Here is a 144,179-nt window from a genome sequence, read left to right on the forward strand (position 1 = left end):
TCATTCAGTTGTGCTGAGAAGAGCAAGGGTATCAGAATCAGTTGGGGGGTGGGCCAGATTTTATTCTGATGCATGTGCCACTTTCTGTCACTTCACACCTGACTTGCATCCACCTCATGCTGCCTTCTGTCTTACTCTTCCTCCTCCCTCTGTCTTTCACTCTCTTCCTTTCTTCCATTCTCTCCCCTCCTCCTCCCTCCTTTGCCTTGCCGCTTAAATTACCTGAATGCATTATTATTATTTATTGTTTACACAGTCAGAACAGGTGTTATTGACTGGTTTGTTTTATCCAGACATCGAGTCCTTCCCAAGGACCTAGGATGGCTGAATTTTATTGTCAATTGTTATAGATATCGACGCAGAATATAGGCTGTTCCCAGTAAAGCTACTTTTTGTAATTGGCTGGTGGTGATTTCTGTGGCCCCTATGGTGTTGAGGTGCTCCTCAAGGTCTTTTGGAACTGCACCCAGGGTGCCAATTACCACTGGGATTATTTTGGTCTTTTTCTGCCACAGCCTTTCAATTTCAATTTGTAGATCTTTGTATTTGGTGATTTTTTCTATTTCTTTGTCTTCTATTCTGCTATCCCCTGGTATTGTTATGTAGATTATTTTGACTTGTTTTTCTTTCTTCTCGACTACAGTTATATCTGGTGTATTGTGTGGCAGATGTCTGTCAGTTTGTAGTCGGAAGTCCCATAATATTTTTACATGTTCATTTTCTTCAACTTTTTCAATTTGATGGTTCAGTTTGAATGCATCATTGTTGTTGTTGTTGTTGTTGTTGTTGTTATTATTATTATTTTATTTTGATTTCTACACCGCCCTTCCAAAAATAGCTCAGGGCGGTTTACAAAGAGAAACAACAAATAAATAAGATGGCTCCCTGTCCCCAAAGGGCTCACAATCTAAAGAGAAACATAAGATAGACACCAGCAACAGTCACTGGAAGTACTGTGCTGGGGCTGGATAGGACCACTACTTTTTACACTCGAACATGCTTGGTGAAAATTTATTTATTTATTTTCAGCTCTTGGAAGAAATTCTGAATATCATACTTCCCAGTTACCTACAGATACCACATTTTGGATGAACAAAAACTGCCACTTAAATTAATGGGATGCAACACTTTTAGCACCAGAATGTGCTCAAAGAAAATCTAGAGGTTTTTTCCTATTATCATTTTAAAATTCTGAATGTATCATATTTTAACTGTTATTGTTCTCAACAGATTTCCAACAGATTCTCCACAGATGACTCAATAATCATCTCAATAACTCCAAAACAACATCATGATCAAGAAAAAGAGAAACTCTCTTTCCTCTTTCCCCGCCAGTCATGCCACCAGCACACCTTGGGGTGTGAGGGGAGAAAGGATGGTGAAAGGAAGGATCAGCTTGCTCATGGCAAAGGGGGTTGGAGGCTTGTGGACCAGACGAAGGGCTGTATGTTTGACACTCCTGCAGTCAAGTGTTGTCAACTGTGACTTATACATAATTATAATATTCCTTAAGCAATATGTTGTCAGCATTTATTTATTTTTTTAAAAAATGTAGTACTAAGGTGAGGATTGTATTCCGTAAGTGTGAAGAAATATTATCTGCCCATATTTATGTTAATTTGTGGAAGCATGGATAATAACTCCTGTCAAACAAGACTTAAAACGCTATAGTGCCTTCCAAAAAAATACTGATCAAAATCAGTATTCTGCATCTGGAGAGAGAGCTTCTGCAGTGGAGGAGACTTCTACCAAAGCCCATTTTCTAATGTCACTATAGTGCCAGTATTAGGGCTGTGTGCAAATGCAAATATAAGGATTGGATCCAACCCAATCTAATCCGACTCCAAAAATATTAGTTCAGGACTGTTTGGGCCCTTCTAAATGGCCACATAGGGAAATCACAGGGGTCTCGGCAATGAACCTTACTGCCAATCGAAGGTTCAAATTTGAGTTTGCAGGTGAAACCACAGGTCACTTTGGGCTCATAACCATGGTTGCATTAATTTGAACATAATGGTGTTCCAACCCCTGCCCCATTTACACTGCACCATTTTATGTGCACAGGCAGGCAGGTTGGACAGAAGATGAGTTTTGTAAAATTTTGCTGTGATCACTAAAAAAAACAAGAATAGATTCTCACTGCCATTTGGAGCTCTGGAAGGCACTGATTTATTTAAATTATTGATTTATTTCTGAATGCAGTCAGAAAAATCTGATCCAAACTGGGCTGCACAGGTTCAGGTTTGAACCATGTCAGAAACACACACACACACACACACACACACACACACACACACACAATCTGGGTGAAATCAGATGATTTCTGAGTTTACTGATCCAATATTGCATATACCTAATATATATTTTATTATTAATAATAATTGTTCAGACCGAATGAACCGTTTTAACAAACCTACATAAAGACTATCAGCCAATTCACTCGTAACGTGGAATCGAGGGTCCAGTGGAACCGCAGATCCACCCCGCCCACCCCGCTTACCTGTCCATGTTCAGATGAAAAGAACAAGAACTGAACTGCAGTCAGGGAGAATGCAGGAAGGAGTGGAAACTGGCTGTGTGGGTTTCCTTCTGGTATGAAGGACAGCCCCAATTAGGGATGTGTGAACAGGTTTGACGTTTGAGGCATGCGACATTGGTCCGACCCTGGACCAAAAACTCCCGACAGTTTGGGGGTTTGTGGACCTTTTTTGCACAATTGGCCTCTGAGTGGCCTGGGTTATGCAGAGGACTATTGAAGGTATGGCGGCCTCAGAAATGGCTGTCATACTGCAGGGTGAAGGCCAGACCGGGCCGAAGAGCTGGCCAAAAGGGGGGCAGGGGGGAACCTCCGTAGACCCCCCGGCACCTCCAACAACTCCCCTGAAGGGGTAAGGAAAAAAAGACCATTTTAAAAAGGACCGTGAACCCCCCTTGATGGAACCAAACCGGGAGGGGGTTCAAAGTAGGGATGTGCACAAACCGGTCCCCAGGCCACGTTAGAGGCCTGTGAACCGGTTCGCAAGTGGCCCGGACTGGCAATTCGACACCAGGGGGGTGTTGCTTTAAGAGCGGTGGGTTGTACTTACACCTCCCGCCATTTTCTCCCCTCCGGTGCGCCATTGTTTAGTGAAATTTTGGGGGCGCCAGGGTTCCTCCCTGCCGCCTCTGTCCCCTAGTTGACTGCGAAAAGCGGAAGTAACTAACGCGCATGAGCTCGCCACTGATGCACGCTTGCACACCACACAGCATGTATGATGTGTGTGGCATGTGCGTGCGTGTCAGCAGCAGGTGCATGCATGGAAGTTACTTCTGCTTTTCACAGTCAACAAGGGGGCAGGGAGGAATGCTGCTGCCCTGGAAATTTCACTAAAAAATGGAGCGCCAGAGGGGGGAAAGCGGCAGGAGCGGTAAGTACAACCCCCATGCCCTTAAAGCGACACACACCCCTGGCTTCAGACCGTGCCTCCGCCGTCTGTGCACACCCCTAGTCCCAATAGCCAATCAGAGAGAGAGAGAGGAGCTTCCTCCCTCAACTCTGGTTACAGCCAACATGGGCTGCAGTCCAATATTAAGATATAATGCTAGTGACTGCAAATCTCAGGTAGGAGCAGCAAAAATAACCACATTCACAATTTCGAATGTACAGGAAAGTCAACCTCCAGTTTCTTTATCTTTAACTCCAGTTTCCTGTGACATGCAAATGGGGCCATAGAAACAAATACTTCTTGTCTTCTTTTACTGTAGGACATTATAAGAGCAGGTGGCTCTTGCTGTCTCATTGCGGGGGAGCAAGAAGACTTCCGCTGAAATATACAAAACATGTTTCCTTCAGAGTATACTGAAAAGAGTATTCAATTCTGAAGAGACAATTACCTTCCTTGCAATTTTCAAATTAACTATGATGACTACTTGTTCTTCTCCTCCAAATCCCACAGGAATTCCAGTGGTCACTAAAGAAACAAGACATAAGGACTCTATAAATATATCTTGTAGTATTCAGGGGTGGTTCTAAAGATGCACAAGTTTAAATCGAGTTATCAACATTTTTTTAAATATTGTGCAGCCTTAGCTTCGCATCAACCAAGACAGGATAGGCCACCGAGGAACATGAAAATGTGGGGTGAGGTGAACTGCTGCCTAGAAGGGAGATGTTTCATCAGGATTGTGTTGTTCATGGTACTTGTAGTCTTGTGTCTGCCTGCTGTGGCAAGGAGTGCTCCAGCTGCTTCTTGCATTATCTCTGACCCTCTTCCTATTCTTCACAAGTTCCATCAGTCAGGAGACCTCCTCATCGTTGGCATCATTTCTCAGATCTACGTGTTTTTCTCTCAAGCAACTTTTGAAAAGCGCCCCTCTTCTGAACTTTATGATGACGTTCTGTAAGGAGTAGCTCTTTTATTTTTAAATGCATATAATACACCAGATAATAATCTCAGGATGGCCAGTCTTACAAATTGGCTTTTCCTTCTATGTATTATATGTTTGGAACTGGAATGAATGGTATTGCATTCTCCCCTTTTTTCAAAGAAATATTCCCCTTCTTCTTCTGATAATGAATGATAATGATAATGATAATGATAATAACAGTCAAAAACACCTGTCTTATTGAGTAAACAAGAAATAATAGAAAAAGAAAAAAATAACAAAATACAAAGATGTACAGATTGAAATTGAATGGCTGTGGCAGAAGGGGGGAAAAGCAACTTTACTGGGAACAGCCTATATTCTGCTATGATATCTATAATAATAACAGCAACAACACTGATAATAAAATTCAGGCATCCCAGGTCCTTGGGAAGGACTCAATGTCTGGATAAAACAAACCAGACAATACTCCTGTCTGACTGTGTAAACAACAATAATAATAAATTAATATTCCATGTTCCACACCTCCTCCAGTTTCAATTTTGAAGAATGTCTTGGTTATTTGGGCAATTGAGATTATTTGTCCTGCTAGTTGGGCAAAGGGGCACCCCCTTTATATTTAGAAAGGGGAGAAGGGCTGTGTGTGTGTGTGTCTGGTTTTTTTTTCTATAATGAGCCCTCTTGGACAGGGAGCTATTTCTTTATACTTCTTGATATGTCAACTGATTTGAGAAATATTTATTGAAAAGTGGCACATGAATATTGTAAATATTTATATTTGTTTGTTTGTTTAATATTCCTCCTGACTCCAGTCTAGGCAGTTCACAAAAGTAAATAAAATAAAAGCAGAATAAAACAACCACTAAAAAAACAATTTGAAACAGTCACAGATTACTAAAATCCAGGCTTAAAAGATTCACCTTAAGGGCTCGACATCACGGGCTCGTGATGATCTCGCAACTGTGGAGGCACGCTTCGCAGTTGGAAGAAGATGCTGGCCCAAACGGAGGGGTCCAGAGTCACTCTGGTCCCTGCCACTGCTGCAGGAGGGGGAACAAAGGGAGAAGGAGTGCTCCACACACACAAACCCTACAGCCACCCCTCAACCATGGTAATGATTTTTAAAAAAAGGTTTTGGGGGGCCCTGCACTGGGGGTGAACCTTGTTCGGGGGGGGGGCTTGTGGCTGCATGGTCCAGGTGCCAAATTACCTGATCATGCAGAAGAAGGCGCTCTCCAAGGTAACTGAGTCCCATGCCATTTAGAGCTTTAGAGGTTATCATGAGCACTTTGTATTTCTCCCCCAAACCTACTGGTAGCCAATGCAATTGCTTTTAAACTGGCATGCTATGGTCTCTCCAAGAAACCCCAGAGACCAATCTAGCCACTATATATTTTGACCAATTGAAGTTTCCGAACCACATACAAAGGCAGCCCCATGTAGAGCACATGGTAGTTGCCAAGCCTAGAAGTTACCAGAGCGTGCGCCACAGTTCTGAGATAATTATCGCCAAGGAATGGACATAGCTGTTGTATAATTCAAAGCTGATAGAAAGCACTTCTGGCCATAGCCACGGCCCAAGAAACCAGAGTCTTGAGTCCAGAAGCATTCCCAAGCAATGTACCTGTTCCTTTGGGGGGAGTGCAACCCCATCCATATTAATTACTAATAATAATGGTGGCTGACATGACATTTGGCGTATCATGGGCTATTCTAAAACACTGCTGGCACTGCTGTGCAAGAGCGCTCCTGACTAACATGCCAGATTGAACAACCATGCTTTTATAGTACTATGACCGTTAGAAATTATGTGTGTAGCACTGTGCATGTGTGATTGTAAGCGTGCTCTTGAACAAAAGCACCAACCACTGGCAGCTGAACAGGGCAGCATGGGGGTGGGGGGAGTGAGATATATCTTTAAATGTCTCTAAATGTCTTAACAGCCAATAGCTCTGGCACCTGGACACCGTGGGGCTCATTTATTTAGTACCCAAATATGGAACTGAACAATAGCAAGTATCATCTTCTGAAGCAGATGTCCTCCTCTCCTTACAGCGCATTGACTCAGAATTATCAGCACATCTTGGCCTTGGTATTTGCTGTCAAAGAGATCAATGACAATCCTGAGATCATATCCAACATCACCCTCGGCTTCAACATCTATAATAGCCATTTTCATCAAAGATGGACCATTCATGCTTCCCTGGAACTTCTCTCCACAAAGAACAGATTCATCCCAAACTACAAATGTGACACCCTGAACAATCCATTAGCAGTAATTGGGGGACCGGACTCTGATGTCTCTCTCCCCATAACAATGAATCTCTGCATTTACAAGATTCCACAGGTAAGATGGGTGCCTGGAGCATGGGAATTTAGAAGAAGATTTACATATGTCCTTTAAAAATATATGTATACATTTATTTATTGCATTTACATAACACCCTTCATCCTGGAACCCGTTTCTCACTTCCTATTTTATTGAGTAACAGCTTCTTGAATCTGGTATGGAGTCTCCTTCTAACAGGACAATGCATTACAAATTATATTGGCACAGAAATGCCACTATTTTTAGAGTAGCTGTTGCTTCCACATTCTAAACTTATTCAGTAATCCAAATACCACTGGCTTAAGATGAAAGGTGAGTTTCTTTACAGTTTTAATTGATTAATTGATTGATTAAGTGCCGTCAGGTCAGTATTGACTATTTCTGACCACATAGATAGATCCTCTCCAGGATGATTTGTGTTCAACTTGGCCTTTAAGGTCTCTCAGTGGTGCATTCATTGCTGTCATAATTGAGTCCATCCACCTTACTGTTGGTCATCCTCTTCTTCTCTTTTCTTCAACTTTCCATTTCCCATTTTGTACTTGTGCTCAAAAAATGTTGATTTTTCAATTGAAGGTGTTCATTAATTTCTATGCCATATAAGTCATAAATACGTTGTACAGTCTTGTATATTATGCTGGTTTGAATAAATGAGGCAAACCTGGTCAAAAAGAGATAATGACAAATGTGAATCAGTGTAAGTGTAAAGGGATGTTTGTTAGGTAAACTTCTAATTCTCCATTGGGAAAATTCCATTCAGTGCAGACTGATGTTGCCTGAAGAACTGGTAGCAATTAATCATGAGAGTGATCTTGAGAATGGCTCAAGGAAATCATCAACCCAGTGCTTGGAAGGTCTGTAAATGCTGAATTCCATGACAGGGATCATTATGAGACAGATGCGAATGAAAACCGTGAATATAGTCATGCCCCTATACAAATCTACGTATCAGCCACAGATGGAATACAAGTTATATTTCTGGTCCTCACGTTGACAAAGGATATTGCAGAGCTACAAAAGGTGTATAAAAGGGCAACCAAGGTGATCAGGAGGCTGGAGAAGGTTTATTATGTGGAAAAGCTAATATATAGTGGGCTTTTTAATTCAGAAAAACTACCCAAGGCAGATATGATACAATCTGTAAATGGCTACTCGTCATGCTGGCTATGTTCGAGTTCAGAAGCCTTGCACTTCGGAATACCAGTTGCAGTTGCTTACATGTCCAGCTTCTGTATTACAGAAATATCGGTTTGGTCCTTAAGCAAAACATGGTGCTGCAGTAGCTGGTTCTTTGATGGTTACAAGAACTATTGCGACTTATAAAGAACTCGGGGAAGGGAGAAGTGATTTCTGCTTCTTTCCCCTCTTCACAGCCAGGAATGTATTCCTAAGGGTCGCACAGCCCTCAGGGACATATTTCTGGCAATTCAAGGAACTTTTTGAGGGAGGGAAGAAAATCAAGCACTTCTGCCCTCTTCTCATCTGACATAGAACCAAGCTTGAATGCAGCTAGCCACATGCCTTACTTCTGTCCTTTTAGCACGGAAGTTCCTGGGTAAGGATTACAATCTGTAAAATGCATTTTTACAAACTCAAATCCAGCTTTTATATGAAACATCTCTTTTCCTTTCCTTTTTAAAAAAACAGCTCATATATGGCTGCACTCAAATAATGAAAAATGACATGGAAGCTGATTTCCTGTACTGGATGTTTCCGAAAGGGACTCTTCAGAATGAAGGAATCCTCAAATTACTCCTGCATTTTGGGTGGACATGGATTGGGGTTTTTTATTTGCCTAATGACAATGGAGAGAGATTTGTACAGGATACATTGCACATGTTTCCTGAGAGAGACATCTGCTTTGACTTTATAGAAACATTCACAACATTGGCTTTTTCCAGTGATATCTATCAAACAGTGGAGGAGATAAGAACAAAAATGAAAGCTCTTTCAGAAAGCACTGCCAATGCATTGCTCATATATGGTGAAATACAGAGCATGTTGGTTTTCATATTAATGCACAACTTTGCAGATTTGGTGAATATGCCAATTAAGACAAGAGGTAAAGTCTGGATTATGATTGCTCAGATGGATTTCACATCACTTCAGTTTCAAAGAAGTGTGGATCTTCACTCCCTCCATGGGGCTCTTTCCTTTGCATTGCACTCACAAGAGGTTTTAGGATTCCGGCAATTTCTTCAGATGAGAAACCCCACCTCGGAGAAAGATGATGGCTTTCTCAGGGTCTTTTGGGAAGATGCATTTAATTGCCTTTTCCCCAACTCCATTGCAGATGAGAAGGCTGAGGAAATCTGCACTGGGGAGGAGATGTTGGAGACTCTTCCTGGATCAGTCTTTGAGATGAGCATGACCAGTCACAGCTATAGTGTCTACAATGCTGTCTATACTGTGGCATATGCTTTGCGTGCCATGCAATCAGCTAAATCTAATCTAAGAGGAAGGGTGGATGCAGGTAGCCTGAAGATTCTGTATCATCTGCCATGGCAGGTAATCCCTGATCTGTATCTGTGAGAGCAAAAAGAGAATCTAGACTCTGTTTAAAATTGTCTTGGAAAAGCTTAGTCAGCATTGGTTTATTGTTCTAGGACTATTGTTGCCTCCATGGTACTTCTTTCTCGCAGCTGAATCTACTCACTTGACTAGATAAACTGGGAGGTCTGTGTTCCACGTACCAACAGCAGCTGGGACCCTTTTGTCAAAAGTACTCAGGATAGGGCCTTCTCAGTTATTGCCCCCAGGACGCGGAACTCAGTATCAGATGCGACCTGCATGACTCCTTCTCTCCCAGCTTTGAAGAGGAGAGTGGTTGCCCTTTTTATTCAGGCTTTTGACCAGTGAGTTCTGTCAGATGTGTGTTGTTTTTTTAAAAAAAATAGCTACTTTTTGTTCTGTTTCTATCTTCTTCTTTTAGTTTTATTGTATTTTCTTAACTGATACACCTGCTTTAGCGAATTTATTATAGACAGCATAATTATAACTTAGAACTTCAAGTCTTCTAGAATCATTATACTCTTATTCAAGTACATACTTTTATATGAGGTGATTTAATCACCTCTCTTTTATTTTCATTTTTTTAAAAAAATATATTGCCCAAACTTATGTGCTTGGTGTAAAAATTTAAAAGGGACCACCAAAGATTCAAAAAGCACAATAAATCAACTCTTCATTGACTTATTGTAAATATATCAACTGATGTTTCCAAGCTCAAAGCCCAGGAATATAAGAATATTTTCACACATCTCCAGAAATATCTGTGTGTGTGTGTGTGTGTGTGTGTGTGTGAGAGAGAGAGAGAGAGAGAGAGAGAGAGAGAGAGAGAGAGAAACTAACAAAAAAGCTTTACAACCTACAGTATGTTGAACTATTTAGCAACAATTTAAAACTCATTAATGTTAACTACAAACTCTGGTCAGATTTAGCAACATTCTTAGTAATAGCAAAGTCCAAATAAAGAGCAGAAGCGAGGCACAAAGTTTATTTATGGGAGGCTATCATAGGAAAATGCTCATTTCATTTTATATCATTATACATAATTTTATATCATTCTCTATCTTGGTACATCCCCTTGATGTCAACTCAAGATGCAGTTAAGAGAGAATTAAGATAGAGTTAAGATAAGTTAGTATTGCTCAAGAAGTGGCTAGATCAAAAGGCCCTGCCTTTCTAAGCAATAAGAGGAGGAGATGTTAGATTTTCGGTTCACAGATTTTTCATTAATCCATTATAGTTATATTTATCATATACATAGGCTTATCTTTGGTCACCTTTATCCAAATTTTAGTTAGGCTTGGAAGCTGAACAAAATATGAGCAGCCCAAGAAAGCTTTCTGGTAAATATTTCCACTTATTTATGCTGCGAAATATTAACAGATAGCTGGAAGTTAGGTAACCAGACTGAATAACATTTAAATGGGGTACTTGTGGCTACAAGATTGCTGCTGCACAAAGAAGACCAGTGCAACAGGAAAACAGCTAAATCACAGACATTAGAGATTTGCACAAAATGAATTCTTTGATTCATTTCAAATTTGAATCCAATTCCTAAATGTTGTTTCAATTTTTAATCAACCTGGTCCAAAAGTTTAAATTGAATTTGAATTTGATTTAAAAGGGGCCTGCTTTTGTGCCAGCTGCCTCTAGGGACCCCACCTACCCTCCAGCAAGTATCCAATCAGTCACCCGCACCTTAGGCCTTATCTGGAATGTGGGGTGAGGCAAAGCCACCACCAACAGAGAAGCTGGGGTATGACAATATTCAAGTGTAGCTACCAGCTTCAGCTCTGACAGGGAGAGCACTTAGAGAAGGGCCTCTGACTAGGCGAGGAGAAAGGTTGGAGTGGGCCCTGGGACAAAAAGTGAAGACGGGCCCTCCTCCTCACCTCCCAGTCTTCTTCTTCAAAGAGGCGGGGGAGGGAGAGCAAAGTGTGGGCTCTCTCTCAGCTGGCGGGCCCCCTTTCCCTCATGGGTCTGGGGATACTGGTCCACCCTTGGCCATTATAGGTCTACCCTAACTCTGACAAGAAAGAGTGACAGGACAGATGGATACGGGAAGCAACCTGGGAACATTCCTCTTTTTTTTTTACTTTTCCTCCAGCACAATCATGACTTCATCTGCCCAGCTGATGCCCTGGTTCAGTTGCCAGCCCTTCTTCCTGCCTGCTTTGGGGTAAAAGGGGATAGTAAGCAGAGCACCAAGGGGATGAACTAGATAAGAAAAAAACATGGAAGTCATGATAGAACCCTTCCTCACTGCAGCCAATGTATTGAAAAGACAAATGTGTTTTTCTGAATGGAAAACTTGAACGTTTTTTCTGGATTGTGGCCTAACTGTTGCAGTGAATGCAAATTGTACTAGGAGATTTGAAGTATACCAGTTACCAGCCTTTTAAGAGACACATGAAAGAAATTTTTAATGTTTTCATGTGAGCCTTAGCTGGGTATCTCATTCTGCTTGTTTTTCTTTGTAAAGTGCCATGTCCTTTAATGGCCAATAGTGGTGATCATATCGATGACAGGAGGCAAGATGCCTCTGAGTACCAGTTGCAGGGGAGTAACAGCAGGAGAAAGGGCATGCCCTAAATGCCTGCCTGTAGGCTTCCAGTGGCATTTGGTGAGCCACTGTGTGAAACAGGATGCTGGACTTGATGGGTCTTGGGCCTGATCCAGCAGGGCTGTTCTTATGTTCTTATATTCTTAAGCTATAGCATTCTTCGTAGAACTATTACTTTAAGGCTGCATTAACTCCCTAATCATGACCACTAACAACATCCCTTAATGTATTTTTAAAAAACATTTTTATGTACATCCTAACAAATTCTTCCTTTCCTGCACCCCCAATACAGCTCCACCACTTTCTGAGAAGTGGATCGTTTAACAACAGTGCTGGAGAAAAGGTTTCCTTTGATGAAAATGGGGAATTAGTTGCTGGATTGGATATCATCAACTGGGTCACATTCCCAAACCAGTCCTTCCATAGAGTCCGAGTGGGAAAGATAGAACCAGATTGTCCCACAAGACAGGTGCTCACAATTCATGAGGATGACATTCAGTGGCCCAGCAGATTTAACCAGGTAGGGTCTGTGTATATTTGAAGATGTCTCCATTGATTTCCACAGTGGGCCACTGCTACCAGCACTAATTTGTTGCATTCCAACTGATAAGATACTGGATGGAAACTTGAAGTTCTGGATAGAAATTTAGTTGCCCAAGATTTTTTTCTAGGCTGAAAATCAGCATTCAGCATCTTTAAGCTGTGCTGGGACCTTCAGACAGTGAAGGTCGGCTCCTAGTGTGAGGCTAATAAATCTTTAAGAAGATAGGACTTGAAAGATTATTGCCAAGTGACTCGGCAACCCATCAGTTAGACTTGGAATGGCAAACAATGCAGACCTAGCATATCTCCACCATTAGAGTGGCGAAGTCTGCTTTGTTCTCCGTTCTCATTGCATCAGGAGAATCCCATCCAGTGGCATTATTTGGGATCACCCATACTCTTTGGAGGGAATGGGAGAAGGAAGAACTTCCAATGGGCTGCTGTGACATTTCTGCCAAATTCTTTGCCGATGAAGTCACTCGTCTCTGCTCTGAGTTGTACTCTGATTGTGCTATGTCCATTGAGGTGATGGAGGTAATAACTTGTGATGTCATTTGGGATACATACATATGGCATCTTGATTGCTTGAGCCTTGCCCTCCCCCCCGCTTGATTTGTTCGGCTGGGAGTGGGGGTGAGATCCTGAGTCCAGGAGTTAATGAATTCATCCCTCAGGGAGGGAAAGGTTCCTCTAGCTTTGAAAGAAGCAGTGGTCCACCCACTCCTGCAGTCTTCTTGACACAGAGATATTAGATAATTTGACACCTATCTCCAACTTTCCCTTTTTAGGGAAGGTTTCAGAGTATTTTGTTGCTACTCAACTACAGAGAATCCTAGAGCAAGTGGATTTTTTGACCCTTTTCAGTCATGGTTTAGGCCACGGCACAGCACGGAAATGGCATTGGTCACTCTGGTGGATGACCTCTGTTGGAGCTTCGATGAGGGGAGCATGACTCTCTTGGTTCTATTAGATCTCTCAGCAGCTTTTGATACCACCAAACATGGTATCCTCCTGCATCTTCTGTGGCAGTTTGGAATCGGGGGCATTGGAGATGAGTGTTCTAGCCCATGGCCTCTCTCTTGTGGGGTGCCCCAGGGCCCAGGGCTTGCTCCCATGCTTTTTAACATCTATATGAAGCCACTGGATTAGGTCATCCGTTGGTTTGGGTGAGGTATCATCCGTATGCGGATGGTACTCAACTGTACATTGCCACCCTGGGCTTATCTGTGTATGCCGTGAATGTGTTGGCTCTGTATCTGGAGGCTGTGAGGCTTTGGATGGGCCAATACAAGCTCAGGCAAGACACAGTTGCTCTTGTTCAGTTCTCCATCTGGCCAGGTTCCTGTTTCGAGTATTTCCCTTGATGTAGTCAGGCTCCCCTTGAAATAGCAGGCTTGCCATTTGGTGGTCAGTTGCGGCCATCAATTAATCTCAGAATAGTCTTTCATTGAACTTTTATGTAACACTTGAGAGTGCCCAGCATACTGAGAAACCTATTTTTCAAAGGATATGGAGACAGCAGCACAATCCAACACACAGGTTAGCGCATAAACCTCACTCAGCAAGGTCTGTTCTAAGGGTTTATTCGGATTGCATCCAAAAGAAAGAAAGACAGAGCCTTGCAAAAAATGGATCAGATTACTTTCTTTCCCAAGCTGTTGTCAAGGTCTGAGACATTTCTTCCACATCTGTATTGGTTATTTGATGAAGAAGGGGTTTGGCTTGAAGAGAAGCAGAGAATGAGTACAAGCTGCTGCCACCACCACCCCCCCCCCACACACACAAACACACCCAGGCAACACTTGAAGCAAGCAAGCAACAGATCCCTCTTTGAGACCCATCACACTCTCTCTCACACCTGACTGCTCCAGTCATTCCAAGACCCCAACCCCCAGTTATAACAGGATAACACAGTACTGCACTGCATCACCCATACCCTAGTCCTTCCCTCTCGTCTCTTGATGTGCAGGGAGTATTGTCTGCAGTTGCATTATGATTTCGCACATGCTCAAGAGCACTTCTATGGATTCTTGCTTCATACATTTCAAGGCTGGGCTCTGGCACTACAAGCACATGCTCAGGGACACTTCACGGATCCCGTGGCTGAAACGGTTCTGCTGACCAAACTGCAGATCCAGTATTGCACTTGCACAGAGGGTGAAATTGGATGTAACCCAAGTGCCGGATAGCATTAGCGCCCGCTACACAGGGGAGGACAATTTGCAGGCTGTTTCAGCTGATGCAGTGTTAGGGAAGCCATGGAATTTCAAGCAACAAAATAAAATACCGTACAATTGGGTACTAGGGAGGACAGGGAGCAAGACTAAGGCTCTCTCAGAATGTTTCCTTAAGCTCGGCGGGTGTGGCCAGTCCCTTGGATGGGAGACCAGTAGGTGGGGAAAAGGCCACCCCCCAAAAATAAAGAAGCCATAGTAAAAAGGGTAACCCAACAATAACAGACCACAGGAGGAGTAGGAGCAAATGTGTACATTTAATATACATGCAAAAGAAAAATAGCACTGGCGTTCCAAAAAGTTAATAATGAAATGCAGTCCTCAAACAGCATAATACAAAGGCTATGAAGAAGATTGTGGCCCTCTACCTATACCTTGTGTTGGACTAGGACCAGGAAGGGAAGACTCAAGTTCATTTCCCCTTTAGCCCTGAAACTCAATGGCTGACTCTGGGCCAATTGCTTATCTCTGAGCCCAGCCTACCTTACAGGATTGTGGTGAGGATAAAAATAAATATGTTCATCAAAAAAAGACTCCAACCTAAGTGGCCAGATTTGGCTTTTAAAAAGCCAAATTCTGGCTTACGGCCCATTTGACCCACGAGTATACTCCTTAGGTTCTGGCAACTCTGACCCCAACCCACAGGCAGCCGCACTTGCAGGCAAACCAGTCCCGCCCCACCCCCAACAGCCCAATGCAGCCCTCTCCCTCCAAGACCACAACCCCACCCAGTTCTCCCCCCACCTGCCCAAGACTCCTACCCAGCCCTCCTCCCCACCCACCCAAGACCCCAACCCAGCCCTCACAGCTGAACAGAAAGGAGACAGTAGAACTAGTAGAAGATAGTTACCGGTTTCATGACTGACTCAGCTGTTTGTTGGGTTGTTCTGCTGCTCACTCAAGTGGCAGCTTCTGAGGCCCAGTGCCCAGCAAGGAGTCGCTGCTGCTGCTGCTGCTGTGGTGGTGGTGGAAAGCTGAGATGAGAGTGCCTGTGTGCCCTGAAGGCTGGCCCTTTGCCCAGCTCTCTAGCCGCTCTTCAATACACCAGCTTAGACATCGCCTTGCCTGCAGCACCACTGCTCCTACCAGCCTTCTCCTAGTGTGTGCAGCAGCATCCCTCCTGTGTCACATAGTGGTTGGCTGCACGAGGCAGGCCAGCAGGCAGAGTTGGCAGGGGCGTATCTACAATAGGGCAAGGGGAGACAGTTGTCTGGGGACCCACTGCCTTGGGGGCCCCCCCCAGAGGTAAGTCACATGATGGACCCCCCGGGCTTCCTTCAGTTGTATTCATCCTCCAAAATTGATGTGAGTGTTAAGACCTGGAGCTACCAGAACAGCACGTCTTTCTCTAGTACCATTAAAGGACTTGCATTGTCCACAATTTACAAAACCTTTTTAAAAAATAATGTATGATGATGTTCTATTGTGGCACATAGGGTGTGTGTGTGTGTGTGTGTGTGTGTCTATCTATCTATCTATCTATCTATCTATCTATCTATCTATCTATGCTTTTTGTTACCACTATTCAGCCTTATTTAAGATTCCTTTACTTCATGAGCTGAGCTTCAGTGGGGGTGGGGGGGTGGGGGTGCATTTTAAAATCTTGTCTCTGGGCCCACTCCAACCTTGCTACATCCCTGAGAGTCGGGGCTGGGCCGCCCCTAAGCAACAGCCTGTTCACCCAGGCTTTTAATTAATATTGATGTAATGGTTTTCATGCTGTTTTAAAACAGTTTTTTAAAAAATTAAATTGTTGTAATGTTTTCAACTTGTTGTTCTTGTTTTAACTAAGGTTTTACTTTCTGTTTTTATTTTGGGGTATACTGCCCAGAAACTTAAGTTTTGGGCGGTAGAAAAAAAAATCTGTTAAATAAATAAATAATAAAGACAGCCAGGATCTCTGCAGCACCAAGGCCCCTACACTACCGGCAGGGCCAGCCGAGTGGAGGACACACACACGGCTGCTAGCAGTTGTGCGGCCCCATCCCCACTAAGGCCCCCCCACAACCTGGCACCCCTACACAAACTGGCATTCGGAGCCGCCCCCCCTGCACCAGGCAGCAGAGGACTGGGTCAGAACCCCATGGCCTGGTCCTTAGAGCACCTTTTTCATCACCTCTCGGTTGGACTATTTCAATGCACTATTCCTGGGGTTGCTTTTGGAGGTGACCCAGAAGCTTCAGCTGGCCCAAAATGCCCGGGTGCTTATGGACAGCAAAAAATATGATCGTGTTTCACCTTTGTTGAGGCCGCTACATTGACTGCCAGTTCGCTTCAGGGACTAATTCAAAGTGCTGGCTATCACCTCTAAAACCCTTCAGGGCTTGGTGCCTATGTACCTTCAGGACCACCAAACCCATCCGACTTCAACCTGCCCTGTGAGTTCATCTCAGGTGGGCCTTCGCAGAGTTTCAGGCCCTCAAGGGAGGGTTTTCTCTGTTGCAGCCCCTTCTTATGGAACACCTTGCCTCCTGAGATTCATAATGCCCCCTCGCTTCTATCCTTGAAGAAGCTTCTGGAAATTTATTCATTTGTTTGTTTGTTTGTTTATTTATTTTGCCAGGCTTTTAGGTTTTGTGTGTGTGGGGGGGGGGTTTCCCTTCTTGTCTTGTTGTTGTTTAAATTATGTAAGTCACCTCAAGTCTACGGAAGTCATGCAGTCAATAGATTTGCTAAATAAATAAATAAATCTCTCTAAGTATAATATAGACTCTTTAACTATGTCAGAAATTCTTTTGAAATACCACAGTTGCACAGGAGCCCCTTCTCAAACCAAAAAAGGAAAAAGGAATATTCAGAACACAGTACGCTGAAAGATAAAGGTTCTGAAGTCCCAAAAAGTGGAGGTGGGGGGATCCACTGTAATCAAGAGGACTACTTAAGAGTAAAAATAATGATGCAGCGAAAGATAACAAGACCTCTTGCCATTGCCACCAGCAAGGGAAGCCCTACGTAGGGGGGCATATACACAAGAGGACCTAATGCAAACCCTTCTGATCTGAGGCTGTCTCTACCTTTATCTTCTTGCCAAAAGACTGCAGTAATACCCGTGGCCTTGTTATTTGGGGGGATGTTAATTTTTACCCCCAGTAGGTAAACAGCAGAGCACTAAGGAAGAGAGCACACACTTCAGTTACAGAGTAGGCAGCAGAGGATGGTTTAGTTGTTACATCTGTTTAGAGAAAATACATGGAGATTCTTGTAGAGCTAAATACTAAGTATTTATTGGTTAAGTACACTTGGGTAAGAAAGACCTAGCCCTAATCGAAAGGACTACATAATGAATAGGTAAAGAAGGAGAGATGTTTCCATCTACTCTCTAAGAGGAAAGGAAGCATTTTGCTCTCTAAGAGGAAAGGAAGCATTTGATAAGAAGGTAAGAAGCCAAATATCAAATAGCTGGGGAAGGCTCATCTCATTGCCCAGTCTGCACAAGCTCATTTCACTGGCCTCAGTGTCTATTAACCCTCCTCTCCTCTCCCCTATGCTGTACTTGTGAACCAGCAATGCCAAGAAAAGAGCGTAGAGTGAGATTATGAACCTTTGTGATTTCAACTGCCCAAACATAAAACACTGCCCTCTTTCATGTATGGACAGGCACGGCCTCTTTCTCTGTGTAATGACCACTGCCATCCTGGCTATAGTAGGACAAAGGCAGAAGGGAAGCCATTTTGCTGCTATGATTGCCTTCCATGCCCAGAAGGGAAAATTTCCAACCGTAAAGGTAAGAGAGATCGTGTAAAATTGCTATAGAATATATGGACTATGATCCAGCCTGCTTCCAACACAGTTGATTGGGCTCATAGATCCCTTCTGCTTAAAAATGTATTAGCAATCCAGTAGTGACTATTTCTGCTAGGAAAAAGAATCAGATATAACCAATAATATTTTCGTCCTTTTTGCTTATACAGCTTCACAGAAAGAAAGGAAAAAATGACAACCATGCTGGAGGTAGCAATAAATTCCAGTTTGTCTTATTCCAGGAGATAAAATAGGAGTAGACAGGGATAAGAGTATTTTCTACACTTGGTTAAAAACATTGTTTCTTTGGGGGCAGCAAATACTCATAATTATTTTATTTATTTATTTATTTATTTATTTTTGCATTTATATACCGCCTTTCGTTAAAAAGATAACCCCAAGGCGGTTTACAAAAGTTAAAAACATACAATAAAAAGACAATAAAAATATCATGTTAAAAATATAAAAACATAAAAACAGGCATAAAAACAATACAACAAATAAAAACACAAAGAAGCTGCAGTAGAAAACGATCATGTAAAAGCCTGGGTAAAAAGCCAAGTCTTTAAAAGCTTTCTAAAAGCCGTGATGGAGTCCGAGGAACGAATGGCCACTGGGAGAGCATTCCAGAGTCTGGGGGCAGCAACAGAGAAGGCCCTGTCCCGAGTGCACGACAGCCGGGCCTCCCTCATTGTCGGCACCTGGAGCAGGGCCCCCTCAGATGTCCTTGTCAAGCGGGCAGCAACCCGTGGGAGCAGGCGGTCCCTCAGATACCCCGGGCCCAAACCGTTTAGGGCTTTAAAGGTCAAAACCAGCACCTTGAATTGGACCCGGAAACGAACCGGCAGCCAGTGCAGCTCTTTCAAAATGGGGGTGATATGTTCCCAACGGGCAGCTCCGGATAAAACCCTAGCTGCCGCGTTTTGCACTAGCTGCAGTTTCCGGATATTCTTCAAGGGCAGCCCCACGTAGAGCGCGTTACAGTAATCCAGCCGCGACGTGACTAAGGCGTGGGTAACCGTGGCCAGATCTGCCTTCTCGAGAAAGGGACGCAGCTGGCGCACCAGCCGAAGCCGTGCAAAGGCACCCCTGGCCACCGCCTCCACCTGAGCTTCCAAAAGCAGAGCCGGGTCCAGTAGTACCCCCAAGCTGCGTACTTGCTCCTTCAAGGGGAGTGCAACCCCATCCAGAACCGGTAAAATCTCCTCATCCCGATTGGCTCTCCTACTGACCAACAGTACCTCCGTCTTATCCGGATTCAATTTCAGTTTGTTAGCCCACATCCAACCCATCACGGCCTCCAGCCCCCGATTCAGGACATCCACCGCCTCCCTAGGATCAGATGACAAGGAGAGATAGAGCTGAGTGTCATCCGCATATTGCTGACAACTCAGTCCAAATCTCCGGATGACCTCTCCCAGCGGCTTCATGTAGATGTTAAACAGCATGGGGGACAAGACCGATCCCTGCGGGACCCCACAGGCCAACGGCCACGGGGCCGAGCAGTAGTCCCCCAGCACCACCTTCTGAACCCTCCCCTCAAGAAAGGACAGAAACCACTGCAACGCAGTGCCTCCGATTCCCATACTCGAGAGGCGGCCCAGAAGGATACCATGGTCGATGGTATCGAACGCCGCCGAGAGGTCCAGCAGAACCAACAGGGACGCACTCCCCCTGTCTAGTTCCCGGCGTAGGTCATCCACTAGGGCGACCAAGGCAGTCTCAGTCCCATACCCGGGGCGGAAGCCAGATTGAAAAGGGTCCAGATAATCCGTATCATCCAAGACCCTCTGCAGCTGGGACGCCACCACACGCTCCATCACCTTGCCCAAAAAGGGGAGGTTAGACACAGGTCTATAGTTGTCCAGGCTGGAGGGATCAAGGGAGGGCTTTTTTAATAGAGGTCTTACCACCGCCTCCTTAAGGCACGATGGCATCCTGCCCTCCCTTAATGAAGCATTAACGATCACCTCCAGCCATCTACCTGTCCCCTCCCTGGCAGCTTTTATTAGTATTTTATTATTATTTTATTTTATTTATTATCCCATTCACCATTTCTAACCACCCTGGTTCCACTCACAGGAACAATTCATATACAGTATCCATCGATGACTGTCTGGAGGTGTGGCTACCAACAGATCCAGGACCTCCAGATTACATTAATAAGCCTGTTCAGGAAAATATATATTAATTGAGAGGTCTGTGCAGAGACTACTGTGCAAAATGTGTCTGAAAGATTCTACGTTGTTTTATAGAGCAATTTGTGAAGAAACAAAGTTTTCCTGAGTAGAGCAACAAGATGCAAAGTAGCTTTTCTGTAACAGAAATGGAAGGACAATGAACTGCCCTCAAAAGAAGATTGGCTGATAAAAAATTTGGAATACGCAGAGATGGCAAAACTTACAGTACCGATAAGAGATCAAAATTTGGAAGGTTTTACAGAAGATTGGAAACCATTTTTACTGTACTTAAAGAACTATTTTCCTAATATTGATTTTTCAACAGGGTTTGAAATTTAGCAATATTAGCAGGTTGAGCAGACTAAAATTGAGTTTGGTAAGGTATAGGATATATGTTTTGAATTATTATAGCAAGGGTTAATTGTATAATTAGTAATTCGCGCTGATTAGTGAGTCAGCTGGAAGTCAATTTTAGTTTAGTCAATTAGCTGGAAGTCAATTTTGTTTAATATTTGATGTAGTGAGATTCTTAAGATATTGTTAAAATCAATAAAAAATTTAAAGCAAAGTTGCTTTTCTGTAGCGTATTCACAGTAATTTCAATTGCAATGTATTGGGATTGCTCTTAGTCTGATAAATTGATTTTGAGAAATAAAAGCAAGATTGCGCCCTCACAGCCACACCTGCATCCATGCACAGGAGTGAGAAGTATGGTGCTTTTATTGGAGCATTTGAAGAATAGGACTGGTGGGGAGACCAGCCCAACACTGTGAAATGGAAAACAAGATATTAGGTGTGGTGTTTGTGTTGTGCATGAGAAGACATCTAGGCATGCTGGCATTGGCTTTGATCTCCCTTTTTAAAATCCCAACAATCCATGAAGTCTCAGTTTTTTCTATTCCACTTCTGGCTGCCATTACATTTTCTTCACATACGCTCCTGAATGAGGAGCATTCTGGGGGCAGGATCCAAGTCTAGAAAAATAGTACATGATCCAGTGCCAATTGATGAAGAAAAAATACCCACATGAGAGGCAATGGAAAGAGAGGAAGGACATATAGAGAAAAGGTGGGAGGAAGGGGAGGGGCCAGGAAGTCAAGGTGTGGCATCTAAGGATAGCAAAGCCAATGATGAAGCGGCTGTAGCCAGACTCTGGATAAAGCCAGAGAGACAAACAGAGGCTGAAGGAAAGCAAACAAATTTGGGAGGTGAAGGCTTAGGTTGCTGGAACCCCTTCAAGTCCATTCTGAATCTCAGCTAAGCCCCAAACCAAAATATTAAAGGCTGAGAGAGAGGCCTTGTGTTACAGAATCCACCCTCTGTGATAGAACTGGGTTTCTCCTGCTGATTTTGGACATAAGAGCTGGATCTCTACGCATGGCAGAATATTTCCATGCAGTAATGGGGAACATTAGATGTAGAACTAACAGTCCTAATACAGGTCTTTATAATGCTCAGATTATACTACAATGCACTGTACATTCCACTGCCATAAAATATATATAATCTTTTTCAGACATGGACAACTGCATCCCATGTGCAGAAGATCATTATCCAAGCAATGGCCAGGATTTTTGTATTCCCAAGGCCATCAACTTTCTGACTCATGAAGAACCTTTGGGGATCAGTATGGACATTTTTGCTCTGTCCTTTGCTTTCATCACAGCTTTTGTGCTGAGGATTTTTCTGAAGCACAAGGACACTCCCATTGTCAAAGCCAACAACCGCAGCCTCACCTACACTCTCCTCATCTCCCTCCTTCTCTCCTCCCTTTGTGCTTTGCTTTTCATTGGCAAGCCTGAGAGGATCACATGTCTCCTTCGACAAGCTGCTTTTGCCATCATCTTCTCTGTGGCAGTTTCTTGCATCTTGGCCAAAACCACCATTGTGATTCTGGCTTTCATGGCCACCAAGCCAGAGTCCAGCATGAGGAAATGGGTGGGGAAAAGGTTGGCCTACCCCATCGTTCTTTGCTGCTCTCTCATTCAAACCACCATTTGTACAGTGTGGCTGGCAACTTCCCCACCATTCCCAGATTTTGACATGACCTCCATGGCTACAGAAATGATCCTGGAATGTAATGAAGGCTCCACTGCCATGTTTTATTCTGTGCTGAGCTTCCTGGGCTTCCTGGCTACAGTGAGCTTCATTTTGGCTTTCTTGGCCAGGAAGTTGCCTGACAGTTTTAATGAAGCCAAGTTTATCACCTTCAGCATGCTGGTCTTTTGCAGCGTTTGGTTATCCTTTCTTCCAGCCTACTTGAGCACAAGGGGAAAATATATGGTAGCTGTGGAAATATTCTCTATTTTGGCCTCCAGTGCTGGCTTACTCTCTTGTATCTTTTTCCCAAAATGTTTTGTAATTTTGCTGAGGCCTGATTTGAACCAAAGGAAGGAGCTGATAAGAAGAAGGAAATAAAGATTCTATGGTCCTGATCCAACCAAAACTATTGATAAGGAGGTCCTATAGAAAATTATAGGTGTGAATTCAATTGTGGCTTCCCTTCTTCCTTGTTTCCAATGAACCTCATTGTTTTAATGAAAATTGCAGTGGGATCAGGGCCTCTGTTTGTTGCTATAGGCACTTAAGTCTTTATTTCTTGGATTGGGTCTAAATGTATTGCAAACTCTGGGATTAATCTAGGAGGTAACCGATGTTGATTCCATCTATTTATGCTTATCTGTTGGCACACTGATGGAGGGTCCCACTTTCGCTGGTCAATCTATTGAAGGACTATAGCGACAGAAAAGAAAATTATTTGATGCTTGCCTTGAAACATAATCCGACTCAAAAATGAAATCTATCTTTATATTTATTTCTCTAAGATGTACCCATGAATAATCCCATTCGTGGCACTTCTCATGAGAGTTCACAGGCAGCTGCCCAGACAGAGATGGGGACAGTGGAGAAAACAGTGATGGCAGCCAGCGAGAGGCCAGAGGAGGCAGCAGGAGGAAGCCGCAGCCAGCCAGCAGGAAAAAATGGTAGCTGACCAGTGGTAGAAAGTGGTGGGCGGCGGGAGAGAAGGCAGCATGGGGGAGAGAAGTGGGGGGAGGATAGAAGGCAGTGCTGCGGGAAAAGGCAGCGGTGGGGAGCCAGAGAAAGCATGGAACCCTGGAGGTTCCAGAGGAGGAGGTGGGCCGAGTGAGGGAGCAGGGCAGAGCAGAAAAGAGCAGGGAGGCTGCCTCATTAAATTCAGAACCACAAAAAGGGACATACTCAAGGGACCTCCTCAAGGTAGGGATACATTTTTCTCTCATACACTTCCCCTCGCCCTCCTATCCTTCCACCCACAAACCACCAGCTTGTTTAATGCAAAGGCTTAACATGTGGATTAAATGTTGTTTGCCTCTTGCCATCTCTTTCCATGTCTCAACAGGCTGCTAGTCCACTCTATAGCTGATAATGTGGGAACAAAGATAAAGAATGATGTGATGGCAGGATCAGCCTGCTGAAATAAGAGCCTCCCCATCTCTTACAGCTTTTAAAAAGGCAGTCAAGAAGCCTTTGTTCACCTAGGCTTTTAATCAGATAGTATTTTAATTGTCTTTTTAATAGTTTTGACACTTTAAATTTTAAATTGTTGTGATGTTTTAATCTTTTTGTCTGTTGTTTTTATTGTTTTGTTGTAAACTTCCCAGAGACTTATGTTTTTTGTGATATACAAGTGGATTAAATAAATAAATAAATAAATAAATAAATAAATAAATAAATAAATAAATAAATAATCCTAGCGAGGGCGGCCCAGACCCACCCCGGAATGCACCTGCTCCATGCCTGCCACGGTTCTCAATGGTTCCATCCTTGAGCAAATGTCATGCCACATGTCTCTGAGCAACTCAAGCCATTGCTCGACTTCTAAGCCTGTCAGAGGAAAATGTCACATTGGGGGATGCTTTCTACTTTGTCTCTTGTCCCGTCCTCAGGCAATTAGAAGAGAAAGGGGACCGGATGGCAAGACAGGCACTATGTGCGTTGGTCTCAAAAAATGAATCTATTAAAAAAGTATGTTCACAAGAACATGTAGTCGCGATGGCACTATAAACTGGGCAAGCCATTTAGATTGCTGCAAAGATAATATAAGATAGGCGGCTTACAACACTCCAACAAATGATAGAGGGTGATGTAGAGGGTTCAGAGAGGGACAGGTGGATGAAACCACTTGAGCTGTGCAAGGCTGCTGGGGAAGGAAAGGTCATTGTTGGGTAACAGGAGAGCTATCTGTGGCCACAAAATGTATTTAGATTTGTTTAAATTAAAGGAAGAAGTTCGTCATCAAAGACTCCTGAGAAAACTTAGCAGTCATGGGATAAGGGGACAAGAACATGTGTGGATTGTTAAATGGTTGAATGACAGAAAAACAGAGGGTAGGGATAAAAGGAGAGTTTTCACAATGGAGGGTTAGGGTTCCCCAAGGATCTGTATGGTTAGTGGGGTCCCCTAGGGAACTGTACAGGGACTGGTGCTTCTTACTTTATTCATAAATGGTCTAGAAGTAGGGATAAGCAGCAAGGTGGTCAAATTCCAAACTCTAAATGGTAGTGAAATCCAAATCAGATTGTGAGGAGTTCCAAAAGGATCTCTCCAAACTAGGGGAGTGGGAGACACAATGGCAAATGAGGTTCAATGTTGTCAAGTGTAAAGCAATGCACATTGGGAGGAAGAACCCAGCTTCAAGTATACTTTGATAGGACATGAACTGTCAGTGACTGCTCAGGAGATAGATATTGGGGTCATAGTGGATATCTCGTTGAAAGTGTCAACTCAATGTGTGGCAGCTGTGAAAAAGGCCTATTCCCAGCTAGGATCATTAGGAAGGGTTCTAAAATAAAACTGCTAAAATGATAATGCCCTTATCCAATACTATGGTGTGGCCACACCTGGAGTATTGCGTAAAATTCTGGTCACCACATCTAAAGAAGGACAATGTAGAACTGCAAAAGGTGCAGAAGAGGGCAACCAAGAAGATCAGGGGCCTATAGCACCTTCCTTATGAGGCAAGGCTACAACACCTGGGGCTAAAGTTTAGAGAAAAGTCGACTTCGGGGAGACATGATAGAGGTCTATAAAATCATGCATGGTGTGGAGAAAGTGGACAGAGAGAAATTCTTCTCCCTCTCACATCACACTAGAACCAGGGGTCAACCCATGAAATTGATTGCCGGGAAATAAAGGAGCAGCAAATGGAAGTATTTTTTCAAACAATGCACAATCAGCTTGTGGAATTCTCTGCCAAAGGATGTGGTAATAGCCAACAACCTGGGTGGCTTTAAGAGGGGTTTGGATAACTTCATGAAGGAGAGGTCTATCATCAGCTACTAGTCAGAAGACTTCCAACCTCAAAGACAGGATGCCTCTGAGTGCCAGTTGCAGGGGAGTAAGAGCAGGAGAGAGGCCATTACCTCAACTCCTGCCTGTAGGCTTCCATTGGCATCTGGTGGGCCACTGTGGGAAACAGGATGCTGGACTAGATGGGTGTTGGGCTTGATCCAGCAGGGCTGTTCTTATGTCCTTATGTTCTTATGTGGCTGATTGATAGATCCTGCATCTAAAAAATATAGATGCTTGAGCCTCACTGACTGTCTGACTCACTGAAGTGAAACTCCCAGAACAAACCACAAAAGATAGAAACACGCCATTTTCTCAAATAGGTTCAAGAACTTGTCCAGACTACCCAAAAAATGCACAACCCTGGAAAAATTTATTAATCTCCTGGAAAAACTGGACATACTCTCCCACTGGAAGGCATGGGGAATGAGACCTCATAGAACTAGGAAAGCCTGGAGTATCCAAAAGATTAGATTTTCATGGGCTTGCAAGAAAGAACCTTTTTACTCGGTATTTTGTAAAGCAGTTTGTGAAGAACGAAATTTTTCCAGAATTGAGGAGCAAAACACAAAATTGCAAATCTTTACTCTGGTCACACAGGGTGTTCAGGCGTTCTCGACACAGTTAATTTTTTAAAAGGGTGGCAGTTACAACAGCCTAGAGCTTCACCAGTCTCAGGGGTACTGCAGCAGCTGCTGGAGGATCTCAGGCATCTCACCTTCCTCCTTAGGGGTCATTTTGTTCAGTGGCCATGTTACAGGCCTCCACAGATGTGTGTGGGCCATTTGGCCTGGCCATGGAAATGGCCCACACACATGCATGGCAGCCTCCAAAATGGCTATGGCATGCTCAAAAAGGGCCAAAACAGCCTGAAAATCGTTGACACGGTCTATGGGAGACTGGGAGAAGACCAGTGGTGGGAGGGGAAGCTGATGGAGACCCAGAGTGGCCAAGGAAGCACACCTTGAGTCCTTTGAAGCCCCCGACAGTGATAAATGTGATCTTTAAACAAATATTTAACTATGCCATGCACCCCAGAAACCACCCCAACCGGCTCCAAACTGGCCTGGGAGTTTTGACTTGAACTCAAGCCAAACTGGGATTGGTCCAACTCGAGGGAGAGCCCTCAAACCAAGCCAGTTTGAGCACAAACAAGATTGACCTCGTGCCAGTTCATGTATCAGTATTTAGTACCATCCTGATCTGTCCCTCAGTAAGTGCTCTCTGCATGTCTCCCTCTATGAAATCTGCTTTAGTTTATATGTCTTCTGTCCATCAATGTCATTGATACTGAGCATGTGCTGAGTGCCTCTATGCCATGTTGTAAGATCTTGGTCTTCTTTTTATTATCCTGAGCATGTCCAGAGTCTTCAGAACCACACCTGCATATATGAGCAGGTTTGAGAAGTATCGTATAGTTGTTTGAGGATTGAAAAATCAGTACTGGTAGGAAAGAAAATCCAAGTCTAAATCCCTTTCTCGGACATAAAGCTAAAAATACACAATAAGGTCATCCTCACCAGCAGCTGTTTCTTGGTAGGAGAGGGTTAACCTGGGTGCAAAGACTCCTCCGGATCCTTGCAACACCCTCCTTCCCACAGCCTTTCAAGCTGGGCTACCGAGATGTTCTACTCTGTCCTTCACTTAGGTAGGACAGAAACCTCTGCAGCCCTGCCTTTGTTTTTGGTTGTGTGGGTGCACACAGTGGGTTTTGCAGCTCCATGGGCCAGTGTCCATAGAGTGCTGTGTCTTGCAAGGCCATGGGAAGGAGCCCTCATTCATTGGCATGGGATGTTGCACTGCTTCCTCTGCAATGCATTCTGGGATAATGGAGGGCCTACACAATAAGGGACATACACACCTCCCTCCCTCCCTCATTTGTCTAGACTCAAGTTAAATCTGCTTACTTTCCTTTCAATATAATTTTGATTGAGAATGGGCATGAGCAAATTCATGCATTTTTGGTTGTTAAACACCAAATGCAATATGCAGGTTACAGTAAAATAGAAGTCACTAGAGCCTTGTCTGCAAGAACAGGGCATACCATGCATAGGTGGAAGATGGCATTAAGATAATTGTGTCATTATAAAGCACTCCATCATCAGGAAGTCATCTGACAGTTTTAACGAAGCCAAATTTATCATCTTCAGCATGTTGGTCTTCTGCAGTGACTGGTTGTGCTTTGGTTCCAACCTACCTGAGTTCAAGGGGGAAATACATGGTAGCTGTGGAAATATTCTACATCTTGGCCTCCAGTGCTAGCTAGGGATGTGCGAAATGTTTTGGGTACAAAACATTTTGTACTTGGAACAGGCCGTTTCCGGTGTTTTGTAGATTCCGAATATATCATATTTTAACTGTTATTGTTCTCAACAGACTTTCAATGGCTTCTCCATAAATGACTCAATAATCATCTCAATAACTCCAAAACAACGTCATGGCCAAGAAAAGGAGAAACACTCTTCCCCCTTACCTTCCATTCACTCCTGTAGGGAAGGAATCTCTTGTTACCTCCTTTCCTCCTCCTACCCCTTCTCTTCCTCCCTCCTTTCCATAGATAAAGGACAGTCTCAGCATGGTAGGGAGGGAAGGAGCAACTCACCCACGATGGGGAACGTTTCAGTTTACCTTCTCCCCAGGCATGCCATAGGTGCACCAAACCACAGGAGGGGGAAGGTAGTAGTATCTCCACACAGCAGGGGAAAGAAGGCGTGGCTCACCCATGGTGCAGTGGGGGAAGATTCAGTTCACCTCCCACCACCAGACATGCAATTGGCACACCTTGGGGTGGGAGGGGGGAAAGGAAGGAGAAAGGAAGGAGCAGCTTGCTCACAGCAAGGGGGTTGGAGGCTTGAGGACCAAAGGAAGGGCTGTGTGTTTGACACCCCTGCAGTCAAGTGTTGTCAACTGTGACTTATACATAATTATAACATTCCTTAAGCAATATGTTGTCAGCATTTTATTTTTCAAAAATTCTGTGGTACATAGTGAGGATTGTATTCTGTAGATTTGAAGAAACATTATCTGCCCCTATTAATGTTAATATGCAGAAGCATGGATAATAACTCCTATCAAATAAGACTTAAAACATTATAGTACCCTACAAAGAATACTGATCAAAACCAGAAGTTTTTAAGAAGAAAGGAAAAATTATTCGGCATCTGGAGAAAGAGCTTCTGCAGTGGAGGAGACTTCTAACAAAGTCCATTTTCTAATGTTGCTATAGTGCCAGTACATATCTATTAGGGCTGTGTGTGAATACAAAAGTAAGGATAGGCTCCAACCCAATCTAATCCAACTCCATAAATATTCATTCAGGATTGTTTTGGCCCTTCTAAATGGCCACAGAGGCAAATCACAGGGCTCTCGGCAGTGAACCTTACTGCAAACTGATGATTCAAATTTGTGTTTGGCAAGGCAAACCACAGGTCACTTTTGGCTCGAAATCATGGTTGCATGAATTTGGACATAATGCTGTTCCAACTCTTGCCACATTTAATTTCGGTTTCCTGCTTTCCTCTGAATTCAGATTGGGTCCAACCTAATCTAATCTGACTCTGCAAATATTGATTCAATGTCCTTTGGGCTCTTCGGAACGTTGAGGTTGGAGTTGGGATTGGGATTGGACCACGCTTAAAACAATGTTTCAAAGGCAACTGGTTTCAAAGCAACAATGTTTCAAAGCACTGTGAACCTGGAAGAAAAGTAACCCAACTTCAGAAGATTGAAGGGGACATGATAGAACTTCAGAGAGTCATAGGAGAAACCCAGAAATTGGCCACCACAGTTCCCTCCCCGCCCCCGCCCCCCGCTTACCTGTCCATGTTCAGATGAAAAGAACAAGAACTGAACTGCACTAAGGGAGAATGCAGGAAGGAGGGGGAACTGGCTATGCAGGTTTGCTTCTGGTATGAAGGACAGCCCTAATTAGGGATGAGCAAACAGTTTCGACGTTTGACGCATTCGAAATCAAACCAGTTTGGTTTGAAGGTTAGGGATTGAACCCAACCATGCCCTGTTTGGTCCAACCCTGGACCAACCCACCCCGCCACTGTTTGGGGGATTGTGGACCTTTTTGCACAATAGGTCTCTGTGTGGCCTTGTCACGCAAAGGCCAACTGCAGGTATGGCAGCCTCCAAAATGGCTGTCATGCCAGTTGGGGAAGGCCCAAATGGGCCGAAAAGCCAGCTGAAGGGGAGAGAGGGGTAACTTCCATGGACTCCCCCTCCCAGGCACCTCCAACAACTCCTCCAAAAAGGTAAGAAAATATTTTTAAATGTCCACAAACTCCCCTGGACCAAACCAAACTGGGGGGGGGGGGTTCAAAGGGGTGCTGGACCAAACTGTCTCCGTCTGTTTTGAGTCCAGTTTGGACACTTGACCAGCCGTTTGCCCCAATCTCAGATCGACGCATCATTTCTCAGATCTATGTGTTTTCCTCTCAAGTAACTTTTGAAAAGGGCCCCTCTTCTGAACTTTATGATGATGTTCTCTAAAGAGTAGCTCTTTTATTTTTAAATGTATATAAATTAAAGTGCACAGCCACATCAAAAAACAAATTAGATACTAGTAACTTGATGCCAGGGATAGAATTAGATGCAATCAGAGAGAGCGAGAGCGAGAGAGAGCGTGGGGCTTCCTCCCTCAACTCTGGTTACAACCAACATGGCCTGCAGTCCAGTATTCAGATATAATGCTAGTAACTGCAAACCTCAGGTAAGAGCAGAGAAACTAACCACAGCCAGAGGTTACAATTTTGAGCTTGGGAAGAGAAACCTCAGGTTGCTTTTTTGACAGGACCGGGGTTTCATGATTTTGAATGCACAAGAAAGTCAACCTCAGGCTCCTTTCATACCAGTTTCCTGTGACATACAAATAGGGCCAAAGAAGAAAATATTTCTTGTCTTCTTTTAGTGTAGGACATTGTAAAAGTAGGTGTCTCTTGCTGTCTCATTGTGGGGGGGGGGAGCAAGAAGACTTCCACTGAAATATACAAAACATGTTTCCTTCAGAGTATACTCAAAAGAGTATTCAATTCTGAGGAGACAATTACCTTCCCTGCAATTTTCAAATTAACTATGATGACTACTCGTTCTTCTCCTGCAAATCTCACAGGAATTCCAGTGCACACTAAAGAAACAAGACCCAAGTACGCTATGAATATATCTTGTAGAATTAAGGGGTGGTTATTAAGATGCACAAGTTTATATCAAGTTATCAACATTTATTTTAATGCTGTGCAGCCTTAGCTTCACGTCAACCCAATGAGTGTTCATCAGGATGAGCCACTGAGGAACATGAGAATGTGGGGCAAAATGAACTGCTGCCTAGAAGGGAGATTCATCAGGATTGTGTTGTTCATGGTACTTGTTGTCCTGTGTCTGCCTCCTGTGGCAAGGAATGCTCCAGCTGCTTCTTGCACTATCTCTGACCCTCTTCCTATTCTTCACAAGTTGTATCAGTCAGGAGACCTCCTCATCGATGGCATCATTTCTCAGATCTACGTGTTTTCCTCTCAAGTAACTTTTGAAAAGCGCCCCTCTTCTGAACATTATGATGATGTTCTGTAAGGAGTAGCTCTTTTATTTTTAAATGTATATAATACACCAGATAATAATATCAGGATGGCCAGTCCTACAAGTTGGCTTTTCCTTCTGTGTATTGTAAGTTTGGCACTGGAATGAGTGGTATTGCATCCTCCCCTTTTTCCAAAGAAAGCCTCCCCTTCTTCTTCTGATAATAATGATGATGATGTTGAATAATAATCACAATACTAAATTAATATTCCATGCTCCACATCTCCTCCAGTTTCAATTTCAAAGAATGTCCTGGTTATTTGGGCAACTGAGATTATTTGTCCTGCTAACTGGGCAAAGAGGCCCCCTCTGAAAGTGCTGGTGCTTTATATTTATTATTATGTCTTGTTTACACAGTCAGGCAGGTGTTATTGACTGGTTTGTTTTATCCAGACATCGAGTCCTTCCCAAGGACCTGGGATGGCTGAATTTTACCATCGAAATTGTTCTTGTTGTTGTTATAGATATCGTCACAGATTATTGGCTGTTTCCAGTAAAGCTGCTTTTTGTAATTGGCTGGTGGTGATTTCTTTGACCCCTATGGTGTTGAGGTGCTCTTCAAGATCTTTTGGAATTGCCCCTATGGCGCCAATTACTACTGGGATTATTTTGGTCTTTTTCTGCCACAGCCTTTCAATTTCAATTTGTAGATCTTTATATTTTGTGATTTTTTTCTATGTCTTTTTCTTCTATGCTGCTATCCCCTGGTATTGCTTTGTCGATTATTTTGACTTGTTTTTCTTTCTTCTCAGCTACAGTTATATCTGGTGTATTGTGTGACAGATGTTTGTCTGTTTGTAGTCAGAAGTCCCATACTATTTTTGCATCTTCATTTTCTTCAACTTTTTCAATTTTATGGTCCCACCAATTTTTGGCTACAGGTAGCTTGTATTTTTTGCAGATGTTCCAGTGTATCATCCCTGCTACCTTGTCATGCCGTTGTTTGTAGTCAGTCTGTGAGATCTTTTTAGAACAGCTGATTAGGTAGTCCACTGTTTCATCTGCTTCTTCACAAAGGCAGCACTTGCTGTATGTTGTGGATTTTTTTACTTTTGCTCTTATTGCATTTGTTAGTGCTTGTTCTTGCGCAGCCAGTATTAAACCCTCTGTTTCTTTCTTCAAGTTGCCGTTCTTAAGCCATTGCCAGGTCTTGGCGATGTTTGATTTTCCAGTTATATTGTGCAAATATTGACCATGCAGTGGCTTCTTTTTCCATCTTTCTGCTCGTTTCTTGACTTTTTCTTTCTCGTAGGCCTGCTTTCTTTCATTCGTGTTGAATAGTTTCTCGTTCTTGACCATCTTAAGTGCATCTTCTTCACTGTCCTTGATATATTCTTCAAGGCCTCTTTTTTCCTCCTCTACTGTTTGATGGACTTGCAGCATTCCTCTTCCACCTGAGCTACGAGGGAGGTATAGCCTATCAACATCACTGCGGGGGTGCAGAGCATGATTGATGGTCATGATTTTCCTGGTCTTACGATCCAGTGTCTCTAGCTCTGCCTGGGTCCAGTCTATTATGCCTGCAGTGTATCTGATAACAGGTACAGCCCAGGTGTTTATGGCTTGTATGGTGTTCCCGCCATTGAGTTTGGACTTGAGGATTTTTCTAACTCTCCTGATGCATTCACTTCCAATTATTCTTTTAACGTCAGTGTGTGCAATGTTATCAGCATGGAGAATGCCCAAGTATTTGTAATGTTCTTTCTCTTCCAGGTTCTTGATCTTGCTTCCATTGGGCAGTTCTATTCCTTCTGTTTTTGTTATTTTTCCTCTGTTCATTATTAATGCAGCACACTTGTCTAGTCCAAACTCCATTGCTATATCGCTACTGAATATACGGACAGTGTTTAGCAGTGATTCAATTTCTGACTGGGACTTGCCATACAACTTCAGATCGTCCATGTACAGCAGATGGTTGATTTGACTTGATGTTTTAGATGTTTGGTATCCGAGGCCTGTTTTGTTGAGTATTTGTGAAAGTGGGGTCATGGCGATTACAAACAACAGAGGGGATAGTGAGTCCCCTTGGAAAATGCCTCTTCTAATGCTAACCTGTCCAAGTGTCTCGCCATTGATTGTTAACTGTATACTCCACATGCTCCTTGCTTTTTTAATTAAATATCTGAATGTTTTTGCTGACACCAGTTGTTTCTAAACATTTTAGTATCCATGTGTGAGGCAATGAGTTGAAGGCTTTCTTGTAGTCAATCCATGCAACACTTAGATTTGTTTTGCTTCTCTTGCAGTTTTCTAAAATCATTTTATCAATCAGCAGCTGGTCTTTTGTGCCTCTGGTGTTCGGGCAATTTCCTTTCTGTTCAACTGGAAGCTGTTTCTTAGTTAATAAGTGTTGCATCACTTCATCTGCTATTATTCCAGTTAACAATTTGAACATGGTTGGCAGGCAGGTTATCGGTCTATAATTACTTGGAACTGCCCCTTTTGCTGGGTCTTTCATGATGAGATGATTTTTCCCAGTTGTTAGCCATTGTTCAATATCACCTCCTTGCAAAATGTGATTGAACTGTTTTGATAGTTGTTTATGGAGGCTTGTTAGGTGTTTAAGCCAAAAGCCATGCAGTTCATCGTCACCTGCCATGGTCCAATTTTTAATTTTCTTTGCTCTTTCACTTATTAATTCTGGTGTTATTATTAGAGCTTGCATTTGTTGGTTACATTTTTCTACCTCTTTCATCCAGCCTGCTTTTCAATTATAATCTATTGGATCGTCCCATAATTTCCCCCAGAATTGCACTGTTTCTTCTTTATTTGGTGTTTCTATATTTCTTGCAGTTTCTCCTTCTATACTTTCATAAAAACACCTCTGATTTGACTGGAATTGGAGAGTCTGCCAGTGTTGTGTAATTCTGGCTTTGTATCTGCTAATCTTCTTTGACACTGCTGTTATTTGCTGCTTTATGGAGGACTTCTCTAATTTTCCTTGAATCTAGGTGGTATTTTTGGATCAGATACTGTTTGGTGTTTTCATTCTTCAGCTTCTTGTCTTTCATATCTTTCAATTTACTAGCATTTGATCTAAGCCTCGCAATTTTATTTTCTTATCTAATCTTCCATTTAGGTGATGTACTCTCTTTTTTTACAGGTCCACTGATCTTATATCTGAGCTCTTGTGTTATTGTTGCTGCACTGTACATTAGTTGGTTTGTTTCTTGCAGATCATTGGTTGTTATTTCTGCAAGTGCAGCATTGACATCTTTTAATGCCTGAGCAAGTTGTTTTTTGGCAACTGTTTTTAGAGAGGGAAGTCGAACCCTGTTGATGGTTTGGTTCATGTGCTCAGTTATTTTTTGCTTTAGTTCTTGTTGCTTTTCTGTTAAATGGCATTCAGGTTTTTGAGGTGAAGGCAAAGGGGAGGTTGCCTGGTTTTGATTTTGAAACAGTTCAGCAACAGTGGCGTCCTCTTTTCCCAACACCTCCTCCACCTGCACCTGAGCAACTTCTTCAGTTGGTGGTAATTCTTCTTCCATATCTTGAACCTGTGTTGCTCTTTGCAGTTCTTCCAGCTCAACTCCTGTGAATGCTTTATTTCTTATTATGAATCTTCTCTGGTCTGCTAGCCTTTGTTCTGTTATTTCTGTATCTGGATGCTTCTCTTTCCAAATTTGGTACATTCTTTTAAAATAACCTCTTCTAGTTGGACTAGACTTGTAATAGCAGATCATTATTTCCCTGTTGGCATTCCTTGTATATTTTTTCCAGTTAAGCAATGTTTCTTCCAGTAACCCTGCAGTCTCCAGCCCTGGTTGCTCAACTGAAGATCCTGAGTCCTGTTGCCCACTTGCCACCAGATGTCCAGGGACTCCATCACCTGCTGCGGCCCTTATTGACCCAGGCGATGACTGATCCGGTATAGATTTATTAAAGTTACATCTCACCATATTGTTGATGGGAGAGGCACTCTTTGTCTGGCTCCTCTGGTGAGACCTGTCCAGTATGTTTGGACATCTGGCATAGCTCTCACCTTCTTTAGAGCATGCAAGCCCCACAACCATGCCAAGGTAGTGCCTCACTGGTTTTTTTTTTAAAAAAACTATGATGATGATGATGATGATGATGAATAATAATTCAATTTCTATACTGCCCTTCCAAAAATGGCTCAGGGTGGTTTACACAGATTAATAATAAATAAATATGATGGCTCCCTGTCCCCAAAGGGCTCATAGTCTAAAAAGAAACATAAGAATGACACCAGCAACAGTCAATGGAGGTACTGTGTTGGGGGTGGACCGGCCACTTACTCTCCACTTGCTAAATAAAGAGAATCTCCATGTTAAAAGGCCCTTCTTTGCCAAGTTAGCAGGGGTTGATATGTCAACTGATTTGAGAACTTTGTTGAAAAGTGGCACATCAATGGCCCAAATATATATATATATATATATATATTTAATATACTGCTTGACTTCAATCTAGGCAGTTCACAAAAGTAAATAAAATAAAAGCAGAATAAATTAACCACTAAAACAAACATTTTAAACAGTCACAGATTACTAAAAGCAAGGTTAAAAAGATGCATCTTAAGGGCTCGATGTCATGGGCTTGTGGCAATCTCTCAACTGCGTAGGCACACCTCATAGATGGAAGAAGACGCTGGCCCAAACAGATGGGTCCAAAGTCACTCTGGCCCATGCCCATGCTTGGGGAGCAGGGGAGAGGGGAGAAGGACTTCTACACACACAGACACACACAGACCTTGCAGTCACTCATCGACTGGGGTAATGTTGGTAGCCAATGCAATTGCTTTAAACCTGACAAAATAAGGTCTCTCCAAGAAACCCCAGAGACCAATCTAGCCACTGCATTTTTTTGACCAACTGAAGTTTCTGAAAAACATACAAAAGCAGGTCCATGTAGAACTCATTGTAGTAGGCTAGCCTAGAGGTTACCAGAGGGTGCACCACAGTTCTGAGATAATTATTGTCAAGGAATGGATGCAGCTGTTGTATCAACCAAAATTCATAGAAAGCACTTTTGGCCATAGCCTCAACCCAAGAAACCAGAGTGAGGCTTGAGTCCAGAAGCACTCCCAAGCAACCTACCTGTTCCTTTGGGGAGAGTGCAACCCCTTCCATATTAATTACTAATAATAATGTTGGCTGACATGACACTGAGCATACCATTGGCTATTCTCAAACATTGCTGGCACTGTTGTGCAAGAGCACTCCTGACTAATATGCCAAATTGAACAATCATGCTTGTATAGTTCTATGACCACTGGAAATTATGGGTGTAGCATTCTGCGTGTGTGATTGTGTACTTTTGCAAATAGTGTAAGAGTGCTCTTGAACAACAGCACCAGCCAGTGGCAGCCGATGAGGACAGCAAGGGGGTAGGGGTATTGGGAGATATCTTTAAATGTCTTAATCACCAATAGCTCTGGAACCTGGACACCGTGGGGAGCAGTGGCAGCCCATCTGGCATCCTGTGTGGCAGCCACACCACCTACAGCATTCGCCTGTAGGAACCCTATGCAAGCACATTAGACACATTAGAGGAAACCCTTATGCTTGCTTGTGCCCCGCTTCATTGTCAGGGGAATCACTCAAGACACTGAATGTGCATTCAGGCAATTTAATGCAATTCAAGCAATGGAATGGGAGTCATTGTGCGAGGGAACCCACAAATGTGGAAACCCCTTGACCTAACAGTACTGAAAGTGTATTTTGGCCTGATAATCCTGGCTTTTGTGCTTCATGCAATTCATGGAGTTCTGTAGGAAATGCAGGCAGCATGTTCAGGATGGTCCTACTTCCTTCCATGGAACAATGCATCTGGAATTGTTTCAGGCCATAACAAGTTAATTAAGGCTCAATAAAAGAGCCACACAAGAAGAGAGAAGAGTCACTGCCAAGCTGGCACTCCTTAGAGGCATTTGAACTTAACTTGTGCAGCATCCTCTGCAGTGCGAAATCAAACATGACAGTTGATAAGTTGTTGGGTTTCTGAGGAGGATGCTGTCCCTTCTGACAATACATGCCAAGAAGCCAAATAAATATGGCTTGAAAATATGGTGGTGCTGTGATGCAAGCACATTCCTCACATTGATGGAAGATGTTCTTTACCTTGGGAAGCAAGCTGGTGGACCTCAACAAAAGCAAATAGGCCTGCACCTTTTGCAGCCGTGGAACGATTGTGGTAAGGGTTAACATTTCCCCCCCGGCGTAGAGTTGACAGAGACTCTCCTCCACAATATAGAGGCACTTTGAGACACAACCAGCCAGACTTACTCCCAGGTATGGGACCTCATTTAGAGAGGGATTGACTGTCATCTGTTTTTGGCATGGATGGAAAGAAGATGGATGGATCCATATTGTATGGACCCAAGAAGTGTGGCACCCAAAAGAGTTGACAGGAAGCAGGTGGGGGGGACGGACAGATTTGACAGCCGTGGAAGTCTGGTTTGCAGAATGTACTTGACAACCAACCAGACGATTTTTGATTGGCTTTAGGTCAGTTACCCTGTATCTTTACTCCTGTTGCTTCTGAAAGGTTCCTTTTGATCAGCTAGCAACTCATGTTCTCAGTCAGTTATGCGGTCACCATGATGGGTTGGGGGTGGGGTGCAAGTTCAGTGCTGCACTTCCCTGAAGCAAAATATGCAATGATTGTGGGTTATGTAGTATGGAAAAATTGAGGAGGCATCTAATACAACCAACAAGACTACTCTAAAGCCCTACTATGATTAGAATTTCATGTCTCAGGCTGAGATTTAGGAATGTGCTCCGTTCCCAATTAGCAGAAGTTACACATTCTGAATCCTGTATGTGTGAGTGTGGGGAGAGAGAGAAAGAGAGAGCAAACAAAGTAGAATCCTTCACAGCAATTCCAGTGTGGCATTGAAATCTGTAAATCCCCTCCTCCAGTGGTGTGTGCTAATGCTTCCCCAAAAGCAGGCCAAATAGATTTTAATGTGAAATAAATGTTGTTGTTTTATTTCATTAGATTTCTATATTGCCGAACTCAGAAACCCTAGACAGTTCACAATAATAAAAAGAAGCTAGATAAACTAGGAAAAACAATTGAAAATTAATACAATTCAGAATCATTAAGAGTCACTGGAAAACAGGCTGAATTTTATTTATTTATTATTTATTTATTATTACACTTTTATTCCGCCCCAACCCGTGTCTCTGGGTGGTTTGTCCTTAGGGCTCTTTTATTTAGTACCTAAATACAGAACTGAACTATAGCAAGTATCATCTTGTGAAGCAAATGTCCTCTTCTCCTTACAGAGCATTGACTCAGAATTATCAGCACATCTTGGCCTTGGTATTTGCTGTCAAGGAGATCAATGACAATCCTGAGATCTTATCCAACATCACCCTTGGCTTCGACATCTATAATAGCCATTTTCATCAAAGATGGACCATTCATGCTTCACTGGAACTTCTCTCCACAAAGAACAGATTCATCCCAAACTACAAATGTGACATCCTGAACAATCCATTAGCAGTAATTGGGGGACCCAACTCTGACGTGTCTCTCCCCATAGCAACGAATCTCTGCATCTACAAGATTCCACAGGTAAGATGAGTGCCTGGAGCATGGGGGTTTAGAAGAAGATTTACATATGTCCTTTTAAAATATATGTATATATTCATTTATTGCATTTACCTAACACCCTTCATCCTGGAATCCATTTCTCTCTCCCTTTGTTATTGGGTAGCAGCTTCTTGATTCTGGTATGGATTCTCCTTCTAACAGGACAATGCATTAAAAATTATATTGGCCCAAAAATGCCACTATTTTTAAAGGAGCTGTTGCTTCCACATTCTACCCTTATTCAATAATCCAAATACCTCTGGCTTAAGACGAAAGTTTTGTTGCTTTACATTATTGATTGATTGATTGATTGATTAAGTGCCATCAAGTAAGTGTTGACTCTTTGCGACCACATAGGTAGATTCTCTCCATGATGATTTGTCCTCAACTTGGCCATGAAGGTCTCTCAGTGGTGCAGTCACTGCTGTCATGATCAAGTCCATCCACCTTGCTGCTGTTCGTCATCTTCTTCTCTTTCCTTCAACTTTTCCTTTTCCATTTTTACCTCTGCTCAAAAAAGTGTTGATGTTTCAACTGAAGGTGTTCATCAGTTTCTCTACCATGTAAAAGTCATAAATACTTTACTTATTAAATACTTATTAAATCCATAACATGCTGGTTATAATAAACGAGGCAAACCTTGTCAAAAAGAGAACATGACAAATGTGAACCAGTGTAAGTGTAAAGTGATGTTTGTTAGGTAAATTTCTAATTCCCCATTGGGAACACTCCATTCAGTGCAGACTGAATGGCTTAAGATGAAAGTTTTGTTGCTTTACATTATTGATTGATTGATTGATTGATTGATTGATTGATTAAGTGCCATCAAGTAAGTGTTTACTCTTTGCGACCACATAGGTAGATTCTCTCCATGATGATTTGTCCTCAACTTGGCCATGAAGGTCTCTCAGTGGTGCAGTCATTTCTGTCATGATCAAGTCCATCCACCTTGCTGCTGTTCGTCCTCTTCTTCTCTTTACTTCAACTTTTTCCTTTTCCATCTTTACTTGTGCTCAAAAAGTGTTGATGTTTCAACTGAAGATGTTCATTTATTTCTATGCCATATAAGTCATAAATACTTTGTACAGTCCTATATTATGCTGGTTTTAATAAACGAGGCAAACCTGGTCAAAAAGAGAACACGACAAATGTGAACCAGTGTAAGTGTAAAGGGATGTTTGTTAGGTAAATTTCTAATTCCCCATTGGGAACACTCCATTCGGTGCAGACTGATGTTGCCTGAAGTACTGGTAGAAATTTTAATCATGAGAGTAATCTTATGATTGAGATGAATGGTTCAAGGAAATCATCAACCCAGTGCTTGGAAGGTCTGTAAAAGCTGAATTCAGTGACAGGGATCATTATGAAACAGATTCAAACGAAAACTGTGAATATAGACATGCCCCTATACAAATCTGCGTATCTGCTACAGATGGAATACTGTTTCTGGTTCGCACAGGTGATGAAGGATATTGTAGAGCTACAAAAGGTGTAGGGAAAAAAAGGAGGCAGGAGAAGGTTTCTTATGTGGAAAAGCTAATATATAGGGGGCTTTTTAATTTAGAAAAATAACTCAAGGGGGATATGATACAATCTGTAAATGGCTACTAGTCATGCTGGCTATGTTCAAGTTCAGGAGCCTTGCTCTACTGAATACCAGTTTCAGGGAAGCAGCAGAAGCTTACATGTCCAGATTCTATACATCAGAAATATCTCCTTGTTTCTTAAGCGAAACGTGGTACTGCAGAAGATGGATCTTTAACTGTTATGACAACTATTGCAACTTATAAAGAACTTAGGGAAGGGACAAGTGATTTCTGCTTCTTTCCTCCTAAGAGTCATACAGCCCTCGAGGACATATTTCTGGCAATACATAGAGCTTTTGGAAGGAGGGGAGACAATCAAGAACTTCTGCCCTCTTCTCCTGGGATAGAGAACCAAGCTTGACTGTAGCTAGCCACATGCCTTACTTCTGTCCCTTTACCACGGAAGATCTGCAGTCAAGATTACAATTTTTAAAGTGCATTTGTACAAACTCAAATCTAGCTTTTATGTGAAGAATCTCTTTTCCTTTCCTTTCCATTTATTTTTTTTAAAGCTCATATATGGCTGCACTCAAGTAATGAAAAATGACATGCAAGCTGATTTCCTTTACTGGATGTTTCCGAAAGGGGCTCTTCAGTATGAAGGAATCCTCAAATTACTCCTGCATTTTGGGTGGACATGGATTGGGGTTTTTTATTTGCCTGATGACAATGGAGAGAGATTTGTACAGGATACATTGCTCATGTTTCCTGAGAGAGGAGTCTGCTTTGACTTTATAGAAAAATCCCCAACATTGACTTTTTCCAATGATATCTATGAAACAGTGGAGGAGATAATAACAAAAATGAAAACACTTTCAGAAAGCACTGGCAATGCATTGGTCATATATGGTGAATTACAGACCATGTTGGTTTTCATACTAATGCACAACTTTGCAGACTTGGCGAATATGCCAATTAAGACAAGAGGCAAAGTCTGGATAATGATTGCTCAGATGGATTTCACTTCACTTCGCTTTCAAAGAACTGTGGATATTGACTCCCTCCATGGGGCTCTTTCCTTTGCATTGCACTCACAAGAGGTTTTAGGATTCCAGCAATTTCTTCAGATGAGAAACCCCACCTCGGAGAAAGATGATGGCTTTCTCAGGGTCTTTTGGGAAGATGCATTTAATTGCCATTTCCCCAACTCCATTGCGGATGAGAAGGCTGAGGAAACCTGCACTGGGGAGGAGAAGTTGGAGACTCTTCCTGGATCAGTCTTTGAGATGAGCATGACCAGTCACAGCTATAGTGTCTACAATGCTGTCCATGCTGTGGCACATGCTCTGCATGCCATGCATTCATCTAAATCTAAACAGAGAGGAAGGATGGATGCAGGTAGACTGAAGATTCTGTATCGTCTGCCATGGCAGGTAATCCTTGATCTGTAATTCTCTTGGAAAAGCTTAGACAGCATTGATTTACTGTTCTAGGACTGTGGTTGCCTCCATGGGACTTCTTGCTCCCAGCTGAATCTGCTCACCTGGCCAGATCTGCCGGGAGGTCTGTGTTCCACATGCCAACAGCTGCTGAGACCCTTTTGTCAAAGACCCTTTTGTCCAGACCCTTTGGACTTCCAAAAAGCTTTTGACAAAGTTCCCAATCAAAGACTCCTGAGGAAACTTAGCAGTCATGGGATAAGGAAACATGTACATGTGTGGACTGCTAACTGGTTGAAAGACAGGAAACAGAGGGTAGGAATAAATGGAGAGTTTTCACAATGGAGGGAAGTAAGAAGTGGGGTCCCCCAGGGATCTGTACTGGGAATGGTGCTTTTTAATGTATTCATAAATGATCTGGAAGCAGGGGTAAGCAGCGATGTGGCCAAATTTGCAGATGATACCAAACTCTTCCGGGTAGTGAAATCCAAAATGGATTGTGAGGAGCTCAAAAAGGATCTCTCCAGACTGGGGGAGTGGGCGACAAAATGGCAAATGCGGTTCAATGTTGGCAAGTGTAAAGTGATACACATTGGGACAAAAAAACCCAACTTCAAGTATATGTTGATTTGATCTGAGCTGTCGGTGACAGACCAGGAGAGGGATCTTGGGGTCGTGGTGGACAGCTCATTGAAAGTGCCGATTCAATGTGTGGCAGCTGTGAAAAAAGGCCAATTCCATGCTAGGCATCATTAGGAAGGGGATTGAAAATAGAATGGCTAATATTATAATGCCCTTATACAATGCCCTTATGGTGCGACCACACTTGGAATACTGCATACAATTCTGGTCACCACATTTTAAAAAGGACATTGTAGAACTGGAAAAGGATCAGAAGAGGGCAACCAAGATGATCAGGAGCCTAGAGCACCTTTCTTATGAGGCAAGACTACAACACCTGGGGCTGTTTAGTTTAGAAAAAGACAACTGCGAGGAGACATGATAGAGGTCTATAAAATCATGCATGATGTGGAGAAAGTGGAGAGAGAGAAATTCTTTCCCCTCTCACACAACACTAGAACCAGGGGTCACTCCATGAAATTGATTGCCAGAAGGTCTAGGACGAACAAACACAACGCGTGATCCACTTATGGAACTCTCTGCCACAGGATGTGGTGACAGCCAAACACTTGGATGGCTTTAAAAGGGGTTTGGATGATTTCATGAAGGAGAGGTCTATCAACGGCTACCAGTCTGAGGGCTATGGGCCACCTCCAGCCCCAAAGGCAGGATGCCTCTAAGTACCAGTTGTAGGGGAGTAGTGGCAGGAGAGAGGGCACACCCTCAATTCCTGCCTGTGGCTTCCAGCAGCATCTGGTGGGCCACTGTGAGAAACAGAATGTTGGACTAGATGGCCCTTGGGCCTGATCCAGCAGGGCTGTTCTTATGTTCTTATGTCAAAAGTTTGCAGGTTAGGGCCTTCTCAGTGATTGCCCCCAGTCTGTGGAACTCACTATCAGATGTGACCTGCATGACTCCTCTCCCAGCTTTGAAGAGGAAAGTGAAAACTGCCCTTTTTATTCAGTCTTTTGAACAATGAGCTGACCTGGCAATTTTTTTAAAAAAAAAATTAGCTACTTTCCCCCCTATATTTCTTTTTATTGTGTTTTATTGTATTACTAGCCAACCCGCACAGAGCATCTGTGCACTCTTTGGGGCTGGCTGTTCCCTTCTCCCTCCTGCCCCACTCTCCCTCTCTCCCTTCTGCCCCACACTCTTGCCTCTCTTCCCATCCCTCCCACCCCACTCTCTCTTGCCCTCCCTCCCCCTCCCTTCCACCCCACTCTCTCTTGCCCTCCCTCCCCCTCCCACCCCCTCTCACCCTCTCCTCCCACACACCCTCCTGCACCAGTCTCTCCTGCCCTCCCTCCCCTCCCCCTGCTCCTCTCTCCTGCCATCCCCCTGCCCCACTCCCTCTTGACCTCCCCCCTGCTCCACTCCCTCTTGCTCTCCCCCTCCCCCTGACCCCCTCCTCTCCCCCTCCCCCTGACCCACTCCCTCTTGCCCTCCCCCTCCCCCTGCCCCACTCTCTCTTGCCCTCCTCTCCCCCTCCTCTCCCCCTTCCCCTGCCCTACTCCCTCTTGCCCTCCCCCTCCCTCTTGCCTCTCCCCTCCCCCTGCATTTTAAAAATTTATACTTTCTGGGCCTCCGTCGCTCCTCCTCCCCAGTGGCAAACAAGAAAGTCCCACCGCCCAGTTTCCTCCCACCCCAGTCTCCCATGGGCTCCTCCTGGCCTCGGCAGCTGGACCTGGCGCCACCTGGCCGAGAGCCGCCTCCACGGCCTGTCCCGCCACCAGGCCCGCCACGCCCAGTGTCTCCTCCGCGGCCTGCCATGCCTGCTGCCACCGCTTGCCAGTCTTTGCAGCCGGCCACAGGCCAGTCACCTCTCCCCCGCCACCTTTTGCCCTGGTATCGGGGCCCACTGCCCAGCCGCCCGCCGCCCAGCCACCCGCCGCCTCACCACCTCGGCCAGCGGCCCTGGCTCACAGCTAGCCAATTCTCCTCCTCCTGCGTGTGCCAGCCAATCAGGCACCTCCGCAACCCAGCCAATCAGCTGGGTTGCCGGGACGCATTTTCCCTGGCACACCCAGGAGAAATATATATAGAGATCATCTTTTTATTCTTTTACATTTTATTGTTTTCTCTTGTTAACTGACCTGGGGTCTTATGAAGTAGGGTAGCATAAAAATATTATTTATATTTATATTTATATTTATATTTATATTTATATTTATATTTATATTTATACAGCTAGTTAACTGATACTCCTGCTTTAGTGAATTTATTAGGGACGTCATTATTATTTCTTGTTTAAACAGTCAGACAGGTGTTACTGACTGGTTTGTTTTATCCAGACATCGAGTCCTTCCCAAGGACCTGGGATGGCTGAATAATAATAATAATAATTATTATTATTATTATTATTATTATTATTATTATTATTATTATTATTTCTATACCGCCCTTCCAAAAATGGCTCAGGGTGGTTTACAAAGAGAAATAACAAACAAATAAGATGGCTCCCTGTCCCCAAAGGGCTCACATTGACTTATTGTCAATAAATCAATTGATGTATCCAAACTCAGAAGCCCAGGAATATAAAAACATTTTCACATACTGTATCTCCAGAAATGTGTGTGTGTGTGTGAGAGAGAGAGAGAGAGAGAGAGAGAGAGAGAGATCGATCGAGATCAACTAAGAAAACAGCAATACAACTTACAGTATGTTGAACTATTTACCAACAGTGTTAAACTCATTAATGTTAACTACTAACTCTGGTCAGATTTAGCAACATTGTAAGTAATAGCATAGTTCAAATCAAAGAGTAGAAAGGAGGCATAAAATTTATTTATGGAAAGTTATAATAGGAAAATGCTTTTTTCATTTTATATCATTATACATAATTTTATCTTTATCTTTTTATTTTCTCTTTGGTCACCCTTAACAAAATTTTAGTTAGGCATGGAAGCTGAACAAAATATGAGCAGCCCAAGAAACCTTTCTGGTAAATATTTCCACTACTTTGTACTGAGAAATATTAACTTCCTAGCTGGAAGTTAGGTAAACAGACATTAGAGATGTGCACCAAATGAATTTTTTTTATTCATTTCCAATTTGAATCCTGTTCCAAAATGTTATTTCAATTTTTAATCAACCTGGTCCAAAGGTTTAAAATGAATTTGAATTGAATTGAAAAGGGACCTGCTTTTGGTGCTAACTGCCTCTAGGAACCCCACCTACCCTCCACCAAGTATCCAACCAGTCACCCACACCTTGGGCCTTATCTGGAATGTGGGGTGAGGCAAAGCCACCACCAACAGAGAAGCTGAGGTGTGACAATATTCAAGTGTAGCTACCAGCTTCAGCTCCAACAGTGAGAGCACTCAGAGAAGGGCCTCTGACTAGGTGAGTGGAAAGGTTGGAGTGGGCCCTGGGACAAAAAGTGAAGATGGGCCCTCCTCCTCACCTCCCAGTCTTCTTCTTCAAAGAGGCGGGGGAGGGAGAGCAAAGTGCGGGCTGTCTCTCAGCTGGCGGGCCCCCTTTCCCTCATGAGTCTGGGGATACTGGTCCGTCCTTGAGCATTCTAGATCTACCCTAACTCTGACAAGGAAGAGCAGATGTGTAACCAGGGTGGGGCCGGCAGGGCACGTGGCCCAGGCGCCATTTTCAGGGGGGCAGAAAGTGCCTGCCATGTCCCACCCCATGCCCCCAACCACCACAATTAAAAAAAACATTTTTTAAAAAAAAATAAAAAAATCCTGCCCCTTCAAACCCAGCGGGCATGCTGGGCGGGCCTGCTGCTGCTCACCGCTGCGGCTCTGACTTCCCCCCCTCACAGAGCTGTGACTCATGATATAGATCTCTGAGTCTGGGGTTGGTGGGCGCTCTCCCATTGGCTGCCGATTGCACGGAGCTCACCCCCCTTCAAAGAGCCCCTTTGAGTGAGCAGCACTTGCCGATTATTTTCAAGCAGTGTTTGCTGCTTGAAAGCGTCTATTCCCCTTTCTCTCCCTCCAGAGATAAAGAGAAAGGGAGAATAGATGCTTTCAGGCAGCAAGCCTGACTGAACTGAGAGACTGAAGAGCTCGCTTGGGCTCTAAGGAGCTCAAGACCACGCCCCCTTTTTGCTTGGCCACACCCCCTTTGTGATCCAACGTGCAAAGGGGGCGTGGCATCAAGCTCCTTAGACCCCGAGTGAGCTCTTCGGTCTCTCATTTCAGTCTGCCTGAAAGCATGTATTATCCCTTTCTCTTTATCTCTGGAGGGAGAGAAAGAGAGAAAGATGCTTTCAAGCAGCAAACACTGCTTGAAAATAATCAGCAAGTGCTGCTCGCTCAGCGGGCCTCCTAGTACCCCTCCTAGTACCCCATGTACCCCAGGGGTCATTCGGGCCAGAACTGGCTGGAAGTAGCGCCCATGGTGTGCACGCACTAAATCCAGCCAAGAACAGGGGAATGGGCGGCAGGGAGGTATGCTGCCGCCCCATGGGCCATGGCTAGCTTTCTCTTTTAAATAAAAAATGGAGTGGCATTCTGCCAGCTATGAATGGGGGAAGGGGTAGAGGTGCTGCTTTCTTAGCCCTGTGTGTGTGTTTGTTCCCCCACGTTGCTTCCCCCAGCGCCTTCCTTAGTCAGAGAGGCACTGGTTCCTTAGCCTTGTGTTTGTTTGTTCTCCCCTCCCTCCTTGTGCAGCAAAGCGTGGCTTCCTTGCCCGAAGTTTTGACTGCACAATGATTTCCTTGGGAGCTGAGGGGAAGAAGGGAAGAAGCTGGGGGCCCCGATCCCAAGCAGCTCTTGGGGCAGCCGTCCAAGGAAGGGAGTGGCGGCAGCAGGTAGGCTCCCCACCCTGAGCCACCGCACTGGGATGATAAGGCAAGGTTTCCTATTTCTGTGCTGCCAACACACCGCACAGAAAGATCAGCTCACAACTCTTTCCTGCTATATCTGCTGTTGTCCCAAATAGAATAAACCCTTCATTCATTCCTCTAGCTAAAGATCTCTAATCCAGAGCTTTTTCTTGGAAAGCCACATTCCCATATTGCAAACCCTGAATCAGAGAACCTGATTTCCTCTTCCTTAAATCTCAGACACATGGCATGAGTGCAAGATAATCAGCTGACTGCTTGGTTGGTGTTTCCCCCGCTTTTCCTTGCCTGCCTAATGTGTTGAGTGGATTCCAGATTGTATTGTAGAAATGTCAGTGCTAGCAAACATGCAGTTTAGCAACTTGGCACTGGCTTAACTTCAAAATTCATAATTTGTTGTAAATGGTGTGCTTTAAAAGAGAAGTTGTGACAGGTGCATTTATTAAGGAGCATGAGAAAGCCTTCAGTTCATACTATATAAAGTCAGCATTGAGACTTTTTTAAAAAGTTAGATAATTATATGATACTTAAGCTTTTATGTAACTTGTTGGTGTTGTTAGATTTACATAGATTTTAGGAGGAACAGCTTTGTCTCTTTAACCCATTGTATACTTAGAAGCTTATCTATTTCTTTGCCCTTGATTTGGGAAGCCCTTCAACTAGAGCAGGGGTTCCCAACCTGTGTCACTCCAGATGCTGCTGAACTACAACTCCCATAATCCCCAGCTACAGTTTTTGTGGCTGGGATGATGGGAGTTGTAGTTCAGCAATGTCTGGAGTGCCACAGGTTGGGAACCCCTGAACTATGGTAAAATTACGTGAAAGATGGGTGTCAGATTGGACGGGAGGGGAGGGCCCATAATTTCAGTGCTTGCCCTAGGCACTATTTTCCCTAGATACGCCTCTGAGGAAGAGTGAATGGTCAGATGGATAGGGGCAGCAACCTAGGAACCTAGGAAGTCATGACTTCATCTGCCCAGCTGGTGCCCTGGTTCGGTTGAAAACCCTTCTTCCTGCCTACTTTAGGGGGGGAAAGGGGATTGTAGGCAGAACACCAAGGGGATGAACTAGATAAGAAAAAAGCAATGATGTCATGGTAGAATCTTCCTTTACAGGCACCAGATCTATTGAAAAGACATGCGTGTTTTTCTGAATTGAAAGGTTGAGTGGGTTTTCTGTATTGTGACCAAACTGTAGCAGTGAATGCAAATTGTACTAGGAAATGTGAAGTACACCAGTTACCAGCCCTTTAGTAGACACACTTTAGTAGACAATAAATTTTTAATGTTTTCATGTCAGCCTTAGCTGGGTATTTCATTCTGCTTGTTTTTTGTTGTAAGTACCATGACCTTTAATGGCCAGTAGTGGTGATAGTGATGATGACAGAAGGCAGAATGCCTCTGAGTACCAGTTGCAGGGAAGTAACAGCAGGAGAGAGAGCATACCCTCAACTCCTGCTGTATGCTTCCAGTGGCATCTGGTGGGCGACTGTGTGAAACAGGTTGTTGGACTGGATGGGCCTTGGGCCTGATCCAGCAGGGCTGTTCTTATGTTCTCATATTCATAAGCTATAGCATTCTTTGTAGAACTATTACTTTAAAGCTGCATTAAATTTCTAATAATGACCACTAATAACATTCGTTATTAGATGTTTATGTACATCCTAACAAATTCTTCCTTTTGTGCACCTCCAATACAGCTCCACCGCTTTCTGAGAAGTGGATCATTTAACAACAGTGCTGGAGAAAAGGTTTCCTTTGATGAAAATGGGGAATTAGTTGCTGGATTGGATATCATCAACTGGGTCACATTCCCAAACCAGTCCTTCCGTAGAGTCCGAGTGGGAAAGATAGAACCAGATTGTCCCACAAGACAGGTGCTCACAATTCATGAGGATGACATTCAGTGGCCCAGCAGATTTAACCAGGTAGGATCTGTGTATATTTGAAGATGTCTCCATTGATTTCCACAGTGGGCCACTGCTACCAGCACTAATTTGTTGCGTTCCAACTGATAAGATACTGGATGGAAACTTGAAGTTCTGGATAGAAATTTAGTTGCCCAAGATTTTTTTCTAGGCTGAAAATCAGCATTCAGCATCTTTAAGCTGTGCTGGGACCTTCAGACAGTGAAGGTAGGTTCTTAGTGTGAGGATACTAAATATTTAAGAAGATAAGACTTGAAAGATTATTGCCAAGTGACTCAGCAACTGTTCAGTTCAGTTAGAACTGAACTGGCAAACAGTGCAGACCTAGCATATCTCCACCATGAGAGAGTTGATGTCTTCTAAGTTCTCCGCTCTCATTTCATCGGGAGAATCCCATCCGGTGGCATTATTTTGGATCAGCCATACTCTTTGGGGCAAACAGGAGAAGGAAGAACTTCTGATGGGCCGCTGTGACATTTTTGCCTAATTCTTTGCCAGTGAAGTTGCTCTTTTCCGTTCTGAGTTGGACTCTGATTGTGCTATGTCTATTGAGGTGATGGAGGTAATATCTTTTGATGTCATTTGGAATACATTTGAGATTGTGGAGGCTGATGATGTGGATAGGTTTCTATGTGGTATGAGTGTGGCTTCTTGTTTGCTTGAGCCTTGCCCCTCCTGGTTGATTTGTTCGGCCGGGCGGGGGGCGTGAAATCCTGGATCCTAGCGTTAGTGACTTTATCACTCCGGGAGGAAAAGGTTCATCTAGCTTTGAAAGAAGCAGTAGTCCACCCGCTCCTGAAGGCTTCTTCCCTCAACCCAGAGATATTAGATAATTTTAGACCTATCGCCAAACTTCCCTTATTAGGGAAGGTATTGGAGAAAGTTGTTGCTGCTCAACTACAGAGAATCCTAGATGAAGTGGATTTTTTTTTTTTTACCCTTTCAAGAAAGTGTTTAGGACACGTCAAAACATGGAAATGGCATTGGTCACTGTGCTGGAGGACCACTATTGGAGCCTTGATGAGGGGAGTGTTCCTCTCTTGGTTCTATTAGATCTCTCAGCAGCTTTTGATACCACCGACCATGGTATCTTTCTGGAACATCTGCGGCGGTTTGGAATCGGGGGCACAGTTTTTTGCAGGTTCCATTCCTACCTTAGTGTATGGTTTCACAAGAGAGAGGCCATGGGCTAAAACACTCACCTCCAATGCAAACTGTTTGCATTGGAGGTGAGTGTTCTAGCCCATGGCCTCTCTCTTGCGGGGTGCTGCAGGGCTCAAGGCTCTCTCCCATGCTTTTTAACATCTATATGAAGCTGTTGGGTGAAGTCATCCATCGGTTTGGGTGAGGTATCATCCGTATGCTGATGGTACTCAATTGTACATTGCCAACCCGGGCCAATCCAGGGAGGCCATGAATGTGTTGGCCCAGTGTCTGGAGGCTGTAAGGCTTTGGATGGGCCAAAACAAGCTCAGGCTTAATCCCTCCAAGATATAGTTGCTCTTGTTCAGTTCTCAATCTGGCCAGGTTCTGGTTTTGAGTGTTTCCCTTGATGGAGTCGCTTTCCCCTTGAAAGAGCAGGCTCATGATTTGGGGATCATCCTGAACTCACGGCTCCTGCTAGAACAGCAGTTGGTAACCATGGCCAGCAAAGCCTTTGTACAGATTCGTCTGGTGTGCCAGTTGTGGCCTTGCCTCAACCAGCAGGCCCTAGCAACCGTAACTCATGCCTTCATCACCCAGGGATGCATCTAGGTGATTTTGCAGCCTGGACCTAAAGGCCTTTCGAGTGACACCCCCCTCATAAGTTAACCATCATCGCTTAAAAGCAGTGGTGGGCACCCCCTCACCCCCACTGTGTTAAGCATCATCATCCCACATATACAGATACACCATGACACACACATTATTTTTAAACACCTTTCTGAGCCAAGTGAAGAAAATCTTCACTTGGAAGACAGAAATTGAACTAGTTAAGCATTGCCCATTATTTAAAATTTTCACAGCAGGAAAACTTCACTAATTTCTATCTTTGAAAAGCATAGGGACCTTGCAAGTAATTGCAATACTGACCAACCAACACTGGATTAAAGTAGGTGTCACACTTGATGTAGAAAACTACCACCACCAGTGTTCTCTCTAAGAGGAATTCCCAGATGTTGTTGACTACATCTCCCAGAATCCCCAGCAAAAGGCCACTGCAGCTGGGAATGCTGGGAGTTGTAGTGAACAACATCTGGGAATCCCTGTTAGAGGGAACACTGACCACTACAGATGAATCTCAGCATCATGTCCTATTGAACACTGCAACAAAACTGGTGACAAATTGCATATAAACCTTACTAAACTACACCACCAATCAGTGTTCCCTCTACCAGGGAATACCAGATGTTGTTGACTACAACTCCCATAATTCCCTGCCAAAGACCATCACAGCTGTGGATTTTGGGTGTTGTATTCAACAACTGGAATTACCTATTAGAGGGAATGCTACCATCAATGAATCTCAGAATAGTCTTTCTCTGAAATCTTGTGTAACACTTGAGAGTGCCCAGCATACATGGACAGGGAGACAGCAGCACAATCCAACACACAGGTCAGGGCATAAACCTCAGCAAGGTCTATTCTAAGTGTTTATTTGAATCACAGCGAAAGAAAGAAAGAAAGAAAGAAAGAAAGAAAGAAAGAAAGAAAGAAAGAAAGGAAGAAAGAAAGAAAGAAAGCCTTCCAAAAATGGATCAGATTACTTTTCTTCCCAAGGCATTGTCAAGGACTGAGACATTTCTTCCACATCTATATTGGTTATTTAATGAAGAAAGGGTTTGGCTTGAAGAGAAGCAGAGAATGAGTACAAGCTGCTGCCACCTCCTCCTCCACACACACACCCCCACCACACACACACCCAGAGAACAGTTGAAGCAAGCAATAGATCCCTCTTTGAGACCCATCACACTCTCTCTCACATCTGACTCCCCAGGGCCACTCCAAGACCCCAACCCCCAGTATAACAGGAAAACTCAGTACTGCGCAGCACCACCCATACCTTGGTCCTTCCCTCTAGTCTCTTGATGTGCAGGGAGCATAGTTTGCAGTTGCATTTTGCACATGCTCAAGGGCACTTCTATGGATTCTTGCTTCATAAATGTCAAGGCTGTGCTCCAGAGCTGCAAACACATGCTCAGGGAAACTTCATGGATCCCGTGGCTGAACCGGTTCTGCTGCCCAAACTGCAGATCCAGTATTGCACTTGCAGAGAGGGTGCAACTGGATGTAACCAAGTGCTGGATAACATTAGCGCCCGCCACACAGGGAAGCACAATTTGCAGACTGTTTAAGCTGATGCAGTGTTAGGGAAGCCATGGAATTTGAAGCAACAAAATAAAATACAATACAATTGGGTACAAGGGAGGACAGGGGGCAAGACTAAGGCTCTCTCAGAATGCTTCCTTAAGCTGGGCAGGTGTGGACTGTTCCTTGGATGGGAGACCAGTGGGTGGGGGAAAGTCCCCCCTCCCCAATATAAGGAAGCCATTGTAAAAAGGGTAACCCAATAATAATAGACCACAGGAGGAGTCGGTGCAAATGTGTACATTTTATATATATGCAAAAGAACAATAGCACTGGCATTGCAAAAAGATAATAATGAAATCCAGCCCTCAAACTGATGTATAGTGAAATAATTACAGAATTGCACAGCTTGAGATAGTTTGAATAAGAGTTCTCTGCAAGGGAAGTTGCTTTGCCTGTCAGTGCATTTGTCCCTCTAGTAATTTTCCATCCCCCCCAAGGTTAAAGCGACCGACCATGGAATGTAGAAAAGCTGATATGAATAAATGCTGATATGTCTAGGAAGAAATTGGCTGTCTGCCTGCGTAAATGAGTATGGTTTGTTGTATGGCCTTGGTTAGGCACCTTGGCATCAACATGCTGTTTTCTTGTGTGGATGACTTTTGCATTTTTCTTGTATAAAGCTATGGCTGTTTGAAATGATTCTTTGTCCTGCTTCGAGCATTAGCAAAAGCAGCACCTCTGTTACTTAAGGCAGAATAAAACTTTGATCTTTAAGTCCTCTCACCTGGGCTGATAATTATTGGGCTCCATCTGCCCAGGAACGAACCTCCCCTACTGGGTCAAGTCTACCTAGTACATCAAGTGGTGCTGTGACTCGGATTCGAAATACAAAGGCTATGAAGTAGAGTGTGGTCCTCGACGTATACCTTGTGTTGGACTAGGACTGGGAAGGGAAGGCCCAAGTTCATTTCCCCTTTAGCCATGAAAGTCGATGGGTGACTCTGGGCCAGTCACTTATCTCTCAGCCCAGCATACGTCACAGGATTGTTGTGAGGATAAAAATAAATATGTATTCTGGGCTTTCCAGGAGAAATGCAGGATATCAATAGATAAAAATTAAAATGTTATGTTTCATCGCATTGGAAGAGAATAATGGACCAAGGGGGACAATCGATCACAATCAAATTGCTCTCCCCCCTGCCAAACCAGCCCTCCACTTAATACCCCAACCCACATGTAGCCACACATGCAGGCAAACAGTCTTCTCCCCCCACCCACAGGCATCCAAACCAGCCCTTTCCTCTGACCCCAAACCCACAGCCAAACCGATAGCCAAACCAGCCCTCTCCCCAGCAAGACCCGAACCCAACCCAGTCCTCCTCCCACCCACCCACGCACCTACCCAAGAGCATAATACCCAGGCCTCACAGCATAATAGAAAGGAGACAGTAGAACTAGGAGTAGACGGGCTGGGGCACAATTTTAGCCAGACAGCTGCCTGCCCCTAAGCAACAGACAACAGCCAGGATCTCTGCTGCACAGTGCCAGCAGAGTGGAGGACACATATACATACACGGTTGCTAGTAGCGGTGCGGCACCATCCCCGCTGAGGCCCCGCTGCCCTTCACGGCTCCACACACTACTGCGGTGATGGCAGCCTGCACAACTCTTGGAGGGGAGCATTCGGAGCCCCCCTCCCGGGCAGTGGAGGACCGGGTCAGATCCCCATGGCCCGGTCCGAAGAGCACCTTTGTCATCACCTCTCGGTTGAACTATTTCAACGCACTCTTCCTGGGGTTGCTTTTGTAGGCAATCCAGAAGCTTCAGCTGGCTCAAAATGCCATGGCCTGGCTGCTTATGGACAGCAGAAATTATGATCATCTCAGGTGAGCCTTCTCAGAGTTTCGGGCCCTCGTGGGAGGGTTTTCTCTGTTGCAGCCTCCTCTTTATGGAACCCTTGCCTCCTGAGATTCATATTGCCCCCCTCCCTTCTGTCCTTTAAGAAGCTTTTGAAAAATTATTTATGTATATGTATGTATGTATGTATGTATGTATGTATGTATGTATTTATTTATTTATTTATTTTGCCAGGCATTTAGTTTGTGTGTGAGAGAGAGAAGGGGTCCCTCCTTGTCTTCATTGTTGTTGTTTTAATTTATGTAAATCACCTCGAGTCGAACTCATGCGGTCAATAAATTTGCTAAATAACTAGATAGATAGAGTATAATATAGACTCTTTAACTATGTCAGAAATTCTTTTGAAATAGCACAGTTGCACAGGAGCACCTGAACTATAAATATAAAGTTATTGTAGGTTCTGAAGTCCCAAAAAGTGGAGGTACGGGGATCTAATGTAAACAATGGAACTACTTGAGAGTAAAAATAATGATGTGGTCAAAGTTTAAAAAAGACCTCTTGCCATTGCCACCAGCAAGGGAAGCCCTACAAATGGGGGGCACATACACAGGAGGACCTAATGGAAACCCTTCAGATCTGAGGCTGTCTCTACATTTATCTTCTTGGCAAAAGACTGCAGTAATACCCGTGGCCTTGTTATTTGGGGGGATGTTAATTTTTACCCCCAGTAGGTAAACAGCAGAGCACTAAGGAAGAGAGCACATACTCCACAGAGTAAGTGGCAGAGGATTGTTTAGTTGTTACACCTATTTAGAGAAAACACATGCATTATCTTGTAGAGCAAAATACTAAGTATTTATTGGTTAAGTACACTTGGATAGGAAAGATCTAACCCTTATCTAAAGGACTACATAATGAATAGGTAAAGAGAAAGAGAGATGTTTCCAGCTACTCTCTAAGAGGAAAGGAAGGATGGTGACTCAGCACAGGAAGTGCTCACGCGTCAGATCAGAGGTCCGAGATTAGGGACAAATAGAGAGACCCTTAATCACTGTCTACTCCCAATGCCCCTGGTGGTCTTTAGGATAGTTGGTGCAAAAAGTCGTTGCACTGGAACTCCATCTCCAACATGTTAAACCCTCAAAAAGCAGGAGCTCCCTGAATGGCCTGCCATTTTGTTGTCCCATGAAGAATGCATTTTCACAGATATTCTAGAAAATGGAGGCCAAATGCAATGTTTTCAGGTTCAATGAAGACCAGAACTGCCCTGGAATTTGGGGTTTAGTGTCAACATGCTAAAACATTTGATCAGAAGGTAAGTGACCCAGTCTGAAATAGCTGGGGAAGGCTAACATCATAGGCCAGTCTGAACACAATTGTTACATTGGCCAGAGAGTCTATTAACCCTTCTCTCCTCTCCCCTATGCTGAGCTTGTGAACCAGCAATGCCGAGGAAAGGGCATAGAGTGAGATTATGAACCTTTGTGATTTCAACTGCCCAAACATAAAACACTGGCCTCTTTCATGTATGGACAGGCACGGCCTCTTTCCCTGTGTAATGACCACTGCCATCCTGGCTATAGTAGGACAAAGGCAGAAGGGAAGCCATTTTGCTGCTATGATTGCCTTCCATGCCCAGAAGGGAAAATTTCCAACCGTAAAGGTAAGAGATGTCCTGTAAAATTACTATAGAATATAGGGACTATGATCCAGCCTGCTTCAAGCACAGTTGATTAGGCTCATAGATCCCTTCTGCTTGAAAATGTGTTGGCAATTCAGCAGTGACTATTTCTGGTAGGAAAAAAGAATCAGATGTAAGAACAATCTTTTTGTCCTTTATGCTAAAACACCTTCACAGAAAGAAAGAAAAAATGACAGCCTAGCTGGAGGTAGCAATAAATTCCAGTCTGTCTTATTCCAGGAGATAAGATGGGACTAGACAGGGATAAGAGTAGTCTCTACACTTTAAAAAAAGATATGTTTCTTTGCGGGCGGCAAATAGTCATGATTGTCTCCCATTCATCCTTTCTAACTACTCTGGTTCTGCTCAAAGAAATAATTCACATACAGAATCCATATATGACTGTCTGGAGGTGTGGCTACCAACAGATCCAGGCCCTCCAGATTGTTGGGAACTCTCTCTGGTAAGAGATACCCTTCTATTACAGCAGAGCGTGATGTATAGGCCTCAGTACAAGTGTACTGAGGCACAATACAGCAGGGTCTGCCTAGGCATGTGTGTATGCTGAGTGTAAAAGGAACTTGGAGCCAGTTCATAGTTTCAAATCAATATAAGGAATCTTTATTGGTGAACTCCATTCTAGTTAGGAAAGTGGAGAGGCAGGATCAATAATATAGCTTGCTAGCTGGATGCAGAGGGATGCATCTCTGAACACATGGTGCAGGGAGTGAGGAGCGTGGGTTTTGCAAGGAAGAAGTAAGGGAAAGAGGAAGTGGCAGGCAGGCAGGAAGTCCCTGAGAGTAGCAATCTACATATGAAAGGGATAGTGTCAGAGCAGTAGAGAAGGGATGACCAATGTCTTGACCACTCTAGCCCTCTGACTCACTAATCTGTCCCCCTCTGTCATTGAGACATGAGACAGATATAGAGTCCTTCACTTCCAACACCCCCTCTCGATGTCTCGTAGCTCAGTTCACAAGATTCATTCTCTCTCAGCTTTTCAAAGCAGGGTCCTGGCAGTGGTTTACTGAGTAGATCTGCAAGCATTTCATTTGTTGGGCAGTAAATCAGCTTGATTAGTCAGTCCATCCTTTTGCAGATTTTTCACTACATGGTACTTCACATCAATATGCTTGGTAAGCCTCTTTACATCTTCTTTTTTGGAGAGTTGAATGCAGCTTTGGTTGTCTTCTGGTACACTGGTACGGGCTGTGGTACATCTATACCTATACCTTTCAGTAGTTAACACAGCCACTGTATCTTGTGGCAGCCCTGTGCAGCTGATATATATTCTGCTTCAGTGGTATATGATGCTGTTATGTCTTGCTTGGTGCTTGACCAATTTATGGCTCCATCTCCATAGAAAATTATGTGACCGCTGGTGGAGTTCCTTTTTGTTAGGTCTCCACCCCAGTCTGCATCTATGTATGCTTCTAGTTTTGGTCCACAGCTAGCTGGTAGCTTGAGCTTAAAGTGTGCAGTACCACTTAGGTACTTAACAAGTCTCTTAATTCCATTTTAGTCCTTGACTGTTGGTGATGCAGTCTTTCTGCAAAGTAAGCCAACTGCTGCACTGATATCTGGCCTAGTTGGTGTACTAATGTATAGAAGCTTACCCAATGCTTCATGATATCTATGGTGGTCAGACAGTGGCTCAGTTTGATCTTCCTGCTTTATGTAGTTAACTTCCATTGGAGTTGGTAGTATAGGATTCGAGTCTTCCAGTCTCAGCATGTTTATCAGTTCTTTAATTTTCTGTTCTTGGTTGATGAGGCAACTTCCATCTCTCTCTCTTTGTACTTGAATGCCAAAGTAGTGTGTGATGTTGCCAAGTTGCTTGACTTCCACATCTCTGTTCAGATGATGCATTATTTCCTTGCTGTCATCTGAATTCTCATAGGCAAGAATCAAATCATCATACGCCAAAATGTAAGTCCATTTGCCATCTCTGCATTTTATGTACAGGCAGGGATCAGCTTCACTTCTTTTGAAGTTTGCTTGAAGTAGTGTATCATTTAATTTTGTGTTCCGTGCTCTGGCAGCCTGTTTCAAACCATAAATTCTGTTTTGCAGTTTGCATACAATGTCCTCTTTGCATTTCTCTAAGAAACCTAGTGGTTGTTGCATGTAAATGTCCTCTTCCAGTTCTCCATGCAAGAAAGCAGTTTTCACATCTAGGTTTTCAATGTGCATTCCTTTGCTAGCAGCAATAATTAACAGAGTCCTTACTGTGGTGTGTTTGACTACTGCTGCAAATGTTTCATTGTCGTCTTCTCCATATTTCTGTGAATATCCTTTTGCTACTAGTCTGGCTTTGTAGCACTGAATCTCACCATCCGCATCACGTTTGAGTTTAAAAACCCATTTGCAGCTTATAGCTTTCCTCCCTTGAGGTAGTTTAGTAAGAGTCCAGGTTTTGTTTTTCTGTAGAGCTTCAAGCTCTTCAATTGCAGCTTCTTACCACTTCTGGGCTTCTGATTGTGGGATTTGGGATATTTCCTCCCATGATGACAGAGGCGTAACTAGGGAAAACGGCGCCTGGGGCAAGCACTGAAATGGTGCCCCCCCACACCGCGCCCCCACCACCGCCCCCCCAACATACTACATTATACTTAGGTTTTTCCTCACAAGCGCCCACCGCCGCCGCCAAGCCAGGCCACTGACTGGCCGCCAGGCGCCAGCAAAGCAATGGGGGGGGGCGCAGGCGGCGCAGAAGGGACCGCTCGTGGGGAAGGGGGCACCGACGCGCTCCCTTGACTGCTGCAGCGCTGCTGCACTGAGCAGGAAACATTTGTATTAACAAAAAATTTTTAAAAATTTTAAAAAATTTTGGTCATGGTGGCGCCCCCCACCTGACCAGAAAAGATGGCGCCCGGGGCACATGCCCCCCCTGCCCCCCTATAGTTACGCCTCTGCATGATGAGGGTTCTGGTTATTCCGCCATTCTTGCAAGGTAGTACAGTCTTGGGGCTGGAACACCTCTAGTTGAGCGCGTTGAGCGCCTCACCTCATTCTCTTTGGTCTCTTCCACTATCTCAGGTGCATCTGGTGGATCGCTGGAAGTCTTTGAGTAGGGTTGGATCTGGATCTGCTGTCTCCTCCTCCTTAATTCTGCTGACATCAGGAAGCATAATCTAGTTGTCAGGGTGTTTAGTCTGGTTGCTTGCTTTGGTGTAGGCCACCTCTGAAGGCACAGCTCTTTCATTCTCATCAAAATACACCGATCTGCTAATGGTTATCTTGTTGGTGTCAGGATCCAGAATTCTGTAGCCTTTGGATTGCGCTGAGTAGCCTACAAAAATCCCTTTTGTGGCCCTAGCTCCTAACACTTCTTTTTTCCTTTTTTCCTTAAAAGCGACACCTTTTAACGTGGTGATTCTCTTTATTGAGTGGGGGGTGAGTAACTGACCCTATTCACCCCCTGCACAGTACCTCCAGTGACTGTTGCTGGTGTCTATCATATTTCTTTTTAGATTGTGAGCCCTTTGGGGGACAGGGATCCTTCTTATTTATGTATTATTTCTCTGTATAAACCACCCTGAGCCATTTTTGGAAGGGCAGTATAGAAATCAATCAATCAAATAAATGAATAAATAAATGAATAAATACATGAATGTAATATAACAGCAGCTTGGTGCTCAGTCTATATAGTGCTCAGTTTCTAAAATGACATGAGGCTGAATAGTGGTAACAAATAGCATAGTGAAATTATACACCTCTCTCTCTCTCTCTCTCTCTCTCTCTCTCTCTCTCTGCCACAGTAGAACAGCATCTTAAATTTTTTTAAAGGTTTTGTAAATTGTGGACGATGCAAGTCATTTAATGGTACTAGAGGCAGTGGGCCCATGGACAACTGTCTCCCCTTGCCCTATTATAGTTCCGCCCCTGGCTGCTGCGTATCTACTACCTCCTTTCTGAAAAACAAGACAAGACAAAATGTATTTTTACTTTAAAACATGGATGGGGGTGATGGTTGGACTCACAGAATTCTGGATTTACAGAGGGAAGGAGAAGTCCTCTTCCCTGCATGGAGACTTCCTGATGCGCAAAGCGGGGGGACGACCCAATTATTTTGCATGGAGGTCAGAGGCTAAATTCCCAACCAAAAAACTCTAGGGTTACCTGGATCTTTCTTCAAATGAATACCGAAAGCCCCCATCTTAAAGGAGAATAATCACACTCATTAATATTTTTAGATGTATTAATCAAACACAAATGATTAATAGCATGGATTGTGTCTCTAGTCCCCCCCCCCCAACACACACACACACACACACACACAATGCTCCTGATTTTAAGGCATTTCGGAGCAGTTCCACACACTCTTACTAGTTTCAGATCCCATCTGTTTAAATTCAAATTCCAGGAGATCAGTTTTCTTTTAAGCTTGGTGTTTTTTTCAAATCTCCTGAAGATCTATAAAGCTCCTTGAGAATGGCAAGAACTGCTTTTAATGGGGGTGGGGACTGGTTAGAAATTTCAGATCAGCACCAGGAAGATTTGATTGACCGGACGGGGGAAAAGCAGCTGGAAATCTTTCTCTCTCCCCTTTCTCTCTGCAGTAAATACCCAGAGCAATGGATCTTTGTTCTAATATAAACCACTGGGGAAAGGAGCAAAGAGTCCTCCCAATAAGGGACACTGCACAAAATTGCAGTAAACCACCAGCTGAACTCATGCATCTAAGAGGCTGTAGGAAATTTATTTTTTCTGTTACTCATGAGTGACCTTTCTTCTCTCTGTGCTCTACATTACCCGGGAGGCTTCACCTAGGAGGTGTCATTGATCTTATCCTTCTTATTATCACACCCCTTCCTGACACTGTTCATTTTGGTGTGAAAAATGCTGGGGAATATCATGCTCATGTGGGGGCTTTCCCACTTCCCTCTCGGCGAGCACTCACAGATCCAAAGAAGACCATCCCTCCTCCTTTCCCGCGATCAAGTCCTTTTATAGACACAGCTTCTAGTAATTTCTACCACCACAACAGGGATTCAGCGCCCAACCTTGCCCATTCTCTACTAGGGGTGTGCAATTTGGATTTTCGGTGATTTGGTTCAGGACCCGAACCGAATCACCCCTGTTCTGTTTTGTGCCCGAATATGGGCCACCTGAATCACCCTTGATTCGGTTCGGATTCGGATTTAATCCAAATCCGAATCGATTTGGGGAACAAAAAGGGGCCCCAGGGCAAAATATTGGGGTGGGGTGGTAGTGCCCAATGGGTGGAAGCTACCACCCCAATTTCAGGGGGATTGGGCAAAGGGCTGATTTTTGGGGAATTTCTGAAGTTTTGGTGTCTTTGGGGCAGATTGGGGCAGAAAGTGGGGCCTGGAGCACAATAGTGGGGTGGGGTGGTAGTGCCTAATGGGTGGAGGCTACCACCCCAATTTCAGGGGGATTGGACAAAGGGCTGATTTTTTGAGAATTTTTGAAGTTTTAGTGCCACCCATTAGGCACTATCTACCAGCCCACCCCACTCTTTTGGGGCAGATCCACTTTCTGCCCCCAATCTGCCCCAGACACCAAAATTTCAAAAATTCCCAAAAAATCAGCCCTCTGCCCAATCCCCCTGAAATTGGGGTGGTAGCCTCCACCCATTAGGCACTACCAACCCAACCCACTCTTTTGGGGCAGATCCACTTTCTGCCCCCAAACTGCCCCAAAGTCACTAAAACTTCAAAAATTCCCAAAAAATCAGCCCTTTGTCCAATCCCCCTGAAATTGGGGTGGTAGCCTCCATGCATTGGGCACTACAACCCCACCCCACTCTTCTGCCCTGGGCCCCACTTTCTGCCCCAATCTGCCCCAAAGACACAAAAACTTCAGAAATTCCGCAAAAATCAGCCCTTTGCCCAATCCCCCTGAAATTGGGGTGGTAGCCTGCACCCATTAGGCACTACCACCCCACACCACTCTTTTTGCCCAGATCCCATGCTATGCCCCCGAACTCCCCCAAAGTCACTAAAACTTCAAAAATTCCCCAAAAATCGGTCATGAGCCGAATCACCCGAATTTTTCAGCCCCAAAATTCGGGTGATTTGGCTCGGCCCCGAAAAATATCGGGGGGCATCGGGGGTGATTCGGTTCGGCCCTGAATCACCCAAAATTGCTCGTTTTGGGCACAGATTCATCTGTGCCCAAAATTTTTTGCACATCCCTATTCTCTACTGCTAACAGCCTACACTAAAATCATATTCAAGACTGGCAAAAGGGAATGAAGTGAAGGGATGCTGCATTTTAGAATCCTGCCTTCTGCTGTGGTAGAGTTTTTTAATCTAGAGTAACATTTGCAAATTAATCTGTCAGAGGAGAGGAGATGCCAAGCGGAGGGCAGCAAAAGAGTCTCCTTCTCTCCTCCTCTTCTGTTGAGAACCACACTGCCGGTGGGCTTTGACACCACAGATCCTTGCTTTGCTTACCAAGGTCCAACTTTAGTGGGGTTACTCCTCAGTGCTGCTGCAGGCTACACAGTTCAGTGTGTGTCTCAGTGGCTGGCACGGCATCGAAAGGCTCTCAGTGTGCATGACGTGCAGTGTGCAGCCAGCAGGCTGGGGAAAAATCACCTGTGCACTATTGCCGCTGGGAGAAATCAAAGTGGTGGCGGTCCAATCAGCTGGAGTGCTCCATGCCACTGGCCAATGGGAGCACCTGCCACCCGGAGATTTTGCACAAGTGCAAGTGGGGGTGTTGTCAGAAGGTCAATCCAGCTAATCACGGCCATAATGGGCAGGGCAGTAGCAGGCATGGCTGGCTACAGCATGGCAGTGGCGAGCAGTGCGGGGTGCCTGCCTGGAGGCATAGGTGAGCCACGGTGCGATGTAGGTGATGTGAGCTCACTGAAATTATTTGGAATTGGTGTGGGGTGGTGGTGCTGGAACTTCCACCCCCTTCAAGTGGCACACAGGGCACGTGCCCTATCTGCCCCACCCTAGATAAGCCTATGGCTCTTAGAGTGATAAATTGATTTTGAAAAATAAAGGCAAGATTGATTTAGTTCCCCCTCTATACTTTGTCTCTCATCAAGTCCTGCCTGAAAGTCTTCCTCTGTGATTTGGTTTTTATGTCTCCTGTCCATTAGTTTGCTTGACTCTGAGCATGTGTGCCTTTTCAGTTCTGCTCTGGAGTAAGAACCCAGTCTGCTTTTTATTGATCTGTGCATATCCAGAGTTCCTTAGCATGCCTAGAGCCTTCAAAGCCACACCTGCATCCATGCACAGGAGTGAGAAGTATGGTGTTGTTATTGGAGCATTTGAAGAATCGGATTGCTGGGGAGACAAGCCCAACACCATGAAATGGAAAACAAGATATTAGGTGTGGTGTTTGTGTTGTGCATGTGAAGACATCTGGGCATGATGGCATTGGAGTTGATCTCCCTTTTTAAAAAAACCCAATGGTCCATAAAGACTCATTTTTTTTCTGTTCCCCTTCTGGCTGCCATTACTTTGTTCTGATATGCCCTCCTGAATGAGGAGCATGCTGGGGGTGGGATCCATGTCTAGACAAATGGTACATGAGCCAGGGCCAATTGATGAAGAAAAAATACCCCCATGAGAGGCAATTGAAAGAGAGGAAGCACATATAGCAAAAAGGTGGGAGGAAGGGGAGTGGCCAGGAAGTCAAGGTGTGGTATAGCGAAGTCTGTGATGAGGCAGCTATAGCCGGACTCCGGATAAAGTCAGAGAGACAAACAGAGGCTGAAAGAAAGGAAGCAACTTTGGGAGGTGAAGGCTTAGAGTGCTGTAACCCCTTCAATTCCATTCTGAAGCTCAACATAGCCCAAAAACAAAATATTAAAGTCTGATAGAGAGGCCTTATGATACGGAATCCACCCTCTGTGATAGAACTGGGTTTCTCTTGCTGATTTTGGACATAAGATCTGGATCCCTACCCATTGCAAAATGTTTCCATGCAGTAATGGGGAACATCAGATGTAGACCTAACGGTCCTAAAACAGGTCTTTATAATGCTCAGATTATAAATGCTCAAATTATATTATAATGCACTGTACATTCCACTGCCATAAAATATATATAATCTTTTTCAGACATGGACAACTGCATCCAATGTGAAGAAGATCATTATCCAAGCAATGGCCAGGATTTTTGTATTCCCAAGGCCATCAACTTTCTGACTCATGAAGAAGCTTTGGGGATCAGTATGGACATTTTTGCTCTGTCCTTTGCTTTCATCACAACTTTTGTGCTGAGGATTTCCCTGAAGCACAAGGACACTCCCATTGTCAAAGCCAACAACCGCAGCCTCACCTACATTCTCCTCATCTCCCTCCTTCTGTCCTTCCTTTGTGTTTTGTTGTTCATTGGCAAGCCTGAGAGGATCACATGTCTCCTTCGACAAGCTGCTTTTGCCATCATCTTCTCTGCGGCAGTTTCTTGCATCTTGGCCAAAACCACCATTGTGGTTCTGGCTTTCATGGCCACCAAGCCAGAGTCCAACATGAGGAAGTGGGTGGGGAAAAGGTTGGCCTACCCCATCGTTCTTTGCTGCTCTCTCATTCAAACCACCATTTGTACAGTGTGGCTGGCAACTTCCCCACCATTCCCAGATTTAGACATGACCTCCATGGCTAAAGAAATGATCCTGGAATGTAATGAAGGCTCCACTGCCATGTTTTATTCTGTGCTGAGCTTCCTGGGCTTCCTGGCTACAGTGAGCTTCATCTTGGCTTTTTTGGCCAGGAAGTTACCTGACAGTTTTAACGAAGCCAAGTTTATCACCTTCAGCATGTTGGTCTTTTGCAGCGTTTGGTTATCCTTTCTTCCAGCCTACTTGAGCACAAGAGGGAAATATATGGTAGCCGTAGAAATATTCTCTATTTTGGCCTCCAGTGCTGGCTTACTCTCTTGTATCTTTTTCCCAAAATGTTTTGTAATTTTGCTGAGGCCTGATTTGAACCAAAGGAAGGAGCTGATAAGAAGAAGGAAATAAAGATTCTATGGTCCTGATCCAACCAAAACTATTGATAAGGAGGTCCTATAGAAAATTATAGGTGTGAATTCAATTGTGGCTTCCCTTCTTCCTTGTTTCCAATGAACCTCATTGTTTTAATGAACTTAATGGCAGTGGGATCAGGGCCTCTGTTTGTTGCTATAGGCACTTAAGTCTTTACTTCCTGGATTGGGTCTAAATGTATTGCATACTGTGGGATTAATCTAGGAGGTAACTGATGTTGATTCCTTCTATTTATGCTTATCTGTTGGCACACTGATGGAGGGTCCCACTTTCGCTGGTCAATCTATTGAAGGACTATAGCGACAGAAAAGAAAATTATTTGATGCTTGCCTTGAAACATAATCCGACTCAAAAATGAAATCTATCTTTATATTTATTTCTCTAAGATGTACACATGAATAATCCCATTCGTGGCACTTCTCATGAGAGTTCACAGGCAGCTGCCCAGACAGAGATGGGGACAGTGGAGAAAACAGTGATGGCAGCCAGCGAGAGGCCAGAGGAGGCAGCAGGAGGAAGCCGCAGCCAGCCAGCAGGAAAAAATGGTAGCTGACCAGTGGTAGAAAGTGGTGGGCGGCGGGAGAGAAGGCAGCATGGGGGAGAGAAGTGGGGGGAGGATAGAAGGCAGTGCTGCGGGAAAAGGCAGCGGTGGGGAGCCAGAGAAAGCATGGAACCCTGGAGGTGCCAGAGGAGGAGGTGGGCTGAGTGAGGGAGCAGGGCAGAGCAGAAAAGAGCAGGGAGGCTGCCTCATTAAATTCAGAATACAAAATGTATTTAGATTTGTTTAAATTAAAGGAAGAAGATCATCATCAAAGACTCCTGAGAAAACTTAGCAGTCATGGGATAAGGGGACAAGAACATGTGTGGATTGTTAAATGGTTGAATGACTGAAAAACAGAGGGTAGGGATAAAAGGAGAGTTTTCACAATGGAGGGTTAGGGTTCCCCAGGGATCTGTATGGTTAGTGGGGTCCCCTAGGGATCTGTACGGGGACTGGTGCTTCTTAATTTATTCATAAATGGTCTAGAAGTAGGGATAAGCAGCAAGGTGGTCAAATTCCAAACTCTAAATGGTAGTGAAATCCAAATCAGATTGTGAGGAGTTCCAAAAGGATCTCTCCAAACTAGGGGAGTGGGCGACACAATGGCAAATGCGGTTCAGTGTTGTCAAGTGTAAAGCAATGCACATTGGGAGGAAGATCCCAGCTTCAAGTATACTTTGATAGGACATGAACTGTCGGTGACTGCTCAGGAGATAGATATTGGGGTCATAGTGGATATCTCATTGAAAGTGTCAACTCAATGTGTGGCAGCTGTGAAAAAGGCCTATTCCCTGCTAGGGATCATTAGGAAGGGTTCTAAAATAAAACTGCTAAAATGATAATGCCCTTATCCAATGGCCACACCTGGAGTATTGCGTAAAATTCTGGTCACCACATCTAAAAAAGGACAATGTAGAACTGCAAAAGGTGCAGAAGAGGGCAACCAAGAAGATCAGGGACCTATAGCACCTTCCTTATGAGGCAAGGCTACAACACCTGGGGCTATTGTTTAGAGAAAAGTCGACTTCGGGGAGACATGATAGAGGTCTATAAAATCATGCATGGTGTGGAGAAAGTGGACAGAGAGAAATTCTTCTCCCTCTCACATGACACTAGAACCAGGGGTCAACCCATGAAATTGATTGCCGGGAAATAAAGGAGCAGCAAATGGAAGTATTTTTTCAAACAATGCATAATCAGCTTGTGGAATTCTCTGCCAAAGGATGTGGTAACAGCCAACAACCTGGGTAGCTTTAAGAGGGGTTTGGATAACTTCATGGAGGAGAGGTCTATCATCGGCTACTAGTCGGAGGACTTCCAACCTCAAAGGCAGGATGCCTCTGAGTGCCAGTTGTAGGGGAGTAAGAGCAGGAGAGAGGCCATTACCTCAACTCCTGCCTCTAGGCTTCCATTGGCATCTGGTGGGCCACTGTGGGAAACAGGATGCTGGACTAGATGGGCGTTGGGCCTGATCCAGCAGGGCTGTTCTTATGTCCTTATGTTCTTATGTGGCTGATTGATAGATCCTGCATCTAAAAAATATAGATGCTTGAGCCTCACTGACTGTCTGACTCACTGATGTGAAACTCCCAGAACAAACCACAAAAGATAGAAACACGCCATTTTCTCAAATAGGTTCAAGAACTTGTCCAGACTACCCAAAAAATGCACAACCCTGGAAAAATTTATTAATCTCCTGGAAAAAACTGGACATACTTTCCCACTGGAAGGCATGGGGAATGAGACCTCATGGAGTATCCAAAAGATTAGATGTTCATGGGCCTGCAAGAAAGAACCTTTTTACTCTGTATTTTGTAAAGCAGTTTGTGAAGAAAGAAATTTTTCCAGAATAGAGGAGCAAAACACAAAATTACAAATCTTTACTCTAGTCACACAGGGTGTTCAGGCGTTCTCGACACGGTTAATTTTTTAAAAGGGTGGCAGTTACCACAGCCTCGAGCTTCACCAGTCTCAGGAGTACTGCAGCAGCTGCTGGATGGTCTCAGGCATCTCACCGTCCTCCTTGGGGGTCGTTTTGTTCAGTGGCCATTTTACAGGCTTCCACGGATGTGTGTGGGCCATTTGGCCTGGCCATGGAAATGGCCCACACACATACATGGCAGCCTCCAAAATGGCTATGGCATGCTCAAAAAGGGCCAAAACAGCCTGAAAATCGTTGACACAGTCTATGGGAGACTGGGAGAAGACCATTGGTGGGAGGGGAAGCTGATGGAGACCCAGAGTGGCCAAGGAAGCACACCTTGAGTCCTTTGAAGCCCCCGACAGTGATAAATGTGATCTTTAAACAAATTTTTAACTATGCCATGCACCCCAGAAACCACCCCAACCGGCCCCAAACTGGCCTGGGAGTTTTGACTTGAACTCAAGCCAAACTGGGATTGGTCCAACTCGAGGGAGAGCCCTCAAACCAAGCCAGTTTGAACACAAACAAGATTGACCTCGTGCCAGTTCACGTATCAGTATTTAGTACCATCCTGATCTGTCCCTCAGTAAGTGCTCTCTGCATGTCTCCCTCTGTGAAATTTGCTTTAGTTTATATGTCTCCTGTCCATCAATGTCATTGATACTGAGCATGTGGTGAGTGCCTCTATGCTTTGCCATGTTGTAAGACCTTGGTCTTCTTTTTATTATCCTGAGCATGTCCAGAGTCTTCAGAACCACACCTGCATATATGAGCAGGTTTGAGAAGTATCGTATAGTTGTTTGAGGATTGTAAGATCAGTACTGGTAGGAAAGAAAATCCAAGTCTAAATCCCTTTCTTGGACATAAAGCTAAAAATACACAATAAGGTCATCCTCACCAGCAGCTGTTTCTTGGTAGGAGAGGGTTAACCTGGGTGCAAAGACTCCTCCGGATCCTTGCAACATCCCTCCTTCCCACAGCCTTTCAAGCTGGGCTACTGAGATGTTCTACTCTGTCCTTCACTTAGCTAGGACAGAAACCTCTGCGGCCCTGCCTTTGTTTTTGGTTGTGTGGGTGCACACAGTGGGTTTTGCAGCTCCATGGGCCAGTGTCCATAGAGTGCTGTGTCTTGCAAGGCCATGGGAAGGAGCCCTCATTCATTGGCATGGGATGTTGCACTGCTTCCTCTGCAATGCATTCTGGGATAATGGAGGGCCTACACAATAAGGGACATACACACCTCCCTCCCTCCCTCATTTGTCTAGACTCAAGTTAAATCTGCTTACTTTCCTTTCAATATAATTTTGATTGAGAATGGGCATGAGCAAATTCATGCATTTTTGGTTGTTAAACACCAAATGCAATATGCAGGTTACAGTAAAATAGAAGTCACTAGAGCCTTGTCTGCAAGAACAGGGCATACCATGCATAGGTGGAAGATGGCATTAAGATAATTGTGTCATTATAAAGCACTCCATCATCAGGAAGTCATCTGACAGTTTTAACGAAGCCAAATTTATCATCTTCAGCATGTTGGTCTTCTGCAGTGACTGGTTGTGCTTTGGTTCCAACCTACCTGAGTTCAAGGGGGAAATACATGGTAGCTGTGGAAATATTCTACATCTTGGCCTCCAGTGCTAGCTAGGGATGTGCGAAATGTTTTGGGTACAAAACGTTTTGTACTTGGAACAGGCCGTTTCCGGTGTTTTGTAGATTCTGAATATATCATATTTTAACTGTTATTGTTCTCAACAGACTTTCAATGGCTTCTCCACAAATGACTCAATAATCATCTCAATAACTCCAAAACAACGTCATGGCCAAGAAAAGGAGAAACACTCTTCCCCCTTACCTTCCATTCACTCCTGTAGGGAAGGAATCTCTTGTTACCTCCTTTCCTCCTCCTACCCCTTCTCTTCCTCCCTCTTTTCCATAGATAAAGGACAGTCTCAGCATGGTAGGGAGGGAAGGAGCAACTCACCCACGATGGGGAACGTTTCAGTTTACCTTCTCCCCAGGCATGCCATAGGTGCACCAAACCACAGGAGGGGGAAGGTAGTAGTATCTCCACACAGCAGGGGAAAGAAGGCGTGGCTCACCCATGGTGCAGTGGGGGAAGATTCAGTTCACCTCCCACCACCACACATGCCATTGGCACACCTTGGGGTGGGAGGGGGGAAAGGAAGGAGAAAGGAAGGAGCAGCTTGCTCACAGCAAGAGGGTTGGAGGCTTGGGGACCAAAGGAAGGGCTGTGTGTTTGACACCCCTGCAGTCAAGTGTTGTTAACTGTGACTTATACATAATTATAACATTCCTTAAGCAATATGTTGTCAGCATTTTATTTTTCAAAAATTCTGTGGTACATAGTGAGGATTGTATTCTGTAGATTTGAAGAAACATTATCTGCCACTATTAATGGTAATATGCAGAAGCATGGATAATAACTCCTAAAAACATTAAAACATTAAAACATTATAGTACCCTACAAAAGAATACTGATCAAAACCAGAAGTTTTTAAGAAGAAAGGAAAAATTATTCGGCATCTGGAGAAAGAGCTTCTGCAGTGGAGGAGACTTCTAACAAAGCCCATTTTCTAATGTTGCTAAAGTGCCAGTACATATCTATTAGGGCTGTGTGTGAATGCAAATGTAAGGATGGGCTCCAACCCAATCTAATCCAACTCCATAAATATTTGTTCAGGATTATTTTGGCCCTTCTAAATGGCCACAGAGGCAAATCACAGGGTAGGGGTGTGCACCGGACCGCGGACCTGCGGCTCGGCACTTTGGTGGGGGGTTCCATTAAGGGCGGGGGGGGGCTTTACTCACCCCTCCCGCGCTTTGCTGCTTTGGCACCATAATTAGTTTAAAAAATGCGCCGCAGAATCGCTCGCCGCTCCGGGGCTCCTTCTTGACTTCAAAATCGGGCGGCAGGATACTTCCCTGCACGCACGCGCAGAAGGCTCCCTGCACTTCGCAGAAGGCAGGGAAGGGGGCGGGCGGACAGACGGACATCTCCCCGCCGCCCGCCCGAGCGCTTTAGCACTTGGTCCGGGGTGAGATTTAAAGAGCTAAAATGGCTTGAGGGGGCTTCGGGGGCGGCAGGGAAGTATCCTGCCGCCCGATTTTGAAGTCAAGAAGGAGCCCCGGAGCGGCGAGAGATTCTGCGGTGCATTTTTTAAACTAATTATGGCGCCAAAGCAGCAAAGCGCGGGAGGGGTGAGTAAAGCCCCCCCCGCCCTTAATGGAACCCCCCACCCTAACCCTCCCGAACCAAAACCACCCCTTGTCCGGACCGGTTCGGAGGCCAGTAGAATGGCCTCCGAACCGATCCGTGCACACTACTATCACAGGGCTCTCGGCAGTGAACCTTACTGCAAACTGATGGTTCAAATTTGTGTTTGGCAAGGCAAACCACAGGTCACTTTTGGCTCAAAATCATGGTTGCATGAATTTGGACATAATGCTGTTCCAATCTTGCCACATTTAATTTCGGTTTCCTGCTTTCCTCTGAATTCAGGTTTGGGTCCAACCTAATGTAATCTGACTCTGCAAATATTGATTCAATGTCCTTTGGGCTCTTCGGAACGTTGAGGTTGGAGTTGGGATTGGGATTGGACCACGCTTAAAACAATGTTTCAAAGGCAACTGGTTTCAAAGCAACAATGTTTCAAAGCACTGTGAACCTGGAAGAAAAGTAACCCAACTTCAGAAGATTGAAGGGGACATGATAGAACTTCAGAGAGTCATAGGAGAAACCCAGAAATTGGCCACCACAGTTCCCTCCCCGCCCCCTCCCCCCGCTTACCTGTCCATGTTCAGATGAAAAGAACAAGAACTGAACTGCACTAAGGGAGAATGCAGGAAGGAGGGGGAACTGGATAGGCAGGTTTGCTTCTGGTATGAAGGACAGCCCTAATTAGGGATGAGCAAACAGTTTCGACGTTTGACGCATTCGAAATCAAACCTGTTTGGTTTGAAGGTTAGGGATTGAACCCAACCATGCCCTGTTTGGTCCAACCCTGGACCAACCCCCCCCCCCACTGTTTGTGGGATTGTGGACCTTTTTGCACAATAGGTCTCTGTGTGGCCTTGTCACGCGAAGGCCAACTGCAGGTATGGCAGCCTCCAAAATGGCTGTCATGCCAGTTGGGGAAGGCCCAAATGGGCCGAAAAGCCAGCTGAAGGGGAGACTCCCCCTCCCAGGCACCTCCAACAACTCCTCCAAAATGGTAAGAAAATATTTTTAAATGTCCACAAACTCCCCTGGACCAAACCAAACTGGGAGGGGGGTTCAAAGGGGTGCTGGACCAAACTGTCTCGGTCTGGTTCGAGTCCAGTTTGGACACTTGACCAGCCATTTGCCCCAATCTCAGATCGACGCATCATTTCTCAGATCTATGTGTTTTCCTCTCAAGTAACTTTTGAAAAGGGCCCCTCTTCTGAACTTTATGATGATGTTCTCTAAAGAGTAGCTCTTTTATTTTTAAATGTATATAAATTAAAGTGCACAGCCACATCAAAAAACAAATTAGATACTAGTAACTTGATGCCAGGGATAGAATTAGATGCAATCAGAGAGAGCGAGAGCGAGAGAGAGCGTGGGGCTTCCTCCCTCAACTCTGGTTACAACCAACATGGCCTGCAGTCCAGTATTCAGATATAATGCTAGTGACTGCAAACCTCAGGTAAGAGCAGAGAAACTAACCACAGCCAGAGGTTACAATTTTGAGCTTGGGAAGAGAAACCTCAGGTTGCTTTTTTGACAGGACCGGGGTTTCATGATTTTGAATGCACAAGAAAGTAAACCTCATGCTCCTTTGATTCCAGTTTCCTGTTACATACAAATGGGGCCAAAGAAGAAAATATTTCTTGTCTTCTTTTAGTGTAGGACATTGTAAAAGTAGGTGTCTCTTGCTGTCTCATTGTGGCGGGGAGCAAGAAGACTTTTGATGAAATATACAAAACATGTTTCCTTCAGAGTATACTGAAAAGAGTATTCAGTTCTGAGGAAACAATTACCTTCCCTGCAATTTTCAAATTAACTATGATGACTACTCGTTCTTCTCCTGCAAATCTCACAGGAATTCCAGTGCACACTAAAGAAACAAGACACAAGTACGCTATGAATATATCTTATAGTATAAGGGGTGGTTCTAACGATGCACAAGTTTATATCAAGTTATCAACATTTATTTTAATGTTGTGCAGCCTTAGCTTCACGTCAACCCAATGAGTGTTCATCAGGATGAGCCACTGAGGAACAAGAGAATGTGGGGCAAAATGAATTGCTGCCTAGAAGGGAGATTCATCAGGATTGTGTTGTTCATGGTACTTCTTGTCTTGTGTCTGCATCCTGTGGCAAGGAGTGCTCCAGCTGCTTCTTGCACTATCTCTGACCCTCTTCCTATTCTTCACAAGTTGTATCAGTCAGGAGACCTCCTCATCGATGGCATCATTTCTCAGATCTACGTGTTTTCCTCTCAAGTAACTTTTGAAAAGCGCCCCTCTTCTGAACTTTATGATGACGTTCTGTAAGGAGTAGCTCTTTTATTTTTAATTGTATATAATACACCAGATAATAATATCAGGATGGCCAGTCCTACAAGTTGGCTTTTCCTTCTGTGTATTGTAAGTTTGGCACTGGAATGAGTGGTATTGCATCCTCCCCTTTTTTCAAAGAAAGCCTCCCCTTCTTCTTCTGATAATAATGATGATGTTGTTGAATAATAATCACAATACTAAATTAATATTCCGTGCTCCACATCTCCTCCAGTTTCAATTTCAAAGAATGTCCTGGTTATTTGGGCAACTGAGATTATTTGTCCTGCTAACTGGGCAAAGAGGCACCCCTCTGAAAGTGCTGGTGCTTTATATTTATTATTATGTCTTGTTTACACAGTCAGGCAGGTGTTATTGACTGGTTTGTTTTATCCAGACATCGAGTCCTTCCCAAGGACCTGGGATGGCTGAATTTTACCATCAAAATTGTTCTTATTGTTGTTATAGATATCGTCACAGATTATTGGCTGTTTCCAGTAAAGCTGCTTTTTGTAATTGGCTGGTGGTGATTTCTTTGACCCCTATGGTGTTGAGGTGCTCTTCAAGATCTTTTGGAATTGCCCCTATGGCGCCAATTACTACTGGGATTATTTTGGTCTTTTTCTGCCACAGCCTTTCAATTTCAATTTGTAGATCTTTATATTTTGTGATTTTTTTCTATGTCTTTTTCTTCTATTCTGCTATCCCCTGGTATTGCTATGTTGATTATTTTGACTTGTTTTTCTTTCTTCTCAACTACAATTATATCTGGTGTATTGTGTGACAGATGTTTGTCTGTTTGTAGTCAGAAGTCCCATACTATTTTTGCATCTTCATTTTCTTCAACTTTTTCAATTTTATGGTCCCACCAATTTTTGGCTACAGGTAGCTTGTATTTTTTGCAGATGTTCCAGTGTATCATCCCTGCTACCTTGTCATGCCTTTGTTTGTAGTCAGTCTGTGCCATCTTTTTACAACAGCTGATTAGGTGGTCCACTGTTTCATCTGCTTCTTCACAAAGGCGGCACTTGCTGTATGTTGTGGATTTTTTTACTTTTGCTCTTATTGCATTTGTTAGTGCTTGTTCTTGTGCAGCCAGTATTAAACCCTCTGTTTCTTTCTTCAAGTTGCCATTCTTAAGCCATTGCCAGGTCTTGGTGATGTTTGATTTTCCAGTTATATTGTGCAAATATTGACCATGCAGTGGCTTCTTTTTCCATCTTTCTGCTCGTTTCTTGACTTTTTCTTTCTTGTAGGCCTGCTTTGTTTCATTCGTGTTGAATAGTTTCTCGTTCTTGACCATCTTAAGTGCATCTTCTTCACTGTCCTTGATATATTCTTCAAGGCCTCTTTTCTCCTCCTCTACTGTTTGATGGACTTGCAGCATTCCTCTTCCACCTGAGCTACGAGGGAGGTATAGCCTATCGACATCACTGCGGGGGTGCAGAGCATGATTGATGGTCATGATTTTCCTGGTCTTACGATCCAGTGTCTCTAGCTCTGCCTGGGTCCAGTCTATTATGCCTGCAGTGTATCTGATAACAGGTACAGCCCAGGTGTTTATGGCTTGTATGGTGTTCCCGCCATTGAGTTTGGACTTGAGGATTTTTCTAACTCTCCTGATGCATTCACTTCCAATTATTCTTTTAACATCAGTGTGTGCAATGTTATCAGCATGGAGAACGCCCAAGTATTTGTAAGGTTCTTTCTCTTCCAGGTTCTTGATGTTGGTTCCATTGGGCAGTTCTATTCCTTCTGTTTTTGTTATTTTCCCTCTGTTCATTATTAATGCAGCACACTTGTCTAGTTCAAACTCCATTGCTATATCGCTACTGAATATACGGACAGTGTTTAGCAGTGATTCAATTTCTGACTGGGACTTGCCATACAACTTCAGACCGTCCATGTACAGCAGATGGTTGATTTGACTTGATGTTTTAGATGTTTGGTATCCGAGGCCTGTTTTGTTGAGTATTTGTGAAAGTGGGGTCATGGCGATTACAAACAACAGAGGGGATAGTGAGTCCCCTTGGAAAATGCCTCTTCTAATGCAAACCTGTCCAAGTGCCTCGCCATTGATTGTTAACTGTATACTCCACATGCTCATTGCTTTTTAAAATAAATATCTGAATGTTTTTGCTGACACCAGTTGTTTCTAAACATTTTAGTATCCATGTGTGAGGCAATGAGTCGAAGGCCTTCTTGTAGTCAATCCATGCAACACTTAGATTTGTTTTTCTTCTCTTGCAGTTTTCTAAAATCATTTTATCAATCAGCAGCTGGTCTTTTGTGCCTCTGGTGTTCAGGCAATTTCCTTTCTGTTCAACTTGAAGCTGCTTATTAGTTAATAAGTGTAGCATCACTTCATCTGCTATTATTCCAGTTAACAATTTGAACATGGTTGGCAGGCAGGTTATCGGTCTATAATTACTTGGAACTGCCCCTTTTGCTGGGTCTTTCATGATGAGATGATTTTTCCCAGTTGTTAGCCATTGTTCAATATCACCTCCTTGCAAAATGTGATTGAACTGTTTTGATAGTTGTTTATGGAGGCTTGTTAGGTGTTTAAGCCAAAAGCCATGCAGTTCATCGTCACCTGCCACGGTCCAATTTTTAATTTTCTTTGCTCTTTCACTTATTAATTCTGGTGTTATTATTAGAGCTTGCATTTGTTGGTTACATTTTTCTACCTCTGTCATCCAGCCTGCTTTTCAATTATAATCTATTGGATCGTCCCATAATTTCCCCCAGAACTGCACTGTTTCTTCTTTATTTGGTGTTTCTATATTTCTTGCAGTTTCTCCTTCTATACTTTGGTAAAAACACCTCTGATTTGACTGGAATTGGAGAGTCTTCCTGTGTTGTGTAATTCTGGCTTTGTATCTGCTAATCTTCTTTGACACAGCTGTTATTTGCTGCTTTATGGAGGACTTCTCTAATTTTCCTTGAATCTAGGTGTTATTTCTGGATCAGATACTGTTTGGTGTTTTCATTCTTCAGCTTCTTGTCTTTCATATCTTTCAATTTACTTGCATTTGATCTAAGCCTCGCAATTTTATTTTCTTATCTAATCTTCCATTTAGGTGATGTACTCTCTTTTTTTACAGGTCCACTGATCTTATATCTGAGCTCTTGTGTTATTGTTGCTGCACTGTACATTAGTTGGTTTGTTTCTTGCAGATCATTGGTTGTTATTTCTGCAAGTGCAGCACTGACATCTTTTAATGCCTGAGCAAGTTGTTTTTTGGCAACTGTTTTTAGAGCGGGAAGTCGAACCCTGGTGGTGGTTTGGTACATGTGCTCAGTTATTTTTTGCTTTAGTTCTTGTTGCTTTTCTGTTAAATGGCATTCAGGTTTTTGAGGTGAAGGCAAAGCGGAGGTTGCCTGGTTTTGATTTTGAAACCGTTCAGCAACAGTGGCGTCCTCTTTTCCCAACACCTCCTCCACCTGCACCTGAGCAACTCCTTCAATTGGTGGTAATTCTTCTTCCATATCTTGAGCCTGTGTTGCTCTTTGCAGTTCCTCCAGCTCAGCTTTTGTGAACACTTTATTTCTTATTATGAATCTTCTCTTGTCCGCTCGCCTTTGTTCTGTTATTTCTGTATCTGGATGCTTCTCTTTCCAAATTTGGTACATTCTTTTAAAATAACCTCTTCTAGTTGGACTAGACTTGTAATAGCAGATCATTATTTCCCTGTTGGCATTCCTTGTATATTTTGTTCTGGTTAAGCAATGTTTTTTCCAGTAACCCTGCAGTCTCCAGCCCTGGTTGCTCAACTGAAGATCCTGAGTCCTGTTGCCCACTTGCCACCAGATGTCCAGGGACTCCAGCACCTGCTGCGGCCCTTATTGACCCGGGCGATGACCGATCCGGTATAGATTTATTAAAGTTACATCTCACCATATTGTTGATGGGAGAGGCACTCTTTGGCTCCTCTGGTGAGACCTGTCCAGTATGTTTGGACATCTGGCATAGCTCTCACCTTCTTTAGAGCATGCAAGCCCCACAACCACGCCAAAGTAGTGCCTCACTGGGTTTTTTTTTAAAAAAAACTATTATTGTTATTATTATTATTATTATTATTATTATTAATTCAATTTCTATACTGCCCTTTCAAAAATGGCTCAGGGTGGTTTACACAGATCAATAATAAATAAATATGATGGCTCCCTGTCCCCAAAGGGCTCATAGTCTAAAAAGAAACATAAGAATGACACCAGCAACAGTCAATGGAGGTACTGTGTTGGGGGTGGACAGGCCACTTACTCTCCACTTGCTAAATAAAGAGAATCTCCATCTTAAAAGGCCCTTCTTTGCCAAGTTAGCAGGGGTTGATATGTCAACTGATTTGAGAACTTTGTTGAAAAATGGCACATGAATGGCCCAAACAAATATATATATATTTGTTTAATATACTGCTTGACTTCAATCTAGGCAGTTCACAAAAGTAAATAAAATAAAAGCAGAATAAATTAACCACTAAAACAAACATTTTAAACAGTCACAGATTACTAAAAGCCAGGTTAAAAAGATGCATTTTAAGGGCTCGACATCATGGGCTTGCGGCAATCTCTCAACTGCATCGGCATACCTCATAGTTGGAAGAAGACGCTGGCCCAAACAGATGGGTCCAAAGTCACTCTGGCGGCATGCCCATGCTTGGGGAGCAGGGGAGAGGGGAGAAGGACTTCTACACACACAGACACACACAGACCTTGCAGTCACTCATCAACTGGGGTAATGTTGGTAGCCAATGCAATTGCTTTAAACCTGACAAAATAAGGTCTCTCCGAGAAACCCCAGAGACCAATCTAGCCACTGCATTTTTTGACCAACTGAAGTTTCTGAAAAACATCCCAAAGCAGGTCCATGTAGAACTCATTGTAGTAGGCTAGCCTAGAGGTTACCAGAGGGTGCACCACAGTTCTGAGATAATTATTGTCAAGGAATGGATGCAGCTGTTGTATCAACCAAAGTTCATAGAAAGCACTTTTGGCCATAGCCTCAACCCGAGAAACCAGAGTGAGGCTTGAGTCCAGAAGCACTCCCAAGCAACCTACCTGTTCCTTTGGGGAGAGTGCAACCCCTTCCATATTAATTACTAATAATAATGTTGGCTGACATGACACTGAGCATACCATTGGCTATTCTCAAACATTTCTGGCACTTTTGTGCAAGAGCACTCCTGACTAATATGCCAAATTGAACAATCATGCTTGTATAGTTCTATGACCACTGGAAATTATGGGTGTAGCATTCTGCGTGTGTGATTGTGTACTTTTGCAAATAGTGTAAGAGTGCTCTTGAACAACAGCACCAGCCAGTGGCAGCCGATGAGGACAGCATGGGGGTGGGGGTATTGGGAGATATCTTTAAATGTCTTAATCACCAATAGCTCTGGAACCTGGACACCGTGGGGAGCAGTGGCAGCCCATCTGGCATCCTGTGTGGCAGCCACACCACCTACAGCATTCGCCTGTAGGAACCCTATGCAAGCACATTAGACACATTAGAGGAAACCCTTATGCTTGCTTGTGCCATTGTCAGGGGAATCACTCAAGACACTGAATGTGCATTCAGGCAATTTAATGCAATTCAAGCAATGGAATGGGAGTCATTGTGCGAGGGAAACCACAAATGTGGAAACCCCTTGACCTATCAGTATTGGAAGTGTATTTTGCCTGATAATCCTGGCTTTTGTGCTTCATGCAATTCATGGAGTTCTGTAGGAAATGCAGGCAGCATGTTCGGGATGGTCCTACTTCCTTCCATGGAACAATGCATCTGGAATTGTTTCAGGCCATAACAAGTTAATTAAGGCTCAATAAAAGAGCCACACAAGAAGAGAGAAGAGTCACTGCCAAGCTGGCACTCCTTAGAGGCATTTGAACTTAACTTGTGCAGCATCCTCTGCAGTGCGAAATCAAACATGACAGTTGATAAGTTGTTGGGTTTCTGAGGAGGATGCTGTTCCTTCTGACAATACATGCCAAGAAGCCAAATAAATATGGCTTGAAAATATGGTGGTGCTGTGATGCAGGCACATTCCTCACATTGATGGAAGATGTTCTTTACCTTGGGAAGCAAGCTGGTGGACCTCAACAAAAGCAAATAGGCCTGCACCTTTTGCAGCCGTGGAACGATTGTGGTAAGGGTTAACTTTTTTTCCCCAGCGTAGAGTTGACAGAGACTCTCCTCCACAATATAGAGGCACTTTGAGACACAACCAGCCAGACTTACTCCCAGGTATGGGACCTCATTTAGAGAGGGATTGACTGTCATCTGTTTTTGGCATGGATGGACAGAAGATGGACAGAAGATGGATGGATCCATATCGTATGGACCCAAGAAGTGTGGCGCCCAAAAGAGTTGACAGGAAGCAGGTGGGGGGGACGGGACAGATTTGACAGCCGTGGGAGTCTGGTTTGCAGAATGTAATTGACAACCAACCAGATGATTTTTGATTGGCTTTAGGTCAGTTACCCTGTATCTTTACTCCTGTTGCTTCTGAAAGGTTCCTTTTGATCAGCTAGCAACTCATGTTCTCAGTCAGTTATGCGGTCACCATGATGGGTTGGGGGTGGGGTGCAAGTTCAGTGCTGCACTTCCCTGAAGCAAAATATGCAATGATTGTGGGTTATGTAGTATGGAAAAATTGAGGAGGCATCTAATACAACCAACAAGACTACTCTAAAGCCCTACTATGATTAGAATTTCATGTCTCAGGCTGAGATTTAGGAATGTGCTCCTTTCCCAATTAGCAGAAGTTACACATTCTGAATCCTGTATGTGTGAGTGTGGGGAGAGAGAGAGAGAGAGAGCAAACAAAGTAGAATCCTTCACAGCAAGTCCAGTGTGGCACTGAAATCTGTAAATCCCCTCCTCCAGTGGTGTGTGCTAATGCTTCCCCAAAAGCAGGCCAAATAGATTTTAATGTGAAATAAATGTTGTTGTTTTATTTCATTAAATTTCTATATTGCCTAACTCAGAAACCCTAGACAGTTCACAATAATAAAAAGAAGATAGATAAACTAGGAAAAACAACTGAAAATTAATACAATTCAGAATCATTAAGAGTCACTGGAAAACAGGCTGAATGTTATTTATTTATTATTTATTTATTATTACACTTTTATTCTGCCCTAACCCGTGTCTCTGGTCGGTTTGTCCTTAGGGCTCTTTTATTTAGTACCTAAATACGGAACTGAACTATAGCAAGTATCATCTTCTGAAACAGATGTCCTCTTCTCCTAACAGAGCATTGACTCAGAATTATCAGCACATCTTGGCCTTGGTATTTGCTGTCAAGGAGATCAATGACAATCCTGAGATCTTATCCAACATCACCCTTGGCTTCGACATCTATAATAACCATTTTCATCAAAGATGGACCATTCATGCTTCACTGGAACTTCTCTCCACAAAGAACAGATTCATCCCAAACTACAAATGTGACATCCTGAACAATCCATTAGCAGTAATTGGGGGACCCAACTCTGACGTCTCTCTCCCCATAGCAACGAATCTCCGCATGTACAAGATTCCACAGGTAAGATGAGTGCCTGGAGCATGGGGGTTTAGAAGAAGATTTACATATGTCCTTTTAAAATATATGTATATATTCATTTATTGCATTTACCTAACACCCTTCATGCTGGAATCCATTTCTCTCTCCCTTTTTTATTGGGTAGCAGCTTCTTGATTCTGGTATGGATTCTCCTTCTAACAGGACAATGCATTAAAAATTATATTGGCCCAAAAATGCCACTATTTTTAAAGGAGCTGTTGCTTCCATATTCTACCCTTATTCAGTAATCCAAATACCTCTGGCTTCAGACGAAAGTTTTGTTGCTTTACATTATTGATTGATTGATTGATTGATTAAGTGCCATCAAGTAAGTGTTGACTCTTTGCGACCACATAGTTAGATTCTCTCCATGATGATTTGTCCTCAACTTGGCCATGAAGGTCTCTCAGTGGTGCAGTCATTGCTGTCATGATCAAGTCCATCCACCTTGCTGCTGTTCGTCATCTTCTTCTCTTTCCTTCAACTTTTTCTTTTCCATTTTTACCTCTGCTCAAAAAAGTGTTGATGTTTCAACTGAAGGTGTTCATCAGTTTCTCTACCATGTAAAAGTCATATATATTTTACTTATTAAATACTTATTAAATCCATATCATGTTGGTTATCATAAACGAGGCAAACCTGGTCAAAAAGAGAACACGACAAATGTGAACCAGTGTAAGTGTAAAGGGATGTTTGTTAGGTAAATTTCTAATTCCCCATTGGGAACACTCCATTCAGTGCAGACTGAATGGCTTAAGATGAAAGTTTTGTTGCTTTACATTATTGATTGATTGATTGATTGATTGATTGATTAAGTGCCATCAAGTAAGTGTTGACTCTTTGTGACCACATAGGTAGATTCTCTCCATGATGATTTGTCCTCAACTTGGCCATGAAGGTCTCTCAGTGGTGCAGTCATTTCTGTCATGATCAAGTCCATCCACCTTGCTGCTGTTCGTCCTCTTCTCTTTACTTCAACTTTTTCCTTTTCCATCTTTACTTGTACTCAAAAAGTGTTGATGTTTCAACTGAAGATGTTCATTTATTTCTATGCCATATAAGTCATAAATACTTTGTACAGTCCTATATTATGCTGGTTTTAATAAACGAGGCAAACCTGGTCAAAAAGAGAACATGACAAATGTGAATCAGTGTAAGTGTAAAGTGATGTTTGTTAGGTAAATTTCTAATTCCCCATTGGGTACACTCCATCCAGTGCAGACTGATGTTGCCTGAAGAACTGGTAACAATTAATCATGAGAGTAATCTTGAGAATGACTCAAGGAAATCATCAACCCAGTGTTTAGAAGGTCTGAAAAAGATGAATTCAGTGACAGGGATCATTATGAAACAGATCCTAATGAAATCCGTGAATATAGGCATGCCCCTACACAAATCTATGTATCAGCCAAAGATGGAATACAGTTTATGTTTCTGTTCCCCCACAGCTGACAAAGGATATTGTAGAGCTACAAAAGGTGTAGAAAAAAAACAACAACAACCAAGGTGATCATGAGGCTGGAGAAGGTTTCTTATGTGGAAAAGCTAATATATAGGGGGCTTTTTAATCAGAAGAACTACTGAAGGGGGATATGATGCAATCTGCAAATGACTACTAGTCATGCTGGCTATGTTCAATTTCAGAAGCCTTGTACTTCTGAATACCAGTCCCAGGGAAGCAGCAACAGCCTACATGTCCAGCTTCGGTACTTCAGAATTATCTCTTTCGTCTTTAAGTGAAACGTGGTGCTGCAGTAGATGGATCTTTGACTGTTATGACTACTATTGTGACTTATAAAGAACTTAGGGAAGGGAGAAGTGATTTCTGCTTCTTTCCCCTCTTCACAGCCAGGAACGCATTCCTAAGGGTCACGCAGCCCTCGGGGTCATATTTCTGGCAATACATAGAAGTTTTGGAGGGAGGGGAGACAATCAAGAACTTCTGCCCTCTTCTCCTGTGATACATAACCAAGCTTGAATGCAGCTAGCCACAGGCCTTACTTCTGTCCTTTTACCACAGAAGATCTGGGGTAAAGATTACAATTTGTAAAGTACGTTTGTACAAACTCAGTTCCAGCTTTTATATGAAAAATATTTTTTCCTTTCTTTTTTTAAAAAAATAGCTCATATATGGCTGCACTCAAATAATGAAAAATGGCATGGAAGCTAATTTCCTCTACTGGATGTTTCCAAAAGCGGCTCTTCAGTATGAAGGGATCATTGAATTACTCTTGCATTTTGAGTGGACATGGATTGGGGTTATTTATTTATCTGATGACAATGGAGAGAGATTTGTACAGGATATGTTGCGCATGTTTCCTGAGAGAGGAATCTGCTTTGACTTTATAGAAACATTCCCAGTATTTGCTTTTTCCAATGATATCTGTCAAACAGTGGAGGAGGGAATAACAAAAATGAAAACTGTTTCAGGAAGCACTGCCAATGCATTAGTCATATATGGTGAATTACAGACCATGTTGCTTTTCATACTAATGCACATCTTTGCAGACTCGGAGAATTTGCCAATTAAGACAAGAGGCAAAGTCTGGATTATGATTGCTCAGATGGATTTCACATCATTTCGCTTTCAAAGAACTGTGGATATCGACTCCCTCCATGGGGCTCTTTCCTTTGCATTGCACTCACAAGAGGTTTTAGGATTCCGGCAATTTCTTCAGACGAGAAACCCCACTTCGGAGAAAGATGATGGCTTTCTCAGGGTCTTTTGGGAAGATGTATTTAACTGCCATTTCCCCAAATCTATTGCAGATGAGAAGGTTGAGGAAATCTGCACTGGGGAGGAGATGTTGGAGACTCTTCCTGCATCTGTTTTTGAAATGAGCATGACCAGTCACAGCTATAGTGTCTACAATGCTGTCTATACTGTGGCATATGCTTTGCGTGCCATGCAATCATCTAAATCTAAACAGAGAGGAAGGATGGACGCAGGTAGAATGAAGATTCTGTATCATCTGCCATGGCAGGTAATCCCTGATCTGTATCTGTGAGATCAAGAAGAGAATCTAGACTCTGTATAAAATATTCTTGTAAAAACTTAGTCAGCATTGATTTATTGTTCTAGGACTATTGTTGCCTCTATGGGACTTCTTTCTCCCAGCTGAATCTATTCACCTGACTAGATCAGCTGGGAGGTCTGTGTTCCACATACCAACAGCTGCTGAGACCCTTTTGTCAAAAGTACAGAGGATAGGGCCTTCTCAATTATTGCCCCCAGGATGTGGAACTCACTATCAGATGTGGCCAGCAGGACTCCCTCTCTCCCAGCTTTGAAGAGGAAAGTGATGACTGCCCTTTTTATTTAGGCTTTTGAACAATGAGCTGTGCCAGATGTTTTTTAAAAAATTATTTTTAGCTACTTTTTGTTCTGTTTTCATCTTTTTATTGTTTTTTATTGTATTATCTTCTTTTTATCTTTTATTGCATATTATTGTTTTCTCTTGTTAACTGACCGGGGATCTCATGAAGAAGGGCAGCATATAAATATAAATACAATAAAACTATTTCTACAGCTAGTTAACTGATATTCCTGCTTTAGTGAATTTATTATGGATGGCATAATTATAACTTAGAATTTCAAGTCTTCTAGAATCATGATATTCATATTCAAATGGATATTTTTATATGAGGTGACTTAATCACCTCCTTTTCATTTTCATTTCTTAAAAAATAAAATTATATTGCCGAAATATATGTGTGTTGTAACTATTTAAATGGGAACAACAATCATCCAATAGCACAATAAATCAACTGTTCATTGACTTATTGTCAATAAATCAATTGATGTATCCATACTCAGAAGCCCAAGAATATAAAAATATTTTCACACATCTCCAGAAATATGTTTCTGTATGTTTATGGGGGTGGGGGTGAGGTAGGGAGGGAGGGCGGGAGAGAGAGCAGGTAACAAAAAGGCAATACAACCTACTGTACTTGAACTATTTACCAACAATTTAAAACTCACTATTGTTAACGACTAACTCTGGTCAGATTTAGCAACATTGTAAGTAACAGCAAAGTTCCAATCAAAGAGCAGAAGAGAGTCATAAAATGTATTTATGGAAGTTTATCATAGAAAAATGCTTACATCCTTTTAGATCATTATACATAATTTCATATCATCCTATATCATAGTACATCCCCTTGATGTGGACTTAAGTTTGAGTTAAGAGAGAGCTAAAATAGAGTTCAGATAATTTGTTATTGCTCAAGAAGTGGCTAGGACAAAAGGCCCTGCCTTTCTAAGCAATCAGGGGAGGAGATGTTCTATTTTCTGTATGCAGATTTTGCATTAATCCATAATAGTTATATTTCTCATATACATTGGCTTATCTTTGGTTACTCTTAACCAAATTTTAGTTAGGCATGGAAGCTGAACAAAATATGAGCAGCCCAAGAAACCTTTCTGGTAAATCTCTCCACTTCTTTGTGCTGAGAAATATTCACAGAGAGCTGCAAGTTAGGTAAGCAGACCGAATAACATTTAAATGGGGTACTTGTGGCTACAAGATTCCTGATGCACAAAGAAGAGCAGTGCAACAGGAAAACAGCTAAACCACAGACATTAGAGATGTGGACAAAATGAATTTTTTAAAATTCATTTCAAATTTAGAATCCAATTCCAAAATGTTGTTCCAATTTTTAAGCAACCAAGTCCAAAAGTTTAAATTGAATTTGAATTTAATTTGGTTTGAATCAGTCTTTTTTGGTGCCAACTGCCTCTAGGGACCCCACCTACCCTCCACCAAGTATCCAATCAGTCACCCTCACCTTGGGTCTTCCCTGTAATGCAGGGTGAGGCAAAGCTGTCACCAATAGAGAGGCTGGGGTATGACAATATTAAAGTGTAGCTACCAGCTTCAGTTCCGACAGTGAGAGCACTCAGAGAAGGGCCTCTAACTGGGTGTGTCAAAAAGCTGGAGTAGGCTTTGGGGAGGGAGAGTAAAGTGCAGGCTGTCTCTCAGCTGGTGGGCTCCCTTTCTCTCATGAGTCTAGGGATACTTGTCCACCCTTGACCATTATAGGTCTACCCTAACTCTGACAAGGAAGAGTGACTGGACAGGTGGATAGGGGCAGCAACCTAGGAACCTTCTTCTCCTTTTACTTTTCCTCCAGTGCAGTCATGAATTCATCTGCCCATCTGATGCCCTTGTTCAGTAGCCAACCCTTCTTGCTGCCTACTTTAGGGGGAAACAAGAATAGTAAGCAGAACACCAAGGGGATGAACTAGATAAGAAAAAAGCAAGGAAGTCATGGTAGAATCTTCCTTCACTGCCCCAGATCTATTGAAAAGACAAGCATGTTTTTTTTCAGAATTGAAAAGTTGAGCGGGTATTCTGCATTGCGACCTAACTGTGGCAGTGAATACAAAAAGTACTAGGAGATTTGAAGTACACCCGTTACCAGCCCTTTAGTAGACGCATGAAAGAATTTTTTAATGTTTTCATGTGAGCCTTAGCTGAGTATCTAATTCTGCTTGTGCCATGACCTTTAATGGCCAGTAGGGGTGATAGTGATGATGATAGAAGCTATAGCATTCTTTATAGAACTATTTCTTTAAGGCTGCATTAAATTTCTAATCATAACAACTAACAACATCCCTTAAAGTTTTTTTCTTACATTTTTATGTACATCCTAACAAATTCTTCCTTTTCTTCATCCCCAATACAGCTCCACCACTTTCTGAGAAGTAGATCATTTAACAACAGTGCTGGAGAAAAGGTTTCCTTTGATGAAAATGGGGAATTAGTTGCAGGATTGGCTATCATCAATTGGGTCACATTTGCAAACCAGTCTTTCCGTAGAGTCCAAGTTGGAAAGATAGAACCAGATAATCCCACAGGCCAGGTGCTCACAATTAATGAAAATGACATTCAGTGGCCCAGCAGATTTAACCAGGTAGGATCTGTGCATATTTGAAGATGTCTCCATTCATTCCCACAGTACTACCAGCACTAATTTGTTGTGTTCCAACTGATTAGATACTGAATGAAAACTTGAAGTTCTATATAGAGATATAGTTGCCCAAGATTTTTTTTCTAAGCTGAAAATCAGCATCCAGCATCATTACGTTGTGCTGAGACCTTCAGACAGTGAAGGTTGGTTCCTAGTGTGAGGATATGAAATCTTTAATGTAGGGCTTGAAAGAATATTGGCAAGTGACTCACCAACTCCTCAGTTAGACTTGAACTGGCAAACAGTGCAGAGCTAGCATGTCTCCACCATTAGAGTGGTAAAATCTGCTTAGTTCTCCACTCTCATTGCATCAGGAGAATCCCGTCCGACAGCATTCTTTGGGATCACCCATACCCTTTGGGGGGAAAGGGGAAAGGAAGAACTTCCAATGGGCTGCTGTGATGTTTTTGCCAAATTCTTTACTGATAAGGTCGCTCATCTCTGCTCTGAGTTGGACTCTAATTGTGCTATGTACATTGAGGTGATATATTGTGATGTCATTTGGGCTACATTTGAGCTTGTGGAGGCTGATGTTGTGGATATGGTTCTCTGTAGTATGAGTACGGTGTCTTGTTTGCTTGAGCCTTGCTCCTCCAGGTTGATTTCTTCGGCTGGGGGGGTGGGGTGAGATCCTGGATCCTAGAGTTAGTGACTTCATCACTCAGGGAAGGAGAGCTTCCTCTAGCTTTGAAAGAAGCAGTGGTCCACCAGCTCCTGAAGGCTTCTTCCCTCGACCCAGAAATATTAGATAATTTTAGACCTATCTCCAAACTTCCCTTTTTAGGGAAGGTTTTGGAGAAAGTTGTTGCTGCTTAACTACAGAGAATCCTAGAGGAAGTGGATTTTCTTGACCCCTTTCAGTCAGTGATTAGGCCATGGGACAACACAGAAATGGCATTGGTCACTCTGGTGGATGACCTCTATCAGAAACTTGATGAGTAGAATATGCCTACCAAGGTTCTATTAGATCTCTCAGCAGTTTTCAAAACCACCAAACGTGGTATCCTTCTGGATCATCTGCAGTGGTTTGGAATCAGGGGCATAGTTTTTAGCGGGTTCCATTCCTACCTTAGTGGGTGGTTCCAGACAGTTTGTATTGGAGGTGAATGTTTTAGCCCATGGCCTCTCTCTTGTCGGGTGCCACAGGGCTCAGGGCTCTCTGCCATGCTTTTTAACACCTATATGAATCTGCTGGGTGAGGTCATCCATCAGTTTGGGTGAGGTATAATCCATATGCTCAATTGTACATTGCCACTCCAGGCCGATATAGGGATGCCGTGAATGTGTTGGCTCAGTGTCTGGAGGCTGTGAGGATTTGGATGGGCCAAAACAAGCTCAGGCTTAATCCTCCCAAGACAGAGTTGCTCTTGTTCAGTTCTCCATCTGGCCAGGTTCTGGTTTAGAGTTTTTCCCGTGCTGGAGTCAGGCTCCGCTTGAAATAGCAGGCTCGCCATTTAGGGGTCAGTTGCTGCCATCAGTTAATCTCAAAATAATATTTCATTGAACTTTTGTGTAACACTTGCAAGTGACCAGCATACTGAGAAACTTATTTTTTCAAAGGACATGGAGACAGCAGCACAATCCAACACACAGGTTAGCGCATAAACCTCAGCAAGTCTATTCTAAGGGTTTATTCAAATTGCAGCCCAAAAAAGGAAAGAAAGATCCTTGCACAAAATGGATCAGATTACTTGCTTTCCCAAGCCATTGTCAAGGACTGAGACAATGCTTCCACATCTACAGTATGTTTGTTGTTTGATCAAAAGGGGGTTTGGCTTGAACAGAAGCAGAAAATTAGTACAAGCTGCTGCCGCCCCCCACACAAACACACACAGGCAACACTTGAAGCAAGCAATAGATCCCTCTTTGAGACCCATCACACTCTCTCTCACACCTGACTCCTCCAGTCATTCCAAGACCCCAACCCCCAGCATAACAGGAGAACTCTGTACTGCACAGTACCATCTATACCCTAGTCCTTCCCTCTAGTCTCTTGATGTGCAGGGAGCACGTCATGATGTGCAGGGAGCACTAGGGCTCTCAGCATGTTTTCTTAAGCTGCACAGGTGTGGACAGTCCCTTGGATGGGAGACCAGTGGGTGGGGAAAAGGCCCCCCTCCCCAAAACAAAGAATCCTTAGTAAAAAGGGAAACCCAACAATAATAGACCACAGGAGGAGTAGGGGCAAATGTGTACATTTCATAGATATGCAAAAGAACATTTGCACTGCAAAAAGATAACAATGCAATCTAGCCCTCAAACACCATAATACAAAGGCTAGGAAGACTGTGGTTGTGTTGGACTATACCTTGTGCTGGACCAGGACCGGGAAGGGAAGACTCAAGTTCAAATCCTCTTTAGCCATAAAACTCAATGGGTGACTGTGGACCAATCACTTATCTCTCAACTCAGCATACCTCACAGGATTGTTGTGAGGATAAAAATAAATATGTATCCTGTGCTTTCCAGGAGAAATGCGAGATATCAATATATAAGAAATAAAAGGTTATGCAGCATCACATTGGAAGAGAATCATGGACCAAGGGACCAAGGGGTACAATGGCTCACAATCAAAGTGCTTTCCCTCCTGCAAAACCAGCCCACCCCACAACCAAGACCCCAACCCACAGGCAGCCATACATGCAGGCAAACCAGTCTTCTGCCCCCACTGCGCACCCCAGGCATCCAAATCAGCCCTCTCCTCTCACCCCAAACCCAGGCCTCTCCCCCAACCAAGACCACAACCCAACCCAACCCAGTCCTCCCCCAACCACCAAACATCCCAACCCAGCCCTCTCTCCCCCACCCACCCAAGATCCCAACCCAACCCTCCTCCCCACCCACCCAAGACCCCAACCCAGCCCTCCTCCCCACCAACCCAAGACCCCAACCCAGCCCTCACAGCATAATAGAAAGGAGACAGTAGAACTAGTAGTAGACAGTTACCAGTTTAATGACTGACTCAGGTGTTTGTTGGGCTGTTGAGTTGCTCACTCGAGTGGCGGCGGCTGCTGTTCAGTGCCTGGCAGGCTGGCACTACTGTGTTGGTGGAGAGCTAAGATAAGAGTGCCTGTGTGCCCTGATGGCTGACCCCTTGCCCAGCTCTCTAATTACTCTCCAACCCGCCGGCTCACACCTTGCCTTGCTGGCATCACCACTGCTGCACCCTCCCTTCTCCTAATGTGTGCAGCAGCATCCCTCCTGTGTCACATGGTGGTTGGCTAGGAGGCATAGTCGGAGAGAGGGGCTGGGATGCAGCTGCAGCCAGGCAGCTGCCTGCCCCGAAACAGCAGCTAACAGCCAGGATCTCTGCCGCACTGAGGCTCCTGCACTGCCTGCAGGGCCGGCAGTGTCGAGGACATACACACGGCTGTTAGCAGTGGTGCAGCCCCATCCTCATTGAGGACCCCCCACCTGGCACCAATCCACACACTACTGCAGCGGGGGCAGCCTGCACTACTCATGGAGGAGAGCATTCAGAGCCCCCGCCCCCGCGCACGCAGACAGCGGCGTACCGGCTCAGATCCCCACGGACAAATCCTAAGAGCACCTTTGTCATCACCTCTCGGTTGGACTCTTTCAATGCACTGTACCTGGGTTTGCCTTTTAAGGCGACCCAGAAGCTTCCACTGGCTCAAAATGCCACAGACCGGCTGCTTATGGGCAGCAGACAATATGATCATGATTCTCCTTTGGTGAAGTTGCTATATTGGCTGCAAGTTCGTTTCTGGATCTAAAGTGCTGTTTAACACCTCTAAAACCCTTCAGGGCTTGGTGCCTGTGTTGCTTCAGGACTGCCTCTCCTGCCCATCTTCAACCCACCCTGTGAGGTCATCTCAGGTGGGTCTTCTCAGAATTTGGGCCCTTGTGGGAGGGTTTCCTCTGCTGCAGCCCCCTACTTATGGAACACTTTGCCTCCTGAGATTTATAATGGCCTCTCCCATCTGTCCCTTAAGAAGCTTTTGAAAACTTATTTTTAATTGTTTGTTTGTTTGTTTGCTTGCTTGCTTGCTTGTTTGTTTAGACAGGCTTTTAGTTTTCAGTGTGTGTGGCGGGGTGGTGGTGGTCCCTTCTTGTCTTTGCTGTTGTTGTTTTAGTTTATGTAAACTTCCTCCTCCTCCTGTAGTCAATAAATTTGGTAAATAAATAAGTAAATAAATCTCTCTAAGTATAATATAGACTCTTTAACTATGTCAGAAATTCTTTTGAAATAGCACAGTTGAACAGGGACACCTTCTCAAACCAAAAAGGGAAAGAGGAAAATTCAGAGCATAGTACTCTGAAATATAAATATAAAATTATTGTAGGTTCTCAAGTCCCAGAAAGAGGAGGTGGGGGGATCCAATGTAATCACTGGGACTACTTGAGAGTAAAAATAATGATGAGGTGAAAGTTTAAAAGACCTCTTCCATTGCCACCACCCAGGGAAGCCCAACATAGGGGGCCACATACACAGGAGGACCTAATGGAAACCCTTCAGATTTGAGGCTGTCTCTACCTTTATCCTCTTGGCAAAAGACTGCAGTAAAACCCATAGCCTTGTTATGTTGGGGGAGAGCACACACTCCATTTACAGAGTAGGTGGCAGAGGATGGTTTAGTTGTTGTTACATGGAAATACTTGTAGAGCTAAATACTAAGTATTTATTGGTTCAATACACATGGACAGGAAAGACCTAATCCTAATCTAAAGGACTACATAATGAATAGGTAAGGAGGGAGAGACACGTTTCCATCTACTCTCTAAGAGGAAAGGAAAGACTGTGGCTCAGCACAGGAAGTGCTGAAGAGTCAGATCAGGGGTCTTAGAGTAGGGAAAGATAGAGAGACCCTTACTCACGGTCTTTACTCCCAATGCCCCTGGTGGTCATTAGGATAGTTTGTGCAAAAGACTGAAGCACTGGAACTCCATATTGAACATGTTAAACCCTCACAAAGTTCCTTGAATGGCCTGCCATTTTGTTGTCTCATCAACAATGCATTTTCACAGAAATTCCTGTATATGGAGGCAAAATGCAATGCTTTCAGGTTCAATGAAGGCCAGAACAGCCCTGGAATTTTGGGTTGAGTGTCAACATGTGAAGACATTTGATAAGGTAAGAAGCCCAGTCTGAAAAAGCTGGGGAAGACTAACCTCATTGGCCAGTCTGAACACAATTGTTTCATTGGCCAGAGTGTCTATTAACCCTCCTCTCCTCTCCCCTATGCTGAGCTTGTGAACCAGCAATGCCTAGGAAAGGGTGTAGAGTTAGATTATGAACCTTTGTGATTTCAACTGCCCAAACATAAAACACTGCCCTCTTTCACGTATGGACAGGTACGGCCGCTTTCTGTGTGTAATGACCATTGCCATGCTGGCTATAGTAAGACAAAGGCAGAAGGGGAGCCATTTTGCTGCTATGATTGCCTTCCATGCCCAGAAGGGAAAATTTCCAACCATAAAGGTAAGAGCTGTTGTGTAAAATTGCTATAGAATATATGGACTATGATCCAGCCTGCTTCCAGCACAGTTGATTAGACACATAGATCCCCTTAGATTCCATGCCATTTATACAGAACAACATATTCTTTTTTAGACATGGACAACTGCATCCCATGTGCAGAAGATCATTATCCAAGCAATGGCCAGGACTTTTGTATTCCCAAGGCCATCAACTTTCTGACTCATGAAGAAGCTTTGGGGATCAGTTTGGACATTTTTGCTCTGTCCTTTACTTTCATCACAGCTTTTGTGCTGAGGATCTTCATTAAGCACAAGGACACTCCCATTGTCAAAGCCAACAACCGCAGCCTCACCTACACTCTCCTCATCTCCCTCCTTCTGTCCTTCCTTTGTGCTTTGCTGTTCCTTGGCAAGGCTGAAAGGATCACATGTTTCCTGCGACAAGCTGCTTTTGCCATCATCTTCTCTGTGGCAGTTTCTTGCATCTTGGCCAAAACCACCATTGTGGTTCTGGCTTTCATGGCCACCAAACCCGAGTCCAGCATGAAGAAGTGGGTGGGGAAAAGGTTGGCCTACCCCATCGTTCTTTGCTGCTCTCTCATTCAAGTCACAATTTGTACAGTGTGGCTGGCAACTTCCCCACCATTCCCAGATTTAGACAAGACCTCTATGTCTAAAGAAATGACCCTGGAATGTAATGAAGGCTCCACTGCCATGTTTTATTCTGTGCTGGGCTTCCTGGGCTTCCTGGCTACAGTGAGCTTCATTTTGGCTTTCTTGGCCAGGAAGTTACCTGACAGTTTTAACGAAGCCAAGTTTATCACCTTCAGCATGTTGGTCTTTTGCAGCGTTTGGTTATCCTTTCTTCCAGCCTACTTGAGCACAAGGGGAAAATATATGGTAGCTGTGGAAATATTCTCTATTTTGGCCTCCAGTGCTGGCTTACTCTCTTGTATCTTTTTCCCAAAATGTTTTGTAATTTTACTGCGGCCTAATTTGAACCAAAGGAGGGAGCTGATCAGAAGAAAGAACTAAAGATTCTATGGTCCTGATCCAACCAAAACTATCCATAAGGAAGTCTTGCTGTAAACTAGGTGTAAATTCAATTGTCATTTCCCTACTTCATTGTTTCCAATGCGTTTCAATTAACTTAACTGCAGCGGTATCAGGGCCTCTGGTTATTGCCATAGTCACTTAAGTCATTACTTCTTTGATTGGATCTAAATATATTGCAAACTGTGGCATTAATCTAGCAGTGAACTACCTTCTATTTATGGTAATCTGTTGCCACACTGATGGAGGGTGTCCCTTTCATTGGTCAATTTTTTGAAGCACTACAGTGACAGAAAAGAAAATAATTTGATGCTTGCCTTGACACATAATCTAACTCAGAAATGAAACCTATCTTTATATTTATTTCTCTAAGATGTACCCATGGATAATCCCATTCGTGGCACTTCTCATGAGAGTTCACAGGCAGCTGCCCAGATAGAAATGGGGATGGTGGAGAAAACAGTGATGGCAGCCAGCAACAGGCCAGAGGAGATAGCAGGAGGAAGCGTCAGCCCGCCAGCGGGAGAAAGTGGTAGCTTGATGGTGGTAGAAAGTGGTGGGTGTAGGAGGTGGGGGGGGTAGAGAAATGTGGGGAGGATAGAAGGCAGTGGTGGGGGGATAAGGCAGTGAGAGAGAAAGTGGTGGGGGGGCAGAGACAGCATGGAACACTGGAGGTGCCTGAGGAGGAGTTGGGCTGAGTGATGGAGCAGGGCAAAGCAGGCCGGAGGAGGGTGACTGCTTCAATAAATGCAGACCCTCAGAAAGGGACACACTCTGCTACCTCCTTGAGGTAAGGATGCTCCCAATGGCAGTTGCAGCAGCAACCTTTGTTCAGGGGAGGCTCCTAGAGCAACCCGCACCCCACATGCTCCAAGGAACCTCTCACTGAGTCTCTCTGCTGAGTTCCAGAGGCAATGCAGCCTCACAAAATGGCACCTCGACAGCAGGTGCTGGCTGGCACCAACAGGGAAGCTTGTCCAAAGAGGATTGGTGGGCATTGGATCTGGAGGACCTCCCCCTCTAGCCCCCTCCATATGGAGCAGAAGTCTCAGTTTACTGTTGGAGAAGGCAGTGCATGCTGGAGTTGTTCTTGAGGTGCTGAACTGGGCTCTCCCTGTTCCCACTGTTGGGGGTGCAGTGGAAAGGCATGGGTGCTGAAGGCGGCGGGGGCAAGAAGAAGTGTGAGCTGGAGGGTATGGGGAGAAGAGACTCCAGCAGGAGTGGGGGAAGAGATAGGAAAGGAGAGAGAGAGAGAGAAAGGGAGGGGAAAAGAATAAGACTAATGGGTGGAGAAAGAAAGAAAGAAAGAAAGAAAGAAAGAAAGAAAGAAAGAAAGAAAGAAAGAAAGAAAGAAAGAAAGAAAGAAAGAGAAAATGGAGGGGAAGAGAGAGAAAGAAACAAGAGAGAGGAGGAAGGAGGAAGGGGGGAAAGAGAAAGAGAGAGAGAGAGAGAGAGAGAGAGAGAGAGAGAGATCACACTGTGTGAAAGTTTGAGGACAGGGAGCAATATTGGGTCGCCCTAGAGATGAATCTTTCCTCTCTGTTTCCAATCTAGCTCTCCTCCATGTATGTGTAATAATGATACACTCAACACCACTTTCCCTGGGCCAGGCACGTCTCATGAACGTGCCTACGGGGGGGGGGGCAGAGGGTGACTTCTTTATAACTGTAAATGGAGCCGGTGCTCCATGCTGCCCAGCAGCCTCCGCGGTGGGGAATCGCCTCCGACACTCACCTTGCTCCCATGGAGGCGAGCCCCCGCCAGTGGCCAGGTGAGTAGCGGAGGCGATTCCCCACCGCGGGGGCTGGTGGGTGGCATGGACCACCAGCTCCATTTACAGTTAAAGAAGCCTCCTGCCACCCCACCCACCCAGAGGTGAGTTCACGAGCCACCCCTGCCCTGGGCTAGAGCCCCCCAGCACAAATAACCAGCCCATATGTTATACTACCTAACCCAGAGAGTCAGTATCATTCATAGGAGTCTTAAGCAGAGAGCTGTGCTTTCCCCCCCCCCGCAAACACTTCCCCTCACAAACAGTCCTTCCCCCCACAAAACCAACAGCTTGTTTGATTCAAAGGCTTAAAATGTAGATTAAATATTGTTTATGTGTTTTAAAGATGTTTCCCCATAGGAAATAATGGAGGTTTCAGCAAAGGTATAGCTTCACGTCAGGGGAAAAGAGGTAGCCCAGTGTGGAAGGGGGTAGTGCCCAGTGGGGGCAAGGAAGCTACCACAATTATTTCAAACGAATTGTGCAAAGGGCTGATTTTTAAAGTATTAATGAATTTTACACCTCTTTAAGGTTTCCCCCATAGGGAATAATGGAGGTTTCAGCAGCCCCATAACTGCACTTGGGGGGCACCGGGATGGCCCATAACGAGTGGTGGTGTAATGCACATAGGGTGCCAACCACCCGCATGGGTTGCTAACTCATGGGGTACTGAGTTCTGTTGTTTCTGAGGTGCTCTGAGTGTAGATTCTCTGGTAGCATATGAGAGTGCATTCTTGTTTGTCACTGAAATTTTCATATGCTGCCAGAGAATCTACAATCAGAACACCTCTACACTCAGGGTACCAAATCTGCCACAAAGAATATAACAGCACACAGAGCCAGTGTGGTGTAGTGGTTAGAGTGCTGGACTAGGACCAGGGAGACCCGAGTTCAAATCCCCATTCAGCCATGATACTTGCTGGGTGACTCTGAGCCTGTCACTTCTCTCTCAGCCTAACCTACTCTACAGGGTTGTTGTGAGGAGGAACGTAAGTATGTAGTACATCGCTCTGGGCTCCTTAGAGGAAGAGATATAATAATTTATATATTACATATAAAATGTAATAAATAAATCAACAACTGCAGAGCTTTGCAAAGAACCAGGTTTCCAAAGCCAGCATGGTATCACACAGATGCAGCAGACAAGGTCCTACGGCCGACAACAGTGCTGTGCCCTCCCTCCTCCAAGTACTTTTCATCCACAAGCAACAGAGACACAGTCAGCAAGCAACATCTGTGGCACCCGGCCAGAAAAGCACGCTCAGTAAGGATGCAAAACAACATTCTGCCAGTGGAGTAGTGAGGCTTGGCTCCCCTCCCACCATCACAAGTTGAGTGATGAGGACAACAAAAGCGGCACACAATTTTTTTTTGCACATTTGTGCAACGGATCGGAGCCTGTGGCATGAGCACAACCTCGGTAGATGCAAGCAATCTTTGAATAAAGACCCTGACAACTCACAATGTGACCCAATCTTCACTGCAAAAACAAGTCCGCACGGTCAACAGAGGTGAACCTGTCCTTTGCCCATCCATTAAAACATTGGCACACTACAGGCCAAGGCATTTTGGGATCGCATTGCGATGCATATGTACTGCATTGGGGGGCGAGGACAAAAACAGTAGTATACCTGTGTGTGCATGCTCTGTGAAAGGGTTAGCAGGTTTAGGGGTAAAAGTTTGGCCATCGCCTCAGAATGCCATGTGTTCTTTAAGTCTACATGAGACAAACATATGTGGGCACCAGCATCAAGCTCATCCTTGGCTAGGCTGTTTGGGAGAGGTGGGTAGGTAGGTGGGTGCATGTGTGTATGTGCTGCTGCTGCTTCAGTCACAGTCCTTCCATGGGTGGAAAAAAGCAAAGCAAAGTCTCAGACAACAAACATTAAAGAAGCAAGTGGAAGCAACAAGCCACATTATTACGAAACGGAAATGCATGAACAACAAACAGCTCATCAGTCATCATTAGCACAGCTTTAGCATCATCATATATATATTATCACATTGACATTCATCATTTTCATTTCGGCATCAATTCAAAATAGTCAATGAAAACAATTCTTTCACATTGAAGGGAACAAGCAAATCCTCCGTGACAGGGTGCACCCCTCATGTGTGTATGTATGTGTGTGTAATTCAACGTAAGCATGCCATGTATGACATATAGAGCCCCTGGTGGTGCAGTGGTAAAACTGCCGCCCTGTAACCAGAAGGTTACAAGTTCGATCCTGACCAGGGGCTCAAGGCTGACTCAGCCTTCCATCCTTCCGAGGTCGGTAAAATGAGTATCCAGAATGTTGGGGGGCAATATGCTAAATCATTGTAAACCGCTTAGAGAGCTTCCAGCTATAGAGCGGTATATAAATGTAAGTGCTATTGCTATTGCTATTGCTATATAGCACCCCAGAAATGTTCCTGTGCCTGCACACGCAGCAGCAGCCTGCCTCTGTGATAATGGTGTGCCCGCTTCTGCCTTCTGGCCCTCAGGACTGGGCAAGTGGGTGCTCCTGCAAAAGATTGGGATCCACCACAGATGTTTGCTGCTGAGACAGTGACCACAACTCCCATTGTCCCTAGTCTTGATGGTGGCCAGCCATTGCACCAGTGGGAAATGGGAGTTGTAGTCTCTCTCAGCAACATGAGGGAGAACCCCTCCCTGATGCAGGGAGCACTCAATTGCCCTAACCCTGAGTGCCAGCACAGCAGCAATCCACCTTCTCACCATTCTCAGGCTGGCAGTGCAGCGGTGCCTCTGTGTGTGTGTGTATGTGTCAGAAGCACTAAGGGGCAGGGACTGTGGCATATCTTTGCTGGGATGAGCAGCCGTGGCATTGGAGGCACTGAATAGAGGGTGACACGAGTCACTCACCCTCCACGGGCAGTTCGGTGTAGCCTATCAGGGGGAGGTTGGCCTTCAAGAAGACAAGCTGCTTGACCAACTCAGCATCCAGCACAGAGGTGTCAACACATCCTCGGCCATGGAGGACAACCTCTCGCTCGAGACTCTGGTTGGTGGGCATGAGAGGACCCGGATAGCAATGGTTGCCAAGTCCAGCCAGACATGGCCACACATTGCCAAAAGTGGAATGGCTCCATCTCCTGGTCTTCCGCCACCTCCTGCAGGTACTGCAGAACAGTCTGCTCAGCATGACTGCAGCGAAGGGCAGGATCCTCCCATCTCCCTAGGAAAAATTAGCAAAGCCCTTTGTGAACCATGGGGTGGTGGAATTCAGAGGTCACACTGGCTGCTTCTCTGGTGTCACTGTCAGAGAAACCATGCTGCTGGACTGGGAAGAAGTGCTCATGGCAGTGCTGCTGGGCCCACCGGCAGGCTGAGACCCAGCCGCCTTCCCCTGGTTGTCTGCATCACCTACACCAAGTCTCCTACAGTATACTCTTCAAACCTGATGTGTCCAACCAGGAGGTCCCTCCACTTGGGCAGCTGGCCAGGGGGCACAGTGCTGCCCTTCATCCTTGGGTTGCCGATGCATGCCAGGACACCCCATGCAAATGCACCCAAGGGAGTCTTCAGCCACTCCACTGCCCCAGTCCTCAACCAACCTGCCAGGGCAATTGCATTCCCAGTGGTCAAAGTGGACTGGAGCTCACCCCTGGCCTTCTCAAGGAGAAGAGCAATGGGCAAAGCCTGGCTCAGCATGGCTACCTCAGTAAACAAGCTTTTCGTGGCAGAATAGAATGGCTTGAGTATTGAGACCAGCTTGGAAATGAGCTTCCATTCCGCATGGACCAGTGTGCACACATTCAAGCTACCATGCCTTGGCAAGGTGTGGAGGGCTCCCTCTTGCTCGTGCATGCGTTGGAGCAAGAGAAAGGTGGAGGTCCACTGTGTAGGAAAATCCTGGGGGATCAAGTGTTCAGGCAGGCCCTGCTCAATCTACCTTGAGCAGGTTCCTTGCCTTTTTGCTCCATTGGAAGTGGCCAGCAATCTTGCAGCACTGCTCCAGAAGAGCGGTCGCAGAAACAGCAGGGGCCTGATCTAAACCACCTGTCCTAGCCTGCTGGCGCTTGGACTTCAACAACTCCTTGAGCCCAAGTGCATCCTGCACCAACAGGTTCAAGGTGTGTGCAGCGCAAGCGATGTGCACACTGTAAACCAGCTTAACTGCCTTACTGATGTTGGCTGCATTGTCGGTGACCATGAAGCCTTGGCAGAGGTTTGGCTCCCTGGCCAGCCAACTCCCCACCTGCCAGTCCATGACCACCACCAACTCAATCGACCTGTGTTCTGTGTCCAGATGTCCCCTCACTCCCATGCCCCCACCAGTGTGCTGTCAGGGACATGAAGGCAGTGTGCAGCCTGCTGCAGCTCATCCAGAGATCCACAGTGAAATGCACACTGTTGTTGGTTCAAATTTGAGTTTGGCAAGGCAAACCACAGGTCACTTTTGGCTCAAAAGCATGTTTGCATCATTTTGGACATAATGGTGTTCCAACCTCTGTCCCATTTCATTTCGGTTCCCTGCGTTCCTCTGAATTTGGTTTGGGTCCAACCCAATCTAATTTGACCCTGCAAATATTGGTTCAATGTCCTTTGGGCTCTTCTGAATGTTGGGGTTGGAGTCGCAGTTGGGATTGGGATTGGACCAAGCGTTAAACAATGTTTCAAAGCAACCATGATACTCACTGTGAACCTGGAAGAAAGGTAACCTAACTTCAAAGAATTGCAGCGGAGGGGAATTGATATAAGCTCAGAGAATCATAGGTGAAACCCAGAAATTGGACATTAATGAGTAAAAAGTGGGTTTTTTAAGTTTTTTAAAAAGCAGATGTGCACAGGCAGGCATGCGGACAGATAGAAGGTGAAAGATGGGTTTTGTAAAATTAAACTGTGATTGCTAAAAATAGAAGAAAGATTCCCACTGCCATTTGGAGCTCTGGAAGGCACTGATTTATTACTGAATGTAGTCAGAAAAATCTGATCCAAACTGGGCTGTGCAAGTTCAGATTTGAACCCTGTCAGAACCCTCCAATCTAGGTGAAATCAGATGATTTCTGAGTTGACTGATTCAAATTTGCATATACCTAATATATATATATATAATTATTATTAATAATAATATTTTTTCAGACAGAATGAAACATTTTAACAAACCTACAATGAGTCTATCAGCCAATTCACACGTAACGTGGAACCGAGGATCCAATGGAACCATAGTTCCATCCCCTGCCTACGCTTACCTGTCCATGTTCAGATGAAAAGGACAAAAACTGACCTTTAATAGGAGAGAATGAAAAAAGGAGGGGGAACTGGCTGTGTGGGTTTCCTTCCAGTATGTAGGACAGCTGGAATTAGTTATTTGTAAACAGGTTCAACATTCAACGCATTCCCATCAAACCTGTTCAGTTTGAAGGTTTGGGGTGGAACTGAACCAACCCCTGTTTGGTCCGACACAGGACCGAACACTCCCAACTGTTTGGGGACCTTTTTTGTGTGCAATTGGCCTCTGTGTGGCCTGAGTCATGCAGAGGCCAATTGCAGTCACAGCGGCCTCCAAAATGGCCACCACATCAGAGGGGGAAGGCCCGAACGGGCCGAATCGCAGGGCGAATGGGCCGGTTTCAGCTTCAAGGAAGGCCAGCCTGTGAGGGGGAACCTCTGCGGACCCTCCTGCCACCTCAAAATATCCCCAAAAGGGGGTAGGAAAGAATTTCTTATTTTTTATTTTTAAAAGGGTCTGCGAACCACCCAGACAAAACCAAACGGGGTGGTTCGAAGGGGTGCCAGACCAAACTGGCCTGGTCTAGTTTGAGTCCAGTTCAGATTCGAACCGAACTGGGCCAGCCGTTTCCATGCACACCCCTAGCCCCAATAGCCAATCAGAGAGAGAGAGAGAGAGAGAGACTACAAAGCTATGGTAGGAGCAGCGAAACAAACCTCAGCCTAAGGTTTCAATTTGAGCTTGGGAAGGGAAACCTCAGGTTGCTTTTCTGACAGGACCGGGGTTTCACAATTTTGAATGCACAGAAAAGTCAACCTCAGGCTCCTTTAACTCCAGTTTCTTGTGACATACAAATTATTCCAAAGAAACAAATACTTCTTGTCTTCTTTTAGTGTAGGACATTATAAGAGCAAGTGTCTCTTTCTGTCTCATGGGGGGGGGGGCGCGAAGACTTCTGCTGAAATATACAAAACATGTTTCCTTCAGAGTATACTGAAAAGAGTATTCAGTTCTGAGGAAACAATTACCTTCCTTGCAATTTTCAAATTAACTATGATGACTACTTGTTCTTCTCCTCCAAATCTCACAGGAATTCCAGTGGTCACTTAAGAAACAAGACATAAGGACTCTATAAATATATCTTGTAGTATTCAGGGGTGGTTCTAAAGATGCACAAGTTTGTATCAAGTTATCAACATAACAGCCTTAGTTAGTTTCACATCAGCCCAATGAGTGTCCGTCAGGATAAGCCACTGAGGAACATGAGAATGTGGGGAGAGGTGAACTGCTGCCTAGAAGGGAGATGTTTCATCAGGATTGTGTTGTTCATGGTACTTGTTGTCTTGTGTCTGCCTGCTGTGGCAAGGAGTGCTCCAGCTGCTTCTTGCACTATCTCTGACCCTCTTCCTATTCTTCACAAGTTCCATCAGTCAGGAGACCTCCTCATCGTTGGCATCATTTCTCAGATCTACGTGTTTTCCTCTCAAGCAACTTTTGAAAAGCGCCCCTCTTCTGAACTTTATGATGACGTTCTGTAAGGAGTAGCTCTTTTATTTTTAATTGTATATAATACACCAGATAATAATCTGAGGATGACCAGTCCTACAAATTAGCTTTTCCTTCTGTGTAATGTATGTTTGGCACTGGGATTAGAGGTATTGCATCCTCCCCTTTTTTCAAAGAAAGCCTCCCCTTCTTCTTGTAATAACGCTGCTGCTGAATAATAATAATAATAATAATAATAATAATAATAATAATAATAATATCATCATCCAATTACAAAAAGCAACTTTACGGGGAACAGGCTATATTCTGCAACGATATCTATAATAACAGCAACAACATTGATAATAAAATTCAGCTATCCCAGGTCCTTGGGAAGGACTCGATGCTTGGATAAAACAAACCAGTCAATAACACCTGTCTGACTGTGTAAACAAAAATAATGAATTAATATTCCATGTTCCTCCAGTTTCAATTTTGAAGAATGTCCTGGTTATTTGGGCAATTGAGATTATTTGACCTTCTAATTGGGCAAAGAGGCACCCCCTGTGAAAGTGATGACCCTTTGTATTCAGAAGGGGGAGAAGGGCCCTGTTTGTGTGTGTGTGTTTTATATAATGAGCCCACTTGGACAGGGAGCTATTTCTTCATACTCCTTGATAAGTCTACTGATTTGAGAAATATTTATTGAAAAGTGGCACAGGAATATTGTAAATATTTATATTTGTTTGTTTGTTTGTTTCATATACCACCTGACTCCAATCTAGGAAGTTCACAAAAGCAAATACAATAAAAGCAGAATAAAACAACCACTAAAACAACAATTTAAAACAATCTCAGATTACTAAAAGCCAGGCTAAAAAGATTCACCTTAAGGGTTTGATGTCACAGGCTTGTGACGATCTCTCAGTTGCGCAGGCATGCCTCAAAGTTGGAGGAAGATGCTGGCCCAAACGGATAGGTCCAGAGTCACTCTGGCTCCCACTACCGCTGCGGGAGGGGGGAAGAGGCCACACACCCTGTGGCCACCCCCATTACGCAGTAATGATTTTTTAAGAGGAAGTTTGGGGGACGCGCCCCAGGGGGAACCTTGTGCTGGGGTGTGGCTCGTGGCTGCATGGTCCAGGTGACAAATTACCTGATCATGCAGAAAAAGGTGCTCTCCAAGGTAACTCAGTCCCATGCCATTTAGAGCTTTAAAGGTAATCACCAGCACTTTGTATAACACCCCCAAACCTACTGGTAGCCAATGCAATTGCTTTTAAACTGGCATGATATGTTCTCTCCAAGAAACCCCAGAGACCAATCTAGCCACTGTAATTTTTTGACCAACTGAAGTTTCTGAACCACATACAAAGGCAGCCCCATGTAGAGCACATTGTAGTAGCCAAGACTAGAGGTTACCAGAGCGTGCACCACAGTTCTGAGATAATTATCGCCAAGGAACAGACAAAGCTGTTGTATCAACCAAAGTTGATAGAAAGCACTTCTGGCCACAGCCTCAACCCGAGAAAGCAGAGTGAGGCTTGAGTCCAGAAGCACTCCCAAGCAACGTACCTGTTCATTTGCGGGGAGTGCAACCCCATCCATATTCATTACTAATGATAATGTGGCTGACATGACATTTGGCATATCATGGGCTATTCTAAAATACTGCTGGCACTGCTGTGCAAGAGCACTCCTGACTAATATGACAAATTGAACAACCATGCTTGTATAGTACTATGACCATAGGAAATTATGTGTGTAGCACTGTGCATGTGTCATTGTGTACTTTTGCATAGAGCGTAAGCTTGCTCTTGAACAACAGCACCAGCCACTGGTAGCTGATGAGGGTAGCACAGCAGGGGGGTGGGAGTGAGAGATATCTTTAAATGTCTTAATGGCCAATACCTCTGGCACCTGGGTGCCCTGGGAAGCAGTGGCAGCCCATCCAGCATCCTGTGTGGTGGCTGCCCCACTTACGGGACTTGCCTGGTTGCTACGCAAGCATATTAGACACATTAGAGGAACCATTATGCTTGAGTTCCTCTTCATTGTCAGGGAAACCACTCAAGACACTGAATGTGCATTCAGACAATTTAATGCCATTTAAGCAATGGAATGGGGGTCATTGTGGGAGGGAAACCACAAATGTGGAAGCCCCTTGACCTAACAGTATTTTGGCCTGATAATCCTGGCTTTTGTGCTTCATGCAATTCATGGAGTTCTGTAGGAAACGCAGGCAGCATGTTCGGGATGGTCCCAATTCCTTCCATGCAGCAATGCAGCTGGAATTGTTTCAGGCCATCACAAGTAAATTAAGGTTCAATTAAAAAGTCACATAAGCAGAGGGAAGAGTCACTGCCAAGTTGGAACTCCTTAGAGGTATTTGAGCATTACTTGTGCAGCATCTTCTGCAGTGCTAAATCAAACATAGTTGATATGTTGTTGGGTTTCTGAGGAGGATGCTGTCCCTTCTGACAATACTCCGACGGGCCATGAAGCCAAATAAATATGTCTTGAAAATATGGTGGAGCTGTGATGCAGAAACATTCTTCACATTGATGAAAGATGTGCTCTACCTTGGGAAGCAAACTGATGGACCTCAACAAAATCAAGTGGGCCTGCATCTTTTTCAGCCGTGGAAGGATTGTGGTAAGGGATAACATTTTTCCCAGTGTAGAGCTGACAGAGACTCTCCTCTGAAATATATAGGCACTATGAGACACAACCAACCAGACCTACTAGCTGATGTGACCAGAGGCGTATCTAGGGAAAATAGCGCCTAGGGCAAGCACTGAAATTGTGCCCCCCTCCCAACATCTGACACCCATCTTTCAGATAACTTTACCATAATATCTGCTCAAAAACACAAGTTATGCTTGTTAATGGGCAAATCTTTTAAACTACAAATTATGGGACTACCTACCTTTATAGCATTTAAAGTTTAGGTACAAAGATGCAACACAATATTACACTATTTACTGAAGTGATCTGTCTTGACCACTCTTCAAGCAATGACCATTAAAGAATTGAGTATTTCCTGATGATTAATTACCAGGTGGGAGGAGCTGGTGACCTCAGACTATTAAACCTAGAAATATTCATCCTTAGGAACTACCTTGTTCTGAGATAATTACTCTTAATGCAAATAACACAGAGAAAGATGGGTTTGTTTGAATGATTATTAGAGAATGAGTTAGAAGTGAATTGATGCCAGTATTTTAGTAAATCTGATTGCTACAGTTATTACTTAAATTCCATTCTTGCTATATTTATATGCTATATATTGACTTTATGTAGCATTTTACATTACAGCTGCTATGAAATGTTTTTTTCTGTCACATAGTGGCATGTACTTTAGTGGTGCTATTGGCTTTAGCATTAAATGGGCTTCATATATCATTACAAACACTATATAAAGATAGTGAACACCCTCCACAGCAATAGACATTGTCTGCACTAAAAGAATGCTAAGTGCATTGCTGTACATGTGTTGAAGGTATCTCAAAATTAAACAATGCGGTGTACCTTACATAAGTTTCATGATTGCTTACCTAATTGGGTTATAGAGGAATAATGGGATGTTATAATTGCAAACAAACCAATCATGTTATGGTATCAGCACTTCTATATTTAAACTGAGTAACTATGAAGGAAAGCAATGTGTTACATGGAAGTCCTTGAGATATTCAATATATGTTGCTCTTGAATGATTCCCCCCACCCTGCAAGTCATATAAGTTACAGTGCACTTCCAGCACAATAATGTTTTTCTGCATTACAATACTGAATCCATATTTTAATTGTAATCTATTACAGACCAAGACCAGCAAGACTAAATCTATATAATACTATGCTCTCTTAAAATGTACTGCCCCCGCCGCTTTTGAATAGAGAACTTATCCCCACATTCATTAGCTCTCAACCTTCTAAGATCAAATCACAGTCCAAAACAGAATTCTTCTCAGAATTCTTCTTTTTTTAATTGGTTTCAGAATTTCTTATCACTGCATAAATATATAAACTGAGTTCATTACTTCATGATCAATATTTGCCTGCTCTGTCAGAATAGAGCACACTGCACTCACTGTACTACTCAACATTACAGTATAAATTCATAAATAAAAAACAACTATTAAAGGTGGACCTCTAATATTCTGGGGATCTCTAAAAACATGAAAGCAGTCATCACTCATCAGCAAGGCCCCTGGGAAGAAGTCCCCTGGGAGTGTCCCTAGAAACTCTTGGTAAAGCTTGGCAGCGGGAAACGGGGCGTTTTCCCGGGGGGGGGGAGTCAAAGGTGCCAATGTGTTGGTGTGTGTGTGGGAGGAGATGGGACTCCTTTGCCTGCCGAAGGCTGGTGGGGGGAGGGCTTGCCTTGGGCTCGAGAAGAGCCGAAGAAGAGAAGCGCCAAGAAGAGAAGGCCACTGCTGGGGACGAAGTGCGTCTTTGAGGGAGGGAGACCTGGCATATTCCGGGCTGCTCAACAAAAGTAGTGTGCCTGAGAGTGAGGGGGAGCTGGCAGTGCCGTGGCCTGCAGCTGCTGTCGTCCATGCGTCTCCTCCTCCTCCACCCCGCCCATTGTAGTTAAGGCCTGGAGAGGGGGCGCAATGCAAACCGCGGCAGTGCCGGCTCCCTCACTCTCGGGCACACATGACTCGAGGAGAGGGAAGCTTCTCGCTGCTGCACTGGCCTGCCCAGAATCACCCAGGCTTCCCTCCCTCAGAGAGGTCCTGAGCGGTGTGCAGTCCTGAGCAGGTAGCCTTAGCTGGGCTGCGGCTTGAGCCAAAGCCAATCCCCCGCGCCCAGGCCAGCCTTCACAGCCAAGCGCCGGGCTGCAGCAGGGAGCAAGTGTGGCGGGCAGAGAGGAATCTCATCTCCTTCCGCACACACACCACAACGCACAGACTGGCGCCCTTGACTCGCGTACCCCCCCTGCCCAGGAAAAGCCGCCACCAAGTTTCCCGCTGCCGAACTTTGCCAAGAACTTCTAGGGACATCCCCCACAAGGAGGGCAGCCCGGCCAGAGGCACCAAGAGTGAGACACCCCCAACCATTTTCCTCAACCACCCTCCTCCCCCCCAAATTAAAATAATAAAACTTTTTTTAAAAAAAAAACCCAACAACTAACGAACTACAACATGTCACACACCCTGACCCGCTCAGTCTAGGGGGAAAGAGAAGCAGGACAGGCTCTCTGCCGCCGCCACCTCCTCAACTCGGGTTGAGGGAGGTGGTGTGTGCCGCCAGCCGCCGCCCCGCCCTGCCCCCCCCCCCAAGACACTCCCCTGAGAGCCCCGAGAAGAAGAAGTTAAGCAGCTCAACTCAAGCAGCCACCCAAACGTTTTCCGACCTCAATCCTCCAGCGACAATGATGTTGGCCAGCAGCAAGCTAGGCAGCGGGGCGCGATGATCCTCCATGCTGCATGCATGCATGGAGCAGCTCAAAGCAGAGAAAAAAGCCGGCATTCACTCAGCAGAGTGTGCTGTGCACGTTATGACGCACCGGGGGCAGAGACCTCGCACTGCACAAGCGCAAATGCAGGATGTGCTAAAAGGTCCAGCATCCGGCCAATGAGCAACAGGCAGCAGCATGGCGCCCAGAGCCGAGACGTGGCAGCTCTGGGGTGCCGTGAAAGCTAAAATTTTGTGGAGGCAGGTGGGAGCATGGGGGGCGGGGCAGTCAGTGGCATTTTGGTGCCCTCCATCAAGTTGCGCCTAGGGCATGTGCCTGCCTTCCCCACCCTGATTACGTGTCTGTATGTGACCTCATTTAGAGAGCGATTGAATGTCATCAGATTTTGGCATGGAAGGACAGGAGATATTGGTATTGTATTATTATTATTATTATTATTACATTTATATTCCGCTCTTCCTCCAAGGAGCCCAGAGCGGTGTACTACATACTTGAGTTTCTCTTTCACAACAACCCTGTGAAGTAGTTTAGGCTGAGAGAGACGTAGCTGGCCCAGAGTCACCCAGCTAGTTTCATGGCTGAATGGGGATTTGAACTCGGGTCTCCCTGGTCTTAGTCCAGCACTCTAACCACTACACCACTCTGGCTCTTGAAGTGTGGTGCTCAAAGAGAGCTGACAGGAAGAAAAAAATTAGATTTGGCAGCTTTGGGAGTATGGTTTGTAGAATGCACTTGACCGTACATTTTTGATTGGCTTTAGGTCAGTCACACTGTATTTTTACAACTGTTGGTTCTGAAAGGTCCTTTTGAATCAGCAAGCAACTCATGTTCTCAGTCAGTTATGCAGTAACCATGACGGGTTGAGGGTTCCCTGAAACAAAATAAACAATGATTGTGGGTTATGTACTTGGGAAAAATTGTGGAGGCACCTAAAATGACCAATGGGACTACTCTAAGGCCCTATTATGAATAGAATTTCATGTCTCAGGTTCAGATTTAGGATGGTGCTTCTTTCCTAACTAGCAGAAGTGACACATTCTGAATCTTGTGTGTGTGAGTGTGGGGAGGGGGAGAGAGAGAAAGCGAGAGCAATCATACATGCTACCCAAACTAGAATCCTTCACAACAATTCCAGTGTGGAATTGAAATCTGTGAATCCCCTCCTTCAGTGGTGTGTACTAATTTCCCCCCCACAGCAGGCCATGTAGTTTTTAATGTGAAATACCTATTGTTATTGTTATTTTATTAATTCATTAAATTTCTATCTTGCCTAACTCAGAGCCACTAGAGAGGTCACAATAATAGAAACAAGACAGATAAGCTAGGAAAAACAATTGAAAATTAATACAATTCAAAATGATTAAGAGTCACTGAAAAAAAGGCTGAAATTTGTCTTTAGGGCTTTTTTATTTAGCACCCAAATACAGAACTGAACTATAGCAAGTATCATCTTCTGAAGCAGATGTCCTCCTCTCCTTACAGAGCATTGACTCAGAATTATCAGCACATATTGGCTTTGGTATTTGCTATCAAGGAGATCAATGACAATCCTGAGATCATATCCAACATCACCCTCGGCTTCGACATCTATAATAGCCATTTTATCCGAAGGTGGACCGTACATGCTTCACTGGAACTTGTCTCCACAAAGAACAGATTCATCCCAAACTACAAATGTGACATCCAGAGCAATCCTTTAGCAGTAATTGGGGGACCCAACTCTGACGTCTCTCTCCCCATAGCAATGAATCTCTGCATCTACAAGATTCCACAGGTAAGAAGGGTGCCTAGAAAATGGGGATTTAGAAGAAGATTTACAAATGTATGTATTTGTGTTGCATTTATATAACACCCTTTGTGTTGCATTTATATAACACCCTTCATCCTGGAACCCATTTCTCTCTTCCTATTTTATTGGGTAACAGCTTCTTGAATATGGTATAGAGTCTTCTTCTAACAGGACAATGCATTACAAATTATATTGGCCCAAAAATGCCACTATATTTAAAGGAGCTGTTGCTTCCACATTCTACCCTTATTCAGTAATCCAAATACCTCTGGCTTAAGACAAAAGTTTTGTTGCTTTACATTTTTGATTGATTGATTGATTGATTGATTAAGTGCCATCAAGTAAGTGTTGACTCTTTGCGACCATATATGTAGATTCTCTCCATGATGATTTGTCCTCAACTTGGCCATGAAGGTCTCTCAGTGGTGCAATCATTGCTGTCATGATCAAGTCCATCCTCCTTGCTGCTGTTCGTCCTCTTCTTCTCTTTCCTTCAACTTATTCCTTTTCCACCTTTACTTGTTCTGAAGATGTTCATTGATTTCTATGCCATATAAGTCAGAAATACTTTGTACAGTCTTCTATATTATGCTGGTTTTAATAAACGAGGCAAACCTGGTCAAAAAGAGAACATGACAAATGTGAACCAGTGTGATTGTAAAGGGATTTGTGTTAGGTTATATTTGTAATTTCCCATTGGGAAAACTCCATTCAGTGCAGACTGATGTGGCCTGAATTACTGGTAGCAATTAATCATGAGATTGATCTTGTGATTGGGATGAATGGCTGAAGGAAATTATGAGGCCTGTGCTTGGAAGGTCTGAAAAAGCTGAATTCAGTCATAGGGATCAGTATAAAACAGATGCAAACGAAAACCGTGAATATAGGCATGCCCCTATACAAATCTACGTATCAGCCACAGATGTAATGCAGTTTATGTTTCTGTTCTGCACAGCTGACAAAGGTTATTGTAGAGCTACAAAAGGTATAGAAAAGGGCAACCAAGGTGATCAGGAGGCTGGAGAAGGTTTCTTATGTGGAAAAGCTAATATATAGGGGGCTTTTTAATCAGAAGAACTTCCGAAGGGGGATATGATGCAATCTGCAAATGACTACTAGTCATGCTGGCTGTGTTCAATTTCAGAAGCCTTGTACTTCAGAATACCAGTTTCAGGTAAGCAGCAGCAGCCTACATGTCCAGCTTCGGTACTTCAGAATTATCTCTTTTGTTTTTAAGTGAAACGTGGTGCTGCAGTAGATGGATCTTTGACTGTTATGACTACTATTGTGACTTATAAAGAACTCAGGGAAGGGAGAAGTGATTTCTGCTTCTTTCCCCTCTTCACAGCCAGGAACGCATTCCTAAGGGTCACACATCCCTCAGGGTATTATTTCTGGCAATACATAGAGCTTTTGGAGGGAGGGGAGACAATCAAGACCTTCTGCCCTCTTCTCCTGAGATACAGAACCAAGCTTAAATGCAGCTAGCCAAATGTCTTACGTCTGACCTTTTACCACGGAAGATCTACAGTCAAGATTACAATTTGTAAAGTATATTTGTACAAACTCAAATCCAGCTTTTATATGAAAAATCTCTTCTCCTTTCCTTTTTTAAAAAATAGCTCATATATGGCTGCACTCAAATAATGAAAAATGACATGCAAGCTTATTTCCTCTACTGGATGTTTCCAAAAGGAGCTCTTCAGTATGAAGGGATCATCAAATTACTCCTGCATTTTGAGTGGACATGGATTGGGGTTATTTATTTATCTGATGACAATGGAGAGAGATTTGTACAGGATACGTTGCACATGTTTCCTGAGAGAGGCATCTGCTTTGACTTCATAGAAACATTACCAGGATTAGCTTTTTCCAATGATATCTATGAAACAGTGGAGGAGATAAGAACAAAAATGAAAACGCTTTCAGGAAGCACTGCCAATGCATTGGTCATATATGGTGAAATAGAGACCATGTTGGTTTTCATACTAATACACAACTTTGCAGACTTGGTGGATATGCCAGTTAAGACAAGAGGTAAAGTCTGGATTATGATTGCTCAGATGGAGTTCACATCACTTGGGTTTCAAAGAACTGTGGATATCCACTCCCTCCATGGGGCTCTTTCCTTTGCATTGCACTCAAAAGAGGTTTTAGGATTCCGGCAATTTCTTCAGATGAGAAACCCCACCTCGGACAAAGATGATGGCTTTCTCAGGGTCTTTTGGGAAGATGCATTTAATTGCCATTTCCCCAACTCTATTGCAGATGAGAAGGTTGAGGAAATCTGCACTGGGGAGGAGATGTTGGAGACTCTTCCTGGATCTGTTTTTGAAATGAGCATGACCAGTCACAGCTATAGTGTCTACAATGCTGTCTATACTGTGGCATATGCTTTGCATGCCATGCAATCATCTAAATCTAAACAGAGAGGAAGGATGGATGCAGGTAGACTGAAGATTCTGTATCATCTGCCATGGCAGGTAATCCCTGAACTGTATCTGTGAGAGGAAGAAGAGAATCTAGACTCTGTATAAAATATTCTTGGAAAAGCTTAGTCAGCATTGATTTACTGTTCTAGGACTATTGTTGCCTCCATGGGGATTCTTTCTCTCAGCTGAATCTACTCACCTGACTATATCAACCAGGAGGTCTGTGTTCCACATGCCAACACCTACTGAGACTGTTTGTCAAAAGTACAGAGGATACGGCCTTCTCAGTTATTGCCCCCAGGCTGTAGAACTGTGGAACTATCAGATGCGGCCAGCATGACTCCCTCTCTCCCAGCTTTGAAGAGGAAAGTAAAGACTGCCCTTTTTATTCAGGCTTTTGAAAAATGACCTTTCCTGGCTTTTAAAAAATATATATTTGTAGCTACTGTTTGTTCTGTTTTCATTTTTTATTGTGTTTTATTATATTATCTTCTGTTTATGTTTTATTTATTGCATTTTATTGTTTTCTCTTGTTAACTGACCTGAGGTCTTATGAAGAAGGGTAGCATATAAATATAAATGTAATCAAACTATTTCTACAGCTGGTTAACTGATACAACTGCTTTAGTGAATTTATTATGGATGGCATAAGTATAACTTAGAATTTCGAGTCTTCTAGAATAATTATACTCATATTTAAGTAGTCATATGTGTGTTGTGACTATTTAAAAGGGACATCCAAGCATCCAAAAGCATAATAAATCAACTATTCATTGACATTGTCAATTGGCTAGGTCAAAAGGCCCTGCCTTTCTAAGCAATAAGGGGAGGAGATGATAGATGTTCTGTTCACAGATTTTTCATTAATCCATATTAGTTGTATTTCTCATATACATAGGCTTATATTTGGCCACCCTTAGCCAAACCTTAGTTAGGTATGGAAGCTGTACATAATATGAGCAGCCCAAGAAACCTTTCTGGTAAATATTTCCACTTCTTTGTGCTGAGAAATATTCACAGAGAGCTGGAAGTTAGGTAAGTAGACCGAATAACATTTAATTGGGGTGCTTGTGGCTACAAGATTGCTGCTGCACAAAGAAGAGCAGTGCAATAGGAAAACAGCTAAACCACAGACATTAGAGATGTGGACAAAGTGAATTTTTTGATTCATTTCAAATTTGAATCCAATTCCAAAATGTTGTTTCAAGTTTTAAGCCACTGGTCCAAAAGTTTAAACTGAATTTGAATCGAATTTAGATTGATTCAATCTGCTTTTGGTGCCAACTGCCTCATGACTTGGTCTACCCAGCTGATGCCCTGGTTCAGTAGCCAACCCTTCTTGCTGCCTGCTTTGGGTTAAAAGGGGAAAGTAGGCAGAACACCAAGGGGATGAACTAGATAAGAAAAAAATCATGGAAATCATGGCAGAATCCTCCTTCACTGCCCCAGATCTATTGAAAAGACAAATGTGTTTTTCTGAATTGAAAAGTTCACTGTCGCAGTGAAAGCAAATTGTACTAGGAGGTTTGAATTACTAGGAGATTTGAAGTACACCAGTTTCCAGACTTTTAGTAGACACATGAAAGAAATTTTGGATGTTTTCATGTGAGCCTTAGCTGGGTATCTCATTCTGCTTGTTTTTCTTTGTAAATTGCCATGACCTTTTATGGCCAGTAGTGGTGATAGTGATGATGACAGAAGCTACAGCATTCTTTGTAGAACTATTACCTTAAGGCTGCATTAAATTTCTAATCATGACCACTAACAACATCCCTTAATGTATATTTTACATGTTTATGTGCATCCTAACAAATTCTTCCTTTTCTGCACCTCCAATACAGCTCCATCACTTTCTGAGCAGTGGATCATTTAACAACAGTGCTGGAGAAAAGGTTTCCTTTGATGAAAATGGGGAATTAGTTGCTGGGTTGGATATCATCAACTGGGTCACATTCCCAAACCAGTCTTTCCGTAGAGTCCGAGTGGGAAAGATAGAACCAGATAGTGCCAAAGGCCAGGTGCTGACAATTCATGAAGATGACATTCAGTGGCCCAGCAGATTTAACCAGGTAGGATCTGTGTATATTTGAAGATGTCTCCATTCATTTCCACAGTGGGCCACTGCTACCAGCACTAATTTCTTGTGTTCCAAATGATGAGATACTGGATGAAAACTTGAAGTTCTGGACAGAGATTTAGTTGTCCAAGATTTTTTTCTAGGCTGAAAATCAACATTCAGCATCTTTAAGTGGTGCTGGGATCTTCAGACAGTGAAGGTCGATTCTTAGTGTGAGGATACTAAATGTTTAAGAAGGTAGGACTCGAAAGATTATTGCCAAGTGACTCAGAAACCTCTCAGTTAGACTTGAACTGGCAAACAATGCAGACCTAGCATCTCTCCACCATGAGAGTGGCAAAGTCTGCTTATTTCTGTTCTCATCACTCTCAATCCCATCTGGCGGCATTATTTTGGATCACCCATACTCTTTGGGGGAAATGGGAGCAGGAAGATGGGCTGCTGTGACTTCTTTGCCAAATTCTTTGCCGATGAGGTCGCTCATCTCTGCTCTGACTCTGATTGTGCTATGTCCATTGAAGTGATGGAGGTAATATCTTGTTATGTCATTTAGGATAAATTTGAGCTTGTGGAGGCTGATGATGTGGGTAGGGGTCTCTGTGGTATGAGTACATCATCTGGTTTGCTTGAGCCTTGCCCCTCCTGGTTGATTTGTTCGACTGAGTTGGGCGGGCAGGGGAGATCCTGGGTCCAGGAGTTAGTGAATTCATCTCTCAGGGAGGAAGACATTCCTCGCTTTGAAATAAGCAGTGGTCCGTCCGCTCCTGAAGTCTTCTTCCCTCTACCCAGAGATATTAGATAATTTCAGACCTCTCTCCAACCTTCCCTTTTTGGGGAATGTTTTGGAGTATTTTGTTGCTGCTCAGCTACAGAGAATCCTAGATGAAAAATTTCTCCAGTTAGTATGCTTCCGTTAGGATCCTTCCGCGTAAATCTCGCCATAGCCGCAGTTCCAACAGCCAAATATTTCTGATAAAACATACACAAAAGAAAAACAACTAAAGCAAGTCAACTTTCAAATAAGATTAACATACTCAGACCCATTCCGGTAAAATCTTCTAAATTTATCTTAAACACCACTTAATAGTCCCTCCCCATACCAACTTCCCCTCCCTATATTTAACAAGAAGTATCAAGATTGCAAGATCAACATTCAGTAAAAGCAAGAGTAATAAAGAGTAATAAATCTTCATCACTCCAGTTCAGCTGAGTAGCAAGTTTAGGATTTTTTCAGGGTAAAGTCAGAGTCTCAGTACGCAATGTGGATTGAAATTAAGCCATTATTTTATTGGTATTTAAAGTGCATTGAGGCATATTTAAAGTTACATACTTAAGACATATTTGAGACATATATTTGAGATACATTCAAAATTTAAAATTACATATCTATTTTAGAGTTCTTATTAGCAGGATTGAATTCATGAATTTCATTTAGATTCCTTCATCTGTTATTTATAGCATTGAAATTCAAGTGGGAAGATAGCTGTAACTGAACTTTATAGCATTTTGCTGGTGAAGTCTGCTGCAGAGGTTCTTGTTTTAAGCCTGTAATACCCTTGTTTGATAGAACTAGGATTTTAAAATTCACTGAGCTAATTTTTATTTATTTTTTTGCTAGGTTCATGGATGCTTTTCGATCATGTTAGATTCTATCTGTCCATCAGCTTAATATAATCATATTATAATATTCTATATTATATTCATAATATAGGATATAAAATATATAAGATTATTAAATGACGGCATATACCATTTATGATTTTGTATGGAACTTTTGTATTCTCATTTAATGAAGCTGCAACAGAAAAGTTTAAAAGATCTATGACGTTTTAGAATTCTCCTTTTGATTTACTATTGGAAAATAATACATAATAAAACATATTTTATTAAACAAATGAATTATAAGATTCAAGTAATTCACCAAATGAAAGTTTTTGAATAAATTTTAGGTTTTCTTATTTTTATTTATACAGGTTTTAAATCAGACAAAGGACAAAATTGGAGTGAGGGAACTCATACTCTCTCCTATAGAATATAGAAACTAATCATTAATATTTAACAACACTTTTGAGGTTGTGGGTGGGCTTGCGGGGGAAGCCCATACTTCAGACCACAGAGGATGTCCAGTTCTGTGCTTTAATTATTTACATTACTTATATTTTGTATGTCATGGCTGGGTTGGTTCTCTTGTCTATAGACTGCTCGAAAGTATGATGATCAATTAGGTTGGGGAGTATTTTTCCTTGAGGGGTTCAAGATGCTTTATTGATGGCTATTGATGCCTAGTCTTAGATCTTTTAGACACAATTAATATTATTGCATTCTTCTTATGTCTTGTTTTTGATGGGCAAGATCTTGTATGTAAACTTGTATGCTTTGGTTGGACGCTCAGAGATTTAACCTTTCTGTTTCTACATATAAGACTAATAAAAGCATTAAAAAATGGGGGGAGGTGATAATTGCTGCAAAAGGTCAATGCACTGGAACTCCAGCTCCAACAGGTTAAATCCTCACAAAGCAAGAGCTCCCTGAATGGCCTGCCAATTTGTTGTCCCATCAAGAATGCATTTTCACAGATATTCCTGTTTATGGAGGCCAAATGCAATGTTTTCAGGTTCAATGAAGGCCAGAACTGCCCTAGAATTTGGGGTTGGGTGTCAACATGCTAAGACATTTGATCAAAAGGTAAGTGACCCACTCTGAAATAGCTGGGGGAAACTAACCTCATTGGCCAGTCTGAACACAATTGTTTCATTGGCCAGAGTGTCTATTAACCCTCCTGTCCTCTCCCCTGAGAGGACAAGCTGAGCTTGTGTACCAGCAATGCCGAGGAAAGGGCGTAGAGTGAGATTATGAACCTTTGTGATTTCAACTGCCCAAACATAAAACACTGCCCTCTTTCATGTATGGACAGGCACGGCCTCTGTCTCTGTGTAATGACCACTGCCATCCTGGCTATAGTAGGACAAAGGCAGAAGGGAAGCCATTTTGCTGCTATGATTGCTTTCCATGCCCAGAAGGGAAAATTTCCAACCGAAAAGGTAAGAGATGTCCTGTAAAATTGCGATAGAATATAGGGACTATGATCCAGCCTGCTTCAAGCACAGTTGATTAGGCTCATAGATCCCTTCTGCTTGAAAATGTGTTGGCAATTCAGCAGTGACTATTTCTGGGAGGAAAAAAGAATCAGATATAAGAACAATCTTTTTGTCCTTTATGCTAAAACACCTTAACAGAAAGAAAGAAAAAATGACAGCCAAGCTTTAATCTCCCTTTTTAAAAAAAACAACAATCCATGAAATCTCAATTTTTTTTCTGTTCCCCTTCTGGCTGCCATTACTTTGTCTTCATGTACCCTCCTGAATGAGGAGCATGCTGGGGGCGGGATCCAAGTCTAGACAAATGGTACATGAGCCAGGGACGATGGTTGAAGAAAAAATACCCCCAAGAGAGGGCAATGGAAAGAGAGGAACCTCATATAGGAAAAGGTGGGAGCAAGGGGAGGGGCCAGGAAGTCAAGGTGTGGTATAGCAGAGTCAATGATGAGGTGGCTGTAGCCAGACTATGGATGAAGTCAGAGAGACAAACAGAGGCTGAAAGAAAGAAAGGAAGCAACTTTGAGAGGTAAAGGCTTAGGGTGCTGGAACCCCTTCAATTCCATTCTGAAGCTCAGCTAAACCCCAAATCAAAATATTAAAGGCTGAGAGAGAGGCCTTGTGTTACAAAACCCACACTCTGTGATAAAACTGAGTTTCTCTTGATGATTTTGGACATAAGAGGTAGATCTCTATGGAAAGCAAAATATTTCCATGCAGTAATGGGGAACATTAGATGCAGAACTAAAATGCTCAGATTATATTACAATGCACTGTACATTCCACTGCCATGCATAAAGAACAACATATTCTTTTTCAGACATGGACAACTGCATCCAATGTGCAGAAGATCATCATCCAAGCAATGGGCAGGATTTTTGTATTCCCAAGGCCATCAACTTTCTGACTCATGAAGAAGCTTTGGGGGTCAGTATGTGCATTTTGGCTCTGTCCTTTACTTTCATCACAGCTTTTGTGCTGACGATCTTCATTAAGCACAAGGACACTCCCATTGTCAAAGCCAACAACCGCAGCCTCACCTACACTCTCCTCATCTCCCTCCTTCTCTCCTCCCTTTGTGCTTTGCTTTTCATTGGCAAGCCTGAGAGGATCACATGTCTCCTTCGACAAGCTGCTTTTGCCATCATCTTCTCTGTGGCAGTTTCTTGCATCTTGGCCAAAACCGCCATTGTGGTTCTGGCTTTCATGGCCACCAAGCCAGAGTCCAGCATGAGGAAGTGGGTGGGGAAAAGGTTGGCCTACCCCATCGTTCTTTGCTGCTCTCTCATTCAAACCACCATTTGTACAGTGTGGCTGGCAACTTCCCCACCATTCCCAGATTTAGACATGACCTCCATGGCTAAAGAAATGACCCTGGAATGTAATGAAGGCTCCACTGCCATGTTTTATTCTGTGCTGAGCTTCCTGGGCTTCCTGGCTACAGTGAGCTTCATTTTGGCTTTCTTGGCCAGGAAGTTACCTGATAGTTTTAACGAAGCCAAGTTTATCACCTTCAGCATGTTGGTCTTTTGCAGCGTTTGGTTATCCTTTCTTCCAGCCTACTTGAGCACAAGGGGAAAATATATGGTAGCTGTGGAAATATTCTCTATTTTGGCCTCCAGTGCTGCTTTACTCTCTTGTATCTTTTTCCCAAAATGTTTTGTAATTTTGCTGAGGCCTGATTTGAACCAAAGGAAGGAGCTGATAAGAAGAAAGAACTAAAGATTCTATGGTCCTGATCCAACCAAAACTATCCATAAGGAGGTCCTGTTGTAAACTATAGCTGTGAATTCAATTGTAACTTCCCTACTTCATTGTTTCCAATGCATTTTAATTAACTTATTTGCAGTGGGAACAGGGCCTCTGGTTATTGCCATAGGCACTTGAGTCTTTACTTCTTTGATTGGGTAAAAAAAAAAAATTTCAATGTATTGCAAACTGTGGCATTAATCTAGGAGTGAGTCTATGTCAATTCCTTCTATTTATGCTCATCTGTTGCCACACTGATGGAGGGTGCCCCTTTTGCTGGTCAATCTATTGAAGGTGTACAGTGACAGGGGGGGAAATTAATTGATTCTTGCCTTGCCACATAATCTGACATAGAAATGAAATCTGTCTTTAGATTTATTTAAATCTCTTAAATTTATTTCTATAAGAAATACATTTATTTCTCTAAGAAATAATTGCTAATCCCATTTGTCGCAACTCTCACAAGAGTTCACAGGCAGCTGCCCAGATAGAGATGGTGACAGTGGAGAAAACAGCGATGGCAGCCAGGGACAGACCAGAGGAGGCAGCAGGAAGAAGCAGCAGCCTGCCAGAGGGAGAAAGTGGTGGCCGTCCAGTGTTCAAAAGTGGCAGCGGGAGAAGGCAACGGGGGTCCGAGAAGTGGGGGGGGGATAGAAAGTGGTGGCGGGGGGAGAAGGCAGTGAGGGAGAAGGTGGCCGGGGGCCAGAGAATGCATGGAACAGTGGAGGTGCCTGAGGAGGAGGTGGGCCAAGTGATGGAGCAAGCCAGAGCATGGCGGAGCAGGGTGGCTGCTTCATTAAATGCAGACCCTCAAAAAGGGACACACTCTGCTACCTCCTTGAGGTAATGATGCTCGCAATGGCAGCCACAGCAGCTCCCTTTGTTCAGGGATGGCTTCTAGAGCAACCCCCTTCCCACGTGCCCCAATCAGCCACTCACTTCTTGCTGCTGAGTTCCAGAGGCAATACGGCCTCTCAAAAGGGTACCTCGATGGCAGGTCACTGACTTGCAGCAGCAGGAAAGCATAGCCGAAGAGGATTGGTGGGCAATGGAGCTGGGGGACCTCCACCTCCATCCCCCTCCATGTGGAGCAGAAGCCTCGGGTCCCTGTTGGAGAGGCCGTGCATGCTGCAGCTGTTCTCTAGGGTTCCCTGTTCCCACTGTTCCCTCCCGGTTGCCACTGTTGGGGGTGCAGTGGAAAGCCATGGGGGGCATCTGAAGATGGGGAGGGGGCAAGAAAAAGTATGAGCTGGAGGATATGGGAAGAGAAGGAGGATGGGGGAGAGGAAAGGAGAGAGAGAGAAAGGGAGGGGAAAAGAGGGAGGCAGATGGGTGGAGAAAGAGAAAAAGATAGAAAAGGGAGGGGAAGGGCAAGAGAGAAAGGAAGAAGGGAAGAGAGAGAGAGAAAAAGAGAGGGAGGGAAGGAGAAAGGAGGGGAAAGGGAAAGAAAGGGAAGGGGAGATAGGTAGGTAGGTAGGTAGATAGATAGATAGATAGATAGATAGATAGATAGATAGATAGATAGATAGATAGATAGATAGCCTTCAGACTATGTGAAAGTTTGAGTCACATTGACATTCATCATTTTCATTTTGGCATCAGTTCAAAATAGTCAATGAAAACCATTCTTTCACATTGAAGGGAACAAGCACACCCTCTGTGACAGGGTGCTCCGTGTGTGTGTGTGTGTGTGTGTGTGTGTGTGTGTGTGTGTGTGTGTGAAATTCAATGTAAGCATGCCATATATGGCACATAGCATCCCAGGAACGTTCCTGAGCCCTCCACGACCAGTTCAGTGTAGCCCAGCAGGGGGAGGTTGGCCTTCAAGAAGACAAGCTGCTTGACCAACTCTGCATCCAGCACAGAGGTGTCAACACATCCTCGGCCATGGAGGACAACATCTCGCTCGAGACTCTGGTTGGTGGGCATGAGAGGAACCGGATAGCAATGGTCTGGCCAGACTTGGCAATGCATTGCCCCCCAGTGGAATGGCTCCATCTCCTGGTCTTCCACCACCTCCTGCAGGTACTGCAGAACAGTCTGCTCAGCATGACTGCAGCGAAGGGCAGGATCCTCTCACCCCGCTGGCAAGATACGAGCAAATCCCTTTTTAAACCATGGCGTGATGGTATGCAGATGGAATGCTGGCTGCTCTGCTGGTGTCACTGCCAGAGAAACCATGCTGCTGGACTGGGAAGAGGTGCTCATGGAAGTGCTGCTGGGCCCACTGACAGGCTGAGACCCAGCCCCCTCCCCCTGGTCATCTGCATCACCTACACCAAGTATCCTATACCCTTCACACCTGATGTGTTCAACCAGGAGGTCCCTCTACCTGGGCCGCTGGCCAGGGGCACAGTGCTGCCCTTCATCCTTGCATCACAGATGCATGCCAGGACATCCCATGCAAATGCACCCAAGGGTGTCTTCAGCCACTCCACTGCCCTAGTCCTCAATTGACCTGCCAGGGCAATTGTGTCTCCAGTGGTCAGAGTGGACTGGAGCTCACCCACGGCCTTCTCGAGGAGAAAAGCAACAGGCAAAGCTTGGCTCAGCATAGCTGCTCAGTAAACAAGCTGTTCGTGGCAGAATAGAATGGCTTGAGTATTGAGACCAGCTTGGAAATGAGCTGCCAGTTCACGTGGACCAGTGTGCACCCATTCAAGCTACCATGCCTTGCCAGGCTGTTGTGGGCTCCCTCTTGCTCGTGCATGTGCTGGAGCAAGAGAAAGATGTGAATCCACCGGGTAGGAAAATCCTGGGAGATCAAGTGTTCAGGCAGGCCCTGCTCAACCTACCTGCTCAATCTTCCTTGAGCAAGCACCTTGCCTTTTTACTCCATTGGAAGTGGTCAGCAATCTTGCAGCACTGCTCCACAAGATTAGCCACGGAAGCTGCAGGATCTGAGGCCTGAGCGAAACACCTGTCCTAGCCTGCTGGTGCTTGGACTTAGACACTTCCTTGAGCCCAAGTGCATCCTGCACCACCAGGTTCAAGGTGTGTGCAGTGCAAGTGATGTGCATGCTGTAAACCTGCTTAACTGCTTTACTGATGTTGGCTGCATTGTCGCTGACCATGAAGCCTCAGTGGACATCTGGCTCCCCATCCAGCCAACTCCCACCTGCCAGTCAATGATCACTGCCAACTCATTCAACCTGCGGTCTGTGTCCAGATGTCCCCTCACTCCCATGCCCCCACAAGTGTGCTGTCAGGGACATGAAGGCAGAGTGCAGCCCACTGCAGCTTATCCAGAGATCTGCAGTAAAATGTACACTGGTGCTGCGCCTGGCTGCACACAACCTGGCCAACACAGCCTCCCTGACTACACAGTACAGGGAGGGAACCACCCTCTTACTCAAGGTGGTCCATGAAGGGTTTTTGTACTCTGGGGTAGGGATGTGCGAATTGTTTTGGGTACAGAACGATCTGTACCCAAAACAGCGAATTTCGGGTGATTCAGAGCCGAACCGAATCACCCTCAATGAAATCCGAATAATTTCGGATCCGAAACGAATCACCCCTGTTTCAGATCTGAAATATTTGGATGTTTCGGAGCTCCATTTTGTGGCCTTCTCCCCCCCCCCCTACATTTTGAGCAATGACGTCTATTTGAATTTCCCGCCTTTTTGCATCCCATTGACTTCAATGCAAAAAGGTCTGATGTGACGTCTGCTCAAATTTTGGGTCCCAGGGGCAAAAGAGTGGGGTGGGGTGGTAGTGCCTAATGGGTGGAGGCTACCACCCCAATTGCAGAAGGATTGGGCAGAGGGCTGATTTTTGGTGAATTTCTGAAGTTTACGTGTTTTTAAGGTTTCCCCCCATTAGGTATAATGAAGGGTGTATCACTTCACATCGGGGGGAAAGGGGTGGCCTAGAGCAGTGTGGGGTTGGTGGTAGTTTCCACCTAATGGGGGGAAACCTTAAAAACGCGTAAAATTCAGAAATTCACCAAAAATCAGCCCTCTGCCCAATCACTCTGCAATTGTGGTGGTAGCCTCCACCCATCAGGCACTACCATCCCACCCCACTTTTGGCCCAGATCCCATGTTATGCCCCCAATCTGCCCCAACGACACTAAAAATTCAAAAATTCACCAAATATCAGCCCTTTGCCCAATCCCTCTGAAATTGGGGTGGTAGCCTCCACCCATTCGGCACTACCACCCCACCCCACTCTTTTGCCCCCAGGACTCATTTTTTTTAATCTGAATTGATTCAGATTCGGATTCAGATTAATTTGTATCCGAATCGAATCAGGGGTGATTCGGATGGGCCATATTTGGATACAAAACAGAACGGGGGTGTTTCAGTTCGGATCCAAATCGAAACACCGAAAATCCAAATTGCACACCCCTACTCTGGGGTGAGCAGCTGGAGCTGATGGCAGAAGCTGACATTCTCCACAATGTTTAAAGGCTGGTCATCCAAAGCGATCATCTCCCCAATGGCCCAGGTTACGAGATATGGCTTCGGGTGATCAAACCGCTTCCCCAGAGGCTGCACCCACCACACAGTCAGCTTTACCTGCCTAGGAGCAGGAGCCACTGGCTGCTTGCTGCCGGTAAATGAGGCACATGGCCTAGAGCCACAGCCAGCAGAAGTCTCCAGACACGGGTGCCACCAGCACAGGTGCACCAACAGGCCCAAGGGACTGAAGTACTTAGGGTCCTTGCATCTGGTATCAAGCACCTTACAGTGGGTACAGGAAGCATGGCTGGGGTCACTAGGGCAAAGCTCAAAATGACCCCAGACCACATTGCTGCACCCTCCCACAACACGGGGCTTCTTGGGTGCTGGCGCTTTTGCTGGTTCCTTCTGGAACCACCCTCAGAGCTGGCCTGGAAACACAGGGGCTTACTCCTGGGCCTCCTCAGAGCCAACCTGGGGGGGGGGGCAGGGATTGGTGGGGAGGCCAGCAAGGTAGATTTGGCTGTAGTGGCAACAGTCTCCACCTGCACGACTTCCACATCTGCCACATGAAGAACTTCTTCTTCCCTGGCAGGTGAGGCCCTCCCCACTAACTGCTGCCCAGCCGCAGGCCCTGTCATAGTGCCAGGCGGACTAGAGAAGTCCAGCCTGCATGCCAAAGCAGGGTTGGTGTTGACTTGGGGAGTAAGCCCCTTGTGCCACTCCCTACCATGACCAGCAAGGAAAAAAGCCTCCTGCTAGTACCTGGAACCACCACCACCCCGCCCCCGCCTCTGCCACCACTCCCAGTCATCTCTTTTGGGGCTTCTATTTAAAAACCTGACTTCTTAAAAAAAAAAAATGGAAAGGAGTGGGGTGGGGTGTGTGTCTCTCAAGGTTGCAACTCAGCTGGGAGAAAGGCCAAGAAGATGGGCTGGTCTGACTTCAGCAGAAAGTGTGCCCCCCCCCCCACACACCCAGTGACAATGGGCTGTGGTACAGCACAGTGCTGCTTCTTTTTAAGGCTTCAGTTGCGGGGTGTACAACTGCACACCCCGGCACTCACTTACTCAGTGCAATGCCTGCTTGGGGCTGTGTGTGCCAGTGGCAGTAGAACAGAGAAAATAGTTGTATTGCACACAGACTAGAGTCAGAGAATTCACAAATAGTTAGAACAATGTTTCAAAATTAAATAACTAGGAGACATACAATGTCAATAGCAAGTAGCAGCCAGAAGAGACAATGTATGTAACTAGGTAGGGAATGGGATAAAATTATGGGCACAGGTAGGGATCTTAAAAAAAAAAAAAAAACCCAAGGGAAAAAAAGTGTGTGGCAATGCAGAAGAGTCTAGGGCACCAGAAATATTAGATTGTTAATATTATTAGGGCAAGTCAGGCTCCTTAAAAAAAAAATGCAAATGCAAAAAATCATTTGGAAGGGGGGAAAAGAGAATTAGTTTTTTAAAGCCACTAGGCTATGCTAACCTCTAAACCACCTACTACCTAGCTAATGGGGATCCCTATTTAAACTCTAAAGCTACACAGATCGAACCCCTATATCACACAACTTTTAAAATTCAGTAAAAATCCAAAACCTCCCTCCAAACAGGGGAAAAAACCCCCAAATACACAATTCAAGACTAGAGACGTGTGTGTAATGATGGTGTGTGTGTGTGAAAATAAATGGATATATCACTCAATCTTGGAGGCTTCTCCAAAAGCTGGGACTCTCTGGTCCACTTCTGAGGGTCTAGTCAGTCTTTCTTCAGTCTTCCTCTTCTTCAGATAGGGCAAAAGCCTCTCTGGAAAATCTGGGGGTGGGGGGTGGCTGCTCACTGGCCACAGGTTGCTAGAGCTGGGGCTGGTGTGGTTGGTTGCTTGTACGGGCAGACAGCAGTGATGATTCTCTCAGCAGCAGGAAATTGTTTAATTATTTTTTTTAAGGAAATTTTCCTCCTTTTCTCCCAATCATTTTTCCCCTCAAAAAAGGGCTGAAAATGCAGGAGGAAAAAGCAGGCAACCTTTCCCAGCCCTACCAGCTTCCTTTGCCACCCTCCCTAAACCCCTGCAGGCACTTACTGAATAAGGACAGCAGATAGGGAGGTTCTATATTCACTTTTCTCCGCCCTAAACAGCTTGGGCACTGGGTATTTCAGAGAACGCCTTCTTTGCTATGAACCACACCCCCCATCGAGATCATCTGGAGAGGTTCGTCTGCAGTTGCCACCGTCTCGTCTGGTGGCTACTAGGAGACAGGCCTTCTCCATTGCTGCTCCGAGGCTTTGGAACACACTTCCTGCTGAAGGAAGAGCCTCCTCATCTCTTACTACTTTTAAAAAGGCAGTCAAGATGCATTTGTTCACCCAGGCTTTTAATCTGATAGTGTTTTAAATGTGTTTTTAACACTTTAAATTTTAAATTGTTGTGATGTTTTAATCTTTTTGTCTGTTGTATTTATTGTTTGGTTGTAAACTGTCCAGAGACCTGTGTTTTGGGTGGTATACAAGTGTGTTAAATAATTAATTAATTAATTAATTAAATCATAGAGAGGGTGGCCGAGAGCCACCCAGGAATGCACCTGCTCCATGCCTGCGACAGTTCTCACTGGTTCCATATTTGAGCAGATGTCATGCCACATGTCTCTGAGCTCTTCAAGCCATTGCCTGGCTTCTAAGTCTAAAATGTCACAATGGGGGATGCTTTCTACTTTGTCTCTTGTCCTGACCTCTGGAAATTAGAAGAGAAAGGGGACCAGATGGCAAGATGGGCACTATGTGCTTTGGTCTCAAAAAATGAATTTATTTAAAAAGTATGTTCACAAGCACATTTAGTCACGATGGCACTATAAACTGGGCAACCCATTTAGATTGCTGCAAAGATAATATAATATAAGATAGGGGGCTTGCAACACTCCAAAATATCATAGAGGGCCACGTAGAGGGTACAGAGAGGGACAGGTGGATGAAGCCACTTGAGCTGTGCAAGGCTGCTGGATAAGGAAGGGTCATTGTTGAGTAGCAGGGGAGCTATCTGTGTCCACAAAATGTAATCCAATTTGTTTAAATTAAAAGAAGAAGTTCCTCATTGAAGACTCCTGAGAATACTTTGCAGTCATAGGATAAGGGGACAAGTACATGTGTGGATTGCTAACTGGTAGAAGGACCGGAAACAGAGGGTAGGTATAAATGGAGAGTTTTCACAACAGAGGGAAGTAAGAAGTGGGGTCCCCCAGGGATCTGTCCTGGGACCCGTGCTTTTGAATTTATTCATAAACGATCTAGAACTTGGGATAAGCAGCGAGGTGGCCAAATTTGCAGATGATACCAAACTCTTTTGGGAAGTGAAATCCAAAACAGATTGTGAGGAGATCCAAAAGGATCTCTCCAAACTGGAGTAGACAAAATGGCAAATGTGGTTCAGTGTTGGTAAGTGTAAAGCAATGCACATTGGGAAGAAGAACCCAAATTTCAAATATACTTTGATAGGATATGAGCTGTTGGTGACTGAGCAGGAGAGAGATATTGGGGTTGTGGTGGATATCTTATTGAAAGTGTTGACTCAATGTGCAGCAGCTACAGAAAAGGCCAATTCCCTGCTAGAAATTCCCCATTAGGAAGGGGTTTGAAAATATAACTGCTAAAATTATAATGCCCTAATATAAAACTGTGGTGCGAACACACCTGGAGTATTGTGTACAATTCTTGTCACCCCACCTAAAAAAAGGACACTGTAGAAGTGAAAAAGGTGCAGAAGAGGTAAACAAAGATGATCAGGGGCCTAGAGCACCTTCCTTATGAGGCAAGGTTACAACACCTGGGGCTATTTATTTTAGAAAAAAGACGACTGCGGGGAGACATGATAGAGGTCTATAAAATCATTCATGGTGTGGAAAAAGTGGATAGAGAGAAATTCTTCTCCATCTCACATAACACTAGAACCAGGGGTCAACCCATGAAATTGATTGCTGAGAAATTAAGGAGCAGCAAATGGAAGTATTTTTTCACACAATGCATAATCAACTTGTAGAATTCTCTGCTACAGGATGTAGTGATAGCCAACAGCCTGTATGGCTTTAAGAGGAGTTTGGATAACTTCATGGAGGAGAGATCTAGCAACGGCTACTAGTTGTAGGGCTATAGGCCACCTCCAGGCTCAAAGGCAGGATGTCTGAGTGGCAGTTGCAGGGGAGTAACAGCAGGAGAGAGGGCATGACCTCAATTCCTGCCTGTAGGATTCCAGTGGCATCTGGTGGGCCACTGTGTGAAACAGGATGCTGGACTAGATGGGCGTTGGGCCTGATCCAGCAGGGCTGTTTTTATGTTCCTATGCTCTTATGTGGGCAATTGATAGATCCTAAATCTGAAAAATATAGATGCTTTAGCCTCACTGACTGTGTGACTTACAGATGTGAAACTCCCAGAACAAACCACAAATAATAGAAACATGCCATTTTCTCAGATATGTTCAAGAGCTTGTCCAGACTACCAAAAAAATGCACAACCCTGGTAAAATGTATTAATCTCTGGGGAAAATGGGACATTCTCTCCCATTGGAAGGCATGGGGAATGAAACCTCATAGAACTAGGAAAGCCTGGAGTATCCAAAAGATTAGCTGTTCATGGGCTTGCAAGAAAGAACCTTTTTACTCGGTATTTTGTAAAGCAGTTTGTGAAGAAACAAATTTTTCAAGAATACAGAAACAAAACACAGAATTGCAAATCTTTACTCTAGTCACACAGGGGGTTCAGGAGTTCCAGACATGGTTAATTATTTTTAAAAGGGTGGCACTTACCACAGCTGAGGGCTCCACCAGTCTCGGGGGTGCTGTGCTGCAGCTGCAGGAGGATCTCAGGCATCTCACCTTCCTTCTGCCACCCCCTGTCTCCCATGGACCTTTTCTGCCTGTTTTGGGGTCATTCCAGCCCATTTTGGGGTCATTTTGTTCAGTGGCCATTTTAGAGGCCTCCATGGATGCAGGTGGGCCATTTGGCCTGGCCATGGAAATGGCCAACACACATGCATGGCAGCCTCCCAAATGGCTCTTGCATGCTCAAAGAGAGTCAAAACAGCCTGAAAATGGTTGACACTTGAAAATGGGAGACTGGGGTACGGTCAGTGGTGTACTGGAGGGGAAGCTGCTGGAGACACAATGTGGCCAAGGAAGTACCCCCTGAGACCACCATCATTTATTTATTTGTTCATTCATTCATTCATTCATTCATTCATTCATCATATTTTAATACCACCTGATAGGGACATCTCTAGGCCATTGAAATGTCTCTATGGGGCACTGTACTAAATTTGATCCAGATCAGTCCATATTGCAAAGTTGATAGCAGGGAACACACACAGTGGCTATCATGAAATGGGTTCTGGAACGCATTTACTACTATTATAAATTTATATACTTCTCTTCAACCAAAGTTCTCAAAGTGATATACATAGGAAAATAATCAATCAGTCAGTCAGTCAGTTAGTCAGTCAGTCAATTTATTTCAGTCATTGACCAATACATAAATAAAATGGTCCCCTGACCCCAAAGGGCTCACAATCTAAAAGGAAACATAAGGTTGACACCAGAAACAGACAATGGAGGGATGTTGTGCTGGGTATCAAGGTTTATTTATGGGATATCAAGGTTTAATGTCCTCTATAATCTGAAGAAATCTAACAGCTCTGGTTAAAACAAGCTAGGAACTACAAACATTAACCCAAACCCACCTCAAACATTCATGCATCCGCCATCTTGAATTGGGGATGTCATCGCAAAATACACCATTGAGATACCCCTGCATGAAAGTTCAACAGAATTCTCCCTCCTGTGTTCTTCTTGCAATAAATTCTAGATAATATACGAGGGCATAGTGAGGCCAAATGAAGAGAATGACATCATTGAAAGGACTGAGTTTCCTTGACTGATCTTGGACCTTTGATCTGGGTTGCCACTTGTCCATCCTGAATATGGTTGGCTTCAATATATTTTTGTGAAGAAATTGCAAATAGTGTATCAACACAGGGATTTATAATGTTGAGATTTTATAATTTAAGTGCACTATAAATTCAATGAACATGTATATAAAGCCACATTTTGTTTTTCAGACATGGATGACTGTATTACATGTGCAGAGGACCATTATCCAAATAATGACCGGGATTCTTGCATCCCCAAAGCCATCACCTTTCTGACTCATTAAGAACCTTTGGTGATCAGTTTGGACATTTTTGTTCTGTCCTTTACTTTCATCACAGCTTTTGTGCTGAGGATCTTGATTAAGCACAAGGACACTCCCATTGTCAATGCCAACAACCGGGCCCTCTCCTACACTCTCCTCATATAATCTCCCTCCTTTTCTCCTTCCTTTGTGTTTTGTTGTTCATTGGCAAGCCTGAGAGTATCACATGTCTCCTTCAACAAGCTGCTTTTGCCATCATCTTCTCTGTGGCTGTTTCTTGTGTGTTAGCCAAGACCACCATTGTGGTTCTTGCTTTCATGGCCACCAAACCAGGGTCCAGCATGAGGAAATTGGGTGGGGGGAATTGGCCTACTCCATCATTCTTTGCTGCTCACTCATTCAAGCCACAATTTGTACAGTGTGGCTGGCAACTTCCTCACCATTCCCAGATTTAGACATGACCTCCATTACTAAAGAAATGATCCTTGAATGTAATGAAGTCTCCACTGCCATGTTTTATTCTGTGCTGAGCTTTCTGGGCTTCCTGGTGACAGGACAAGAGCTCTCCTGCCTGGGTGCCTCCTTTTTTTGCCTCCCTCTCCGAGCACACAGGTTTTTCAGTACTACTGGGAAGGTGGGGGAGGGGCTGCCCCAACCATCCTCACGGGCCACAGCTGGTCTCTATGGGACCTGATGTTCTGGGAGTCCATCTCCCCTGGCCTTGGCACCTCTTTTCTTGCCTTCCTCTCAGGGCACACAGGCCTTTTAGTTCTCCTGTATTGGTCTTGTCCAAGCATGACTTGTCCCCTAAGCTAAGCAGGGTCTGCCCTGGTTGCATCTGAATGGGAGACTTGATGTGTGAGCACTGTAAGATATTCCCATTGGGGGATCGAGCTGCTCTGGGAAGAGCAGAAGGTCCCAATTTTCCTCCCTGGCATCTCCAAGATAGGGCTGAGAGAGATTCCTGCCTTAAACCTTGGAAAAGCCACTGCCAGGCTGTGTAGATGATGCTGAGCTAGATAGACCTATGGTGTGACTCAGTATATGGCAGCTACTATGTAGCTATGGCAGCTACTATGTCAGCTACTGCCATATACTATGGCAGTATATGGCAGCACCCTATGTTCCTATTCCATTGTTTTCATTTGTTTACTTCCTGACTAAATTAAACCCATTAGAGGATGTTTTGTTGAAATTTAGTAGTCATTTAGTACTCCATGGTAATCCTAATGAATAATTTAGGATTCTTAATTAGAACAAGATGTAGATGGAGCACATGCCCCATGATTTCTCATAGACCCTGGGCCTCCTCTCTTCAGAGATGAGAGAGGGTAGTTTTTGTTGTTTTTTTAGCAAGCATGAATTGTCCCCTTTGATAAGCAGGGTCTGCCTTGGTGTGCATTTGAATGGTAGGCTATATGTGTGATTACTGTGAGATATTCCCCTTGAGGTTCGGCCGTTCTAGGAAGAGTACCTACCTGCTTGCATGCATATGTTCCCTCCCTGCCATCTCCTGATAGGGCTGAGAGAGTTTCCTGCCAGCAAACTTGGAGGACCCGCTGCCAGTCTGTGTAGACAGTCCTGAGCTAGGTGGACCAGTGATCTGAATAGGTAGAAGGCAACTTCCAATGTTCCTATGATTCAAACCAAAGGAAGCAATTGATAAGGAAAAAGAACTAATGGCTCTATAGTCCAGACCCAGCCAAAGTTATCCATGTTGTAAACAATCAGAATGAAGTCAGCTGTGGCACTGTTATTCCATTGTTTCCAATGAGTCAAACTAATTGTAGCTGGATCAGGGCCTGTGGTATCTGTGATATGTTCCTGAAGTGTTTATTTCTTCACTTGCATATAAATGTATTAAAAATGTATTGAAAATAGTGGCATGGATATAGGAGTTATCCTACATTAATTCAATATTATGTCTGTATCCTCATATATAGTTGCTTGCTTGCTTGATTAGTTTTCAAATGTGGGTTAAACTTGTAAAAAGCATGCTGATCTTGTAACCAACACTTATTCCATCTATTAGAGATATGAACAAACTGCTCATGCACTCCCCAACAGGGCTGGGAGGGTTTTGTTTCAAACTCAGGTAAGGAGCTCCTTACCTGCTCATCCCACCCTGCTGCTTCCTCCCCATCGGTATTTCCTTTACATATGGCCAATTGAAGCTGCAGCACTGCTGCTTCAGGCTCTGTGCTATGCTGTGCAGAGGCTTCTGGAAGCAGCCCTGCAACCCTGCACAGCTGCTTGTAAAGTGAGCACCAGCAGGGGGGAAGGAAGTGGGGTGTGGGGAGCGGCTATGCAGCTCCTTACCTGCATTCTAAATGAGACCACCGCAACCTGTCGAACCAGTTCAAATGCCAGCATTGGAGCCAGTTCAGCCCTTCCAAGAAGATGCACCAAACTGGATCGTGGACATCCCCACCACCTTTGTCAGTATCTGTGGCAAACAGAATGGTGTTTTTTATTATTATTTTCAATATTATTTAAAATGAATAATACATTGGTGGTACATCAAAATAAAAGAGAGAGAAAACAAATTAAAACAAATTAAACATTTACAATATGTAGAGTTGGTATGACCATATTTAGCAGGTATATCAATCACAATTACATATTTTTGATATTTCAATCCATCATCTTCCTGATCATTTCAACCAGAATCTTACTCGGGTTATAATAAACTCTATTTACCTCAATAGTATCTATAACAGGTTTCCATACTCACTTGAAATCATTTAACTATTTAACTTTTGTTGAATATTATTACATCGAGCTGAAACAAACTCCTCAAGCATATATTCTCAACAGTATTTTATACTTTTACTGATATTCAAATTGTCAGCAGTTTTCCAGTTACAGGCAATTAATCCTTTTGCTGCCAAAACAAAAAACCTTAACTGAATACTATTTTCAAATTTTGTATTACTTCCAGTAAACAAAAGCAATAACCCCGATTCTGCATTAAGTATTAACTGAACTCTAAATTTAATTACTTTTTCCTTTTCTACCACTTGTCAAAATCTTTTAACTCTGGGACAATCCCACACATATGTTTATAAGAACCCAATTCCAAACATCCCCTCCAACACATGGCATTAGAGGGTTTTTAAATCTAGGCCAACTTACTTGTCGTCATATGCCACTTAGTTAATATTTTAACCTGCTGCTCCCATTTCTAACATTCCTTGTCCATTTTAAAGATTTAACTTAGCCCAATCTATTGAATCTATACTACTTCCTATATCCTGTTCCCCAGAAATTTTCATTCCTAACAATGGAGAAACATAAAAATTCAATAGAATATTATTGTAAATCTGTTAGCTCAGTCAACCCAACAGGATTTACAACCCCCTTCAGCGCTCTCCCTGTGAGATAACAGAAAGCAGCAGTGAAACTGCAAGAAGGAAAATAAAAGGTTCACAAAGAACATCGTAAATGAATTAAGTCCCCTGAACTGAAATAGGTACCCCCCTCTAACAATAACTGAGTAATAAGTGAAAAGAAAACACCAAGCAAGGAATGAAATGAGCGAAGGACACAGAACAAGGAATTAACGGAACAAAGCAGGAAAGCATAAACAAGGCAAACTGGAATTCGGGAAAGTTTGGAATTCAAAGAGCACACTGTCCGTGGCCAGCGAAAGTTGCAAACAGCATCTGAGCAATTGAGAGACTGCTAAATCTATATGGCTCAAGAGAACCAGCAGCCAATCAGGCTTCCCTGAGTCAGCACTTCAGCTTCCTCTCTTGTGATCTCCTGAGCCTGCATGACTCCCACTGAGCCTGCCTCTTGAGACATCTTCTCAAGACAGGTGAAATCCCAGGCTCCTCCCCATCAGAAATCACGTCTGGCAGCTCTTGCGAATTCTAAGCTCCAGAGTCTGGTACTTCCTGCCAAATCCTGTTGCTGTGCCTCTGAGCCCTCACTAGCAGGTGAATCCTCCTGCTCTGACTCTTCTGAGTCAGAAGTCTGAGCCATGACAAATATGGTATAATTTGGAAGTAGCTCCTCGAGGGTTGATTAATAATTCTTCATGTAATTGTTCAAATTTAACCAATGATCTGGTTGCTGCTGCTTTAAATCCAGCATTATGTAATATATAAATTATTGTGTAATATATAAATTATTCTGTTTGTAAACAACAAAAAAATTATCATTTGATAATCCTTTTTATCAATTCTATCTTTATCAAACTTGACCCCCCTAAATAAAAGTCTTTAAGTTTGATCAAACAATTTTCATCTAAACACTGCCAATATTCTTTTGAAAAGGACATATTTCTAGATTAAGACCACACACACCCCCAAGACATGCCATCGGCACACCTTGGGGTGGGAGGGGGGAAAGGAAGGAGAAAGGAAGGAGCAGCTTGCTCACAGCAAGGGGGTTGGAGGCTTGGGGACCAGAGGAAGGTCTGTGTGTTTGACACCACTCCAATAAAGTGTTGTCAACTGTGACTTATAAATGATTATAACATTCCTTAAGCAATATGTTGTCCGCATTTTATTTTAAAAAAATTTTGTGGTACTAAAGTGAGGATTGTATTCTATAAATTTGAAGAAACATTATCTGCCCCTATTCATGTTAATCTGCAGAAGCATGGATAATAACTCCTATCCAACAAGACTTAATACCCTCCAAAAGAACACTGATCAAAATCAGAAGTTTTTAGGAAGAAAGGAAAATTTATACTGCATCTGAAGAGAGAGCTTCTGCAGTGGAGGAGACGTCTACCAATGCCCATTTTCTAATTTCACTATAGTGCCAGTACATATGTATTAGGGCTGTGTGTGAATGCATATGTAAGGATTGACTCTGACACAATCTAATCTGACTCCATAAATATTCGTTCAGAATTATTTGAACCCTTCTAAATGGCCACTGAGGCAAATCACAGGGTTATTGGCAGTGAACCTTACTGCAAACCGATGGTTCAAATTTGAGTTTGGCAAGGCAAACCAAAGTTCACTTTTGGCTCAAAACCATGGTTGCATGAATTTGGACATAATGGTGTTCCATCCCCTGCCACATTTAATTTTGGTTTCCTGCTTTCCTCTGAATTCAAGATTGGGTCCAACTCAATATAATCTGACTCTGCAAATATTGGTTCAATGTCCTTTGGGCTCTGCTGAATATTGAGGTTGGAGTTGGAGAATATTGGGGTTGGACCACACTTAAAACAATGTTTCAAAGCAACTGGGATACTCACTGTGAACCTGGAAGAAAAGTAACCCAACTTCAGAAGATTGCAGGGGATGTGAAAGAACTTCAGAGAATCATAGGAGAAACCCAGAAATTGGCCTCTTGTGAGTAAAAAATTGGTTTTAAACATGTTTTAAACTTTTAAAAAAGCAGATGTGCACAGGCAGGCAGGTGGGCAGATAGAAGACAGAAGATGAGTTTTGTAAAATTTTGCTGTGATGGCTAAAAAAAAGAATAGATTCTCACTGCCATTTGGAGCTCTGGAAGGCACTGATTTATTTATTTTATTGATTTGTTTCTGAATCAGAAAAATCTGATCCAAACTGGGCTGCGCAAGTTCAGGTTTGAATCCTGTCAGAACCCCTCCAATCTGGGTGAAATCAGATGATTTCTGAGTTTACTGATCCAATTTTGCATATACTTTATATATATATTATTATTAATAATAATTTTTCAGACAGAATGAACCATTTTAATAAACCTACATTATCATCCAATTCACACGTAATGTGGAATCGAAGGTCCAATGGAACCGCAGTCCCCCCCCCCCCCGCTTACCTGTCCATGTTCAGATGAAAAGAACAAGAACTGAACTGCACTAAGGGAGAATGCAGGAAGGAGGGGGAACTGGCTGTGCGGGTTTCCTTCTGGTATGAAGGACAGCGCCAATTAGGGATGTGTGAGCAGGTTTGACGTTTGACACATTCAACGTTAAATCTGTTCGGTTTGAAGGTTCAGGGTCGAACCAAACCATGCCCTGTACCGAAGACCCCCAACTCTTTGGGGGTTCGTGGACCTTTTTTGCACAATTGGTCTCTGTGTGGCTTGGGTCACGCAAAGGCCAATTGCAGGTATGGCGGCCTCCAAAATGGATGTCATGTCGGAGGGGGGAGGCCCGAATGGGCTGAAGAGGCAGCCAAATGGGGGGGAGGAGAACCTCTGTGGAAACCCCTGGCACCTCCAACAACTCCCCCATAGGGGTAAGGAAAAAATAATTTTATTTAAAATAAATAAATAAATAAAGGTCTGCGAACCCCCCTGGACCAAACCAAACTGGCAGGGTTCAAAGGGTGCTGGACCAAACTGGCCCAGTCTGGTTTGAGTCCACATCGGACATGAACCGAACTGGGTCAGCCAGTTCCATGTGCACCCCTAGCCCCAATAGCCAATCGGGGGGGGGGGTGGAGCTTCCTCTCTCAACTCTGGTTACAGCCAACATGGCCTGCAGTCCAATATTCAGATAGAATGCTAGTGACTGCAAACCTCAGGTAAGAGCAGAGAAACTAACCACAGCCGGAGGTTACAATTTTGAGCTTGGGAAGGGAAACCTCAGGTTGCTTTTCTGACAGAACCGGGGTTTCATGATTTTGAATGCACAAGAAATTCAGTCTCAGTCTCCTTTAACTCCAGTTTCCTGTGACATACAAATGGGGCCAATGAAACAAATATTTCTTGTCTTCTTTTAGTGTAGGACATTGAAAAAGCAGGTGTCTCTTGCTGTCTCATTGTGAGGGAGCAAGAAGACTTTTGATGAAATATACAAAACATGTTTCCTTCAGAGTATACTAAAAAGAGTATTCAGTTCTGAGGAAACAATTACCTTCCTTGCAATTTTCAAATTAACTATGATGACTACTTGTTCTTCTCCTCCAAATCTCACAGGAATTCCAGTGGTCACTAAAGACACAAGACATAAGGACTCTATGCATATATCTTGTAGTATAAGGGGTGGTTCTAACGATGCACAAGTTTATATCAAGTTATCAACATTTTTTTAATGTTGGGCAGCCTTCGCTTCACATCAACCAAATGAGTGTTCATCAGGATAAGCTACTGAGAAACATGAGAATGTGGGGTGAGGTGAACTGCTGCCTAGAAGGGAGATGTTTCATCAGGATTGTGTTGTTCATGGTACTTGTTGTCTTGTGTCTGCCTGCTGTGGCAAGGAGTGCTCCAGCTGCTTCTTGCACTATCTCTGACCCTCTTCCTATTCTTCACAAGTTCTATCAGTCAGGAGACCTCCTCATCATTGGCATCATTTCTCAGATCTATGTGTTTTCCTCTCAAGCAACTTTTGAAAAGCGCCCCTCTTCTGAACTTTATGATGACATTCTGTAAGGAGTAGCTCTTTTATTTTTAAATGTATATAATACACCAGATAATAATCTGAGGATGATCAGTCCTCCAAATTGGCTTTTCCTTCTGTGTATTGTAAGTTTGGCACTGGAATGAGTGCTATTGCATCCTCCCTTTTTTTCAAAGAAACCCTCCCCTTCTTCTGCTGAAAATGATGATTATGTTGAATAATAATAATAATAATAATTAATATTCCATGTTCCACACCTCCTCCAGTTTCAATTTTGAAGAATGCTCTGGTTATTTGGGCAATTGAGATTATTTGTCCTGCTAATTGGGCAAAGAGGCACCTCCTTTAAAATTGATGACCCTTTATATTTAGAAAGGGGAGAAGGGCCGTGTGTGTGTGTGTGTGTGTGTGTGTGAGAGAGAGAGAGAGAGAGAGAGAGATAGCAAGCCCTCTTGGACAGGGAGCTATTTCTTCATACTTCTTGATATGTCAGCTGATATAAGAAATGTTTGTTTAAAAGTGGCACATGAATATTGTAAATATTTATATTTGTTTGTTTGTTTGCTTAATATAACGCTTGACTCCAATCTAGGCAGTTCACAAAAGTAAATAAAATAAAAGCAGAATAAAACAACCACTGAAACAACAATTTAAAACAGTCACAGATTACTAAAAGCTAGGCTAAAAAGATGCATCTTAAGGGCTCGACATCACATGCTTGTGACCATCTGTTATCTGCGCAGGCGTGCCTCACAGTTGGAAGAAGATGCTGGCACAAACAGATGGGTCCAAAGTCACTCTGGCCCCCTTCCCCACTGGGGGAGCGGGGAAAAGGGGAGAAGGATGGCTACACACTCACACACACCCTGCCGTCACCCCTTGACTGAGGTAATGATTTTTTTAAAAATGGAGGTTTGGCAATGGGCCACCCAAAGGAGGTTTAGGGGGGAGCCTCACACTGGGGGTGGGGGTTGTGGCTGTGTGGTCCAAGTGCCAAATTACCTGATCATGCAGAAGAAGGCGCTCTCCAAGGTAACTCAGTCCTATGACATTAAGGGCTTTAAAGGTAATCACCAGCACTTTGTATTTCACCTGGAAACCTATTGGTAACCAATGCAATTGCTTTAAACCTGGCATAATATGGTCTCTTTTAGAAACCACAGAGACCAATCTAGCCACTGCATTTTTTTACCAACTGAAGTTTCCGAAACACACACAAAGGCAGCCCCATGTAGAACTCATTGTAGTAGTCAAGTCTAGAGGTTACCAGAGGGTGCACCACAGTTCTGAGATAATTATCGTCAAGGAATGGACGCAACTGTTGTATCAACCAAAGTTGATAGAAAGCACTTCTGGCCATAGCCTCAATCCGCGAAACCAGAGTGAGGCTTGAGTCCAGAAGCACTCCCATCCAACGTCCCTGTTCCTTCAGGGAGAGTGCAACCCCATCCATATTAATTACTAATAACAATCATGGCTGATGTGACATTCAGCGTACCATGGGCTGTTCTAAACATTGTTGGCACTGCTATGCAAGAGCTCTCCTGACTAATATGCCAAATTGAATAATCATTAGGGATGTGCAAAAGGTTTCGGATACAAAACGTTTTGTACCCAAAACAGCCTGTTTCGGGTGTTTTGTAGACAAAACAAAACACCCATTTTCCAGATCCAAAAGTTTTGTATACAAAACAAAACGTCCCTGTTTCGGTTACAAAACGTTTTGTTGTTTCAGACCTCCATTTTGTGGTGATCTCTGAGTCAGTCTCCATTTTGTGTTTGACATCTCTTTGAATTTCCCACCCTTCTGATCAGTGACCTAAATCATGGGCTGACCTGCTGACAATTCCCTCCTTGTTCCCCATTGGCTCTTTTGCTTCTTCCCACTCTTTACTGACCCCACATTGGCCAGGGGAAGGGTTGCTAACCCATGGGGTGCTGGGTTCTGCTGTTTCTGTGGTGTTCTGAGTGTAGATTCTCTGGCAGCATATGAAAGTGGATTCTTGTTTTTCACTGAAAATCTCATATGCTACAAGAGAATCTACAATGAACACCTCAGAAACAACAAAACCCAGTACCCCACAAGCTTGTGGGTATGGGGGTGGTTGGCACCCTATGTGCACTACACAACCCCTCGCTCTGGGCAATCCCAGTGCCCCGCCAAGTGGAATTATGGGGCTGCTGAAAGCTCAATTATTCCCTATGGGAGAAATCTTAAAGACACGTAAACTTCAACAAATCACAAAAGATCAGCCCTTTGCCCAATTCCTTTGAAATAATTCTGGAAGTTTCCTTGCTCCCATTGGGCACTACCACCCACCACACTCTGCTCTGGGTCATCTCTTTCCCCTTGATTTGAAGCAATACATTTGCTGGAATCCCCATTATTCCCTATGGGAAAATTCTTAAAGATTTCTAAACTTTAAAAAAATTCACAAAAAAATCAGCCCTTTGCCTAATTCCTTTGAAATTTGGGTGGTAGCTTCCACCCATTGGACACTACCATCAGCACCCACTCTTTTTGCCCTGGGGCCCTTTTAAAAAATCCAAATCAATTCGGATTCGGATTTGGAAAATTTGGCTACAAAACAAAACAGGGCTGATTCGGATTCAGAAAATTTGGGTACAAAACAAAACGGGGATATTTCAATTCGGATACAAATTGAAACAAGAAAATTCCAAAATGCACACCCCTAATAATCATGCTTGCATAGTACTATGCCCATTATGCATGTGTGATTGTGTACTTTTGCAAATACTGTAAGATTGCACTTAAACTACAGCACCAGCCACTGGCATCTGGGTAGGGCAGCACAGGGAAGCAGTGGCAGCCCATCCGGCATCCCGTGTGGTGGCCACCCCTCCTACGGCACTCACCTGGCTCCTACGCAAGCATATTAGACACATTAGAGGAACCATTATACTTGTGGTCCACTTCATTGTCAGGGAAACAGCTCAAGACACTGAATGTGCATTCAGGCAATTTAATGCCATTTAAGCAATGGAATGGGAGTCATTGTGGGAGGGAAACCACAAATGTGGAAGCCCCTTGACCTAACAGTATTTTGGCCTGATAATCCTGGCTTTTGTGCTTCATGCATTTGGCCTGATAATCCTGGCTTTTGTGCTTCATGCAATTCATGAAGTTCTGTAGGAACTGCAGGCAGCATGTTTGGGATGATTCCTTGGAACAATGCAGCTGGAATTGTTTCAGGCCATTACAAGTTAACTAAGGTTCAATAAAAGAGCCACACAAGAAGAGAGAAGAATCACTGCCAAGCTGGGCACTCAGAGGTATTTGTACTTTCCTTGTGCAGCATTTTCTGCAGTGGTAAATCAAACATGACAGTTGATAAGTTGTTGGGTTTCTGAGGAGGATGCTGTCCCTTCTGACAATACATGCCAAGAAGCCAAATAAATATGGCTTGAAAATATGGTGCTGCTGTGATGCAGAAACATTCTTCATGTTGTTTAATCTCAAGCCAGCAAGTATCTGTATTCTATTATTATCCCCAAATTCAGACGTGCAATGACATTGGCCCATAATGGACGCCCTTCCATCTACCATTTTAGAGGGCAGGTTCAAGGGCATCCCTTTCCCTGCCTGCCTCTGCCCTTGCAGTTCTGGCTAAGTGGAGACCAGTACACATTCTTTTTTGCACTGTGATTTCTTTAAGGAAGCCCGCTTGAGACTAATCTCCCCCTTATTGTCTAAGCTTTTAGGACACTCTGATGATTTTTATTTGAAGTTTTTATTACTTAACCCAGGTGAAAAAATTATTTATATAGTGGCCAGGTTTTGTTTTATAATCTGCAAAACTCAATCTGATCTTTAGCAATGCATTTCATAAGTAGTTTATATATTTCTCTCTTCTCTTTGTTTATTTTATTTACATGATGCATTGTTTGTATTTCTTTGTATATTGGTCTATGACCATTCTAAAGTTCTGTTCTGTTCTGAACGATGTTCTTTACCTTGGGAAGCAAGTTGGTGAACCTCAACAAAAGCAAATAGGCCTGCACCTTTTGCAGCCGAGGAAGGATTGTGGTAAGGGTTAACATTTTTCCCAGCGTAGAGCTGGCAGAGACTCTCCTCCACAATATACAGGTATAGGCACTTTGGGACACAACCAGCCAGACTTACTCCCAGATATGTGACCTCATTTAGAGAGGGATTGACTGTCATCTGTTTTTGGAAGGGATGGACAAAAGATGTTGGTATCGTATGGACCCAAGAAGTGTGGCGTCCAAAGAGAGCTGACAGGAAGGGGGAAAAATAGATTTGACAGCTGTGGGAGTCTGGTTTGTAGAATGCACTTGACAAGCAACCAGATCATTTTTTTATTGGCTTTAGGTCAGTCACTCTGTATCTTTACTACAGTTGGTTCTGAAAGGTTCTTTTTAATCAGCTAGCAACTCATGTACTCAGTCAGTTATGCGATGACCATGACGGGTTGGGGGTGGGGTGCAAGTTCAATGCTGCACTTTCCTGAAGCAAAGTATACAAAGATTGTGGGTTATGCAGTTTGGAAAAATTGGAGAGGCATCTAATATGACCAATGGGACTACTCTAAAGCCCTATTGTGAATATAATTTCATGTCCCAGGTTCAGATTTAGGAAGGTGCTTCTTTCCCAATTAGCAGAGGTTACACATTCTGAATCTTGTATGTGTGAGTGTGGGGAAAGAGAGAAAGAGAGAGCAATCATATATGCTACCCAAAGTAGAATCCTTCACAGCAATTCCAGGGTGGAATTGAAATCTGTAAATCCCCTCCTCCAGTGGTGTGGGCTAATGCTTCCCCAAAAGCAGGCCAAATAGTTTTTAATGTGAAATACACATTGTTATTGTTATTGTTGTTGTTATATTATTAATTCATTAAATTTCTATCTTGCCTAACTCAGAGCCCCTAGAATAATATAAATAAGACAGATATGCTATGAAAAACAATGGAAAATTAATACAATTCAAAATCATTAAGAGTCACTGAAAAAAAGGCTGAAATTTGTCTTCAGGGCTCTTTTATTTAGTACCCAAATACAGAACTGAACAATAGCAAGTATCATCTTCTGAAGCAGATGTCCTCCTCTCCTTACAGAGCATTGACTCAGAATTACCAGCACATCTTGGCCTTGGTATTTGCTGTCAAGGAGATCAATGACAATCCTGAGATCTTACCCAACATCACCCTTGGCTTCGACATCTATAATAGCCATTTTACTCGAAGATGGACCGTTCATGCGTCACTGGAACTTCTCTCTACAAAGAACAGATTCATCCCAAACTACAAATGTGACATCCAGAACAATCCTTTATCAGTAATTGGGGGACCCAACTCTGAGGTCTCTCTGCACATAGCAATGAATCTCTGCATCTACAAGATTCCACAGGTAAGATGGGTGTTTGGGAGTTTAGAAGAAGATTTACATAGTTATGTTCTCGGTTATTTATTAGTTGCATTTACATAACACCCTTCATGCTGGAATCCATTTCTGTCTCTCTATTTTACTGAGCACTAAGAGCTTCTTGAATCTGTTATGGAGTCTCCTTCTAAAAGGACAATGCATTACAAATTCTACTGGCACAGAAATGCCACTATATTTAGGGGAGCTGTTGCTTCGACATTCTACCCTTATTCAGTAATCCAAATACCTCTGGCTTAAGATGAAAGTTGAGTTGCTTCACATTTTTGATTGATTGATTGATTGATTGATTGATTGATTGATTAAGTTCCTTCAAGTCAGTGTTGGCTCTTTGCAACCACATAGATTCTTTCCAGGATGATCTGTCTTCACCTTGGCCTTTAAGGTCTCTCAGTGGTGCATTCAATGCTGTCGTAATCAAGTCCATCCACCTTGCTGCTGGTCGTCCTCTTCTCTTTCCTTCAACTTTTCCTTTTCCATCGTTACTTGTGCTCAAAAATTGTTGATGTTTCAACTGAAGGTGTTCATCAATTTCTATGCCATATAAGTCAGAAATACTTTGTACAGTCTTCTATATTATGCTGGTTTTAATAAACGAGGCAAACCTGGTCAAAAAGAGAAAATGACAAATGTGAATCACTGTAAGTGTAAAGGGATGTTTGTTAGGTAAATTTCTGTTTCCCCATTTAGAAAACTTCATTCAGCACAGACTGATGTGGCCTGAAGAACTGGTAGCAATTAATCATTTTATTTTTATTTATTTATTTTACATATTTTTATACTACCCAAAACTTACATCTCTGAGCGGTTTAAAACAAGATAAAAACAACATTAAAACATTAGTTTAAAAATAAAATCATGAGAGTGATCTTGTGATTGAGATGAATGGCTCAAGGAAATGATCAACCCAGTGCTTAGAAGGTCTGAAAAAGCTGAATTCCATGACAGGGATCATTATGAAATAGATCCAAATGAAAACCATGAATATAGTCATGCCCCTACACAAATCTACATATCAGCCACAGATAGTTTATGTTTCTGGTCCCCACAGCTGACAAAGGCTATTATAGAGCTACAAAAGGTGTGGGGGGGGGACCACCAAACCACCAAGGTGATCAGGAGGCAGGAGAAGGTTTCTTCTGTGGCAAAGCTAATATATAGGGGGCTTTTTAATTCAGAAAAAGTACCCAAGGGGGATGTGGTACAATCTGTAAATGGCTGGCTATGTTTGAGTTCTTAGTCATGCTGGCTATGTTCAAGTTCAGAAGCCTTGTGCTTCTGAATACCATTTACAGGGAAGCAGCAGCAACCTACATGTCCAGCTTCTGTACCTCAGAAATATCTGTTTGGTCCTTAAGTGAAACATTATTATTATTATTTCTTGTTTACACAGTCAGACAGGTGTTATTGACTGGTTTGTTTTATCCAGACATCGAGTCCGTCCCAAGGACCTGGGATGGCTGAATTTTATCATCAATACTGTTGGTTATTATAGATATCGTCGCAAAATATAGGCTGTTCCCAGTAAAGCTGCTTTTTGTAATTGGCTGATGGTGATTTCTGTGGCCCCGATGGTGTTGAGGTGCTCTTCAAGGTCTTTTGGAACTGCACCCAGGGCGCCAATTACCACTGGGATTATTTTGGTCTTTTTCTGCCACAGCCTTTCAATTTCAATTTGTAGATCTTTGTATTTTGTGATGAAATAATAATAATAATAATAATAATAATAATAATAATAATTATTATTATTATTATTATTATTAAATTTATATGCCGCCTGACTCCAAAGGCTCTAGGTGGTTTACAAAAACACAATAAAAACAGAATATAACCAACTATTAACACATTCAAAGATTAGTACAATTAAACACATTTAAAAGCAATTCAAAATTTAAAGCATTCAGAGCTTATTAAGTTGCTCCCCTCCAGCTAAATATAACAGAACTCTCACTTTATAGAGCTGCCTCTTTGCTCAGTAAGCAGAGGAACAGAAGCAGAGTTAACTTAACACATGGGAAGAAGTAAGAGCTTCCAACTGAAGAAATATATATTTTTATACTCTGGCTTCCTACACAGAGAGGCTTCAATCTCTTCTAAAAACATACCCCAGTTCCTTCAGCCTTTAGGAAATGCATTCCAGACTCCTCATTGGAGCTCTTGGCTCGATACTTTGTGCCCTGTCAGTTGAATAAGTCATCAGAGTAATGAGTTTTAGAGCAGGAGGAACCACGATCTCCATTGCAAGAGCTGCCGTTTGTTGATCCTAATGGTTCAAAAGGTTAGGCATAAATGTGGCATTGTAAGGAGGATCTTGACACATCCTTAAGATGATGGGTTCACGTGAGAACAGGCTGTGACCACCTATGTAGCCTACAAGAACAGCCAAAGGCCAAAGATAGCAGAATATCCAGTCTGCAGCCATCCTTCCACAGTGATTGTTGGAGAAACATTGAGCTGCAGTAGATAGATCTTTGACTGTTATGACTACTATTGTGACTTATAAAGAACTCAGGGAAGGGAGAAGCAATTTCAGCTTCTTTCCCCTCTTCACAGCCCGGAATACATTCCTAAGAGTCACACAGCCCTCGGGGACATATTTCTGGCAACACAAAGAGCTTTTGGAGGGAGGGGAGACAATCAAAAACTTCTGCCCTCTTCTCCTGTGATACAGAACCAAGCTTGAATGCAGCTAGCCACAGGCCTTACTTCTGTCCTTTTACCACAGAAGATCTGGGGTAAAGATTACAATTTGTAAAGTACATTTGTACAAACTCAAATCCAGCTTTTATATGAAAAA

The 144,179-nt window shown here is 43.8% G+C and overlaps 4 protein-coding genes and 1 pseudogene across 4 annotated transcripts in view; all 5 read left to right on the top strand.

Annotated features, from left to right (window-relative positions):
- Positions 1-4,173: 4,173 nt before the first annotated feature.
- LOC128330816 (vomeronasal type-2 receptor 26-like) lies at positions 4,174-23,951 on the top strand. The gene is made up of 6 exons (XM_053264183.1): positions 4,174-4,379; positions 6,535-6,712; positions 8,342-9,202; positions 12,058-12,285; positions 18,140-18,266; positions 21,980-23,951. Exons 1-6 carry the CDS (start codon positions 4,174-4,176, stop codon positions 22,879-22,881), a joined length of 2,502 nt encoding a protein of 833 aa, XP_053120158.1. The 3' UTR covers positions 22,882-23,951.
- A 7,279-nt stretch (positions 23,952-31,230) lies between these two features.
- LOC128330817 (vomeronasal type-2 receptor 26-like) lies at positions 31,231-65,023 on the top strand. Its single transcript, XM_053264184.1, has 6 exons — positions 31,231-31,358; positions 38,733-38,910; positions 41,027-41,887; positions 49,018-49,245; positions 55,930-56,056; positions 64,122-65,023. The coding sequence occupies exons 3-6, from the start codon at positions 41,051-41,053 to the stop codon at positions 65,021-65,023; spliced, it is 2,094 nt and encodes a 697-aa protein (XP_053120159.1). The 5' UTR covers positions 31,231-31,358; positions 38,733-38,910; positions 41,027-41,050.
- Positions 65,024-72,744: 7,721 nt separating this feature from the next.
- LOC128330818 (vomeronasal type-2 receptor 26-like) lies at positions 72,745-93,201 on the top strand (annotated as a pseudogene).
- Positions 93,202-101,446: 8,245 nt separating this feature from the next.
- On the top strand, positions 101,447-118,058 carry LOC128328959 (vomeronasal type-2 receptor 26-like). The gene is made up of 6 exons (XM_053259273.1): positions 101,447-101,574; positions 108,540-108,717; positions 110,355-111,215; positions 113,006-113,233; positions 116,156-116,282; positions 117,157-118,058. The coding sequence occupies exons 2-6, from the start codon at positions 108,688-108,690 to the stop codon at positions 118,056-118,058; spliced, it is 2,148 nt and encodes a 715-aa protein (XP_053115248.1). The 5' UTR covers positions 101,447-101,574; positions 108,540-108,687.
- A 17,556-nt stretch (positions 118,059-135,614) lies between these two features.
- The window catches only part of LOC128330819 (vomeronasal type-2 receptor 26-like), a 22,774-nt gene continuing 14,209 nt past the window's right edge, over positions 135,615-144,179 (top strand). Inside the window, exons 1-2 of the mRNA XM_053264185.1 lie at positions 135,615-135,988; positions 141,172-141,349. Coding sequence (XP_053120160.1) covers positions 135,615-135,988; positions 141,172-141,349 — 552 coding nt within the window. The remainder of the gene's footprint in view (positions 135,989-141,171; positions 141,350-144,179) is intronic.

The sequence above is a fragment of the Hemicordylus capensis genome, chromosome 6, assembly GCF_027244095.1.
Source record: "Hemicordylus capensis ecotype Gifberg chromosome 6, rHemCap1.1.pri, whole genome shotgun sequence".
Lineage (NCBI taxonomy): Eukaryota > Metazoa > Chordata > Lepidosauria > Squamata > Cordylidae > Hemicordylus > Hemicordylus capensis.

What these genes read in the sequence shown, in the direction of transcription:
- LOC128330816 (XM_053264183.1), top strand. Translation starts at nt 4,174, where the DNA reads ATGGTACTTGTAGTCTTGTGTCTGCCTGCTGTGGCAAGGAGTGCTCCA. An exon ending in GAACTTTATGATGACGTTCT is followed by an intron (nt 4,380 to 6,534) that starts GTAAGGAGTAGC and finishes CATCTATAATAG; the next exon opens with CCATTTTCATCAAAGATGGA. An exon ending in TGTATCATCTGCCATGGCAG is followed by an intron (nt 9,203 to 12,057) that starts GTAATCCCTGAT and finishes CCCCCAATACAG; the next exon opens with CTCCACCACTTTCTGAGAAG.
- LOC128330817 (XM_053264184.1), top strand. Translation starts at nt 41,051, where the DNA reads ATGAAAAATGACATGCAAGCTGATTTCCTTTACTGGATGTTTCCGAAA. An exon ending in TGTATCGTCTGCCATGGCAG is followed by an intron (nt 41,888 to 49,017) that starts GTAATCCTTGAT and finishes CCTCCAATACAG; the next exon opens with CTCCACCGCTTTCTGAGAAG. An exon ending in GAAAATTTCCAACCGTAAAG is followed by an intron (nt 56,057 to 64,121) that starts GTAAGAGATGTC and finishes AATCTTTTTCAG; the next exon opens with ACATGGACAACTGCATCCAA.
- LOC128328959 (XM_053259273.1), top strand. Translation starts at nt 108,688, where the DNA reads ATGAATCTCTGCATCTACAAGATTCCACAG. An exon ending in GGCCCAGCAGATTTAACCAG is followed by an intron (nt 113,234 to 116,155) that starts GTAGGATCTGTG and finishes ATGTATGGACAG; the next exon opens with GCACGGCCTCTGTCTCTGTG. An exon ending in GAAAATTTCCAACCGAAAAG is followed by an intron (nt 116,283 to 117,156) that starts GTAAGAGATGTC and finishes ATTCTTTTTCAG; the next exon opens with ACATGGACAACTGCATCCAA.